Source organism: Antechinus flavipes, chromosome 1, assembly GCF_016432865.1.
Source record: "Antechinus flavipes isolate AdamAnt ecotype Samford, QLD, Australia chromosome 1, AdamAnt_v2, whole genome shotgun sequence".
Taxonomy (NCBI): domain Eukaryota; kingdom Metazoa; phylum Chordata; class Mammalia; order Dasyuromorphia; family Dasyuridae; genus Antechinus; species Antechinus flavipes.
In genome coordinates, this window is record NC_067398.1 from 213,515,754 (window position 1) to 213,659,932 (window position 144,179).

Here is a 144,179-nt window from a genome sequence, read left to right on the forward strand (position 1 = left end):
ATTATACGATGATCAACTCTGATATACTCAGCTCTTTTCAACAGTGAAATGATTCAGGCCAGTTCCAAAATATGATGGAGAAAGCCATCTGCACCCAGAGAGGACTATGGGGACTGAATGTGGATCACAGCATAGTGTTTTCACTTTATTTATTATTGTTTGCTTGCTTTTTCTTATTTTTTTTTCTTTTTGATCTGATTTTTCTTGTGCAGCATGATAAATGTGGGAATATGTATAGAAAAATTGTACATGTTTAACACATATTGGATTACTTCCTGTCTAGGGGAGGGGGTGGAAGGAGGGAAAAAAGAAATACAAGTTTTTGCAAGAATGAATGTTGAAAACTATCCTTGCATAAATTTTGAAAATAAAAAGCTATTATTTAAAAAAAGATTATTTAAGTTTCTTGTGTTATCTATTTTAAGGATAAAGACTAAACCTATTAAAGTTATTAATAGAAACAGGCTGTCTTTGTAAGGTGACACTAAGAAACAATTAGAGAAACAGGTATAAGCCCTTGCACTACAAAGATAGTCCCATTGCAAAAGGCCCTGGGGCTGCTCAAGGTCTGATTTTTATGATTTATTCAAAACATGAAGCCTCTCACTTCTTTGTTCAAATATTTATAGCCAGACCTGGTGGAATTGGGTACATTTAAAAGGCTTGAATAAAGCTGTAAGAAGTAGGAGAAAAACTGTCAAGACAGAGGCCATGTCTGATGAGAGAATAGTCAGATCTGAACTTCCATTTGTTCAGGCACATGAACTTGATTTTGGTTAAAGAGATGTAGCAGAGTTGTCATTTTCCTAGAACAAAAGTCTCCTATTTTAGTGAGTTTTTACTTCTTTCTCCTTTTAATTAAGTTATGGCTCTCTCTTTTTTTCTCTCTCTCTCTCCTGTCTTTTTTATTTATTTATGACTGTTTTATTCTGGTTTTTTTTTAAATAGTATTTTATTTTTCAAAACACATGCAAAGATATATAGAGTTGTTTTTTTGTTTGTTTGTTTTTTTGTTTTGTTTTTTTTGCTGAGACAATGTTAAGTGACATGGTGGGAGTATGCCAAGGAGAGAGCTGACAAGGACTAAATGACAAGGAGTTGAGAGATTCATGAGGAAATGACGTTATAGAGTTGAATTAGTTGACTGTAATCATGACTGGGAAAGGAGAAAAATAAAGTCACAATAAAGGCAACATGAGAAAGCACTAAGCAGTATAAGGACTGACATTTGTGATAAGGCAAAGAACAGTTAGAATGGATGAGATGGAATGATAGGAGGTTAGAGTCCAGAGATCAAATTTGAAATCAAGTTCTCCTGATTTCAGGGCTGGTGCTCTAACCACTGCGCCACCTAGCTGTCCCCTACAAAGATAAATTTTCAACATTCAACACTGCAATATCTTATGTTATAAATTTTTCTCCCTCTCTCCTTCTCTTCTCCTTTCCCCCTTCCCAAAATAGCAAGCAATCTGATATAGGTTAAAACATGTACAATTTTTCTAGATATATTTATATATTTGTCATGCTGCACACAAAAAAATCAGAATAAATGGGGGAAAACACAAGAAAGAAAACCAAACAACAAAAAATGAGCTGAAAATACTATCACATTCAATTTCCACAGTTCTCTCTCTGGCTGCAGATGGCAATTTCCATCACAAGTCTATTGGAATTGTCTTTAATCACCTTATTGTTGAAAAGAACCAAGACCATCATAGTTGATCATCACATAATTTTGTTGTTTTTGTGTACAATGTTCTCTGGGTTCTGCTCACTTCACTCAGCATCAGTTACTTTAAGTCTCTCCAGGCCTTTCTGAAATCATCCTGCTGATTGTTTCTTACAGAACAATAATAGTCCATGACATTTATATACGATAACTTATTCAGCCATCCTCCAATTGATGGGCATCCTCTCAATTTCTAGTTTCTTGCCTTACAAAAAGAGCTGCCACAAACATTTTCATATGTGTGAGTCCTTTTCCCTCTTTAATAATCTCATTAGAATACAGACCCAGGAATGGCCCTGCTGGATCAAAGGATATACAGTTTGATAATCCTTTGCTAGAATAGTTGGATCATTTCACAAATTTCACCAACAATGTGGTAGTGTCCCACTTTTCCCACATCTCCTCCAACATTCATCATCATCTTTTCCTGTCATCTTAGTCAATCTGAGAGATGTGAAGTGAGGACCCAATTTTGGACAAAATTCTATCAGTTGGATTGGGAAACCAGTTCCTTCCCACAAAGAGAAGCCATTTATTGACTTGCCCATGTTGGGGAAATAAAAATGCCAGACACAATGTGACCACTTCTGGAGACTGCACTGCTCTAGGGAGGAGAAGAGGCAGGGAGGAGTTCTCCTGAGTGTATTTGTGTAGGAAGCCTAAACATCTGATAGTATCGGGAGTTTAACTGATTATTCTTGCTAGTTAATGTCCATGCTGCAAAAGGAGTGAAATGATCTATCAACATGTACAATCTCTCAAAATCATTATTTAATATTTTGGTATTCTCTAAATCTCAGTGTCCTATGGAAGAACCCTAGTCACCACGACATAATTAATACTGTGGTTCTGTGACTCATGGTCACATAGCATTGCTGGCAGAATATCAGTATATATTTAAAAAAGACTTTTTAGCAACAAAATCACTGTGCATTGTTCCCGCTGAGATTTATCCCATTTATCTCTTGTTCAGTTTTAAGCCTGGCTTCTTTTATCCTCTGTGTCTGTCTCTGTCTCTTTTTTTCTTTCTTTCCCAGATAAATAGACAGGCTAATCCAAAGGAATGTCCTTCAGCTACATATTGTAATAATCGGGGTAATATATAGCTTTCATTTTTTTTTTTTACTATGTGAAAAGTTTCTTTTGCATTACTGTATAAATTCACTGAGAAGATATTGTATCATTCCCAGCTTTAAGTGGAGTCCAAGACCCAATATAAATAATGAAGTGGGATTTTCCTCAACATATTAATTACATAAGGGAAATCAAGGTAAAATGAATATTAAGAAGACCCTTAAAGAAGCAGACAAATAACAACTGTTTGGAAGAAGATAGGGTTGTACTATACAGTTTTCCTTGGTGATTATGGAGGGAAGCATGTAGAAGTAAGGATGAGATTGGTTATGGACTGATTTTGTTGGGGGGGGGGGTGTATATATTCACTTATACATGTGTATGTACACATGCATGTGCATATGTAAGCATTTCAGGTTACACAGGCTTAATAATAGAACTCAAACTACTTCTAGATTACTCCCAGTCAAATAGGATTTCTTTTGCCATGGTGAACCTCATACTTGCTTACCTTATAGCTTTTCCAAGGGCCTACATTAAGTGCTTATACTTAGGATCCTGATTTTCTTGCTGATTTTTTGGTTTAAACAAACAAAAAGGGAGATTTCCCACCCCCAAAAAAATATTTCCAGCACTCTAACTGGTCACATTCAAATTCAACAAATGCTTATTAAGTGCCTACCTCATGAAAGGCACTGTGGTAGATTTGAGAATACAAAAATAGATGCTATGGAAATCAATTCCTATTGTCAGGGAGCTTACAATTTAAAGGCAGGAGAAACATATTCATAATAACTATGGTTAATGTTCTATGACATACAGGAGAACATGATAATGGCAAAGGAGAAACTCCAATGAAGCATTATAAGAAATTTGAGGAGGGAGAGATCACTTCCACCTAGGGAGAAAGACAATCAGGGAAAACTGAATGCAGAAGATGGCACTGGTTCTGAACCTTAAGGTAAAGGGAAGAGCACAGCAGATAGAGACTAGAGATGGTGGTGAGTCCATGACAGGAATGGAGGATGACTCTGGTAAGAACTAGGGTCAGAGATCATTCTGTCTATATCAGAGTGGATAAGAGATTGCACAATAGGGAGCTGTAGGAGGTTTTTGAGTAAATGAACTCAGAACAACGCATGGGGAAGATTATTTGAAAGTCCTTGAGGGCGGGAATTGTCTTTTGTCTCTTTGTTTCCCTAATGCCTTGACATGACATAGTAGGTATTTAATGTTCATAATCAATAATTGATTGATATAAAAGATAAATTGTTAATCAACTAGGTCAGAAGCATGGAGATTTTTTTTTCCGTGAGGCAATTGAGATTAAGTAACTTGCCCAGGGTTACACAGCTAGGACATGGTAAGCATCTGAGACCACATTTGAACTCAGGTCCTTCTGACTTCTGGGCTGGTGCACACAGAGATTCTTTAGAAGGATTTTATACTTGAACTCTAGGACTACAGAGATACGGTGGCAGAACTGATAATGTTGTGCCACAGTTCCCTTTTGATGTCCTGACCTAGTTTCCCCATTGTCCTATCTGCCTTAGGTTATAACCCTTCCCTCTTAATGTTTGATTTAGTTACTCTGCCTCAGGTTATAACCATTCCCTCTTAATGTCTGATAGGATAAAGGTCTTATATCTTAGACTTTAGACTAGACTTATTCCCTCTTAATGTTTAATGGGATAAAGGTCTTAATCCATTTTAGACATCCCATTATATCTAAAGTGCCTCCCCCCATTAGGTTATCCCCATCCAGGTATCTCTTCCATTATGTCATTGTTCTTGTTATCTTACAAAAAAATTTTGCTGTCTGATACTTAGTGCTGGATTCTTTGAGATGACAGTCTCATCCAGCCCTGGGACCAAACATGGATTCATTGGCAGTATATCTCTCCATTTAATAAATTATTAAATTGTTCTCTAATCTCTGTCTTGCTCAGTTTCTCCGGCATTACATTTAGGAGCTAGTCTTAGGACCAGGAAGGTTTGCATTTAAATTATACTTTTGACATTTAGTGGTTGGGCAATTTTTTAAGATCATAAAGTTCAAAGGAGGTGTTGATTGGTATTGGTGGAGAGCTTTTTTCATCTGGGGAACTCATTATACTTTTAAGATCACAATTCAAGTACCTAACCCCATTTCTAGGACTACCACTTCAGAGAAAGAAAGTCTTTCTACATTTTAAAAGCTTAGAATCTGTAAGGTCATATATCCCTAAAGAGGCAGCCTTTATATAGTCAAATTTTCTTTGCTAAATATTGTCTTACAAGCTAGACTCTGTTAGCTTATCCTAATATTTCCTCTACTGCTTACCACAGTGCTTTGTTTTCAATAGGTGCTCCATAATTTTTTAATTGGATTGATTCCAAAGCCTATCATAAAATTTATAATCTATTCAAGTAAAATGATAGGGAACTAGCAGGAGATGCACATAGCATTATAATACTAATCTGTTCTCTGTTAAGTTACTAGCTATCATATTAGCTATTTTATAAAATAATCCCCAATTTAAAGAGAGACTTTACTTTTCAAAGAGCATTTTAAATAAATTATTCAAAAGTATGACTGGTTACATAGGAAATATTTGTTTCTTGTCTCCTGATGACATTAGATTAAAGGGAAATTATTCCCCTGAGTCAATAACAAGAATTTATGACTTTCTTTGGGTGAGAACTCTTTTTTTAAAGTAAATTTTTTATTTATTTTTACATCACCAAAAAAAGTATCTCTTCTTTTTCACTGAAACAATTGGGGTTAAGTTGACTTGCCCAGGGTCACACAGCTAAGAATAGTTAAGAGATTAAGAATTGTTAAAGATAAAAAAGAAAATCAGCAAGACTGATGAATATATCAAAGATTCTGAAATTATGTGCAAAGTGCCACACTGATGAAGCTTAATTTGGCCCAGTCACATGCCTTGTAAAATATTCCTCAGGTATTTCACCTGTATAATAACACTGCCTTTCTTGGAAGAGAAAGTAAGGCAGTTGACCTTGCACAGACCTCCCTCACTTCAACCCAACTCATTTATGTGTCATGGTATTACCTCCCTGCCTTTGAGAACAAAGGACAAACAACAACAGGCCACTGCTCTGGTCCTGTAATAATAATAGCTGGCATTTCTATAGCATTGGTACAATGGTATGGTGGCTAGAGCATCAGGCCTAGAATCAGGAAGACCTGAGTTTAAATCTGGCCTCAGACACTTCCTAGCTGTGTGACCCTGGGCAAGTGACTTAAACCTGTTTGCCTCATCTGTAAAATGAGCTAGAGAAGGAAAGAGCAAACTATTCCACTATCTTTGCAAAGAAAATCTCAAATGGCTCATAAAGAGTTGGGCACAAGTGAAACGACTGAACAACATATAGCACTTGAAGGTTTGCAAAGCACTTGGAAAATATTATCTCATTTTTTCCTTACAACAGTCCTGGGAGGCTATTGCTACTTTCATGCCCACTTTATGGATGAAAAATTGAGGCAAACAGACAGTAAGTGATTTGCCCAGGGTCACAGAACTAGTAAATATCTGAGATTGGATTTGAACCAGTGTTCTGTTCAATGATTGCTTTGCTGCAGTTGTAGTCTTTCCCCCACTGGAGCTTGCTATTGTATCACCATCCACCTTTAAGGAGCAGCATGCACAAACTGCAGCCTTTCTCACTTTGCTTGAAATTTCTTGGCAAGCACGGTCTATTACATAGAGTGCTAACACAACAAGAAATTATAAATAAATACTAAAGAGGCAGGAAGACTACATCTCTTACAAATCATAATTCAATAAAAAAGTACTTTATACAAGGAACAAGGGCAAAGAATACAAATCTAAACAGCAACTAAGTGATGACATCCTGAATAATGAATGGAACAAAGAATAAAATATGAAAAAGAATGACTGTAAAAGGTGATCATAACAATGAGACAATGTGGTGATACAACTAAAGCAAACTATAAAATGGTTCTCTAGTGAATCTGGGACTACAGGATTGTCGATTTAAGGCTAGAAGAAAGGTGCTTAAGAGCTATCTGTTCAAGTCTTCTCATTTTACTGTTGAGGTCATTGAGGCCAAGGGGTTAAATGGTTTTTATTATAACTGAGGCAACTAATGGCCACAAAAATTCTATTCTTATGCCTCATTTTAGCATGGAGGTGGCTCTCAGTTCTCATTTACTATACTGTCAAAGGACACGATCTGACTTTATGACATGCTAGAAAGACTTCTACGATGCCACAGCTAAAAAAACTGACTACTCGAGTGCTTTCCATAATGTCTGGTCTCTGTAGTTCTAGGTCTTTCCAAATTATGTATATAACAATAGAGTTTTGCTTCTTAGAATTCTGTAATTGCAAGAAGTCTTCACACTATGAAACATATAAATGGATCAGTATTATATCAGTATTATATAAATGGATCAGTATATATAATTGACAAAATTTTATTAAGCACTTACTATAGGCCAGGTACTATTTTAAGCATTGTAGAAAAAAATAGCAGTGAAACTGCACCTACCCTCAAGAAGTTTCTATTCTTTTTTTTTTTAATTTAACAAATGTTTATTAGAGTATAATGCCAAGAAAGGCACTGAATTAAGAGCTAGGAATACAGAGACATAGTCAAAATAGTTCTTTCATTCAATAATCTTTCCAAAATTCTGGGTTTTTTTCAATGTTTCCTCATATTTTTGCCTTAAATATTTTTATAAAGCTTTTTATTTTCAAAACATATGCATTTTTTCCTCTCTTCTCCTCCCTAACATCTCCCCTGGATGGCAAATAATCCAATATATGTTTAAACATGTGTAACTCTTATTTCCATAATTGTTGTGCTATACAACAAAAATCAGATCAAAAAAGGGAAAAAATAATAAAGAAAACAAAAAAGCAAGCAAACAACAATAAAAAAGGTGAAAATACTATATTGTGATCCATATTGAGTCCCCATAGACCCTCTCTGGATACAGATGGCTCTCTCCATCACAAGATGATTCGAACTGGACTGAATCACCTTATTGTTGAAAAGAGCCACATCCATCAGAATTGATCATTGTATAGTCTTCTTGTTGTCATGTACAATGATCTCCTGGTTCTGCTCACTTTACTCAGCATCAGTTCATGTCAATTCTCTCCAAGTCTCTCTGAAATCTTCCTTCTGGTTGTTTCTTACAGAAAGATAATAATATTCTATAACATTCATATACCATAACTTATTCAGCCATTTTCCAACTAATGGGCGTCCACTCAGTTTCCAGTTTCTTGCCACTACAAAGAGGGCTGCCACAAACATTTTTGTACATGTGGGTCCCTTTCCCTCCTTTAAGATCTCTTTGGGATATAAGCCCAGTAGTTACACTGCTGGAGCAAAGGATCTGCACATTTAGATAACTTTTTGAGCATAGTTCCAAACTGCTCTCCAGAATGTTTGAATCTGTTCACAGTTCTAACACATTCCAGTTTTCCCACATCCCTTCCAACATTATCTTTTCCTATCATTTTAGCCAATCTTAGAGATAAGGGGCTTATGTTCTAATGGAACTAACAACATGGTTATATGTTAACATGTATAAAATAAAAACAACATGAGCATGGAACAGTGGGTACTAGCAGCCAGAGGAATAAGGAAAGGATTCATCTAAAACAGGAAAACCAGCCTGTACCAAATCTGCTCTGAAACCTGCTTTTTGTTTTTTATCACTCCCAAGTTGACTAGTTCCTAAGCTAATAATGGTTTTATATTTTTAAATAAAGTTTTATATTTAAAAATGAAAAATCCATTCTTATCTTGCTAGCCATGTACAAAAATAGGTGGCCTTCAGATTTAGCCTACAGGTAGTTTGTAGACATCTGAAAGAAGTTAGAAGTGTCTGAAGGGATGAAATTTGAATGAAACTAAGTATTCTTACCTGGAGATGAGGAGGGAATGCATTCCAGACATGGAGGACAGTCAGTACAAAGGCAAAGAGATGGGAAATGGAGTGTTGTTGGAATGGGCTCCATCAGGGCCTCTGTTTGTATTAGGGGTAGAGGAGGAAAATCAAATTGTTGTTGCCTACTAGGACAGGAGCAGGGGGCTTGGGTTATAGTAAACTGGACATGGTTAACTATAAAGTACAAAGAGCTTGGATACTAGTACACAAGATGCCTGCTCCAGGATCCTGCTACGACTTTCTGTTCCTTGTTTTTCTCAAAATTTGGCCAATAATTAAGAAGCAAACATCTCCCTAGAGAGGGTCTAACAATTCAGGGGTCCTCAAACTTTTAAAATAGGGGGCCAGTTCACTGTCCCTCAGACTGTTGGAGGGCGGGACTATAGTAAAAACAAAAACTTTGTTTTGTGGGCCTCTAAATAAAGAAACTTCATAGCCTTGGGTGAGGGGGATAAACGTCTTCAGTTGTTGCATCTGGCCAGCGGTCGGTAGTTTGAGGACCCTTGCAATGAGCAAAGAGAAACCATTTCCCCCCACCCCTATCTTTCTCTATATAATACCCATCCTGGAATATCCCTTTAGATTAACCAGTCCCCTGATGCTGCTTGGTCCTGTCCTGATTTATATCCTTTTCCTGTGAGAAACTAATCTGGTGTCCAAGTAATTCTTACCTATCAAAATTGCTCTCCCACTGCATTTCATATGTAGAATATCAGAGGCCAATATGACTGAATCACAGAAGGAGGGGAGGAGCTTTATATAGAAAAAGAAAAAATAAAATAAAATGGGGCCAGGTTGTAAATCTATTTGTTGATTTTTTTTATAATAAAATTTACTTTTAAAATATTTTTAATCCCTTTTTTAAAATGTCACCTATATTTCCTAATGTATCTTCTCCAATCCCAACCCTCTAAGAGAGACATCTCTTGCAACAAAAAAGAAAAAGCATAGCAAAATAAACTAAAATATTGAAAAACTTTGATATTATATGCTGTGTTCCTTACCTATAGGTCCCTACCACTACAAGAAACAGGATCAGTCATTTACTCAAATCTCCTCTTTAGTACTGAGTTTGGTAAGCAGTAATTTTACAACTTTCAATTTCTTTTGTAGTTGTTTTTCACTATTGTATTAATTGTGTATGATATTTTTACTTCACTTTACATCAGTTTAGGTATTTTTCCCTGTTTCTTCATATTCAGCATTTCTTACATCAAAGTATAATTCCATTACTTAACATATGACAATTTGTTAGCCATTCCCCAATTAAGGGACATCTTCTTTTGTTTCTAGGCCCTTGCTACCACACAGACATGAGCTATTTACAAATATTTTTTGTCACTGGTTCTTGATGGGGGTATATGCCTAACAGGAATTTTTGAGTAAGAAAATATGGACATTTTAGTCACTTTCTTGTTAAAGAGCTTTAAATGTCAGGTAAAGTAGTTTGGTTACACTTGCCACTGGACTTCAATGGCTCAGGAAGACAGAGTAACAATTTTATATAACTCTGCCACACTTAAATCCAATTCACCCACAAGTAGAGAAAACACCTGTGAGTTACTGGTTCTCTTTAAAAAGGAAGAATAAGCAACAACAATTTGAGAAATGAAGCCTTTACCAGAGATAATTGCTGTAAAAATGTCCCTCTGCTTTCTCCTTTTATTTTAATGTTGGTGGCATTGGTTTATTTATGAGTTATACACACACATGTGTTATATGTACACTTAAGCATGTGACACACACATGTGTACATGCAGGCATGTATATATACATATAAATATATGCACACACATATATGTGTATATGTGGAAAAGTGAGCACATTATTGAATTCTTAAAGATATCTAATTGCCAGGTCTGAAAGAATAAATCACAGTACTGAAAGAACTTATGGATGGGGTTAAGTCACTGTCAATGTGATCTTTCTAGTACAATCCTGAATAAGAGTGGCGATAATATGCATCATTCATTCACCCTTAATATTATTGGGAAGGCTTCTGCCTTATGCCTGCTGTAGATAATGTTTACTGATAGTTTATATAGCTCTTGTCACTTTAAAGAAAGCTCCATTTATACCTATGCTTTCTAAAGTTTTGTTGTTTTTTTTAATAGGAATGAGTGTTGTATTTTTTTCAAAAGCTTTTTTTACACCTATTAAGATAATCATGATGTCTGTTGGTTTTGTCATTGATATGGTCAATTATAGTGATGGTTTTCCTAATATTGAATGAGGAATTTTCTGTTTTTTATATCTGGTTCTGGAAATTTTTTTTTTTACGGAGCTCATTCATGGCTTGTTCATTTTCTTTTTCTTAAAAATTGTTTAAATATTCTATTTCTTCTTCTGTTAATATAAGTAATTATATTATTGCAAAGATTTATCCATTTCAATTAGATTGTCAGGTTTTTTGGAATATAATTCAGCAAAATAGCTCTTTTTTGTATGTCTTTTATTAAAGCTTTTTACTTTCAAAACATATGCACAGATAATTTTTCAACACTGATCCTTGGATAGCTTTGTGTTCCAAATTTTCCATTCCTTCCTCCCACCCTCACCCCTAGATGGCAAGTAATCCAATATGTTATACATGCTAAAATATGTTAAATCCAATGTATGTAAACATATTTGTATAATTATCTTGCTGCACAAGAAAGATCAGATCAAAAAGGAAAGAAAATGAATAAGGAAACAATGCAAACTAATAACTACGCAAAAAGTGACAATGTTATTATTCATACTCAGTCCCCACAGTCTCTGTCTGAGTACAGATGGCTCTCTTCATCAAAGATCCCTGAAACTGACCTCAATCATCTCATTGTTGGAAAGTCATGTCCATCAGAATTGATCATCTTATGATATTGCTGTTGCTGTATACGATGATTTCCTTGTTTGAACAAAAGAGTCTTAATGATTTCTTTAATTTTATGTTTATTGTGGCAAATTCACTATTTTCATTTTTGATATTAGTAGTTTGGTTTTCTTTTTTTTTTTTTTAATCAAAATTAACCAACACTTCATTTTATTGTGATTTTTTTTTATAAAACAAGATTCTAGTTTTATTTATTAGTTCAATGGTTTTCTTTCAATTTTATTAATCATTCCTTTGCTTTTCAGGATTTCTAATTTTGTGTTTAACAGATTTTTAATATTGTTCTTTTATAGTTTTTTTTTTCAATATTTGGTTGCATTCCTATTCATTGATCCTCTCTTTATTGTATTAATTTAGAGATTTACATTTTTCCTTAAGTACTGCTTTAGCTGTATACCACAAATTTTGGTATGTTGTTTCATTATTGTCATTTTCTTTATTGAAATTATTGACTGTTATTATGATTTGTTCTTTGATTCACTCATTTTTGGGGATTAGCTTTAATTTTCAATTAATTTTACTCTACATTTCCATTGCCTTTTATTGAATATAATTTTTATTGCATTATTATCTGAAAAGGATGCATTTAATATTTCTGCTTTTCCAGTTATGAGTTATTCTTCTCTAAAACATGGTCAATTTTTGTGTAGACTCTTGTATCACTGAGAAAAAGTTTTTATAAAGATGGCATACTTAGAGAATCAACTAAAAGCTACTAGAAACAATTAACAACTTTGGCAAAGTTTTAGGATATAAAATAAATTCATATAAATCATCGACATTTCTATATGTTACCAACAAAGTCAAGCAGCAAGAAATACAAAGAAATTCCATTTAAAATAAATGTAGATAATATAAATACAATATAATACAAAGCCAGTAATTATAGGAACACAATTATTAAACACTTTCTACACAAATAAAATTAGATCTAAACAATTTGAAGAATATCAAGTGCTCATGGGTAAACTGAGCTAATGTAATAAAAATGACAATTCTACCTAAATTAATCTACTTATTCAGTTCCATATCAATCAAACTGCTAAGAAATTACTTTACAGAGCAGAAAAAAATAATAACACAATTCATCTAGAAGATCAAAAAGCAAAAAATTTCAAGGAACCTAAAACTATATTATAAAGCAGCAATCATCAAAACCATTTGGTAATAGCTAAGAAATAGAGAAGTTGATCAGTGGAATAGGTTAGGTTTACAAGATACAATAATCAGTAACTATAGTAATCTAATGTTTGCTAAACTCAAAAACTCCAGTTTCTGGGATAAAAACTCATTATTTGCCAAAAATTGCTGGGAAAATTGGGAAATAATATGGCAGAAACTAGGCATTGACCAACATCTAACACTCTATACCAAGATAAGGTCGAAATAGATTCATGATTTTTAGACATAAAGAGTAACATTATAAGCCATTTGGAAGAATACAGGATGTTAACTCTTAGATCCATGGAGAAAGAAGGAATTTATGGTCAAAAAAGAACTAGAGAACTTATAAAATCCAAAATGCATAATTTTGATTATATCAAATTAAAAAGGTTTTGTACAAACAAAATCAAAGCAGCTAAGATTAGAAGTGAAGCAGAAAACTGGAAAAAAAACATTTATATTCAAGGGCTCTAATAAAGGCTTCATTTCTAAAATATGTAGAGAATTGACTCAATGTTATGAGAACACAAGCAATTCTCCAAAAGATCAATGGTCAAAGGATAGAAACAGACAATTTCAGATGAAGAAGGTAAAGTCATTTCTAATCATATAAAAATATTCTAAATCACTAATGATCAGAGAAATGCAAATTAATACAACTTTGATTATTATATACCACTATATATCTCTCAGATTAGCTAAAATGGCAGGAAAAGATAATGATAAATGTTGTAGGGGATGTGGGAAAACTGAGGCACTAAAACAACTGTTCAAACTGTGCATACCCTTTGATTCAGCAGTGTCTCTACTGGGTCTGTATCCCAAGGAGATCATAAAAAAGGGAAAAGAACCCACATGTACAAAAAATGTTTATAGCAGCTTTTTTCGTAGTGGCAAGGAACTGGAAATTGAGTGGCTGCCCATAAGTTGGAGAATTGCTGAATAAATTATGGTATATGAATGTCATGGAATATTATTGTTCTATAAGAAATGGTCAGCAGGATGATTTCAAAGAGGCCTGGAGACATGAACTGATACTAAGTGAAGTGAGTAGAACCAGGAGATCATTGTACACAGCAATAAGATTATGTGATAATGAACTCTGATGGACATGGCTCTTTTCAATAATGAGATGATTCAGGCCAATTCCAATAGATTTGTGATGGAGAGAGCCATCTGCACCCAGAAAGAGGATTATGGGGGCTGAATGTGGATCACAACATAGTATTTTCACTTTTTTTTTTGTTGCTTGCTTCCTTTTTTCCCCTTTGATTGTTTTTCTTTTTGATCTTATTTTTCTTGTGCAGCATGATAAATGTGGAAATATGTTTAGAATAACTGCTTAAGCTATACTGAATTACTTGCTATCTAGGGGTAAGGAAGGAGGGAGGGAAAAAAATTTGGAACACAAGGTTTTGCAATGGTGGATGTTGAAAACAATCTTTGCATGTATTTTAAAAATAAAAAGCTATTAAAAATTTTTAAAGAATTTATATGCTATATTATTATTGTTATTTATATTCAGTTGTTTCAGTAGTGTTCAACTTTTTGTGACTCCTTTTGGGCTTTTCTTTGCAAGGATACAGAAATGATTTGCCATTTCTTTCTCTAGGTCAGGAAACTGAGGCAGAGTTAATTTAGAGAGTTGCAAATTCTCTAAATCACATTACTAGTTAGTGTTTGAAATAAAGTTTGAATTCAGGAAGATGAGTCCTCCTGATTCCAGGTTCAGCATTCTATCTACTGCACCACCTCGTCTATTATGGTATCTTTTAGCAAAATGTAGTTTTCCTGCTTATCCCTTGCTTTATCTGAGAAGTTTTTTTTTTTTTTTTTTTTTTTTTTAAACTTCAGGTGACACATTTAGCCCTTTAATTTTACTCTGTGCCTCTCTGCTTCAAGGATATTCCTTGTAAACAACATATTGTAGAATTCTGATTTTTAATCTACTCTGCTGTTTTATGAGTGAGTTTATCCCATACACATTCTCAGTTATGATTAGTTTAATTTTTCTTCATATTATTTTCACCCATTTATCCCTCCTCCTTTTCACCTTTCCTCCTCCAAAGTGTTTTGTTTCTGACCATTGCCTCCCCCAATTTGCCCCCCCCCCTTTAAAAGCACTGGCATATTTCTTCCCACTTCTTTTATCCTCCTCTCCTCCTACTTTGAAGTAGGGTATGATAGCTTTCTAAACTCAATTGTGTATATTATTCCCTTTTTGAGCCAATACTGATAAGAATAAGGTTCAAGCATTCTTACATTCCCCCCTCATCTTCCCTTTCATTATAAAAAAATCTTTTTTATATATTTTTTGCGGCATAATTTATCCCATTCTCTCCCCTCCTCCTATTCTATCCTTTTTTTTTATTCTTATTTTTGAATGAAATAAGGTGAGATCTTTCAAGACAGTTGTGAAAATCGAGTAAGGCTTCATCTATTTCAAAGTTTGAGTAGGCCTGAAGGACTTAAAGCATTAAGTCAGGAGCATACTTAAAGTGTCTCCTCCCTGCCATTCTCTTAAGGGCATACTTAAAGTCTCCTTCCTGTTATCCCCCTAAGGGCATACTTAAGTGCCCTTCTTGTTATCCTCCCTATTTCAACCAAATATGAGCAACTATGTACTTATTGGTCAAGTTCAATCCTGGGTAGTTCCATGTTTAGAATGTAAGATCCTCAGCCAATAAGGATGAGGGTCAGTGGTGGGAGGGGAATTCCCCTTAAGGATTAAAAGCATTGACCCTGCCGCCCTACAATGCTTCCTCCCTTTGATGTATTCTTGATTGCTGCTGCACCAGATTATCGGGAGAAAGTATAATAAACTTTGCTTTGCTTCTTGAGATCTCTCCAGTCTTTTTTATTAAATGGTTTCTGACCCACACATTTTGATTTTTTTGGATATCATCCCATTACAGTCAGTTTACCTCCAACGTCGTTTGTTTGTATACACTTCTTCTAACTACCCTAATAAAGAAAAAGTTCTTAGAAATTATAAGTATTATCTTTTCATGTAGGATGTAAAAAGTTTAACCTTATTAAATCCCTTATGATTTTTCTGTTTTTTTTTTTATGCTTCTCTTAAATTTTGTTTTTGAACATCAAATCTTCTGTTCAGTTCTTTTCTTTGCTCAGAAATTGTCATTAAATATCCATGAATTGCCTTGATATCCTAGAATATCCTAGAAGCAAGGGCTAAAATAGGAATGGAAAGAATCCACCAATCAGCTGTGCCCAAGCAGTGCCCCAGGAAAACCAGCAGCAGGCCTTGGGAGTGACTGAATCACCTAGGGCTGTGGCAATTTCCCTGGCAGGGATCTCAGCTCACTGATGATAGGAGGATCCCAGCAAATCCAATAAAGAATGAATGTAAATGACTTGGTTTCAGTCACACCAAGTAAGAAATAACTTTTGAATTTAGGTCTTCCTGACTCCAGATCAAACACTATCTACTTGCTATACTCTATCTGGGTAGGATCCATCTTTGTTTTTTTTTTTTAATAACTTTTTATTGACAGAAGGATCCATCTTTTAAAAGAAAATTCTTCACTTTTACCATTTGCCCACATAAATGAATGAGTGTGGAGAAAATATAAAGGAAATCCATGCCAAATTCTGGCTCTTGACCAAATTTCAGCTTAATTTCCTGACATTTTCATATACAAATGAGCCACTCAAAAACCTCACACCTTATAATATTTGATCCTTATGGGAGAGAGCAGGGAAGAAGTATGTTTTAGACCGGGTTCCATAACTTAGAGAGACTTAAAGAATATTAAGACAGAAGAGAAGAAACTTGCACAATTGAGATAAAATACCAATCTTCATGATGAGGTTCTATTTTAATTTCTCTAGGCTGGTTCTAGTCGCATCATGTTATTAAATTGAAGTTAAAAAAAACTCAGTGAATTAATACAAAATGAACGATGTGGCTGATTGTGAGAAATGTCCTTATTGGGATTTTCCTTGTTCTGTTTTTAACGAATAAGTCCGGCACTTGAGGAAAGAGTTCGTTTTGTTATTTGTCCAGCGTTAGGATCAAAGAATCTGGGTTCAAGTCCTACCGGGGGACCCCAGGCTAGCTACTTCATTTCCGGAGGCATCAGTTTCTTCATCTGTAAAAAATGAGTGGTTTAAACTGCATGGCCTCTGAGGTGGCCCCTTCTAGCTTTCTTACAGACGCACGAACGTCGGCCCTAAGTGGGGCTTTCCACCCCATTGAGGACCCCAGGCTGCAGATGGGCTTCCAGCCGGATCCCAGCATCCCTCGCAGCGGCGCCGTCACGTGATACTTCCGAAACCGCGGCGACCCCCTAGCAACAAGCAGTCGAGGACTCGAGAGAGGGAGGGGGGAGGAGCCGAATCAAGGGAGGGAGGAGCTCCCTCCCGCTTGCCCTGGAGGACCGCGCGGGGAGCGGCTGGGACGGCCTTGGCTCCCTGTCCCGGGGGTGGGGGCGCGATGCTGCAGGCCCAGCTCAAGCTGCAGGGACAACGCTGAGGTGAGCCTGCCCGCCGCGGGGGCTTCTGGGAAGAGGCCCTCGAGGCCGGGGCGGGGGGGGGGAGGGGGTTAGGAAAAGCTGCGCCCCCTCCCGCCTCTGGGGAGAAGAGGAAGGGGGATAACGGGGAGAGGAAGAGGAGGGAGCGCTGGACCCAGCTGTGCCCTCCTAAGATCCCTGACCCCGCTTTCTATATGTCTGTCTGAACGTCTCTGTCTGTGTTTGTCTCTGGGTTTTTGGCTTCTCTCTGTGTCTCTGTGCCTGTCTCTCTCTGGATGCCTCTGTGTCTCCCTGCCTCTCTTCGTGTCTGCCTCTGGGTTTTAGAGTTATCTCTGTGTCTCTCTGTGCCTTTGTGCTTATCTCTATCTGAGTCTGCCTATTTCAGTCTCTCAGGGCATCTCTCCCCCTCTGTCTCTGGGCTTCTGTTTCCTTGACTTTTTAAGTATTCCTTAACTGTCTGTCAATCCCTGCCTGTTACTGTGTTATGTCTGTAACTCAGTCCGGGCATCTCTCGTTGTCTGTCCGTGCCTCTGTCGGTGCTTGGCTAACTTTACCTCTCTGCATGTCTCTTTCTCTGTGTCAGTTTCTCATGCACCTCGAGCTTCATCCCTGAATGTCCCTTTGTCTCTCTCCCTCCCTATCTGTCTCTTATGTTTCTCTGCCTATCTCAGTCTTAGTCTATCTCCGTGTCTTTCTGTGCCGGCTAGTCTGTGTCTGTCTCTGATTCTCCTAGTTTGTAGCTCTGTGTGTCTCTCTATGCCTTTGTCTCTGTCTCAGTCTCCGCCTGTCTCTGCCTCTATCTGTGTTTCTGGCTCTTCCTGTTTCTGTGCATCTCTCCCCCAGCTAGCATCTGTTTCTGATTCTCTGAGCTTCTTTCTCTCTAATGTCTCTGTAACTGTGCATCTCTGTGTGAGACTGTCTGGAGATGCATCTGTGTTATCAGTGGGGCAAAGTGTCTATTTTTGCTTCTGTGCTGATATGGACAGACGCTTGACATCTATTTTAGACTGTCAGGAAAGAGTGCCTGAACTCTCTAAGAGAATTTAGTTATGTTTAAATGGAAGAAGACTGGTTTGCTATTTAATTTCTCAGATTTTTATAATATGTTGCTGAGGTTGAAACAAATTTATGTAATTTCAACAAAAAGGAGCATATTTAAAACTGTTTCTTTCTCTACTTCTCTATCTCCTCAGGAGATCATGATTTGACTCTGTAAGGAAAACCCAACGCATAAAGATGCATAGAGTAAAGAGTGTTTATTTATTCCTCTGCCAAATATAGAAGTTCCCCCAAAGGTGGTGATTGTGGAGACTTAACTTGTTTTGCTTTTTTACTGTTTCATCTAATGGGGTCCCTCAGGTCCTTAAAAGATGACTTAAATTCCATTCACAGAGTAATTTTATCACGTGGCATTTTTTGGTGATGTTATTTTATTTTTTCTTTTAAACATAGATTTTGTATTGGAAAATGACTTTCCAACTTTTTATTCTTTAAGATGGGTGTTTATAAATAATTTTTATTTATGTAACATGTGAACTATTTGAATGTGAAAGCTTAGAATTACAGACTTTAAACTTTAAACAGAGTTTAAAAGTAGTTGATGATTTTAGGATTTTAGATTTAGAACAGGAAAAAATACTTAATAGCCATCAAGTCCACAGTCCCCTCATTTTTTAGATGACATTCATTTCATAGCTCAGGACTTAACTTTTTTGTGTGTCATGGGCTCCTGGTGAAATCTAATGTTTTAAAGATGCATAAAATAAAATATGTTACAAAAGAAAGTAATTGTGTTAAATGTAGTTATCAAGATATATTTTTAAGTTAATGGATCCCTTGTATTCTGATGGAAGTGGATCTCTTCGATAAAGAGAGCCTTAATTGATGAAAGATGGACAGAAGCAGCTACACCCAGAGAAAGAACACTGGGAAATGAATATAAACTGCTTGCATTTTTGTTTTTCTTCCTGGGTTATTTATACCTTCTGAATTCAATTCTCCCTGTGCAACAAGAAAACTGTTCGGTTCTGCACACATATATTGTATCTAGGATATACTGCAACCCATTCAACATGTAAAGGACTGCTTGCCATCTGGGGGAAGGGGTGGAGGGAGGGAGGGGAAAAATCTGGACAAAAGTGAATGCAAGGGATAATGCTATAAAAAATTACCCTGGCATGCGTTCTATCAATAAAAAGTTATTAAAAAAAAAAGTTAATGGATCCCTTTAGTCTACAGCCCTTGTGGTTGTAGAATTAAGTGATCTGTCCCAATGTTAAAGAGATACTTGATGGCAATTAGAAGTAGAACCCAGGTCTTCTAGCTCCCAGTCAAATGTTAATTGTGCTATTCTAAATAGTTTGCAAAATATGGTTTAAGGTGATTTTAATTTTGCATTTAGACCACCAACCAGTATGTAATGAGCACTAGGAGAAATAGAATAAATAAGTTCCTACCCTCAAGGAGCATGCAAACTGAGAAATGTAATATAATTAGAATGTAAATAAATATAAATACATAAGAGGAGAATAAAGTGCTATAAGATCAGATGGGAAAGGGCACTTGAGCTTTGGGTTGAAGGGAGATGAAGGGAAATAGGCAAGATTTAAGAGCTGGGATTTGACCCTAATCCTGAATGATAGGTAGGGGACATTCCAGGAAAAGGGAACTTTATAAAGTACAGAGAAGGGAAAGCCAGATTCCCTTTAAGGGTTGCCCTATAATTTGTCCCTAAGGAGAGGACTTGAGAAAGAAAACTCAGAAACAGGTTGGAACCAGAGCTGGTGACCTTTGAATACCAGACTAAAGAATTTCAGTTTTGTTTAGTAACTATAGGATGCTGTTGAAGGTTTCTGAGGAGTCAGCTTGACCAAAATTGTAAACTAGTTTTGGCAGAGAAGGGACTTGGCACTATACAAAATCAAATGTCTGGTCAGGAAGTTTATAATTTTATACCCTCTTTACACAGGACATTTCCTCATCCCGATGGCTAGGCTTCTTGTTCTAAGGAAGTTTATTCAGTTGATATAGGAGCCTTCTTGGCAACAGAAATAGGTGTACTTTGGTTGGCTAATCAGTGAAAATATGTTCCCTTTTTTTTTTTTCCACCACCCCTTCCCCAAATGTTTGTGAGTGTGAACAAATTCTGCAAGGTTTTACTCTTTAATATTGCAGAAAACCACAATTTCAATAAACATTCTTCCTATAGAGGGAAACACAAAAATAAGATGTTGTGACTTCCTTAAGGACTTTACTATAATCTGGAAGATGGAGAGAGAATATGTAAGTAGGTCATATATCAAGTCTGAAGAAGGTTAAAAATGTGCTTCCTCTATTTGAAGATGGCATGACACATACCAACAAGCACTTTAGTGAAATTATTTAAACCTTTGATTCAAGTCAGATGTGAAAATGATATGAAAGGGGCAACACCTTTTAATAGAATAACAGAACACACCAGGCATTAGAATGGAAAGACAAGTGTTTTTTTTTTTTTTTTTTTTTCCAAGAATTAACCGATACCTCAAAGGTCATATACTCTGTGTTGTCTGTCTCCCTATCTCCCCATGGTTGCTTTGACACAAGCTAGATTGGTCAATATTCAAGATACATACACTCCTTGATTTGGCCATGGATTCTTGTTAAAACTTAAATGGAATAAGACTAGTTTTAGGTTCTCTTGATGGACTTTTAATACAAATTTGAGTAACTCAGTGTTTATTTTGTCCAAAAAAAAAAAAAAAGAGGCATATATAGTCTAAATCCTTTCCTTTCTAGATGAAGAAAGCAAGGGATGGCTAACTCTTGACTTGTGCCTATCAAGGAATTAAAATCCTGTTTTCTTTGCTTTTATACCCATACCTATATCTATACATATATTTATATATAAATATATATATCATATATGGTATCTAAGTACTTTTCTGCTTCATTCACAGTTTTAAGATTTAGTTCTATTAAAGGTACCCTAAAACAGATAACACAGGTATCAAAGTACAAGATTTAAGGTATACCTATTAAGCACAGAAAATTGAACCATCTTTCCCCATTGGATGCACAGGTATTTGTGCTCCCCCCCACCTGTTTTTTTAAGGGGGAATGATTCATCTTACTTTTCCCATTTTGTTACTTTTTTGTTTTATTTAAATTAATTTATTATTGCAGTTTGGCCCACAAAAATTAAAAGTAATAACTAGTTTTGGAAAGAAAAGGAGATATTAGAAAAGAATGAGAGGGATAATGAAATAATGAAGGAGGCAGAAAAAGAAAAGGGATAAGAGAACAATTAGCCCATTTATGTGTATGTGTTTACTAACCTGGCAATGCAAATTAATTAGAGCAATTAGACTGTATAGCTGAGTATTTTTGTATAAATAGAAAATAAAACCTGAATGTAATTAATTCTGTACAGTGATGGTCAGTGTCATAAGATGCATCACTGCCAGCCAATTCAGGGTGGGAAGAGATGGTTACATCATTGAAGATAAATAGTTTGGAATTTGTTTTAAGGTAACTAGGTCTTTTTCATCCTTGTGATAAAGCTACTTTTCTCCTCTCCTCTCCCCCCCAAAAAAACCAAAAAAAAAAAACCAGCATTTTAATTGAAATTCTCTTTCTTTTCCCTTGGAAGACTGAAGTAGATGAAATAAATTTTTATACACTTAGGTCATATTCCTTTCTTCCACAGGAAAATGTAGAATTTAGAGCAGGAAAAGGCCTTAGAGATTATCCTGTCCAAATTTACAATTTTGCAAATGAGAAAACTGGAGACTAAAGGTCATGTGACTTGTCCAAAGTCACACAGGTAGGAGTTGAGCTGGTATTTAAGTTCTGGTCTTCTGGCTATTAGCCCACTAGGTTCACTAAGTTCAGAAATCAGAAAAATGTCCTTGGGTAGATAAAAAAATAATGTAAAATTTATGAAGAATGTGAATCTTTAAAATGCAAGTAAATAAAGCTCAGGGGAAGGAGCTCATACTTACCTGGTCCTCTGCAGGAATTGTCAGGCTTTTCTATGTGTCAGTTATTGTTGTTGTTCATTCTTTGTTCTTGAAGAGAATCAATGATGTCAGCAGGGTGATGTCTTGACTTTCCAGTGAATCATATTTAAGTGAAACAGTTGTGCAGAGTCTTTGGAGTCTAGTGGCAAGACAGAGGTCAAGACTGCTTGTGATGGCCCCAGATACAGTGGGATAGCTTGGTCTTTTTACTTTGCTTAAGTTGTTGAGAATACTGCAAATGATATTATTCATAAGTTAGAGTGGGTTTTTTTTGTGTTTTTTGTTTTTGTTTTTGCTGAGGCAATTGGGGTTAAGTGACTTGCCCAGGTCACACAGCTAGGAAATGTTAAGGGTCTGAGGCTGGATTTGAACTCAGGTTCTCCTGACTTCAGGGCTGGTACTCTATCCACTGCGCCACCTGGTTGCCCTTAGAGTGGTATTTTTTAAAAGCATTAGTAAAGACACTAAGAAATAAAATATACCAAAAATGAAGTAAGGGGGAGAGACAAAGAGAAACAGAGGGATCAGAGAAAAAAATTTATTCAGAGACATTCAAAGAAAGAAAAAGCTAAGAGTCAGAAGCAGACTGAGACAATGAGTCAGAGAAAGAGACAGATCAAATTATGACCATATGCTTGAGAATGTCCTTAAATTAAAATGAAATATGTTACCCAACACAGCTGAAAAGTGTCATTTTAAGTGATGTGTCATAACCACTGATTTGTCACTTATTTGCCACTCCGTGGAAAAAACCCCAAATCATGAACTCATGAGAGCTCCTACTTTTCTCAACTTCTGAATGACATTAAAAATGGTGGAACTGGAACCATCCAACACTTGGGTCTTATTCTGATGCCTTGCAGTGCTGTAGAGGTCACCTTGGGCTTTCCCTGGCTTAGACCAAGTGAGCACGCGCTCTGGCAACTGCTTCTGAGAAGAGACTCAGAATATGTACTTGATGAATACTGGGCTGACAGGCCCTCCGAGCCTGCTCCACATGCAAGTCCTTTGTTCCCACTCTCGTAGTTGTCTCCCAACCACAGGTTCTCATCACATGCACTGCTGCCTCTCCCCGCCTGAGTCCACACCACCGGCCTCCACTTGGCTATCCAAGTGGTTTTCCTAAAAGTGCTTCTGTGGCCACGTTGGCCCCCTTACTCAGGATGGCTCCCAAATGCCTCCAGGCTCAAATATAAAATCCTGCTCGGCTTTTCGTGGCTGGCAATCTCTGTCGGATAAAGTGTACTTTACTCCCCTGGAGGTTGCTTAGAGTCCAACTACGCTGGCCTGCTTACAGTTGCTTGCACACAGTTCCCTGACTCCTGGCTCTGTCGAGCCTGGAACACTCTCGCTGCTCAGCTTCTCTCCTATCTCAGCTAAAACCTTAACTTTTGTAGGGCCGCTTTCTCTTCGCAGCTGCCCCCTGTTTAAGCTGTAGGAATCTCAGGGGTACATAGTCGTTTGCATGTTGGCTCCCCGCACTGGACTGTGAGCAGCTTGGGACCATAGTTTTTGCCTTTTTATAACCTAATGCTTATCCCTTAATAAATGCTTGTTGGCTTAACAGAGAGGCCCACCATCTGAAGACTGGCCATGTGATGTGATTTTTTTTTTTATGGGGGCGGGGGTGATTTAGTACTCCAGAAAGAGCATCAGATAAGGCATGGAGGTGACTTCAAACAGCTTGGCAGAGGGGGCATCCAGATCTGTCTCAGGGGCAGAAGTAATGAAAGATTTGTCATAGAGCTGTCCTACCAGCTTCATGAACTTTGGCACACCATACATAAGATTCCCAGGAATGAAACATTATTCATTGTGTGTATCAATAAGGACCAAATAGAAAGCATCCACCTCCATATTTAATCACTCTGTTCCCAATTATCTAAGTAGAATGTCAGAGTAGGCCTTTGATTTTAAACCAGTTATGTGAACCTTTTGTTTCCAAGATGAAAGGTAATGAAAATGAGAGAGAGTACTAACCAAGGGCTATGTCATAGAAAAGGAAATGAAACTAAAAGAGAAAAGCAGGAGACAGACAGTGGCAAGACCATTGGCTTTGAAGTCAGAGGTTCTCAGGACAGTTCTTGACCTTGCCTCTTTACTAATTATATGACCTTGGAAATTGTATGACAGACTGTCCTCAGTTACCTCTTCTTCAAAATCTAATTGTCTATTTTGGTTTCTCATTTTACATAGTTTATTACTTTTCATGTCCTTCATTTCCTTTTCATTCCCATTATTAGAAAGCTTAGCTCCAGCCTTCATTGATTTTCCCATTAACTATTTCTTAGAGTAACCTTCCAGTTGACTTTTTTGTTTCCCAGATCCCTGTTGCTAAAGAAACTTTCCACATGCAGAGCTCAGTTTCATCACTCCCTCCTTAAAACCCATCAATGACTCCTTATTGCCTATAGAATAAAGTCCAGACTTTCTTGTTTTCTTTGGCTGTAAAGGACTTCCATAACTGACTTCAGAGTTATGAGTGTTTTGTTTTTTGTTTGTTTTGTAAATTTTAAAATTTATTTTAAACTTAAATACAAAATGAGAAAAGAGAAAAAAGATATTGCCATATACTTGAGAGGATATGATATAAAACAATACATTTCTATTCAAGAAAACCTATATAATAAACAATACACATTTTTTCAAAGCTACTTAGCTTTTCTTGGTTTTCCTTTGTTTTCTCCTGTGCAATTTTTACCTTAGTTTTTCTCCCTCTTTTCCTCCCTCCCTCCTAGAAGGGAACAATTTAACATAGATATAGATACATATATATATTATATATGTATATATGTACATACACACACACACACACACACACACATACCTATATGTAAGACCACAGTATGCCTATTTCCATTTGTCATCTGTTTTTCTGAAGGTGAGTAGCATCTTCCTTCATAAGTCCAAGTCTTTCCATGTTTTTCTTAATCAACCAGCTTATCATTTCCTACATGATAGTAATATTCCAACCCAATCACATCCTGAGATATGATTTATGAAAGTTTTCCCCAGTTTTCTGCATTCCTTCTAATCTTGCCTGCGTGAGTTTTACTTATACAAGAAAATTTTAATTTAAATTAATTAAAATTATCCATTTTATACTTTACTGATGCACTCACTTTATAAAACAGTTTTGAGGTACTGAATTTGCTTCCTTAACATTTTTCCTCTGGTTTCTTTGAAATTTTTCTGACCTTTTGTTATTTTTTTGTTCTTTTTTGACTTAGTAAGATAATTTTTAAGTAATTTCATTAGGGTGACATTAACATATTCATTTTTAAAATTACCTTGGCTTTACCTACCCATGAACAATAAATATTACATCATTTATTTATATCTGACTTTGTGTAAAAAGTGGTTTACGTTTATGTACATATAGTTCCTGTGTCTGTTTTGGTGAATATACATTCAGGTGTTTTATATTGTCTGGTTCTGATTTCACTATTGCAAGCCTCATTTCTCACTGCTCCGCTTTATACATCCTCAAAATGGATCAAACTCCACTACTTATTGTTCCTCAAAATATCTACAGGCCTCTGTGAGTTTGCCCACACACTTTCTTGTGCCTAAAATGCCTTTTCTCTCCATTTGTCATCATTTCCCATTCTGTAAGATCCAGTTTTTTTTTTTTTTCATTTCTTCCTTGAAATCTCCCTTCCAGAAGTTCTCTCACTCTCATCTGAATTCTTATTAGAATGTTGAGTTTTTTATGTACTTGTTCCTTACTTGTAGAAATGGTTCATCTCATCTACTACCAGATAAGCTTCTCTTGGACTGACACTATGTCTTTATCATCATTTTACCTCATTCTTCCACTAAAATGCATTGCCAGTGAATGTTCATAATCGTTATTTGTTGAATGAATGTATATATCCCTTAACATAAATGGGCTTAGCACAGTGCTTGGCACGTAGGAAATACTTAATAAATGCATTTTATTACTTTCTGACTTAGCAAATTTAATTTTAAAAAGCTCTTTTTTTTTTTTTTTTGGCTCTAATTAGATGTTATGCTTCCTTTCTCATTTTAAAAATTTTAAAAATCCCTTGGATACTAATAGTCCCATAAATTAACAAACTCATTTTTGTTCTTCAAATGTGAGAAATAATAACTTTGCTATAAAGTTGTAACTTGACTAAGAATGCACAAGTCAGCATGAGAGCCAGTAGTAGATCCTGGTCTAGCCTTTCCATGAATCACACCTAATGAAGCTAGAACCTTTCATTCAGGCTCCTTCCTTTTTAAAAAAATTTCTCCAGCTAGAAACTTTACTTTATTTGAATGAAGGACATTTAGTTCTATTCTGCTTTGGCTTTACATAAGTGCTTTTCTTTAAAGAACTGTTTCTGCTGAGATTTCCATACCTAGGTGACACTTTATTTCATCCTCCATGTTTTCTCCTTTCTTTTGCCAGGGAAGCCTTTGAGCTGTGGAATTAAAATGAAAGGAGTGACTAGCACATGTCTCCTAGGGACCTTGTATGTGAAGTCTGATGCTAGCGAAGGACTTGGAAAACAACAGCCAGCCCTTGTTCAAAGTGAGAGTATGAGAAATACTGGGGCCGCCAGAGCTGAATGCATTTTCCTCAAGTTTCCCTAAGGTCTTCAAGCCAAGGGCTTTAAGTTTAGAGTCTTTCTAACCTCTCTCTGGAACTGCATGCTTTCAGGTCCCCTGGAGTCCCACAGCTATAATGGAGAGAGAAAGACAATTGGGTATTCTCCAGGGGGCTGTTGACAAGCTTGGGAATCTAACAGGGTGAGTCATAAACCATCTTCCCCAAAGGAACTTCGGTAATTTATACACATCAGGGAATGTCGAAACTCTCCTCTCCCTCCCTCTCTGTCTCTGTGTTTGTCTTTCTCTCTCTCTCTGTCTCTCTCCTCTCTCTCTGTGTCTCTCTCTCTCTCTGTCTCTCTGTCTCTCTCCTCTTTTTTTCTCTCTCTCTCTCCTCCCCTTGTCTTTCTCTTTCTGTCTCTCTCTCTTTCTCTCTGTTTCTCTGTCTCTCTACCTCTACCTCTACTTCTACCTCTACCTCTCTCTCTCTTTCTCTCTCTGTCTCTCCCTCTCTCTCTGTTTCTGTCTCTATCCCACACACACACACACACACACACACACACACACACACACACCCTTGTCTCGACCCTTGAATGCAAGAGCCAACTTATTTTAATTTTTAAAATTTTTATTGATATCTTTTGTTTTTATTCTTCTCCCTCACTGTAATCAAATTTCCTACCAACTAAGGCAGATAAACTGGTTTTGTTTTTTGTTTGAATAAAAGTACTAGTTTCAACCTCTCCTCTAATAAATAGCATAACTGACTTATGAAAATTTAATTTTATGTTCTATCGATTTCATAGCAACATCTCAAATCATCTATCTGCTCTCTGATACAGTTTGCCTTCCTTTAAAGAGACTCTATCCCTTCATAGCTACTGTTTAAAGATAGTGTTGGACGAATAAAGGGATTTTGAAAGGTAATTTTGACAATATGAAATTTTTGTATTATGCATTGTCTTCTTTTCACCCCTCAACAAGATAGAACTGTAATGAAATCTTGCTTTTTGTGTCACATGGTTGTTTTAAGGCAAGCACTTTGTAAACTATTCATAGGGATGGAGTCTGGATGTTTGGTTTGCATTGGTACAGGGAATTCCCAGGGGTGGAAATTCACTCTACTCATGCAGGTTGGCACCCTCTTGCAACTTCTGATCTTAGAGAATTGCTTAGAGGAGAAAGGTTATATGACTTGCCCAGCATCACATTATCATATGACAATATTTGGCAGATAAAATCCTGGTTATCTGAGTTCGAGTAAAGTATTCTTTCAACTAACTTCACACAGTCTTTATTAATGTACCATTCCCCATAGAGAATGGCTTCTCTCCTATTGCTTCACAACAGAATTCCTTAACCTTTTTTGTGTAATGGACCTCTTTGGCAATTTGGTAAAGCTTTTGAACTCTTTGAAACCATTTTTTTCTTTTTAAATAGTGTTTTTTTTTTTCCAATTACATGTAAAGACAATTTTGAAAAAAATTTTGCATTCTAAATTTTTTCCCTCTTTTTCTCACCTCCCTTCTCTTTAAGATAGTAAGCAATTTGAAACAGGTTACATATGTGCAATCATGGAACCATATTTTTAAATACATAGGAATGCAAAGAAAGCCAATTAATTTAAATACAGTCATAATATTTTTAAAAACAAGTTTATTGAGCTTAATTAATAAACCCTACTCTATAGGTTGTTGTGAGGGACTACAGATTTAGATCAGGATCCAGAGTTGTACTTTCTGTGATCACTGCAGACTTCTGCATTTCTCTTCTTTCTTCTGGTTCCCAACTTATTTTGAAACATTTACTCAAAGTCCTTTTTACTCAATCATCTTTCTTCCAAAATCTACCTCTATGCATGGAATGCCTTTCCTTAGATCCATGGAATTCTCTCTCTTTTGTCACTGTGCTAAGCTGTGGGAGTACAAATACCAGTAAAACAATACAAATACTCTGCTCTAAAGAGCTTATATTCTCGAGATCAGGGACTCTTTTCACTTTTGCATCCCAGCACTTAACACAGTGCCTGTTATTAATAGGTACTGAATAAATGCTCATATTGTTTAGGTACCACATAGGGACGCACACATAATATTTGAATTAGAATTGCTTGCTGCAGACCAAACAGCTCACATATAGCATGTAGCATTGTGTATCAGGATCGTAGTGTACCGTAGTCCTTACACCTACATTGGGGGGCAGCAGCCGTGCTTCCCCGTGACCTGTGTGCTGGCCTGATCCCGAACTAGCTAGTCCCCATAGCTGGGAAATGACCCCACGCCACTTCTCTGCCCCCAGTTGCCACCTCCCTTGCACTGGGTTGATATTCTGCGGCCTGCTACCAACAGCCCAGTCTGAGCTGCCCGGGCAGAAGGGGGCTCTCTCTGAGCCCTGATAATTTGGGTACTCTAGCACGCCGATGCCCGCTTCTCGCCGTGTCCCCCTGAGCTGCATTACTTGTGGGTCTCATCTCCAGGGAGTCCGAAGCCCAGGTCGGTAGGCAGCCGCCGCTCTCCCCCAAGCGCCAGGAGGCCTGCAGTACAGCCCACAGCCTCCAAAGAGGCCGCTGGTAGCCCGGATTGCCGGTCCTGCATGCTCACTGCCCGTTAGCCTCCTTCGGGGCTCCTTGGCGGACAGTAGGGGCTAACGCCGGACTTTTTATTCCTGCCAGACTCTTGCGGACAGTTTTCTCGTTTAAAATCTCGGCCGTGATCAGAATGGATCCTGGGGGGAAAGCCAGACACCAAAAACGCATCTGGGCTTTGCAGAAGCCTGTGGTCCCAGCCTGGGTAGGCTTTGTGTTCTGGGGAAGCAGTTCCTCTCTAGTAACTTGCGGCATGTGTTCTTCCCGTTCCCCTCCAGACACGCGAGGATGTTTATCTTAGCTTCAGAGGCTTGCTGCTTTCTACTCATGCTGTTCTAGTAAAGTTGATAGTTCCTTCTAGAAAAAAAAAAAAAAAAACTTTTTTGAACTCACCAATGCTAGATCTGTCAGTATTTATAAATATCTCTTGCTTCTATCTACCCTAGCACCCGGACTAGCTCACCTATCCACAATTAACATAAGGAGGGCAGCTAGGTGGCAAGGCAGGTAGAGTGCTGGATCTGGAATTAGGAAGCCTCAAGTTCAAATCCAGAATCAGACCTTAACCGTGACCCTAAGTCAGTCAGGTAACCTTTGCTTCCGTTTCCTCGTGAAAATAAATATCTCCTTCTTTCCAGGGTTGTTGTGAGGAGCAAATTAGATAATAATCGTAAAGCCCTTAGTACGCACTAGGAAAACATTAGCTATTATTATTATTATGAGGATCAAATGAAATAACATGTTTGCTCCGTAAACCTTAAAGTGATACATAAATCTAGTTATTATTTTAATAGCTTTACATTAGTAGGTATTGAGTAGTTCAGCTAGGTATGAGCAGTTATGGTACAGAACTTTATCAGAAAACTCCACTTTTTTCTTCATCTTCCACAGTAGAAAGTTCTCTAATGAATTAAGCTTGAATGCCCAGAGGTGATACCTCCCTTCTTTTGGCTTATTAGTATTTCTTCTAGATCTTCATTCTGAACTGGAGCTTGCCACTAGGTGATCTAGAAAGGGAAAACTATCCAGTGCTAGATTTGTTTCCACTGGTAGGAGTATTCATCTTGGACTGACAAAATCCAACAAAGTGAAATCCCAGTCAATCTTGATTTTTCCTTTTCCCCTCATCCTCCCATATATCTAAATTACTTGCCAAATTGTGATTGTTGTACCTTACTAATTAAGGTCTTTTGTATTTACTCCCTTTCTCTGCCTACTACCTTAATTCAGTCCCTTATCACATTTCACCTGGACTATTACAGAGCCTCATAATTAGTCTCACTGCTTCTAGTCTCTCCCTTCCCAAATCCATCATTAACATGGAACCAAATTAATGTTCTTAAAAAGATTTGACTAAGACATTCTCCTACTTTAAAATCTTTAACAGATCTTTTTTGCAGCTCTTCTCAGCCTGACATTTAAAGCCATTCTAGACTGGTTTTCAGGCTCATTTCATATGAATCACATTGATACACTGTGTTCTAGCCCAACTAGTCTCCTTACTGTTCCTTTTACTCAGTTTTCATCTCTTGCATCCATGCCTTTCTGCGACTGTCATGCATCCCTGGAATGTTTCACCACCACTGCTATCCCTTGGACCCCCTTAGAATTGCCTGGCTTCCTTCCAAACTCAGCTCAGTGCCTACTGCCCAATTAAAGGCCTTTCCTCTTGGAAATGCAATGCTTCAGTTGACAATGCTCTCAAATACCTTGGTATTTACTTATCCATATATATTTTGTATCTTCCCAGTAAAATGTGTGGATTTAAACTCTGAGAGGAAGGGTTAGATTTCCTTATATATAAATGCTTAAGAAATGTTTAATTTTTGAATGAATTGTATTAGTGAATTTTTGACCTTTTGTACTTGGAATTTAGCTCCAATAGATAATCTCAGAATTTATTAAATATGGCCCGTGTGACCAAGTAAGCCTGTCTATGCTTTCAAGTTTAGTATTCATTCAGTGTTTAAATAATATACAAAGGCTCTAGTTGTTGTTTGGTTAGAAGTCACTGTTCTCAAGTTGTCAGAATTTTTTTCCCCTAAAATCAAACCATTCTTATGGTCTTGATATAAATAAGTCGGTCTAACCAATCAAGAAGCATTTATTAAAAATAAATACCTTCTGAAAGACACTAGGGATACAGAGAAATGCAAAAACCGTTCCTGCCCTTAAGTAGTTCAATGGAGGAGGCAATATGCAAACAACAATATGTAGGCAAGATATATGCAAATCTAAATGAAAGATACACTTAGGAAAAAAGACTTAGAAGCAATAGACTTCTGAGAAAGCCTCCTTCAGAAGGGGGGATTTGAACTTAGCCTTTTTTTTTTTTTTTTTTGAAATTTTTTTATTAATTGTTTTATTTTTTCTGGTTATACATATATAATAACTTTTAAAATACACATTTCTTTATGAATCATGTTGGGAGGGAAAAATGAAAACAAAAGGGAAAAACCACGAGAGAGAAAAAACAAAAAGTAAGTGAACTTGTATTGATTTACATTTATTCTCCATAGTTCTCTTTCTGGATGCAAATGACATTTTCTGTCCAAAGTCTATTGGGAATGCTTTGGATCACTGAACCACTGAGAAGAACCAAATCTTTCATACTTGATCATCACACATTCTCACTGTTATTGTATACAATGTATTCCTGGTTCTGCTTGTTTCCCTCAGCCTCAGTTCATGTAAATCTTTCCAGGCCTTTCTAAAATCAGCTGGTACATCATTTTTTATAGAAAAAGGATATTCCATTATCTTTACATACCAAAACTAGTTCAGCCATTCCCCAATTGATGGACATCTACTCAATTTCCAATTCTTTACTACCACAAAAAGAGCTGCTATAAACATTTTTGCACATGTGGGTCCTTTTTCCTCCTTTACAATTTCCTTGGGATACAGACCCAGTGAAGGCTCTGTGGGATCAAAGGATATGAACTAAGTATTGAAGGAATCCAGGGAAGCTGAGTGACAGAAGTAGCAGTGTTGCAGCCCTCCAGACAGCCAGGGCAAAGAACTAATCACGAGATGCAGAGTCAAGCATTTGTAGACCAGCCTAGTTCAGTTGTAAAATGCATAGTGAAGAGCTTTAAATGTTTATGTTTGATCTTGGGATTTACTGAGTAGGAGGTTCACATGGTCAGACCTGCTCATTAGGAAGATTACTTTGACAGCTGAGTGGAGAATGCATTGGAGTAGGGAGGCATTGGAGACTGGGAGACTAATTAAGAGGCTATTGCAATAGTCTAGAGCATTGGTGTGGGACCTGCTCAAAAGTGGCAGCTTTTGAGAGCAGATAGAGACTTTAGCTGTCATAAAAGCAGAAATAACTGGACTTGCCAATAGCTTGGATATTCAAGATGCATGAGAATGAGGAGAAGTTGAGAGTCTGAGAGGACGGTAGGGGCTCAGAAATAAGAGGGATATTGAGAAGAGGGAGAATTTTAGAGAAAAGGTAATGGGTTCGATTTTGGACATATTGTTTAATATGCTCAGACATACATTTTCAGATGCCCAAAATTCAGTTGATGATGTTGGACTGAAACTTTTGAGAGAGTTTAACAGTAAATATGTAGATCTGCATAAAAATAACTGTTGAAATTATGAGAACCAATGCGGGTGGGGGCTGGAGGTGGGGGGAAATGCTAGCACAGAAACTTGGGGCTATTCCACAGAGAGATCCAGCCTAGAAGACTAGGGGAGAGGGGCCACAAAATCGCAGTGTTGTGAATTCCTAGAAAAGAGAAAACATCCAAAAGATGTTTTTTTCTTTTCTTTTCTTTTCTTTCTTTCTTTCATTTTATTATTAAAGCTTTTTATTTACAAAGCATATGCATGGGTAATTTTTTCTAACATTGACCCTTGCAAAACCTTTTCTTCCGAATTTTCCCCTTCTTCCCCCACACCCTGTCCCCTAGCTGGCAGGTAATCCAATACATGTTAAATATGTTGAAATACATGTTAGAGCCAATATATGTATACATATTTATACAATTATCTTTTTGCACAAGAAAAATCAGATCAAGAAGAAAGAAAAACAGAGAAAGAAAACAAAATGCAAGCAAATAACAGAGAGTGTGAGAATGCTATGTTATGTTCCATATTCTATTCCCATGGTTCTCTCTCTGAGTGTATATAGCTTTCTTTATCACTGAACAAATGGAACTGTTTTGAATTATCTCAATGTTGAAGAGAGCCACGTCCATCAGAATTGATCATCATATAGTCTTCTTAATCTCCTGGTTCTGCTCATTTCACTTAGCATCAGTTCGTGTAAGTCTCTCCAGGCCTCTCTGAAATCATCCTGTTGGTCATTTCTTACAGAATAATAATATTCCATAACATTTATATACCACAACTTATTCAGCCATTCTCCAGCTTATGGGCATCCACTCAGTTTCCAGTTTCTTGCTACTACAAAAAGAGCTGCCACAGACATTTTTGTACATGTGGGTCCCTTTCCCTTCTTTAAGAAGGAGATTTTTTTTGTTTTGTTTTTTTGCCATATTCCATTTATCATTTTGTTTAGTGTTTTGGTATTTGTGGTCATTCATAAAATTGTCCTGTCATTTTCTTGTCATCAAATTTCCTTCATAAAACAAATTGTATAATATTCCATCTTTTTTTCTGCCTTTAGAAAGTCTATGTAATTTGGCAATTATTTGTTCTAGGAACATTTGGAAAAATGTCTGTAAACCCATGTGCAGGTGTTTTTTGGCAACAGAAGAGCTTCCAGTATTTTATTTCTTCCTTTAAATTAGTCTCCTTAAAGTATCTATTCCTTTTTTGTTTTTTTGGTTTTTTTTTTTTTTTGGTAATTTATGTTTTTGCAAAGATTCTTCCATTTTATTTAAATTCTCCAAATTATTGGCATATAGCTATGCACAGTATTTTCTGATTATATCCTTCATTTCTTCTATAATTTTCATATCTTCCTCATTTTCATTTCTAATTTTGGTGATTTTCTGCCCTATTTTGAAGACAGTTTGTTAGTGTATATGTCAATCTTATTGGCATATTTAAAAACCCTCAGTCCTTGGATATATATATTAATGAAGTTATTTATTCAGTTTTATTCTATTTCTATTCTTTCCTTTATTATCTAAGTTTTCTACTTTGTTTTGCTTTTTTTGTTTGTTTTGCTTTTTCTAATATCTTTAGGTGTAAACATAATTTAGTTTTTAAAAAAATCTTTGGGTTAGATAGTCAGTGCTATTAATTATACCTCTAAAAACAGTTTCATATGTATCCTAAAGATATTTTAAAAGGGTTATTAGTGTTTTCTTGTAAATATGCTGTTGACATTTTTTAAATTTCTTTTTTTTCTTATTGTTTAACAACAATTATTGTTTAATAGATTATTTTTAATTTCATGGAGCCTTATGCCATTTATTCATGTTATTTATTTCTGTTTTTAATCTTTGGTGGTCTTAAAAGAGAGTGTGTAGCATTTTTACCTTTTTCAATTTGTCCTTTATGACTAAGCATGTGATTATTTTTGTAAGATTTTCATTTGCATGTGAAAAAGTCTTCTTTTCTATCATTTATCATTCTGCTTCTATCATTTAACTTCTCCTTCTATACAATTACCTCCAACATATTAAATGAACAGTTCTGTGTTAATCTTTTTACTAGGTTTGCCACATTTTAATAATGATATATTAAAACCACCACTATTCCATATGTCCACTTATTTCTTCTTCTAGTCCTGTTAGCTTTTCTTTTACGAAATTGCTCTAAGTTCTGGTCAAACTGTCCCATGATACACTCTGTTCAGTCTCCCTCTCTGGGTGCCTTTCACGGGCATATTGCCCCTGCCTCAAGTACACTATACTTTTTTTTTACTTCTACTTCTTAAAATTCTTACCTTAGTGTCACCATTTACATAAAATCTTTTCTCATTCCCCTAGTTGTTAGTGCTTGCACTTCGCTTTCTGAAGTTACTTTATAATTGACTTTTTAATTTTTTTTTTTAATGAAAATTTTTTCAGTTGAGAAGCATTTCTAAAAAGCATTTATTTTCTCACCTCCCCCACTAAAAAAAACAAAAACAAAATTATAATGATAATTTTTTAGAAAAGCAAACATAGCCTTAGGCCACTTAATACTTTTTTTAAAAAGCAAACATAGTCTTAGGCTACTTCACTTAAGTGAAGCCTGGCTAAAGAGAAGAAAAAAGCAGTGGAGAGTACCACATTTTAAGAAAGATATAATTTATCCAGATAATGAAGGCTTTAGAAATTGTCATATAAGGTACAGTTGAACTATCTTGAGATGTTTGTTCTGAAGAAGAAAAAAAAAAGACCAAATAGAGAAAGGATAGTTGTATTCACATATATAAAGGGCATTATTATTATTGTACTGCTCGTTCATTTGTGGCCATCTAGAATTATCAGATGTTGACATGCACTGCTGCTAAATCAAATTCTCTACTTATACCACTGATTTTTTAAAAAATAAAAAAAAATCAAATGCAGAACCTTTATAGTTTAACTTAGTGCTTAAAAAGACCCCACTCATCAAACAATTTATTTACTGTGTAGTTTATGCCAAGTACTAATTAAGGCACTAACTAAGCTCTGGGATTACAAAGATAAATATCCCCTGTACTCAAGTACATTACATTCTATTGATATATATATATATATATAAAAACACAGAAAAAATACAAAATAAATATATCAAGTAATTTCTGAAAGGAGGGCACTGACAACAACAGGGGAGGGCAGAATCACAGCAGGCTTCCTGAAGGAGGTTTCACTTGAGCTGGGAGGGTCGAAGAAGAAGGGATTCTGAGGGACAGAGAAGAGAATATTCATTCTAGGCATGAGGGAACAGCCTATGCAAAGCAAGGATGTCGGAAGAAAGAATATGACACACAAGAGATAGAAGTAGAGCAGTTTGGCTGAGACATTTCACTCCAGTAACATTTCTGTCCTGTGCAGCCTACAGATCTTCAGAGACTTTACCCTGGAGGGCTTGACTTTGTCATCTCTAGGTCTCCTGCCCTGATGTCTCACACTGTCCCACCTGGAAGCCTCGAATCATATATATATTTTTTAAATTTAATAACTTTTTATTTACAAATTATATGCATGGGTAATTTTACAACATTGACAATTGTCAAACCTTTTGTTCCAATTTTTCCCCTCCTTCCCCCCACCCTCTCCCCTAGAGGGCAGGATGACCAATACATGTTAAATATAGTAAAGTATAAATTAGATACACAATAAGTATACATGACCAAACCGTTATTTTGCTGTACAAAAAGAATTGGACTCTGAAATATTGTACAATTAGCCTGTGAAGGAAATCCAAAATGCAGGCAGGCAAAAATACAGGGATTGGGAATTCAATGTAATGGTTCTTAGTCATCTCCCAGAGTTCTTTTGCTGATTGTAGCTGGTTCAGTTCATTGGTACTCCTTTGGAACTGATTTGGTTCATCGGATCATATTTTTCATCCTGGTTATCTACTTGGACCATCTTCTAGCCATCTATTTTCTTTCCCCCTCCTACTTTGAATAATAAAGCAGGATGCTAATAAAGTATTTATTATGTTAAGTGCTGGGGATGCAAAAACTGGAAAGCAAAACTTAGTGAGCTAGAAGCAGGTGAAATGGGGATAAGTGCCTATTTATAGTGCTTTGGAAATATCTGAGGAAGTGACATGGAGATTTATTTTATTTATTTGTTTGTTTATTTATTTTGCTGAGGCAATTGGGGTTAAGTGATTTGTATAGCTAAGAAGTGTTAAGTGTCTGAAGTCAGATTTGACTTCAGGCTTGGTGCTCTATCCATGGGCCATCTAGCTGCCCCTGTGACATGGAGATTTATAAGCAAGGTAAGACTAAGGATGATCTGTTAGAGCCTAGGTTTCCGGGGAGCAGAGTGCTGGATTTAAAAAGCTGAGGTTTTTGTATTCAAAGACACCGAATGTACTTTTTAACCCCTCTAAGTTTCCATTTCCTCAACTATAAATTGAGGGGGTGAGACTAGATGACCTCCAAATTGTTTTCATCACTAAATCTGTAATGCTATGATTCTAAATTAATGCCAGTTTCTTTCACCGAACTTACCATAGAACTTTTAGATCCTTGTGGGCCTTCTCCATATAGCTGTCAGTTTTCTGAGGAGACTCCAGGCAGCTAGTTGGCATAGTGGAGAGAGCACTGGGCCGGAGTCAGGAAGGTAAGAGTTGGGTGTCACAAACACTAGCTGTGTTGCTTAAATTTCTGCCTCAGTTGACTTATCTGTAAAATGGAGACAAAATAGCACCTACTTCCCGAGGTTCTTGTGAGGAACAAATAAGGTGCTCTCCGTGAAGTGTGTGGCACTTTATCAATGTTAGTCATCATCATCATTAGACTTCCTCTCTATCATACTATCATTTGGGAATGAAACTCAAGCGTTTTTGTGGCCTTGGGTCAAAGAGACCTCAAGTAAAGTTAAAAGGAAACTGTAGCATTGCCCCAAACATGGAGCGTTCTATGTTATGCTCAGTCTGTGTATGCTTCCCGTCTCCCAGGTGATGATGGAGGTGAGCGGCCTCCCCCTGGAGCTGTGGCGCCTGATCTTGGCCTACCTGCGGCTTCCTGACCTGGGCCGCTGCAGCCTTGTGTGCAAAGCCTGGTACGAGCTCATCCTCAGCCTGGACAGCACCAGGTGGCGCCAGCTGTGCCTGAGATGCATCGAGTGCCGGCATCCCAACTGGCCCAATCAGCCCGACGTGGAGCCGCGGTCTTGGAGAGAGGCCTTCAAACAGCACTACCTGGCTGCCAAGACGTGGACCAAGAACGCCCAGGAGCTGGAGTCTTCCAACTGCTTTTACCTCTTCCGCCGGAGGAAGGACCGCCGCGTTCTCTACGTCGGGCCTGGCTGTGAGTTTGACAACCTTGGCAGCGCCTTGACCTCGGCCAACATTTATGACCGGATCGTGCTGTTCCCAGGCATCTACGAGGAGCAGGGAGAGATCATCCTGAACGTGCCGGTGGAGATCATGGGCCACGGGAAGCTTGGCGACGTGGCCCTGCTGGTGTGTGTGGATCAGCACTGCGCCACCACCCGCCTCTGCAACCTGGTCTTCATGCCGGTGTGGTTCAGCCCGGTCATGTACAAGGTGAGTGCGCCGCGGGCTGGCCGTGGGGACCCGGGCTTTTCTAGTCCTGATGGGCGGCTCCCACCAGCACGTCACGCTTCTTCTTTGTTGTCTGGCTAGAGCCATCGAGGCTAGAGTTAGACCCGAGTCCCCAGCCCCACTTCACCTCTTCCTGTCTCACTTTCCTCGCCTGCAAAATGGGGATCATCACAGTGCCCGCCTCTCAAGGTGGTTGTGAGGGTCAAACGAGATCTTATTTGTAATCTACTTTGCAAACCTTAGAGCACCATATATTATTATTATTATAGTAATGCATGGATTGTGTGTATCCCTTCTTTCTTTTCCCATTTGCCATATTTTATCCTCTGGCTATTTCATGATCCATTTTTATCTCATTATCTACTACATTAAGGAGGGAAGGAAGGGTAGAAAAGTCGAGAGTGGTCTCTTTTGGAGCAAGTTTTATTCCTTAAGAGGACAATAAAATTGAAGGAAATAGGAAGATGGAAATTGAAAATTGTGACTAAAAAAGAGTTTCTAGATCAGTTCGTTGTTAACAAACTTTTTACCTCTGAGAGAAACTAAATGATTTTTCCTTAATCACATAATATGCGTCTGACTAATCTGGGAAGAAGGAAATTTGTGTCCCTAATCTGTTTCACTTGGACCACTGAACTCTCCTAAAGCTGGCACAAAGACCTGGAGATAAATGTTGAGGGTTTTTTTTTTTTTTTCCTACTTTTGCAAAACAGGAGGTAATGGACAATTTTTTGCTTAAAAAAGAAGTTAACAAGGGGTAACCATATCTCTTTTCCAATATGTGAAGGTTTCACTTGTCTTCCAGAGAGGTTATTCATTTACATAGAGCATTCAACAGTAAGAAGTGGACTTAAATGATAGTAACGAAAATTAAGTTGGCCATAAAGGAAAATCTTAATGGCAGTAAAGATGATTAAATACTAGAACAAATCAATAGGCCTTCTAATCATCCATGAAGAATTTTTATGTACCTGCCTAAATCAAATGATTTCTTGAGACCTTAACCAAGAATATGATCTCATGACTCAAATATCTCAAAGAAATATCTCAACTTGGTTAATATAAAATTTTAAAAGTAAAGCATTCAGTTCTCATCTTATTTGGTTTCTTAGTCAGATTTAATTATCAGTAAAATTTAATCCTTTTGCTCAAGGCTGTGCAATGGTAAAAATGATCATTTCACAGAAAATGAAGTTTTCTACCATGTTATCACAGGAGCAAACACCCATAATAGTGCTCTACTATGGGAGTCTTCCCAAATGTGAATACTCAGATTTTGATCATACCAAGTTTAGTTGAAGCTGTAGAGCTCTGTATTCCTTGAACCAATATATATGTCATTATACATATGTATATGTCAAACATATATATTTATATAGAGAAAGAGATTATGTTTCTATTTCCCCATCCCCCTCCAAAGCACCCTCTTCAAGGAGTACAAGATGTGATGCTTGGGTACCAGGGGACTGTACTTCTACTCCCATTCTTTGCTGCTAGGATTCTTTTCATTTATAAGTTTGGCCAGGTGTAGGATATAAATTCCATGGAGGTTGTAAAAAAAAATATCTCCTGGAATAGCACTGTGATCAAACTGGCAACCTGGAATACATTTATTAAAACTTCCCTTACTATCATCCCTGATTTCTTCTCTGACCTATTCTATCTCCTAGCTCCAAAACTACTGTAAGGACTCCGAGTTGTAAGGAAAAGGCTAAAGATATATCTGCTCTAGTCTTGGTTTTTGTTTGTGCCCATTATGTCCACTTGGTCAGGGTGGAGGTATGTGGTGAGAGAGACAGACATATACATTTAGTTTAAATTTTTCTTTTTTGACTAGTTGGTACTTAATAGTATGTAAATGGGACCAGGAAGATCATGCTGAAGTATAGTTCTTTTGGGTGTGAGAAGTAGATAGGGTTACGGAGGTTCATTAGTTGCTAAGAAATACATAATTCATTAGTTATTTGAAAGGAAAAAAAATCCTTTGTAAAGGAAAAGAAGATCAAGAATAAGGCAAGGAAATCCCTAGATGCTTTGCAATTTCATTTTCTTATTTTCCTTTTTTAGGTGTCTTCAGGTCATGTCCAATTTGATAACTGCAATTTTGAAAATGGGCAGTTGCAGATTCATGCTCCAGGAACCTGCCAAGTCAAATTTTGTACCTTTAATCAAGCCAGCATCAGCCTTCACAGCGTAGCTCTCTGTGTCCTTGAAAATTGTGAATTTGTTGGGAGTGAAATTGCCTCTGTGACTGTCGAAGGGCATCCATCCTCTGACAGGAACTGGGCCTATAAACATCTGATGGGACTGGTCAAGTCCTTTTCTGCTTTATCAAACACCCAAGACTCAACCCCTTTAAACCCATCAAACCAAGAAACCTTAGGGCAACTGCCTACACGAAATCTAAGGACCTGTGAGATTGTCATAGGTGAAGACCAGAGCAATTTACTTCCCCCTTCAAGATCCCCACAAGCATGTGAGAAAGACTTCCAGAAGGAAAATGAAATTAAGAGGGATCTGTGCTCTACCAGGAACCGGAAGGGGATCGACCCTGACACTGATTCCAATGACAGCAGCCAGAGCTCTGGCAGTGAAAATGAACCTGAAGACCAATTTGTGTACAAAGTCTCTCACCAGGCGCCCAGCCTGAGCCACACCCTGGCCAGGTGTCTGCTTGGCCGGCCACAGACCACTCGACTGTCCAATCTCCAGAACGGCCTGGAACTGAAAACTCTGCATCAAGAGCTTCAGAGAGACAGTGAGGCTCAGTCCCTTGCCAGCTCCTTGCAGGGCTGCCTCATTCGGAAGTGCCTTTTTAGAGATGGCAAGGGGGGCGTCTTTGTCTGCTCCCAGGGCCGGGCCAAGATGGAAGGGAACATCTTCAGGGATCTGGTGTATGCTGTCCGGTGCGTGCAGAATAGCAAGGTGCTGTGAGAAGTGCTCAAATGCACATCTTTAAACAAACAAAAGTTGAGTCCTTGAGATGAGTTTTTAATCAATTGAGTCTAATTGTTTGCCTGTTTCCAGATACCTGATTCCTGATTTACCCGAGGGACCTATGTATAAAACATCTATGTGCAGTGAGTGCTTGATGTATCACTGGGCTTATTGGATAATTTAGTTTTCTCAGTGGTACCTTTTAAATGTATGTGTTGCATTTCCTTTGGTCTGCTTGCTTTCCCAGTTCTGTTCTCTTCCATTATTACTCATTCCTTTATAGAAAACATGTCCATGTCCATGATTTTTTTTAAGAATATCATTGAGAAATTTAGAGCAGTCCTGAAGGTGAATAAGTACTCATTTATTTATTGTCATGATCAGAAAAGCCAATGGATTCAGAATGGCCATACCTGAATCTGGCCACACTCAGAGAGCACCTTCAAGAGTTCAGGAAGGCAGGAAAGATGTGTTATAAGCAGCATCCCTGATATCTGAAATCTGATTCCTGCTGTATCAGAGAGGCTGTTATAAATACAGATTTCATAGGGTCAACATTGAAACAGTATGTCACTGATTAGTCAAGGTTTCTTTTAAATGACATGATTCCTAAGCTGCCTTTGTTACTGAAGTTATTCAAAGCCATTCTAAGGTCCTTGCCTCAATGGATTCTTTGTGCTGCTAGTGAGTTACTTAGGAGGAACCCCTTTACCCCAAGGTAATTCTAAAGCTACTCCTAAAATGACTTGGAAAAAACCCTGTAGCCCAGTCTTATAACTTATTCCAAGGGTTGTGGTACTTGTTCATACAGTCAGTTGTGGCACTGGTGAGTTCCATATGGGCTTCCTTCTAAAAGTAATGTTAATCGGCCTTCTTCAAATTTGGAGGAGACTTCTTTGCATAAGAATGTAGTTCAGGAAGTTAATATTCTATTATTGGCCCTAAAGTGCTAAAATTGATTATCTTTTTTTGGGGGGGCCCAAATCCAAAATCCACTACTACTTATGCAGATCTCTTTGAACTAATGTTTTTTCTTAGACAGATTTAGCAGTTATTTTTCTTCCCATAATAGAAAGGAAAAAGGGAATTTACAAATTTAAGCCAAGTTACATAGCTATTAACCCATTTGATTTGTTCACGTATTTGTGTTTAGAAATAAAGGAATATGGATAAACATGAATAAAATATTGCTGCATCCTGGGGTTGCAAAGATGGTGATTGTAAATGAAGGGCTTGCTCCATGCAGTCCTTTCAGATTCAAAGGCTGGGAATATGAGCCAGGGATGGGAAGGATATGTATCCTTTGAGGAACAGCCTACTTAAAGGTGGAGAAGCTCATCACTAGAGAAGGAGCCACGAGATGATGTTTTTTTTGTTTTGCTTTGGTTTTTTGATTTGACATCAGAATGAATATAAAGTGTTGCAAATAGTATTATCTTGATGTTGGTAATTTAAGTCTTAATCAGTGGTCACTTCCCTTCTTCCCAGAACTTCCTTTTCTATTCTCTAAAAAGATTGTTACCTCCCTCTCAGTAGAAAAAATTTGCCCCTAGAGCTGTAGTTGTTCTCTGGTGTCAAGTGGTAGATCTTAACTTTTGATCACCTAATCAAAAAGAGGGGTTTCTATATGTGAGTTGAGGTAAAAACTTCTAATCGAAGTTTAGAAAAAAGTTAATTGTTTGAGGTAGGAAAGTAATAATAATTAAATGAATGAATAAAACTTTATTACATACCTTCTACTGGTAAAACGATGTGTTAAGTGTAGGGGGAATTCAAATTCTAATGGGGAAGAAAATGCTATGGAAGTTTCAGCTGCTAGGCAGATGGAAAGATCCCATGGTTCTTAAGGTACTTTAGCAAATCAAATGTTAATATTTCTTCTTTAATGCTATTTCCACTTATAAAAATCATATTAATTTCTATGTTGAATTGTTTGATAATGCCAAGGATTTAGGTGACAAGAACTTTCTAAGTCTTTTGTAGCTATGACTGTAACCCCTAAAAGGAATAGTGGCCAGGCTGCATCTCCTGAGGGGCTACTTCCCAAGATCATGGCTGAGGATGATGAGCTGGAAGCCTTGCCCTTCCCAAGGCTCTTGAGTTCAGCATAGTCCTGGGTTATTTCTGTCAGGGTGCGATGGCAGATTGTGGTCAGGCTGCTTTTGTTTGTGTTGGTGGCGGTGGTTTGATGGGCATGGCAGATGTTGCCTCCTGTCTCTCCTTCTGAGGACCCAACTTCTTCAGCATGGCCGGCTGGCCTGCCTTATGTGGGATAGTCGATTGATGGTTGGTAGGGATGGCTGAACCCCAAGAGTTGCCTCCTGAGATGATGGCTTTGAGAATTGGATTAGAAATAGGACAGGTGGCCTGCAGGATACTGCTATTCCTAAGGTCCCCTATAAGACTGTGGTTTTGTGATTCTCTGAGGAGACTCTAGGAAGAAAAGGGAGGAAAGTTCATTTTTCTTTTTTCAAAAGGAATTTTGTTCCATTTGAAATGAAACAAAACAAAACAAAAAACCACTCACACTCACGAGAAGAAATTTATTTACCATTTACCAGAGATTCCTAGGAACAAAAAAAATCTTCTGGTACTGACCAGTACAACCACCTGCCTGTTGTTGGCATTTGGGAAAATGTTGTTGCTAGTGGTGATGAGAAAGGTGGGCTGTCTGCCAGATATCCGGGAGCAAATCTGAACTAATTAATTATTTAAGGAAATGAAGCATTAAACGTTCAAGACAAAACAACCAATATAATGATTGGCTCAGTCATATTCACTTTGTGCATTGTAGAATGCTATTCTACAAGACTTACAGGAAAGGAGAAATTTGTCATCTCTTCAAAAACACAAAAACGCATATAGTATCCTCCTAGCCAGAGAGAGTCAGAGAATTCTCCTATAATTACTGCAATGGACCAGGCTCTCCATTCATCAGCTCTCTTGGCTCCCTACAAGTCAGCACGGGAGTGCTTCACTGCCAACAGTTACAGTTACCACTCACTCACCAGCTGTTGGTTTGTGATTCTCTCATGAGTCTCCAGAGGAGACTCTAGAAAGAAAAGGGAGGAAAGTTCATTTTTCTCTTCTCAGAAAGAATATTGTGCCATCTGGAACAAAACTAAACTAAACCCAACTCATCCCCATTAGAAGAAATTCATTTACTACTTGCCAGAGATCTCCAGGAAAAAAGAAAAGTCTACTGGTACTGAATTAAAGGGTGGCAAGCACCCTCCAAAAAGAGGCTTAGAACTAACTGATTGCTTCCGGGTTAGTCATTAGGTAACCAATTATACACAGAATGTTCTTCACCCTAATAATGAGCTTCTGCAAAATACTGCTTTTAACCCAGGTTGCTATGGTACCAAAAGTAGTTGCTGCCCTTTTTTTTATTTACTGTGGAAGGGTGGGAAAAAAATAGAAAATTATCCACAGAAGCTAGTGTAGGGTTTGGTTTTTGTTTTTGTTTTTGTTTTTTTTTTTTGGTTTGGTTTGATTTTTTAGGGGTCAAAGATGACAAATGATAAGCAGAGAAAAGCCTACTACACTGGAGTTTTATAACATCCATAAGTTACTCACATGGCCCATAAAAGAAATGGTTGTGGGAAGGAGCATTTCAAATAATGCATCATGTGGGAATGGACCAAATGGATGTGAGCATTATAAGAAAGCCCAGTACAATACATTTGGAAGTTGAAATCCTTCATCAGACTATTTTGTCCAATAGGATGCCATTGAAAGTGTTTTGGGGAGGTAGCAGAATTTTCAGTTCACCAAGGTGCTGAGCTTGGATGCTAGGGCTGAAAAGACTAACAGCACTCTAACTTTTTTCCTATAAATTTATCTTCTTGCCCCTGGTTGTTATCTTCTCCTGGAACTTAGCTTGTTTTAATTGGCATTACAATTAAAATAAACTTTGTTCTTTGACTCAGAAATGGGTCCAAGTCTGCAAATTCTATTGAGACACAATAACTGGTATGGAATCCCAACCTTTTGGATCCCCCTTGAGCCCCAGCAATGGCAACAAGAAGGTAGAGGTGCTTAATTATTATCTTGCTTCTGTTTTTTCTGCCAAGGAAAATGCTCTTTGGATCAGAAAAAACTGAGAAAAAGTTTGAAATAGGAAATTGATACTCAGAATAAATAAGGAGGTAGTAAGAGACAACTATCCGTGTTTAATGACAGTTTGGGTCACCTAACACAGATGAATTACATTCTGAATGACTTGGTAGAAATGATCACTGAGCCACTGGTAGTAATCTTTGAAAGGTCTTCAAGAATGAGAGAGAAACTCCAGAATTGAAAAATGTTAACTATCTTCCCAAATTTCACAAAAGGGATGATAATAAAATTTGTAGACTGTAAGTTAATGAATTTGATTTTAGTTCCTGGCAGAATTCTAGAATATATTACTAAAAAGATGATCCATGAAAGTTTGAGGAAAAAAAAATCAGTGGTGATAACGACCCTGTTTGGATCAAGAATATATTGGTCACAGCAAATTATCTTATTTCCTTTGCAGACATGATTATTAAACTGGGAGTTTAAAGGAATGCTTATTTACCTAAGTAAATTAGCAAGGCATTTACAAAAATGTCACATGCTATTCTTATAGAAAACTGACAAGTTTTAGGCTAGATGATTGTATAATTTAATGGATTTGGGGACTAGTTGGATGGCTGGGCCCAAAGAGTCGTCATTAGTAGTTTGATGTCAACTTAGAAGACTACAATGGAGTGTTCTAGGGAATTATTCTTAACCCTGTGCAAGTTAACATTTTTATCTATATAATTGGCATCCCTTATGTATACATATATTTTATTTAATATATACTTTAACATATTTAACATGTATTGGTCTACCTGCCATCTGAGGGAGGGGGTAGGGAGAAGGAGGGGAAAAGTTGGAACAGAAGGTTTTGCAAGGGTCAATGCTAAAAAATTACCCATGCACATATCTTGTAAATAATAACAATATGTTATTTAATATAATATATTAATAATTATAATATATAATATAATAAAAATTAAAAAATAATAATTGGCATCTTTAATCAGATTTGAAGATGAAACAAATGTGAGAGAGATAGTGCCATAGCTCTAGAGCCTGGTAATTTTGGAAACCAACAAATCTAGCTCCTTTATTTTTTACAAACAAGGAAACTGAGTTAACACATTGGATGATAATCAAGATCCAAATAGATTTTGACAAACTAGTTCAAAAAAAGATCCTACTTTTTTGGTCCAAAAAAGGTGAAATTTAATAGGAATAAATGTAACATCATAGGTTAAAAAAAAATCAGTTTCTAAGTACAAAATGGGGGATGGGAAAGAAGCAAGATTAATAGTTTATTTTAAAAAGATCTAAGGAACACTGAGAAATGAATGTAAACTATTTGCATTTTTGCTTTTCTTCCCGGGTTATTTTTACCTTCTGAATCCAATTCTCCCGGTGCAACAAGAGAACTGTTCAGTTCTGCAGACATATATTGTATCAGGGATATACTGCAACATATTTAACATATATAGGACTGCTTGCCATCTAGGGGAGGGGGTGGAGGGAGGGAGGGGAAAAATCGGAACAGAACCGAGTGCAAGGCATAATGTTGTAGACAAATTACCCTGGCATGGGTTCTGTCAATAAAAAATTATTATAAAATAAAATAAATAAATAAATAAATAAATAAAAAGATCTAAGGATTTTGGAGGACTGCAAACTCAATATTTATAAAAAACATGAATATGACATTAAAATAAGTTCCTGCAATCTTGGACTGCATTGAGAGGTGTTCTTTCCAGGAATAAAGAAGATTCTTTCCCGTCCCAACCTCCACTTCCTGCCTTAGTCAGAATACGTTTGGAATATTTTGTTTAGTTCTTGGAACTGCCTTCCAGAAAGGTCATCAGGAAGCTGAGAGGATTCAGAGAAGAGCAGCTAGGATTGTGAAGGGCTGTGTGTACCTATTATCAGCTCATTCTATGTGAACATCAGCTGAGGGAACCAAGAATATTCAGCTAGAAGATTTCGGGAGGGCCGGCTTGGGGGAGGAGAAAGCAGGTCATGAAAGCTGTATTCAAGTATACAAAGGGCTGTCATTTGGAAAAGGGACAGAACTTGTTCTTTGTCACTCCAGAGAGCAGAAATAGGTGTTATGGGGTAGAAGGTTCAGAAAGGCATATTTAGGCTTTATATAACGAAAAACTTTCTAATAATTAGAACTCTCCAAAAGCAGAATTGATTGCTTCAGAAAATAATAGATTCCTCTTCACTGACATCTTCAAGCAGAAGCTGCTTAACTATTTGTTGGTTATATTGTAGAAGGGATTTTAAGGGGGTTGAGATCTGTAAGGGTCCTTTTAGGCTCAGAAAATTTGCAATTCTTTTATTTAGAATTTCTTTTATAAAAGCCAGTGAACTTCTTTTTGGAAAAATTGGGGTAAAGTTATCCAGTTGGCATTTATTTTTCATCTACAAAGAGGAAATAAATTTGGGTGATTAATTAGAACTGGAAGAGAATTTATCTTTAAAGGTCAGCTCCTTACTTTATACTTTTTAAGGAAAATTGGGAGTCAAAAAGGCTGTGACAAGTTAGAACTAGAAGTAGAATTTAGAATCTGACTCAATTTAGGGCCTCTCCCAACTGTACTTCTTGCTTCCATCTTCACAGATCTCTTTTTCTGATGTAGATCAAGGAGAGAAATCTGCTTTTTGGGAAGATTTTAATTTATTTTTCAGCTTGCATCAAGTACATTTCATTTGCTCTTGTGAATTGTCCTGTTTTCTGGCACCATAGAGAAGCAGTTCTTGTACATTTTCTACTTCACTAGTTTGATTTTAATTGCTGACAAATTGAATGAGAATCAAGCCCTTGTCAGAGAGTAGTTGCTGCAGATTTTCCATGTTTGAAATTAGCCCATATCTTCCCTGAGGAGTGTTATATGAGTAATGGGTTCTTTCAGTTTTACTCTAAAATCTTGGGCTCCTTGTATTCTTGTTAGATGTTAAACACCCCTTTTCACAGTTAAAATATACAACATCTGATTTTTTTAGAGCTTTTTGTTGAAAGCTTGAGATCAAATTTGCATTCCTTTCATTCCTCTGTAGGATTTAGGAACATATTGTCCAACTATTAATATTTAGTTTTAAAATTATTCTAAGCCTCTATCAAAACCACAAAAAATGAGGTCAATGTAGAAATTGCTGTCTGTTCTTCATTCATGCTCTTTTGAAGACCAGAGACAGACATAGGACCAAGAATGGGTCACCTCTTTGAGGAGATAGCTGCAGTTCTCCATATTTATGCAGTTGTGGCTTAGATGTATGATGCTCTTACATAACAACTAGACAGTGTGGGATTTTATGTGGTATTTCCATTTTCTCTAAAATGGAGAGATCTTGCTTAGTGGTTTCAGAGAATTTTTGCATTCTGAAATTTTTTTTTTAGAACTTTTAAGTTATTATTCTGAGATTTTGTCAATGGGAAAGGGAAGGAAAGATTCCTGAATGAGCAGGTATCATATGCTCTTCCAATTGTGTATTCAAGCATGAAGCAGTTCTCAGTAATGTTCTTTTTATACAATAGTCACACTTTTTACAAACCTAACTTATTTTGGGGTCTGTGTGACAGCTTATAAAATTCTGAAATTTATCTCTTAGGTATTTCCTTTGTGATTATTACTAGAATAGCTACCACCTATTCTAGTAAAAATTGTAGAGCTTTGACTGAATAAATTTTGAGAAATGAAATAGGCTCCTATTTAAAGAAGGCATAGTGCTAATTTGCCTGAGTCAGATTTCTATCTGTGTGTAGGCAAGTTGTAGCCTAAAAATTCCAAATTAATATTTTATGCTAATTTGGAATTTGAACCTCCTTGAGCAAATATAGCTGCCATTCATTATATAAACAAATAGCAGATTGTGTGTTCCATGCTAGAGATTCAGGGGAAAAAAATGCAACTGGATTTGGTATCAGAAATCTTGGGTCCAAATCTAGGTCTAGCATGACTTTGGGCAAATGATGTAACCTCTCAAGGCCTCATTTGTAAAATTAGAAGGTTGAACTAACTCTCTATGGTGCTTTCCAGTTCTAAATCCTATAATACTTGTAGAAAAGGCATGGTTTTCTTTTGCTCCAATCAAAGTATTTAGAGAAGAGGTTATTTTTTATTATTATAATAACCAGTTATTAAATTAGGATTAAGGTGGGGGTTTTTTCCACTTTATTTCCACACTCAGGGGACCAGCCTTTGAAGGATAAGGCTGATAGATGAGATTGCCCTACTTCTCCATCTTGGGCAGGACCCAACCCAACTAGAAAATCTTATTTCTATTCAGAGTGCAAAGCAAAGCTAATCTAAGTAAATTCCAGCCCTACAGCATTAAGTCTGTGCCCTTGTAGCTGCTCATTGTGATTTAGGGTAACCTAAATCATAAAAGAGAAAACTAAATCAGAATGATGTGATTTGTTAGAGGCAACTCAGTCTCATAATCAAGCCATGTTTTCAGCAGGAGGAGCTGAAGGGTTTCAGTCCACCTCCTCATTTGAAAATCTACCCTCTCATTAATTGTTCACCAATCAGAGTTGATTTTCACCCTTTAGGACACAGACCCCTTCCCCTCCCTTTTTTCAAAGGTATTTAAACATGCCCTGATCTCCATGTTTTTGTCTTTTGTTACCAAGAGAAACCACTGACTAACAATTTATTGATTATCAGCTAACTTAATCAATAAATTGATTATTAATTACTCAGAAACTGTCAGGCTTTTCACTTATCACGGTATTTGATTGTTCCTTAAGCCAAAGAAATTCAAAATACTATATAAATATCATTTTTATAAATGAAACCTTGTGATGAGAATCCACCTTAAGAGTAGCTGGAATAGGTCTCTATCATCAAGATGTGATTTGAGGATCTGTTAGAAGCTACCTATCGACCTTAATGTCTGAAATTCTTCAATAAAGGATTGGTTGTCCTTTGTTAAGCCTTGCTCCTTCTGGGAGTTCTCTGTTAGAATTCAAGTAACCCTTGTGTGCATATTATATCAAGCCCATAAGACTCGAGTATAAATTCGTTTTACCAGATCTTGTTTAAAGCAATGTTATGCAGAAAGGCAAGTAAGATGGACTTTACCTATTTCATAGTTTTGACTAAGTCAGGCTTACATCTTTGAAATAGGTAAAATCCAAGGATTTCTGTCCCAATTATGTCTTGAAGCTAAACAAAGACCGGCCAAACTGAAACAGAGGTTTGAGGTAGTTATCCACGTTATTGAAAGCAGGATTTAGGGAGGAGGAAGAGTAGGTGAGAAACATTTGGACTACTATCTTAGATGTCCTATTGGGAAAAGAAGAAAAGAGCTTTCTTGTGTAGCAGAAATGGAGTAATGGTTCTAGAGTCAGGAAATCTGGAATCAGATCCCCCTTCTTCTCCTTATCCAATTATCTTCCCTTAAACTTAATGTAGTTTCTTGGGACTCAGCTTCCTCATCTGTTCATTAAAATAAGACTATGCAAAAGCACTCATGATTTTTTAAAAGCTTTTTATTTTCAAAACATATGCATAATTTCCACTCTTTCTGTTGTTTGCTTGCATTTTTGTTTTCCTTCTCAGGTTTTTTTTTTTTTTTTACTTTCTTTCTAAATCTGATTTTTCTTGTGCAGCAAGATAACTGTACAAATATGTATACATATATTGTATTTAACATATACTTTAACATATTTAACATGTATTGGATTACCTGCCATCTAAGGGAGGGGGTGAGGGGAAGGAGGGGAAAAGTTGGAACGGAAGGTTTTGCAAGGGTCAATGTTGAAAAATTACCCATGCATATGTTTTGTAAAGAAAAAGCTTTAATTAAACAAAAACAAAAAAAATATGCATAGATAATTTTCATCCAATTTTTTTTCTCCTTCCTTTCCCCTTCCCCTAGACAGCGAGTAATCCAATATATGTTAAACATGTACAATTTTTCTAAACATATTTCCACAATTATCATGCTGCACAAGAAAAATCAAATCAAAAAAAAAAAAAGAGAGAGAGAGAGAAAGAAAACAAAATGCAAACAAACAACAAAAACGTGAAAATGCTATGTTGTGTCCACACTCTATCCCCACCAGTTTCTCTGGGTGTAGTTGGCTCTTTCCATCACAAGACCACTGGAACTGGTCCAAATCACCTTATTGTTGAAAAGAGCCACATCTGTCAGAATTTGATCATCGTATAATCTTATTGTTGCTGCAATCACTCATGATTTAAACTTCACTTAGTCTAACACTCCAAATAGTCTCTTTTATTTTTTATTTGCTTCACTATCAGCTCAATTTCTATTTCAGTCACTTTCTAGCTCTCCCCTCCTCTGTCTCTCATGGTTGAGGCAAGATTCTATCCTCGTAACCCCTCCTCCTGACAAAAGAAAGATAGCCACACTGGACTTTTTTTTTTTCCTATATCCTAAAAGCAATACCTTACAATTACCTGTCAGTGTGCTTGCAATTTTTTCCTGATGGCTATCCCCAGCTGCGACACTTCTGTCCATTACCTCTCCCTTAGGGAGAGAAAGAAGGAGTCTAATTTTGACACAGTTTCATAGCTGTCCAAGATTAAAGCAGATATCTATTTATGAATCCCTACTTATTATGAGAATTATTTCTATTATTTAAAAAAAATTATTTTATTATAAGAATAAATTTTTTAAAAACAGCCATTAAATAAGATCCATTTTTAGTTTGCTTCCTGGAGAATGAATTTACTTTAATTAAAATTTTTCCCTCCAAGGCAATCCCAATAGACTTTGGATAGAATATGCCATCTGCATCCAGCAAAAGAACTATGGAGATTGAATGTAAATCAGCACATGCTATATGTTTACTTCTTTTTTTCTGTTTTTTTTTTCTCTCCTAAAGTTTTTTTTTCCCTTTTGTACTGATTTTCTCTTCCAACATGATTCATAAAGCAATATGTATTAAAAATTGATAAACATTTTTCCCAACAGTGTCCGCTTGATTTAACAATATTTCATTTATACCTTTCATAGACTTTGTTTACCCAGGAATTGACCGGATAAGTGGAGAAATGAGCAGAACCAGTCTTGTGTGAGAAAAAAAAATCTTAAGATACCAGAGGAATTCATTTCAGACCCTGATCAACACCTGGAGTATCCCTAGAGCCCAGTTACTGTAACATAACAAGAGCATTAAGCAAATTCTTCATACTCTTAAACATAGTGAGGATATTGTTGAGAATAAAAATCTTTGTCTTTTGTCTCTATCACTGTGTCATTAACTTTCACTCTGTTGTTTTCTCTATTCTGTAGATTGCTTGAGAGAAAAGACCGTACCAACTCTTTTTTTAAAATAGTATTTTATTTTTCCAAATATAAGCAAAGATAATTTTCAACATTCACCTTTGCAAATACTTGTGTTTTAAAAATTTTCCCCTCTCTCCCTTCCTAAGACAGCAAGCAATCTGATATAGGTTAAACACATGCACTTCTTCAAAGCATATTTTCATAATTGTCATGCCATATAAGGAAAATTATATAAAAAAAAAACAAAACAAAAAAGCAAACAATGTAACAACAACAACAACAAAAAAGGTGAAAATACTTTGTTTTAGTTCACATTCAGTCTCCATAGTTTTCTCTCTGAATGCAGTTGGCACTTTCCATCACAAGTCTATTGAAATTCAAGCAATTCTTTCAGAAGTGAATTCTGAATTCTAAAGTTTGCTTAGCACTTTATCTAACAGTCTTAATCCAAGTTATTTCCGGAATTGTGAATGAACAAAATCATTTACACCAAATAGAACCCTGTCAGACATCTCATTAACTTATACAAAATTAATTAGAATCTCAGTATGGTTTCATTCTTTTTTAATAAGCTCTTCTGCTCACAATTTTTTCTCTTACTTGAAATATTATTATTCTCCAACTCTGATCTTTGTGGTTCACCTTATTTGCAAAGCAGCCTGACTTAATTGTCATATTTAATGGGCAGTCATTGTATCTTTCAGGAAAATTTGAAATTAAAAGGGAAAGGTAGACAGAAAATCTTTAGAAGACATCTCTCATGCCCAAGTAAGGTCCTTTGTATATTTGAGTGAACCAGACTTCTCTGACTTGAGTTTATTTTCAGAGAAATTGAGCTGATAGTAAAGTAGATAGAAAATAAAGAAATTATTTGAAGTATTAGGCTTTGTGACTGGACAAGTCACTAACCTCTCTCAGTCTCTGATTCTTCATCTGTAAAATGGGATTAATTATAATATCTGGTTAGTATGATGATCAAAAGAGATAATATACATAAACTGCTTTGTAAACCTTAAAGAGCCATGTAAATGCTAGCCAGGTGGCTAACTAGCTACTAGTAGAAATGTGATCTGAAATGTGGCACTTAGAAAGGAAAATTAAGGGTTAGTCATTTAATACTGACAATAATAACAGCCTTTCTTTTTCAAGGGCTTGCTTCTTTGGGCAAAGATAGACTATTATGTTTACCTTGCTTGTTGTAATTCAAAATGTTTGAGTTTTTTCTTCAAAAGAATATGATTTGCTTTTCCCTAAAAAAAGCATCAAATAAAGATGAATTTAAAACTCAGGGAAATTATAATTATACCTCTCAGGGAAATTCAAACTGATTAGGAAATATTTTAATGTTTGTGGTTTATAATTTTAACATTTTTCATTAAATGAGAAGGATTCAGGCACTAACAATGAGAGGATAGTTAGCAAGTTTTTAAATTCCTTCTTTAAGGGTATTCTCCCTGTCAGTGTTACTCTCATGCTTACCAGCCTCAGGATTAGCATGAGACCAATTATTGTCAGCTGCTTCCTCAAGACTAGCTTCCAAGTCATTCCAAACATCCTGGTGAGAAAGGTCACTTGAGAGGCATTTTAGTTGATTCTTGAAAGGAGCTAGACTTTCCAGACCTGGGGGAGAGCTGGGAAAAAGGTGAAGAGATGGAGAATGGGGATGTCATGTATGATGTAGTTGATTACGTTACCAGAGCTTAGCATGAGTGAAGGAAAATAATATAGAATCAGCCTAGAAAGGCAGATGGGAGCCGGATTTGGAGGGCCTTGAAATTGCAACCCCATTTGTATTTTGGGGCAGTTAGGTAGCACAGTAAATTGAATGCTGGCCCTGGAGTCAAGAGATCCTGAATTCAAATCAGACATTTGACACATACTAATTGTGTGATGCTGGGAATGTCACTTAATCCTCATTGCCTAACTGAAAAAATCAAAAAAGAAGTTTGCACTTTGTCCTAGAGGCAGAGGGATTGGCTCCCATGTCATTCAACTCTTGTGAATGGTCAGGCAGCCTTGTCAAAGAAGAAAGGCAAAGGAGCAGGTGCCCCTGATAGTAATAGGGCTTTCTAACTGGGTCATCCCATATGAGCTCTAGGATGGTTTGGAGCTGAGCAAGAGAAAGAAAACAGTAAGGATGGGAATATATAGTAGCAGAAGGGCAGATGGCAAGGTACCTGAAATAACTGGGGATGGTAAGGTGAAATTCAAATCTGGGACTGGGTAATTATAGAGGTTCAAGATAATTAAAAATTTTTTTCCCTCTATATGGAAAGGCAGACCTGCCATAAAGAAATGACATTAACTAAAAAGTAAGTTATTTACTAGTCTTATGATCCTGAGCATGTCAGTTAACCCCACTTGCCTTAGTTTCGTCATCCATAAAATGAGCTGGAGAAGTAAACAGCCAGTATCTTTGCCAAGAAAACCCCAAATGGGGTCACAGGGAATCGAGCACAACTGCAAAACAACTGAACATAAACAACAAAAGTTATTAGGATAGGATTGAGATAACCATTCCTTTTGTATTCAGCCCACATCTCATGCCAGTTTCCAAAATGATATAGCAATGGTAAAGGGATTCAGAATAAATTATTGCCTTCCTGAACATCTCTATATTGAATGTGCCAGTGAATATTGCTGATGTTGATCACTATTTTGTGGGTGTGGCTTCTAATTTTCCACGGTGCACAGATGAATACTGTATTTTGTTTTATTTTGTTTTGATTTTGAGGCTGCAGTCCTTGTTTTTAAAAGCCTTTTGCTTCTGACTTCATTTCCTTGCTCAGAAAATCCTTGCTCAGAAAATCCCTCCTTATCTCTTCCCCCATTTTTTTTTTCTAGCTACATGATAGCTATTCTTTTCATCGCCATTGGGTCTCATTAAGTCACAGCTAGGCTGCATGATTTAAAATTGTAATTTTTTAAAAATGGTCATTTGGTTTTGTTTTTAAATAACATTTCGATGTGTCTATCTATAGATAAGTATAGAATAAACATTAAACTGATCCAGTTTTCTTCAAGAAACTGACAAGAAATGTAATGGAGACAGAAAGGAGTACACTTTCTTTTCAGCAGTTCATGGAACCTGTACAAAAATTGACCATATATTAGAACATAAAAACCTCAAACCCAAATGCAGTAAAGGCAGAAATAGTAAATGCATCCTTTTCAGACCACGATGCAATGAAAATTACATTCAACAAGAAACTGACAGGAAGATGATAAGGAAGCTATAGTTCTGAGTAAGAGAATGAGAGGTAGGGTGGGGTGGGGAAATAGGCTTTTGTTTGAAATTTATGGCCAGATTTTATTCCTTCATATATATAAATGTGTATAGATATAGATATGTATTATACAATACATATTTTTGTATATGTGCATATAACATATATGTTATATACGTACATATACACATATGTACACATGTTGCTTAAATTGAAGAATTAAAAGAAAAGAATTGAAAAGAATTCAGATACATGTCAACTAGTAAGGGGAAGACTAGACTTCATTGTGTCATATATTTTTGAGCTTTGTAACTGAACAATAAAGAATACTTTCTCTTTCTGGTTTAGATCATCATGCTAAAGAATGATATTTACCATTGCAAAGCATCAGGAATATTTTTGCGCCTGGAAGCAGGAGGTTTGATTGCTGACAATAACATTTATTCGAATTCCGAGGCTGGTGTGGATATCCGAAAGGGAGCCAACCCATTCATACTGGTATCATTCCATTTACTCTTCTTCTTTTTAAATTTTTATTTTATAAATGTGACTACCAGACATTTCTGGTTTCTGCTAACATTTTAAAATCCCATTTGTAAATCTGTTTAGTCTTTCTATTTCTCTATTTCATGATTTATTCTCTGGTTCTGTTCATCTCTCTCTCTCTCTCTCTCTCTCTCTCTCTCTCTCTCTCTCTCTCTCTCTCTCTTTCCCTCTCTCTTACACACACATACACACACACACAGAGTTTATTCTATCTACTCTTTCTCTTGTTGCTTTCTTTCCTGACTATTCATTCTATTTGGCTTTTTCTCATTTCTACTTTCTTACATTTTTCTTCATTCTTTTTTTTTTTTTTCTTACTTCAGTTGCAGAACATTTATTCATTCAACAAACATTTAAGTACCTACATTATAAAAGTATTGGTGAATAGAAATGTTCCTTCTCTGTAAGGACATTTAAGACAGAGAGACAGATCAATCATTCAAGTTAAAAGTTAATTTAATGTTATAGGAAATGACATTTAGGATTTTAGTTCTATCTTAAGATCATTTGGTTTTATACCAATACAAGAAATAGCTATTTGGTCCATAGCATTTAAGTACTACTATGCTAAGTGAGGGGGATACAAAGAAAGGCAAAAATAGTTCCTTTCCTCAAGGAGCTTCTAGTCTAACAGGAGAGACAACATGCAACAAACAACTATGTACAAACAAGATGTAGACAGGATAGATTGGAATTATTCTTAGATGAGAAGTACTAACATTAGAGAGGATCAGAAAAGACTTTTCTTCAGAAGGTTGAATTTTAGCTAGGACTTGAAGAAAGCCAGGGACGTCTGGAGGTAGAGATGAGGAGGGAGAACATTCCTGATATGAGACAGCCAACAAAAATACACTCAGTAGAATGGAGCTGAAGTACTTTGTGCCCAGAACAGCAAAGACCAATCACCGAATCAAAGATTTATATATAATATATATTTTATATTATTATAGCTTTTTTATTTACAAGTTATATGCATGGGTAATTTTACAGCATTGACAATTGCCAAACCTTTTGTTCCAATTTTTCCCCTCCTTCCCTCTACCCCTTCCCCTAGATGGCAGGATGACCAATACATGTTAAATATATTAAAGTATGAATTAAATACAAAATAAGTTTACATGTCCAAACCATTATTTTGCTGTACAAGAAGAATCGGACTTGAAATATTATACAATTAGCCTGTGAAGGAAATAAAAAAAAATGCAGGCAGGCAAAAATATAGGGATTGGGAATTCAATGTAATGGTTCTTAGTCATCTCCCAGAGTTCTTTCGCTGGGTGTAGCTGGTTCAGTTCATTACTGCTCCATTGGAACTGATTTGGTTCATCTCATTGCTGAAGATGGCCAGGTTCATCAGAATTGATCGTCATATAGTATTGTTGATGAAGTGTAATAATGATCTCCTGGTCCTGCTCATTTCACTCAGCATCAGTTCTTGTAAGTCTCTCCAGGCCTTTCTAAAATCATCCTGTTGATCATTTCTTATGGAACAATAATATTCCATAACATTCATATACCACAATTTATTCAGCCTATCTCCAATTGATGGGCATCCACTCAGTTTCCAGTTTCTGGCCACTACAAACAGGGTTGCCACAAACATTTTGGCACATACAGGTCCCTTTCCTTCTTTAGTATCTCTTTGGGGTATAAGCCCAGTAGAAACACTGCTGGATCAAAGGGTATGCACAGTTTGATAACTTTTTGAGCATAGTTCCAGATTGCTCTCCATAATGGTTGGATGTATTCACAGAGGGCTGCCACAAACATTCGTATACATACAGATCCCTTTCCCTTCTTTAGTATCTCTTTGGGATATAAGCCCAGTAGTAACACTGCTGAATTAAAGGGTATGCACAATTTGATAACTTTTTGGGCATAGTTCCAAATTGCTCTCCAAAATGGCTGGATATTGAATCAAAGATTTTATAGAAAGGAATCAAGTATAGCAAGACTGGAAAGGTAAGAAGGGGCCAGGTTATAATGGCTTTTTAAAAACTAAGCAAAAACATTATTTTTCTTTGAACTCCAAATTTGTTCCATCTTAATTATAAAAATATACTCAAAAAATTCTCTAGAAGCAGCTATTCTCAGGATAGATTTACTGAAGGAGGAAAATTAAGCACTCCTTATTTCCTTTGAGGTGCAAGTTTAATTTAAACAATTAAAAATCTGCATTTCTATTGCCTTTAATCATGAAAGTGTTTTACAGATAGAAATAAATGTCATTATATTCTAGCATCCAGAGGAGGGCAATGGTAGGGTAAAATGATGTTAGATTCTTTTGACCTTTAGGTCAAACCAGGCCTGTTGATTTTTATGTCTGAGTAATTTTTAGGAGGTCTGGGAATCTCAGTAAAAACCAAAACTATCATTGTAAATTAGAAAGAAAGTTCTTGGCTATAAATAGCAAGTCACATACTGAAAAGTACTTGGTCTTGCAGTCAGAGGATTAATTTTTGAAATAAGAACATTTACTTTTAAAACTGTTGTTTAAGAAATGTTTCCCGTCTTCATTGAAAAAAAAAGTGTTATATTTTTTTATGGACAGAGAAAAATGTTGCTAAGGCTAGTTTGTAGTTGCTACAGTTTCTGTCCAGATTACTGAAAGGGGCTAGAAATGGAAATGCCAGTATTTACAGTGGTAAAGATTGTTTTTGTGCTACTCACATCAATAGAAAACTGAAGAAATTTTACAGTTGTCTTTGGTTCATGGATAAAGAAACTGATGCACCTGGAGGTTAAAAGTCTGAGGATACACAGTGAAATAGAAGTCTTTCCCTTGTATTTCTATATTATATTCTTTTGTTAGGAGACATCTTATTTGGACTTTTTTTCATCAAAATTGTATAATATGATATCCATACCTAGCTTATTTAGAAATTTTGAGGCACTTTAGTTAGTATTTCAGTGTTATAAACCATCATATTTGAACTTTTTTTGCATGGTCCATATTTAGGGAGTTTGGGACAGGAATCTGTTTCAGGGTAACCTTTCAGAGATGGGACATAAGTTGATAGCATTTTTTTTCCCAATCCCAAAGAACAAAACAGGCAATTATTACTAGTGAGGAGGCAAAGGGCATCCACTTCCTTGGAAGACATTGCTTTGGTCTATGTGATATTGATATTACTTCACATCAGTCACCCTGCTGTTACCTACAGTAGTTCAGGGTTCACTTTTATCAGCCCAAGCTGCATCATCTATTAAACAAGATCAGTGTGTTTCATCCTTTTCAAGTGGTTTATTGGAATCCTGAAAGGCCAAGAAAAAGCTTGTTAAAATTCTTTCCTTTCTTTCAATATTTCTTTTTAACATGATCTTGAGACATAGTAGACAGAATAAACTTGGGAGTCTAAAAGACCTGAGTTAATTCCTGCTTTAGACATTTAACTATTCTTATTACCCAGAGCAAGTCTCTTAATTTTTTAGCCTCAGTTTTATCATCTGTAAAATGTAAATAATGAGAATATTTCATAGAGTTCTTGTAAGGAACAAATAAAGTAACATGAGTAAAATATATTGTTGTTAAATGAAATCAGAGAGGATTTGCATAAAGTTAAAGAATATGTCTTAATTAGATTATTCAACTTGAATTCCCTCCTTTTCTAGTATGATATTTAGAATAATAGTAGAAGATGAAGAATCTATAATTAGACAAGCGATCTACCATTAGACAAGCATGACCAAATTATTTTCAATGGATAAGCCAAAGAAAGATAAAAGCACGTGGTCCATAATAATGATTTTATGTGTTTTAAATCCCCCCAAAAATGAAATTATTTTTTCTTCATGAAAAAAATAACACTATTCTTTGTCTTTTTGTCTTTGTCATCCATCATTTGCTATCATGACTGATATTTCTTCTGTTTTGCTTTTTATTCTTTTTTGTATGTGCATAAAAATCCTGCAGTGTAATAAGATACACAGTGGCCTTCGTTCAGGCATTGTCGTCCTTGGCAACGGAAAAGGCATCATCCGTAGCAATCAAATATATGGAAATAAAGAAGCTGGCATTTACATTTTGTATAATGGAAATCCCATTGTGAGGTATGTTTATTCAGACCTCCTCACTCTTCTTCTCTCTTGCCTTTTGCTCTCTATAAATTTACTTTTCCTGTGGCCTCTACTCCCCTTCCCCCTATATCACTCATGTACTTTTGAGTTTCATATTTTCACAAGTTAAATGTGGAAAAATATCCAAATGGCTCCCTTACACAAGCACAATGGTCTCTTTTCTTCCATTATTGGCTTAGTTACAGTAAAATTGTCAAAGGATGACAGGAGAGAAATTGAGTGATCACAAGTTTTGTCTTTGACAAATTGAAGAACAGAATGTTTTGTTAAAACAAAACTAATTTCTAAAACTATCTGTAAATTAAACCCCTGACTATGTACTTGGGAGTTGTGACTCATGTACATGCAGTTCTAATTGCATTGACAAGAATATAATGATCTATAAAACACCCACATTAGTACATTATAATAAATTGTTACCAAGAACATTTGTCCTTTCATCTGTGGGGGAGGAAAGATCCAACAAAACATGTGCAGTGACAGTTTCATTTTGGAGTGAGAGGGAGGTTTGGATTTTTTTTAATACATTGTTTATAGTTCTCATGATATACTATTAATCAGAGCCATAAGCTTGGATTTAGCTATTAAAGATGTATAGACAACTGAATTTCCAAACACTAGGTAGATTTAAACTGAGGAATTTTTTTTTTATCTCTGAAAAATAAAAAGTTATATTTAAGAAATTCTTTAGCATTTCTATTGTAATTTGTGGACTTGAAAAAAGCTTACTAGGAATAGATCCAAATTCAACAGGTGCATTGATGAGATTACTTCACAGAGTTCAAGCCTGAGTAGGCAAGGAGAGGTAGTGGCAACAGGGAAGGGGGGATTAGGGAAGCGAAGAGGCAAGTAAGACATGGATTGCTCTGTCCCCCAACACCTAACAAAACTCTGCTTTCTGCAATCACAGTGAGATTGGACCTAGAAATCTCCTTATTGAATTCAAGAAGTTAAGGCTGAGTCCAGAGGTGTGTTCTAGTCGTGTAGTTGGTCAAAAGCACATAGATATGTGCTACATACATAGAGAGTGCTAACAACTCTCCCTTACCCCACCCCCCAAAATTATTACTGTTTGCACCTTTGTACTTCAAAAATCTAGGACTGGTGAACTGTGTTGTTTGGACTAGTGGGTCATCGCTAGGGCATATAATTATTTTACTTAAAAGGTTTTGAGTTTTTTCGGGAAAAGAAAAATAGTGTCAGATATTTTGCATCATTTGTAATCCTGAATTGTCTTTCTGCTCTGAAAATACCAATGCAATGTGGAACACCTGTAGACCTAGACCTGATTAGGGGTTCCCCCTCATATGTCTTCATTCAAGTCATGCTTGATCTTTATAATTGTATGATGTTTATGATTTTTGGTTGGTTCATAGTAGTCCATTTATATTGGAGTTACTGTGCATATTTTCTTGATTCTCCTTACTTTACTTTGCAGCACTTCATATAGAACTTTCCATGCTTCTCTGTAGCAGTTTATCTGATTTTAAGAACATTTCTAGTCAATTAGCTCATCCGGCTCACATAATTCATAGAAAATATCAGTATCTCAGTTAATTCAGATATTGTTGATTGAATTATTTAATTAATTGTGGATATGTAAATATAGGTAAAGTATCATAAACATTTAAAAATTGATCTTATTACTAATTTTGTCTAAGGCTTTGGAGTATATGGAATGTCCATGGCATATAGTTTAATATAATCAAAATTGTCCATTTTGCATTTCATAATGTTCTCTAGTTCTTTGGTCATGAATTCATCCCTTCTCCATAAATCTGACAATTAAACTATTCCTTTCTCTCCTGATTTGCTTATGATAAAAGTCTTTATGTCTAAATCATGTGTCCATTTTGACCTCATATTGGTATGTGTTGTGAGATGTTGGTCTGTGCCTAGTTTCTGCCATACTGTTTTCTAGTTTTCCCAGCAGTTTTGGTCAAATAATGAGTTCTTAATTCTAGAAAGTGGAATCTTTATTTTTTTCTTTTATTTTTCTTTTAAAAATGTTTTATCTTTTTTTATTTTTCTCTAATCAATAGTTATTTAGAATATTTTAAAATATAATTATAGATACAGTATTGATTTCTTCTTTTGAAAACAGCGTCTTCCCATTCTCTGACCATTTATCAATTGGGAAATGTCTCTTATTATTGCAAATTTGGCTTAGTTCTTTACATATTTGAGAAATGAGGCCTTTATCAGAGAAACTTGCTGTAAATTTTCCCCCTCACCCGTTTCCTCCTTTCCTTCTGATTTCAACTGCATTGGTTTTATTTCTGCAAAACTTTTTTAATTTCATGTAATCAAAATTATTCATTTTACTTTCTGTGATTCTTTTTCTTTTACTTATTCATAAACTCTTTCTTTGTCCATAGATCTGACAGATTAAATTTCTATACCCCTCTAATTTACTTATGACATGACCTTTTATGTCTAAATTATCTATTCATTTTGATTTTATTTTGGTATATGAAATGAAATGATGGTTTGTGCCTACTTTCTGCCATACTTTTATAGTTTTCTCATCAATTTCTGTCAAATGATGAGTTTTTGCCACCAAAACTTGGAGCTTTGGGTTATCAAATACTAGATTAATATGGTCATTTACTAACATATATTGTATACCTAAACTATCCCACTGATTCACTACACACTCAACTCTCTCCCTCCCTTTCTCCCTCTCTCTCTCTCTTTCTCTCTCTCTCTCTCTCTATTTTACTAGGTGTACGGCAAATTTTATTTCAGAAAATACATAAAAAGTGCAGATTAGCTTATAAACAATAACATTTTTATCTTTCTATTGTTGAAATTTTTTCTTTTTTTAAAATTCTGAACTTAATAAACACCAAATAAGACAAACATATTCACGTAGTGTATATAGGTGTATGGTTGTTGATTAGATATAAAGATAACAGAGCTTACAGTTCTGGAATCTGGCTTTCAAAGGAAGACTATGATTTTTGCCTTTAAGGGAAACAAGATGAAGCTTACGACTGGGTATTTGCAACTCATCTTTTTTTTTTACTCATTTAGTATTGTAGTTTTTCCTGTTTACATGTAGAAACATTTTTTAACATTAGTTTTTAAAATTCTAAATCCAAAATTCATTCCCTTGTTCCCTCCCAGACCCTACCCTACATTGAAAAGACGCAAGCAATTCAATATAAGATCATACACGTGTAGTCATTCAAAACATACCACTCTACTTTTAGCAAGTCTCAGAGTGCTTTGCTGATTACCATTTTGTAATACTGATTGAGATCTAGTACTGCTAGGAGATCTTCCTTCACACTTTTCCCCCATTAATTCCTTTGATATTTTTGACCTTTTATTTCTCCAGATAAATTTTATTAGTTTTTTTTACATCTATAAAATTGTACTTTGGTAATTTGATTAATATAACACTGAATAATATATATGAAAAATGCTCAGAGAGTCTCTGGGTTTGTTTTGGCAGGTAGACCCCCAAATACTTTATAATGTCTGTAGTTATTTCAAATAGAATATCTCTTTTTATCTTTTTATTATATATAAATATATTCTTTTTATCTCTCACTTCTGGACTTTATTAGAAATATATAGAAAGGCTAATTATCTATGTGAGTTTATTTTATATCCCTGTGCCTTTGCTGAAGTTGTTCATTGTAACAATTAGTTTTTTACTTGATTCTCTAAGATTCACCTTCTACAAATACTGACAGTTTTGTTTCTTCATTGCCTATTCTTATTCCTTCTATTTCTTTTTCTTTTCTTATCGCTGTAGCTATCATTTTTAATACAATATTGAATAATGATGATGTTAATGGACATCCTTGCTTGACCCCTAATTTTACTGGGAAGGCATCTAGCTTATTCTTATTATAGATTATATTTGTGCTTGGTTTTAGATGCATATTGTTGATCATTTTAAGAAAAATTCCATTTATATCTACTAGTGTTTTTAGTAGGAGTAAGTGTTGTATCTTGTCAAAAGTTTTTTCTGTATCATTTGAAATAATCGTATGATTTTTGTTTTTGTTATTAATATAGTCATTAATCCTCATAGTTGTCTAATATTGAACCAGCCCAGAATTCCTGGTATTAATCCCACTTGGTCATAGTATATGATTTTTGTGATAGATTGTTGTATTATCCTTGTATTTTTAATTAAAATTTTGCTACAATATTCACTAGAGGAATTGGTATATAACTTTGTCCCTTGTTTTGTGCCTACTTTCTGCTCTCCCTTGTTTAGATATCAAAACTATATTCATGTCACAAAAGGAATTTGGTAGAATTCCTTTATTACCTATTTTTTCAAATAGTTTATGTAGTTTGGGAATTAATTATTCTTTAATATTTGGTAGGATTCACTTTCTAGTTCTGGGAATTGTTTCTTAGCAAGCTTATTTGTGGCTTGTTCAATATATTTTTCTAAGGAAGGGTAATTTAAGTATTCTGTTAACTTTTTTGTTATTAAGAGCAGTTTATGTTTTTGCAAGACATGCATCTAAGGAGCAGCTAGGTGGCGCAATAGATAGAGCACAAGCCCTGAGTTCAAATTTGGTCTCAGATACTTAACCCTTCCTAGCTGTGTGACCCTGGACAAGTCACTTAACCCCAATTGCCTCAGACGGGGAAAAAAGAGTAAAACATGCATCTATTTCACTTAGATTGTCAGCTTTACTGGCTGGTAAGTGGGCAAAATAACTCCTAATGGTTCCATCAATTTTCTTTTCATGAAAAAAGTTGTGCACATATTTAATTTTTGATACTGATAATTTGGTTTTCTTCTTTTTTTAAAAAATCACATTAATCAATGATTTATTTTATTGGGATTCTCCATAAAATTACTTCCCACTTTATTTATTTTCAATTTTTTTTTTTACTTGTGTTAATCATGCCTTTTATTTTCAGGATTTCTTTTCTTTTTGATACTTAATTGAGTAATTTAAATTTATCGTTTTTTTGGTTATTTTTGGTTTTATGGCCAATTCATTGATCTGGTCTTTTTTTTTATTGAATTATGCATTTCAAAAATATAAATTTTTCCCTAAGTACGGCCTGGAGTGTATCCACAAATTTTGGTATGTTGTTTCCTTGTTGTCATTTTTTAAACAACAGATTTTTAATCTGTACTTCCACAACCTTTTATTAAATGTAATTTTTATTGCATTATGGTCTGAAAAGATGCATTTAATAGTTCTGCTTCTCTATATTTGTTTATGAGTCTTTTATGCTTTAACACATGATCAGTGTGTTAAATTGTGAGACCAAGACTGAGAAAAGGCCATCAGATTATCAACCATCAGACAATCCTAACTAACAGTCCTATTTGGCAATTAAGAGATCATGTCTAATCTTGGATAGAGAAGTTTCACCCAAGAAATCAGATCAGAAGCCAGATTGCAAAAGGTTGAAAAGTGAGAGGAAAGGAAATAGGGATAATGAATGTAAATGACTTTTTCCCCTGGAGTTTGACTGTGAAAGGAAAAAAGACATAAGGATAATAACTTGTATTTATGGCAGGATTTATGGTAGGTAGTGAGGGTTTTTAGAGTAGAAGAGATGTAAATATGTCTCTAGGCAACAAGGAGAGAGGAAGAACTTGAAAGTGAAAGTCAGAGAGATAATTACAGAGGAAATCTGTTGGAACATATAAAAAGGACCAGGTCAAGGAAAGGACCACCTTTTCATCAAAGACTAGAATAGATGACTTAAATAGAGGTAATGTAAATGAGTTCTGAAATATAGAAAAGGGGGAAAGAGGGCTTCCGGGAAAAAAAGTCTTGCTTCTTAAAGTATCAGGAGAGATCTCCATCTAAGGGAAAAGAGAGCAAAAGAATAGTATGAAAGATTTATAGAAAGAAGAGATATGGAATAGCCCTGAGGAGTAGGGTAAAAAATCTGTCACAGAGGGTTGGTTGCTCTTGCTCTTAACTGCACTTAGTTAAGATTAGAAATATGCATTAGTAAGATTAGAAGAATGCATGCATTTTCCTTCCAATTTCATTAAGTAGGGAAGGAAAATGGTAAAAAGGAATGGGTTTTGGCAAGTCATGAGCACTGAGAGGACATTGGGCAAGAGATCGGAGACTAGAGAACGGTGTAGAATAAAACTGGTTAGGTTAAGTAAGCATGGATTTGGGGAAGAGAAGGTGAGATTAGAGCAGTGATGTTTGCTTTGCAGAATGGAGGATGGAGAAAGTAAAGGACCCCGTGGGGACAAAGAATAGGTTTAGAAGGGAGAGTCTGGAAATGGCAGGAAGAGCAAAGTGTATGCTGACTGTCTTGCAGGACCCATATGTTGGGTGAGTATGAGAGAGGGTACTGCCAGTGCTGAGGAAGGAACTGGGGATACAACAGAATTCAAAGGGAGTCGGGTGTCTTAAGAATTTACCTTATAAAGTAAGGATGTTTGCATCTTCAAAATTGTGGAAACCAATTTTCTCTACATTTATCTCTCTGATTCATATGTGGAATTCCCAGAATTGACTTTTAATAAATATAAAACCTCATATTTAACAGAAGAAAAGTAGTTTATTCTAAAGCATGTGTGTCATGGGATAAGTCAGCATAGAATTAAGGAGAAAAGATAATAGGAAAGCACCTGACTTAGATAATATTTTCATTTCTACATTTCTACTTAATTTTTTTTTTTGCTTACTAGCAATCAACCTATTTTAATAGTCATTCAACAAACTTGGAAGTATGGAAAGTCTGTGTGACAAAATATATAGACTGAACCAGATTTGTATAATAAAACGTGAAGGAATTAAAATGAAGTAAGTCATGTTTAGTAAATGCTGAACCTAATTCAGACATTTATATTCTGAATTTTGACCACCTAAGACCAAATAATATGATACATTTCAGTCATTTAATTTGTTATCTTTTGGTTTAAAATTATTCCTCTCAAAATGTACATACATGCCCCACATCAGGTCAAATTATGTTCAACAAAGTTTTATTTTCCAAAATATCACCAATTAATCATGATAGAACATATCTATGTGTATGTAAATTACTGAAATACTGGAGAGGGAGAAAAGTGGATTTTATTCCAATAAAAATAAAAGAATCTACTTTTTAAGAGTATGCTTTGTGGAGAAGGATCATGTAGAGATGCAGAAATAACTGGTGAGTCATTATTATTATTATTTTTAATATTTTATTTTATTTAATAATAACTTTATATTGACAGAATCCATGCCAGGGTAATTTTTTTATAACATTATCCCTTGCACTCATCTCTGTTCCGATTTTTCCCCTCCCTCTTTCCACCCCCTCCCCTAGATGGCAAGCAGTCCTATATATGTTAGATATGTTGCAGTATATCCTACATACAATATATGTTTGCAGAACCGAACAGTTCTCTTGTTGCACAGGGAGAATTGGATTCAGAAGGTAAAAATAACCCGGGAAGAAAAACAAAAATGCAGATAGTTCACATTCATTTCCCAGTGTTCTTTCTTTGGGTGTAGCTGCTTCTGTCCATCATTTATCAGTTGAAACTCAGGTAGGTCTCTTTGTCAAAGAAATCCACTTCCATCAGAATACATCCTCATACAGTATCATTGTCGAAGTGTATAATGACCTCCTGGTTCTGCTCATTTCACTTAGCATCAGTTCATGTAAGTCTCGCCAAGCCTCTCTGTATTCATCCTGCTGGTCATTTCTTACAGAACAATAATATTCCATAACGTTCATATACCACAATTTACCCAACCATTCTCCAATTGATGGGCATCCATTCAATTTCCAGTTTCTAGACACTACAAACAGGGTTGCCACAAACATTTTGGCACATGCAGGTCCCTTTCCCTTCTTTAGTATTTCTTTGGGATATAAGCCCAATAGAAACACTGCTGGATCAAAGGGTATGCACAATTTTGATGAGTCATTATGATTGAGAAGCAATTTTATGAGGTAGTAAGAGGAATACCATAGCCACCCAGGTTATCACCTGGCTCTGCCAGTAGGCCTTTGGGTAACTTTAGGGAGGTCCCTTTGGGACTTTGTTTCCTTATCTGCAAGCTGGGGAATACCTCCTAATTCACAGTGATTTTGTGAGGTTGAAATAATTTATATGAAAGTACATTGATAAATATAAAAATAAAATAAGTTTAAAGTCCTCTTGTTGTTATTCCTCTGCTAAAGTTCTACCCCAATGCTTATCCAAACCCCAAATTCTTTTGTTTTCATTTATTTTAATTTTGAACTCAAACACGAAATAAAATGAGTATTTATTTTATTATATACCATATAAACAGAAGGAGAGAATTTAACATGAAACTGCAATTTTCTTTTTTGTGGAGTTTGTCACATCTTTTTAAGATTCTGGCTTTCCTTCTCTTTTTTTGAGAGAAAACCTTTATTTAAACCTTGTCTTCTCACCTTTCTCCTAGTTGGAAAAAGAAAATAAAAGACAAAACCCATCTAACAAAATTACATGATCAAGCCAAACATATTCCCACACCAGCCATGTCCAAAAATGTAAGGATCTCTTTACATTTGTAGTCCTTTTACCTCTGATACTGCAGGCATGAACCCAAGTTCTCAAAGGCTGGCTGGGCAGCTGACACACATGGAGTCATGTACACATGTATGTTTATATAAGTGTACATGTATGCAGCTCTTGCTGGATTCCAAGCTTTCTTGATCTCTCTTCTTTGTCCTGCAGTCTGTTATTAGGCAGTTGCTGCTGTAATTATTATTCAACTGACTTAAATCATGTCTTTGACATTCCCCTTGGCAGCTCAGAGAAGGCTCTGCATGGGGCTTCATTTCATGGTCTGTGTAAAGCCATCGTTGTTATTACATTGAGTTACTACTACTCAAGAATGGCTTTATTCCACCTCTACCAACTTCTTTTTTGAATTAACTGCTTAGGCTGCAGCCAGAGCTTTTCAGATCATAACACAGACACAATCATTTTTGATACTGGTTATTTGGCTTTCTTTTTTTTTTTTTAAGTTAGCTCCTAATTTTAGTTATTAATTTGATGTTTTGTAGTGTTTTTTGGTTTCAGTTTATTAATCTTGTCTTTTAATTTTCAGAGTTTCTATTTTAGTGTTTAATTGGGAATTTTCAATTTGTTGGTTTTATAAGTTACATGCCCATTTGTTGATCTGTCATCTTTCTTTTCATTATTGACACATTATATTCATTGGCTTAATGTTTTAAGAGGGAGACAGGATGGTTACTTCTCCACCTACCTGAATAACTTACGTTAACGAAACCTGCTACACATGGGACCATGGGTGTTTGGAGACAAAAAGCTTTCAGAGGCAAAGGGAATGGAACTAAATGATGTGATGAAAAAAGCCCTAGATTTAAAGGCAAAATCTAGGTTTGAATCTTTGCACTATCACTTGCAAGTTACTTAACTACTTTGATCCTCAGATTCTTCATTTCTAAAGCAAGAAGGTTGGACTAGATTATCTCTTGGTTTAAATCACACGAAATCTTTCTCTTAATACAGTGAATTCTTGCTGGCCATTTAAAAATATTTTCTAATTTAATGTTCTTTTTTTTTCATATCACTATCAATTCTCAATAACTTTTCTTCCTTCAGCCCCCTTCCCCACATTGAAGCTTCCTTTGTAGAACATAAAGATCCTCAAGCCAAATGCAAATACCATATGTGACAATGCACACCTCATTCCTCACCTTCGGTCCATCCCCTTTCTGTGCTTCCTCTGCCCCTGCAATCTTGAGTGAGAACTGCAGTCAGAATTCTGAAATATTTGGTGACTGTCTTCTTTTACTTTTTTTTACTTTTTTTTTTTTAATATGTTCATCATGAAAATTGTCCTTACTTACTCTCACAGATTATTGCTGCTGATAGCAAAGGACAGAGGAATAACTTTTCTTGGAAATGTGGAAAGTACTTTAGCACACTTTTGAAATAGATGCTATTTGGTGACTTTTTTTTGATGCCTCTGTATATAAAGCTTTGCAAAGCACATTAAAAAGGCACTCTAGAAACTCAGTCTTTGATGCCCTTTTTATGCTTCTTCTCAAAGGGACAGTGTGTTCTTATACATGATGCTGTCCTGAATAGCCAACTGCCTTCCAGATGGTCAGTTATAACCAGCCTAAAATGTATGTTCTGCAGTTTGGTACTGAGTGTAAATAGATTGGCTATAGGGGGTGAATGTGAATGTTTTCTTTTCATCTTGAAGATTCATTATGTGGCTTGAAACCTAGAAATACAACTTAAATGTAGCCAAAACTGGATGTCTTGTCTACAGAGTTGAGACCAGTGGTTGGATGCAACACAACAAAACAAGTGCCATAATAGTCCCAGTATATCTGTAGCCTAGGATTATGGGCTCCCCCCATCTATGTTTTGGACTTTTCACCTTCATCCTGTCTTTGATCATTAGCCCAAGACTGTCCCTTTTAGCTTATGTCCAAATGATAATTGAGTTGGACTGAAGATCTATTAATTTGGTCATATTTGTAGGAATCAAATGCCACACTAAATGATCCTTTAATTCTTTATTTAAATTACTGGTTCTTAAGTTTTTTGGTGTCATGAATCTTTTAAGCAATCTGGCTGAGCTCCTGTCTTCTTTTCAAAAGAAATCTTTCTTGCTGACATCATCCAATTGAAAGGAACTAAATCTTAAGTAGAAGTTAGTGAAAATAAAGAATTATTTTCTCCTCATCAAAGTTCATCTGAAATTTCTTCATGAATCCCTCAGCAGTAATGGACTTCAGGTTAGGAACATCCATTTCTTCTTAACTCAGAATAACTGCTTGAAAATCACTATCTTGAACTGTTGTTCCTCCTAGTCATCCTAACAAAGGCCTTCTGTATCATGTTTTTGCTATTAGTGCCCAAACAAGGTAAGGCCTTCTCTTTACAGAACTTCAAGTCCTCCAGCAGGAGGTTCCTTCTTCCATCAGGGAATCTGCTCCATATGGAGCTGCTCTCACCGGCATTCAGTCATTAGCAGAAGTGCAAGGCTTAGTTTTAGATGCCAGTCTGTTCCCTGACTAAGAAGGGGGTAGGAAGAAAAGGAACAAGCATTGCAGAAATTTGCACCCCCTTTTCTTTCTTTCTTTTTTTTTTTTAAATAACTTTTTATTGATAGAATGCATGCCAGGGTAATTTTTTACAGCATTATCCCTTGCATTCACTTCTGTTCCGATTTTTCCCCTCCCTCCCTCCCTAAACTGTGCACCCCCTTTTCTAGCTGTCTTCCCAACAGGTCAGTACACTGGAAGGACATCCCCAGAAGAAACCAGAACAGCTCCCATTTTATTTTATTTTTTAATTTAATAACTTTTTATTGACAGAATCCATGCCAGGTAATTTTTTACATCATTATCCCTTGCACTCACTTCTGTTCCGATTTCTCCCCTTCCTCCCTCCACCCCCTTCCCCGATGACAAGCAGTCCTATAGATGTTAAATAGGTTACAGTATATCCTAGACACAATATACGTGTGCAGAACTGAACAGTTCTCTTATTGCACAGGGAGAATTGGATTCAGAAGGTATAAATAACCCGGGAAGAAAAACAAAAATGCAAGCAGTTTATATTCATTTCCCAGTGTTCTTTCTTTGGGTGTAGCTGCTTCTGTCCATCCTTGCTCAATTGAAACTGAGTTAGGTCTCTTTGTTGAAGAGATCCACTTCCATCAGAATACATCCTCAAACAGTATCGTTGTTGAGGTATATAATGATCTCCTGGTTCTGCTCATTTCACTTAGCATCAGTTCATGTAAGTCTTGCCAGTCCTCTCTGTATTCATCCTGCTGGTCATTTCTTACAGAACAATAATATTCCATAACGTTCATATACCACAATTTACTCAACCATTCTCCAATTGATGGGCATCCTTTCATTTTCCAGCTTCTAGCCACTACAAACAGGGCTACTACAAACATTTTGGCACATACAGGTCCCTTTACCTTCTTTAGTATCTCTTTGGGGTATAAGCCAGTAGAAACACTGCTGGATCAAAGGGTATGCACAGTTTGATAACTTTTTTGAGCATAGTTCCAAATTGCTCTCCAGAATGGCTGGATGTGTTCACAATTCCACCAACAATGTATCAGTGTCCCTGTTTTCCCACATCCCCTCCAACATTCTGCATTATCTTTCCCTGTCATTCTAGCCAATCTGACAGGTGTGTACAGCTCCCATTTTAAATGCTGCTTCAGGACTTTTTTAGACCTTTCCAGGGACTCCAGGTTACCCCTATAGTTGTGACTGTGCCCATTCCTGTGTGACAAAGGCTTACTTAGGTCAGGCACGCGCAGAACATGTCTCCTGCTCATCTCCTCCTCGTTGTTGCCTCTGTTGGGACTTCTGGTTACCGTGTTGATCTGAGCACAAATCTTAATTTAATTGGATGTAACAAACGCTGCTTCATAAGATCTCAATGCCCCAGTACTCCCATGCAAATGTACATACATGCACCCACACACTTTCACACGCACACATGTGTGTATGCATGTGCACATATGCAGTGGGAATGCAGTATACTTGTAGAACATGTCGTGTGTGTGTATATATTATGCATACATATTGTATGTATTTGGGCAGCTAGATGACACAAGAGATAGACTATCAAGGATGGAAGTAGGAAGACTCATCATCATGAGTTTAAATCTGGTCTCAGACCCTTCCTGGCAAGGTGATCCTGGCTAAGTCACTTGACCTATTTGTCTCAGTTTCCTCCTCTGTAAAATGAGCTGGAGAAAGAAATGGCAAATCACTGCAGTGTCTTTGCCAGGGACACCCCAAATGGGATCACAGAGAATCAGACACTACTAAACAACATACGTTTATGTGTACATATGTATACATATATTATTACAAATCTGTAATTAGTTTCATGAGACATATATGTGATTATATTTTCATATATTTATATACATATATATACACATATTTCTGCCAGTTCACATTGTTATATAGTATTTTAAGGTTTGCAAAATGCTTCACAAATATCTCATTTAAACTTATCTATCTTATGTGTATATTTCTTTTGGATTTACTTTTTTCATCTTTTAAATGACAGAGATTCTGTCAGTGTCCCACAATCCTTGGGTTATGTAATCAGTTCTAAGAGGTAATTAAAACATATCCCTGAAGTTACTTAAGTGAAGAGAATCAACCACACATTTGTTCACCATGACACACAACCTATAATTCAGTGTACCAGCAGTTGTTCTTAGAGATAATTATATAATACTGGTTCCTAAATCAGGAACCAGTTAATGCCATTAATTGAAGGGCCATATGTAATAACCACCAGGTGATTGAAACCTAAGAAGTTAAAAGCAGTTTGTTTCTATCCATCCTACTGATTTTTTTCATCTAATTTCAAATATATATAATTATTATAGATAATTTCCCTTGTTTAATTCCAATAATTTTAAGGTAGAAGCAAAATGTTTTTGCCTTTCACAGCTTGCAAATGAGTTGTTGATTCTGTTTCTGGGAAGTCATTTTAGGTAGTCCTCTCCTGGTTCTTATTCTGATCACTAATACACTTGGCAAAGAGGCTTAGTCAAGGTATTTATGTACTTTGTGCAAAGAAGGCCCTTGCCGGAGTCACTTAGCTAAAAACTCTGTCCTGGGGGATTTGCCATCTAGCAGAAGATAAGATATAAATAAATAACTCTAACATAAGGCAAACTTATATTAGAGGTACACAAATAAAAATAAAATGTTTATTATAGCATCGTGAGGTATAACAAATACTTTTCTCCAAACCACCCTGAGATAGTGAAAGTATTATACCCTTCAACATATAAGGAATCTGAATCTCACAGAAGTTAGAGGGAAAACCAAAAGGTACAAAACCACTATCAGAGCTAAAATTTGAGTGAGCCATTCCAGGTCTAGAGCTCTGCCTAAAATCCATTATCCCATGCTGCCTCTCTCCAAAGCACTTTAACAAGTTAATTTTTCACTATAATCAAGTGTCAGATGAATAGCACAGACGGTATTCACTGAGTTAGTGAGACTTGAACAGGGCCTTGAAGAATAGATTGTATTTAGACAGGTTGGAGAAGAGGAAGAAAGATAATCTAAGTAGGAGAATGACCTGAAGCAAAGGCAGAAAAGCCTGAGATCTGTTTGTGAGACTAGTCTAGTCTAAAGAGGGGAGGAGGGATAGGGAGGAGAAATTTCTTGGAAATTTATATTTCCAAGATCACAGTCATAATTGTAGAAATCTTCAGAAAAAAACTAAGCTAAGCACTTAATTATTTTTTGCTTTTTTATTTTTTATTATTTTAAAGGTTTTATGCCTTTTAATTGATATAAATTATATTTCATTAAATATTTCACAATTACATTTAAAAAACTTTTAAGATTCATTTTTTAAAATGTTGATTTCCAAATTTTATTTTTCCCTTCTACCCCTTCCCAACTCTTTGAGAAGGCAAGCAAGTCCTTTTTTTTTTTTAAAAATTATTATAGCTTTTTATTTACAAGATATATGCATGACTGATTTTTCATCATTGACAATTGCAAAACCTTTTATTACAATTTTTCCCTTCCTTCCCCCCATCCCCTCTCCCAGATGGCAGGTTAACCAATACATGTTATAAATATTAAAGTATATGTTAAATACAATATATGTATACATGTCCATACAGTTATTTTGCTGTACAAAAAGAATCAGACTTTGAAATAGTGTACAATTAACCTGTGAAAGAAATAAAAAATGCAGGCGGACAAAAATAGAGGGATTGGGAATTCTATGTAGTGGTTCATAGTCATCTCCCAGAGTTCTTTCACTGGGTGTAGCTGGTTCAGTTCATTACTGCTCTATTGGAACTGATTTGGTTCATCTCATTGCTGAGGATGGCCACATCCATCAGAATTGATCATCATATAGTATTGTTGTTGAAGTAAGTAATGATCTCCTGGTTCTGCTCACTTCACTTAACGTGAGTTTGTGTAAGTCTCTCCAGGCCTTTCTGAAATCATCCTACTGGTCATTTCTTACAGAACAATAATATTCCATAATATTCATATACCACAATTTATTCAGCCATTCTCCAGTTGATGAGCAATCATTTAGTCTCCAGTTTCTGGCTGCTACAAAGAGGGCTGCCACAAACATTCTTGCACATACAGGTCCCTTTCCCTTCTTTAATATCTTTTTGGGATATAAGCCCAGTAGTAACACTGCTGGATCAAAGGGTAATGCATGCTAAATCTTACAAATTATTTTTCATATTAACCAAAAGAAAACAAACACACACACACATATATATACACATACACAAAAAAGCAAGAAAAATTAAGTGAATGGAAAAAAGCATACTTTAATCTGCACTGTGAGAGTTCATTAGTTCCCTTTCTGGAGGTAGATGTCATTTTTCATCATAACATTGTCTTGGATAATGTATTGCTCACAATAGCTAAATCATTCATAATTGATCATTCTGCTATTACTGTGTACAGTGTATTCTTGGTTCTGCTTACTTTATATCAGTTCATATAAGACTTTCCAGGTTTTCCTAAAGCCATCCTTTTAATCATTTTTATAGCACAATAGTATTCCATCACAACCATATATAACAGTTTGTTCACCCATTCCCCAATTGATAGCAGTCCCTCAATTTTTAATTCTTTGCCACCACAAAAAAGAACTGCCATAAATATTTTTGTAGAAATAGATTCTTTTTATTTTTTTAAATCTCTCTGGAGTACAGACCTAAGAGCAGTATTACTGAGTCAAAAGGTATGTGTAATTTTATAGCTCTTTGGACATAGTTTTATATTGTTCTCCAGAAAAATTGGACCAGTTCATGACTTCTCCATAGGATATTAGTATCGTAGTTTTTCTACAGTGTGGTAATTGTGGAAATATTTATAGAAGAACTTCACATGATTACTTGCTATCTAGGGGAGGGGAAGGGGGGGAGGAAAAAAAATTGAAAGACAAGGTTTTGTGACAGTGAACATTGAAAACTATCTTTGCATGTATTTTGAAAATAAAAAGCTTTCAAAAATAAAACAAAACAAAATTTTGTTTTCCTCCCAATGATGCCCTGTGTTATATACTATCAGCATATAGAAGGAAATTCTGATTAATGAATAAAAGTAGCTGTTAGTGACCACCCCTAAGTGTAAAATCAGAAAGATCACCAGCACACTCTGGCAGGTGGCTCCCATAACAAGTAGCTTTTTTTAAAAAAAAATTTTTATTCTCAAAGAATAAAAATCATCCAAAGAATGTTTATGCTGGTATCATTTTGGTTCATCAGGAAAAGAAATAGTATTTGAAATTTATTTCAGTTTTGCCCTAATTTTATTTTGTCTAGTAGTTCTTGTTCTCTCTCTGTCTCTGTCTGTCTGTGTCTCTCTGTCTCTCTGTCTGCCTCTCTCTCTCTCTCTCTCTCTCTCTCTCTCTTCTCTCTCTCTCTCTCTGTCTCTCTGACTCTGTCTCTTTCCCTTCCTCCCTCTTCTCTCTCTCTTTCCCTCTCTGTATCTCTCTCCTCTCTCTCTCTCTCTGTCTCTGTCTCTCTCTCTGTCTCTCCATCTCTCTATCTCTTCCTCCTTTCCTCCTTCCCTCTGTTCCTTTCTTCTTCCCTCTCTCCCTCCCTCCTCCCTCCTTTTCTTTTTTTATTTTGCCTTTTATAAATTGTTATTTGGACCATGATCTGATTGCTTGATTTTCCTTTACTTCCCTTTTAGTGGAAACCACATTTTCCAAGGTCTTGCTGCTGGCATAGCAGTAAATGAGAACGGAAGAGGACAAATAACAGGTAGGAAAGTAAAGCTGCCTTCTTCCAGGGGATAACTCTCAAAATACTGCCTCATTTCACTTTGAGGCAGCATATAATTGAAGATGTAGTTGAGTTCAACAATCTCATTCCGGAATGTGGGTAATCCCCTCTTTAATATTCACAACTCTCATTTCTGTAGCACTTTGTAGGTTACAAATGAAGGCCACAATCACCCTATGGAGTTGAGAGTACAAGCTTTAGTGTCCTTATCTTATAGATGAGGGAATTGAGGCTCAAGAATTTAAATCAGAGCTTCTTAAACTTCTTCCTATCATGACTCCTTTTTGCCACAGAAATTTTTACAGGACCCTGGGTATATAGGTGTCTATCTAATATAGATTGTTATAAGGAAAATATCTTGCCAACCTTCAAACACACCATAAAATCTGAGTCAGCATTAGTTCTCCTAATTGTTTTCTTCCTTAAAACCAGCTGAGAAATTTTCAGTGAAAGGACACTCAGGAAAAGAATCTCCTGCTTGAGTCACAAACAAGTAGACAAGCATTTAAATGAAATTGAACTTTAAACTGCTATTCTTAAATAGATTTGTTTTAAAGAATGGTAGCACTGTTGTTCTCAATATGGTCCCTATCAGTTCCCTGTAACTCCACTTGCTTAGTTGAGACCACAGCATTCATTAACAGCTGAATTTCATGTTTTGTGCAGCCTTGCAGGGACCCAGAGGAAAGTCAGACACATTCAGCTTCCTTTGGTGTCCTTGACATTGTAGATGCTGACATCTATGTTACTGGCTATAAAAAGTTCATCCTCCATAGAATGGAGTCATAGATTACATGTCTACATTGGCCAATTACCTCTGTCCTGTTCTATGATCACAGTCTGCACATCTGTGTGTATGGGGGGTAGGGGAAGTGGGTAAAGAGGGGCGCTGGACAAGAGCTTCTGAATGAGTCCATGGGAGATCAGCCCTAGCGCAGGAAAAACCGGAGAGCTCATACTGCCTGTCCAAAGCATCATTGGTCCTGGTCATTTACAAGTACAAGATGGGTCCCCTTTCTAAGTCCCATGGTAGAGAAGATAAAGTAAAAACCTTCTTCATAACAAAAAAAATTCTTAGCCAATTCACTGTACTATCTTATTTTTATTTCTCCAGTATCCCAGCTTTTCATCACTTTGGTTATGGGGCTTAATATGGCTGCTCCTGGAATCTTTTTACTCATTGAACAAAAACATTATTAGTATTAGCATTAAAGTGTGTCTGGATGACATCCAAACTCCATTATTTTCCTCCCATCTCTATTCTGTACAAGATTGTTCTTCCCCCTCCTTGATTTACTACTTGTCAACACTTGCCAATCCCACTTCATTTTCTTTTCCCAAACTTCTTTACTTTTTAGAACATATATTAATGATTTTTGGACCTTTCCCTAGGGCTAGCTAATTCATAGGCCCACTCCACACCACTCCTCTTATCTCTTTTATTTTATCCCCTTCAACTGTGGTAGAGTCTTTCTACTTTGGCTTAACCCTGGGCAAGATGGTACCTTCAAAAGAACAGATCAGTGAATGAAATTGCTGGCTTCTAATATAGTTCATTTCTGAAGTCACTTTTTCTGAATTCTACTCAGCATAGTTCCCAGGCAGACTAGCCCAGGCCTAGGTGTGAGGAGAAAAACTCCGAATTTGTTGACCTTCTAAAGCAAGAGTTAGTTCTTAACCTGGAATCTATATACATATTTTTAAATATATACATTTTGATAGCTGAAAGTTAATAGAATTGGTTTCTTTGTAATCCTATGTATTTTATTCTAAACATTTAAAAACATTCTTCTAAGAAAGAGTTAATGTTTCATCAGACTGCTGAAAGGTCAAAAAAAGAAAGGAAAAAAGATAAGCAGTAATTAAATATTTACTATGAGCCAGATACTATTCTAAGCACTTTATAAATATTATCTCATTTTATCCTTATAAAATCCTGAGAGGTTGTTGCTATTATTATCCCCATTTTAGATATTAAATGACTTACTCAGTTTTACATAGCTAATAAAAACCTGAGATCAAATTTGAACTCAGGTGTTCTTGACTATAAGTTTAGCATTCCAACCACTGTGCCATCTAACTGTCTTGATTCCATGATCTTTTAAACAAAGGCTCAGATATAATGACAGTTACATTTTCAAAACACCACAGATTTGTTTTCCCCATTATACAAGATGTCCCAAAAGACTTAGTGCAGTAATAAGCTTTAATAGTTGTATAGAGGAGGGAAAAACAATATGATAATGTCAATAGTAACAGTGGAAAAATAATTATGAAGAGCTGCACTGATAGTATTAAATGTAATTAAAGTTAGTCATTGAATACATAGCAGCCCTTTACTCAGATTTTCAGATTTGATGACCAAAGTAGATTTAGAATTATAGAATTGTTGAATTTTAGAACTGAGTAGGACTTGAGAATATGGTCTAATTATGCTAATTAAATTGTCCTAAATCTTTTATATGATATGACTTAAAAGTCATCTGAGTTCTCATTAAAAGAAAATTTAGAAACATGGAATTATATTAAAAACTATTTCGGTTTTCTCTCTGTTCTGCTTCTAAAAACCTGACATAACTAGTTCTTTAGAAATTGAACTGAGAGAAAATGCTCATTAGCACTGAGAAGACAATAATAGGGTAAGACACTAGGAGTAATTTATTTTTTAGCTCAACAGACATAATGGCTCTTAAAAACAATTACAATATAACGGCCTGTTTTTACTAGAACTGTTTGCCTTGGGTCTTGTTAGAATTCTCCACAATACCTCACCCTCCACCATTTCTCTGGCAGTTGGTTATAGAAGAGATTCTTTATACCTTTGGTTCAAATTAGGAAATGAGAGAATAGATCACACACTTAAACGTTTTTATGTTTTGGACCCTTTTAGTTGTCTGGTTGAGCCTGCTCAGAATAATGATCATAGATATTTTATCATCTCACTTTGTATGTGTGTAAATTTAGCATAACTGAATCCCAGAAGTTCAAGGAACCTCGAAAATCATGTAGTCTAAAATTCATTTTACAGTTGAATAAACTAAGGCACAGAAAGGATTAGAATAAGTCAGAGTATCTGTGACAATTATATAGTTGACTAGATTTCTCATTCTCATTTCTATTATCTATTTTTGTTAGATTATTTGAGGCCTTCTGACAGACTGATTATGCTTAATGAATTTCTTTTATACCCCACACTTTAGAAAACGTCATACGTGAAAATCACTGGGGTGGTGCAGATATTCGCCGAGGAGGTGATCCTGTTCTCAAAAGCAACCTTATCTGCTTTGGCTATTCAGATGGTGTGGTTGTAGGAGAACAGGGAAAAGGATTGATCGAAGGAAATACTATATATGGTAAGAAAAAAAATTTTAAATGAGCTATAATAGAGTCTACCTAGGGGTCTGCTAATAAATCTTTAATAATCAGTTCTCAAAAAAAAATTGTATATGACAAACTTTGGGCTTTTTTAAAAAAATGTTTCCCTTCCCCCCCATTACATATTAGAACAATTTTTACATTTAATTTTTGAAAAAAAAGTTTTGAGTTCCAAATGACATTCTTCCTCCCCCACTCAACAGTAGTTAAGTAATCAAATGTCAGTTATACATTTGCAGTTATGTAAAACATTTCTGTATTAAGTACAAAAAGATTTAAATAAGAAAATGAAAGAAAAAAGTGAAAAATAGCATGTTTCAATCTATATTTAAACAATATCAGTTCTTTCTCTGGAGGTGGATAGTATGCTTCATCATTAGTTCTTTGGGATTGTCTTGGAGTATTGTATTGGTGAGAAGAACTAAGTCATTCACAGTTCTTCATCAAACAGCATTACTGTTACTATGTACAATATTTTCCTACTAATGTTTATTCTACTTTGCATCAGTTCATGCAAGTCTTTCCAGGTTTTTCTGAAATCATCTTGTTTGTAATTTCTTAAAGCACTCCATCACAATCATATTTACATTTTGTTTAGCCATTTAGCTATTCCACAGTTGATAGCCTTTGATTTCTAATTCTTAGCCACCATAAAAAGTGCTGCTACAAATATTTTTATACAAACAGAATCTTTCCCTCCCACTTTTTTTTGGATGTCTTTGAGGTACAGACCTATAGTAGTATTGCTGGATTAATGAATATGCACAAGGGCCAGGAGATCATTATATACTTCAACAACAATACTACATGATGACCAATTCTGATGGACCTGGCTATCCTCAGCAATGAGATGAACCAAATCAGTTCCAAGGAAGCAGTAATGAACTGAACCAGCTACATTCAGCGAAAGAACTCTGGGAGATGACTAAGAATATATTATTACATTGAATTCCCAATCCCTATATTTTTGTACACCTGCATTTTTGAGTTCCTTCACAGGCTAATTGTACAGTATTTCAGAGCCTGATTCTTTTTGTACAGTAAAATAACGGTTTAGTCATGTATACTTATTGTATATCTAATTTATATTTTAATATCTACTGGTCATCCTGCCATCTGGGGGAGGGAGTGGGGGAAGGAGAAAACTTGGAACAAGAGGTTTGGCAATTGTCAATGCTGTAAAGTTACCCATACATATAACCTGTAAATAAAAGGCTATTAGAATAAAAAAAATTAAGAAAAAAAAAGAATATGCACAATTTTATAGCTCTTTGGGCATAGTTCCAAATTGCTCTCCAGAGCGATTAGATCAGAAAGTTTAATTTGTATTATTAACTGTTAGGATTCTTACAAGGTGCTAAGTCAGTTATCTAATTTAGCATGGTACTTAACAGTTGTGTTGTTCACTAATGTACTTAGCACTTATTAGAGTTCTACAAGAGTCACACCCTAGGAGCCTCAACCAGGATTCAGTCCAGGACATTCAGAAGTCAGAAAGAAAAAGCCCACTCTCGAAGGAGGAGACAGATTCATTCCAACTTCCACCTTTGTGCTGGCTGGAGATATTCGGAGGGAGCTAGAGGCTGAAGCTGGCAGAGGCAAAGGACTAGCAGCAGGAGCTCTTGGAACCAAGGAGAAAGATAGGCCTCTAAGAAAGCTAACCGGGCCTCAGGAAGGAGATAAGACTTGAAAGAGAAAATAAAGGATTTGGACTTTAACTCCTGACTGCATTTGGGGTGATTACACAGAACTGAAAGGAAGGCTGCCTCCAGAAGCCTGCTCACAGAGAACATTACAATTAACATTTTCTCCCTCACTTTCTTAAAGTCTAGACAATCAACAAAACATTAAATCAAATCTTGATTTGTAGGATTTTCCAGCTTCTGGGGTGAAGGTGCTCATCTAGAAAATTTAACAGTTGACTCTATTGAGTCTGAATAAGCTGGCTCTAGCACACCCCTTTTTCTGCATTGCCCCCATTTTTACCCTACTTCTGTGCCTTTTGTGAAAGACTGTCTTAATACTAGCACAGTATCCAAAATGAGGGGGATGGCCAATCCACAGAGTATCCTGTGCTTCCTACTTTAGAAAGTATAGTAACAAGATAGACTAGTTTCAGAGAAGGGGAACAACAATAGTACAGAGATTCCAAATGATTTCATACAGTGATAACTTGGAAGAACTTGAAACATTGAGTCTTAAGAAGAGAAGACTTGGAAGAGAACATTGTCAACATTTTCATGTAATGGTCTCTTCTCTAGAATATAATGTTCTCTGGGAGCAGATTTCTTGAAGGGCTTCTGGAGGCAGCCTTAGTTTCAGTTCAAAGTAATAATCACCTCAAATGCAGCCAGGAGTTAAAGTCCAGTCCTTTATTGTCTCTTCCAAAATAGCCCGGTAAGCTTTCCTTGGTTCCAAGAGCTCTTGTTGCTTGTCCTTTGCCTTTGCAAGCTTCAGACTCCAGCTTTCTCTGAATCCTTCGTTCTGCCCAACTGAATCCTGGCTTCTCAATCTCCCAAAAGTCTCTAGTTGGCTTGTGGGAGTTTCTTGTATATGATCTTTTAAAGGTGTGAACTCAAAGGTTGACTTCTCCTCCAAGAGAGTGGGATTGTGGGAGCTGTGACTTGTGAATCTCCTCCAATGAACTTGTGAATCTCCCAGAATGCCTATCAATTCCAGTGACTTAGCACCTTGTAAGAATCCAAACATTTTCATATAATTGCATTGTCATCACATGACAAGGTTAGATTTGTTCTGCATGTTATACCTTATGGATTTTTGTGATATCCTATATTAGGGCCTTTATTTTACATATACTGAGATGTTTACTGTTATTTTGGGATGGGGTAGGAAGAGAGGAAGCAAAAAAGAGTATGATTGAGAAGTAACTGATATAAGAGAAATCCACAAAATATTTTTAGAAGTTTAAAATATGTGAATCTTGAGAACCTTGCACAATTAGTATAAAGAGAATAAAAACAAATATACATTTGATAAATAAAAAATAAAGAGGGGCAATAGCAGGGAAAATTAGGAAAGATTTCATATTGAAGGTAATGTTTGAACTGGAGATTTTTTTTGGTTTGATTTGATTTTGGTATTATAGGATCCTTAATTTTTAAATTTTGCATTAATATTACCATGTATATAATAATAGTTTAAAATAACTACAAAGTTAAAAAAAAGTACAATGGTATTTTAAATACAAAATATTGTGTTTTGTGGAAAAATATATTTATATCTCTACAGATGGCTCATCTTTTCCAAATAATAGATAAAGTTAAAATTAACAATAGACTCCTCAAAAGAAGGAAATTTTTAATTTAAACTCTTTCAGGAAAAATTGAGCCTTAATACATTACAAAGGTTATCTCTGTGTGATAGATTGATAGTTTCATAGTTTTGAGTTTTTATTATGTCTTACACATTAGTTATAGTTTGGAGATATTCTTACTTTAACGTGATGGGAAACCAATATTAAAATAGTTACATATTACTTGCCACTCTTTAAAAATATCAATGCTTGCCTTATTCTTTTGGCAATTTATTTTTGTACATGGGAAGTGTCTTTATTCTTACAAACAAAAACCTTTATTCTTACAAAAACCTTGACTTTCATATTACACGCAAAATTTAAGCTGAGTCTTAAAGGAAAGAGAGTAATTCTAAGAAGCAAAAGTGAGGAGGAGTACATTCCCAGCATAGAGATGGCCTGTACAAAAGCATGTGGACAGGAGATGGAGAAATAGAGAAAAAGTCAGGCTTCATTGCCAAGAGAATTGAGAAAGTGATGGTCAGGGAGGCTAGAAAGATAGATTTGGACCAAGTGGTGCAGGGCTTTAAAAGCTAAATGAAGGAGTTTATGAGGATGAATGAGAAACCTTATTTAAAAACAAGACATCTAAGATGCTGAAGATATATAGATAGCTAGGAGACTTGAAGGTTAGTCTCTTAAGTCATTTGCATGGATATGTTCCACATTGATTTTCTTTTTCTTTTTTTCACTGCTGACATTTTACTGCAGCATTTTAAAGATGTTTTAACATTATCCCTAACTGGTTTTCTTAGAGATATAAATAAAACTGAGCATTTTGTCAGAAATACTAATCATATCCATACTTATTTTTATTACTAACTAGTGCTTCCTTTTGAGAGGCAGAAAGGAAATGGGGGGAGCAGCAAGGAAAAGAGAAAGAGAGGGGGGGAGAGGGGAGGGAGGGAAAAGGGAGAGAAAAGGAGAAAGGGAGAGAAGGGAGATAAGGAGGGGGGAAGAAAGAGAGAGGAAAAAAGGTAGGAAAGAAAAAAGGTAAGTATGAAGGAAGGAAAATCTCTGTAAGATGTTTTCATAGGAGATGTGGGGATGAAGAAAGATTTTAAAGTATATCAAATAAATGTGGAAATATGTTTAGAAGAAATGCACATGTTTAACCTATATTGGATTACTTGTTGTTTAAGGGAGGGGGAAAGTGAGGAGGGAGAGAGAAAAATTTGGAACACAAGATTTTGCAAGGGTGAATGTTGAAAACTATTTTTGCATGTGTTTGGAAAAATAAAAATCTGCTATTATGAAAACTAAAATGAAATAGATATTTCCAAAATAAAATCATAAACTAGGTTGAGAATGATTGAAGCTCAGAATAGCACAATATGATTGTGTTATTATTATTTTTTTTATTTTTGGATTTTTCACTTTCGGTTTTGTTTTCCAAGAACAAAGTGAAATTAGCAAAAAAAAAAAAGGTCTTATTAAACCTGGTTTTCCTTCAGATGTTGTGAAGGAGATCAGAAGCAAAGAAAATAATTAGATATATGTGAAGAGCAGAGAGAGCATCAAGCTTCATGGATCTCTTTGATTTCAGGACTGCAGTAATGTGTTCAGAGATATATGACTAATTGCCACTGCTCTGCAGGGAATTGTTGAGTTGGGTGAAAGGATCTGGCTGTGTTACTTAAAAGAGCCAAAAAAAAAAAAAAAATCCCTACTCATAGTTCAAAACCTGATTTTTGAATGATCAGCAGAAGGATTACAGATTGATGCCATTACCATAGTTTTAAAGATTGCAAAGTGGTTTCTGCTTTCCAGCACATTCTCATATTTTTGCCTTTCAAAAAAACTTATGAGGTAAATTTTATAGATATTGTTACCCCCATTTTACAGGAAATCAAATATTTTGCAGTTCCCTTCCTTGGAAAGGCTTGTATATAAATATATAGAATTTTCTTCAGGCATGGAAACAAAGGATCTTAAAACTAGAAGAAACCTTACAAGTCTGTCTTATTTGGAAAATGTGGAACAGATTGGTAAAAAAAAAAATTCTAATCCTGATTTTACTATTAATTCTCTCTATGTGACCTTGGACAACCCAATAAACCTCAGTTCTATCACTTATAAGTTGGGGCTACTTCCTTTTCATTCTCCCTGGGTATTATGAAAATAAAAATGGGAGTCTATATACACATACATCCATTTACACACTTTTTTTGAAAGGAGAAAATGCTATTTAAATATAAGATCTTATTTTTACTAAAATTCAGATGTTTAATGTTCATCTCTTAAAAAATCATAAACAGTTATAGTAGCTGCAAAAGTAGCTTGCTTATATTCCTATTCCTTGTCTTTCACAAATTGGAATTTTTTGAAGTTTCTGTGATTCCATTTTATTCAGTTCTATTTAGAACAAGCACACATTAACTTTCTTTTTTATTTATTTATTTATTTATTTTTTAATTTTATTTTATTTAATAATAACTTTGTATTGACAGAATCCATGCCAGGATAATTTTTACACGACATTATCCCTTGCAATCACTTAACACATTAACTTTCAAAGTGCCATACACTATGATGCTTTTGCCTGCATCTCAATGCATGGAGAAATGAAAAGCAATAGAAATGACAAGATCTGTGGTAGAGGAGGAAGAGCTGAATCACTTAATGTTTAATCTCTGTGTTGGCAGAAAAGCATAGGGCCCTGTTAGGAATTTTTGGCATCTCATTGGAAGAAAAAATGAGATTTTAAACAAGATTTTTATACCCTCAAATGAGGAGCAAGCAAAATACTTTTTCCAAAGAGTAGGTGTAAGATGTAACAATCTGTTTTAAGTTTAAATCAGAAAGCTATTTACCTGGACCATATTTTCATAGCTTCCCATAGAAAAAATTTCACTGAGTATAATATTACACCCTTAACACATTTTAATGTAGCAAGTTGTTGAGCTTAACTATGTATATTCAAGAACTTTGGGGGGTTTTTCTTTCCTTTTTTTTACCCCCAATTTTCATTGGATGGCTTGGCTATACCGTCAAAGGATCTCATGGTATAAAAAAATGGCCCTTCATCTTTCCTCTTCCTCACTTCTGCCTAAATTCCTTAAAGTAATAAAGTGTGATATGAAGCCCCATTCATTTCCATGCTCTGATCTCCTAGGAAATAAAGGCTGCGGCATGTGGATTATGTCTTCAAGCCTCCCACACATCACAAGCAACCAGATTGCCCATAATAGCATCTATGGGGTGGCTGTGTTTTGTCAGAAGGATGATGCTAATGATTACCTCATTAACCAAGGAAGCAATGAAAATTTCAATGATGAAGGTGAAGCTTCCAACTGGGAAAATGAACTAGATGGTGAAGATGACCATTTCTCCTCCCGGCGGCCAATTAGTGTGGCTCTCATTGAGTCTAACAGTATTAACCACAATGGAGGTGAGTGTCTGAAAACCATAGGACTAGAAAGAAGTAGAGTTTACAGTCCCACTTTTCTAATATACCAGAAAAAAGAAAATTTCCCACAGAAATTGGCTCATAGGCTAGTCAGCTAAGCTCCAGTTTGAGATACAGAATTCTAGATAACATAGTGGGTAGTGTTCATATCCTGCCTCAGCCATTAACTGGGATATGTCACTTATTTCTCTCAACTTCAGTTTTCTCATCTATAAAATGTGGGTAATAATAGTACTTGCCCCACAGGATAATTTGAGGATTTAATGAGAAAACATGGAACATTTTACTAATCTTAAAGTGCCATATAAATACTAGCCATCGTTACTATTATTATTATCACTAATAATAATAAGGCACTACAGTAAAACAAACAAAAAAAATGCCCTCCTTAAATTTTTAGCATCTATCCAATAGAAGAATAAGCTGTTATGTGTTGGGAATAAGCTGACCCTGGGAGAGACCTAGCCATCTAGATGGATGAGAAAGACAAAGACTTCCTACTCTCTTCTTTATAATCCCACTGGAATTCCTGGCTCAGACTGGAAAAAAATCAATAAATAAGCATTTACTTGCCAATTTTGTGCTAGGCGCGCTGCTAACCTCTGGGCATGAGGCAAAAGACAGATCACGTCCTCAAGATCACACTCTAATAGAGGAGACAAACAAATATATATAAAGCAAACTATATACCTGGATAGCTATGCGTGCAGTGGATAGAATGCCTGACCTAAAGTCAGGAAGAACTGAGTTTAAATCCAGCCTCAGACACTTACTAACTGGGTGATCCAGGCAAATCACTTAATCTTGTTTGCTTCCTTTCCTTATCTAGAAAATGAACTGGAAAAGGAAATGGCAAACCAATCCTGTGTATTTACCAAAACAGAACCACAAGAGGGATCATAAAGAGTTGGATATAACTGAAATAATTTAACAAGAGTAGGAAGGTACTGGAATTAAGAGGGGATAGGAAAGGCTTTTTTTTTTTTTTTTTTTTTTTAAGAAGCTGAAAATTTAGTTGGGACTTAAGGGAAAAAAGACTATAAGGTGCCTCAGTGTTGGTATCTAGTCCTCTTCTCCCCTAATCCCCCACTTTGCCCCGTCTAAGTTAATGTCCCTGATAGATGACTTACATTTCACCTCAGTTTTATTCTTAAACAACTTCTGCAGGTTTTTGATTCACTGCCAAGACTGCTTCTTTGTTAAATAAGTCAGATGCTTTCTCTCTTATTCCAGAATGTGCACTTCAAAACCCATATGGCATCATCAATTTTTTTAAAACCCATTTGAGTGGAACTTAAAATCTTCAGATGTGGCTGCAGTGATTTCCTCACACTGTATGCTTTTCCTCCTCATCCAAGAAGCTGGGCCAGTTGAGTAGACAAATCAGCAAACTAGAGGAAAAATAAGTGCCTTCCCTCCCTCAAACCCACATGGATCCCACCCTAACTCTGGGCTCATGTTTTATGGCCAGAAGGGAGGACACAGATTGGGCAGGAGTGACTGACTGACCCCTGGCACCTCCTAACCCTTCATGTTTCCTTCAATGACAGAAGGGTTTTCCCTTTGTTTTTTCTACTCCAACTAACAGAGCTGGCAAGAACCTGAGGAAACACGCTCTAGGGGAAAGAGTGCCAGACTTGGGAGTCAGAGGACATGGATTCAGATTCCACCTCTCCTGCTCACTCCCTGTATGACCTTGACCTCTCTGTATCTATTTCCTCATCTGTCAGATAAGGGAATTGGATTGGATGATCTTTGAGGTTCCCTCCTAGCTCTGAATCTGTGATTCTATGATTTTCTCCAAAATCATTGTCTTAAGATAGTCTCCTAATAATTGACTTTTATGGATCCCCAGAAATTGAGGGATTGTTAGATTCACATGACTATCCAGGCTGATGGAGGCCAGCTAAACTGCAGCACTGTACCATGCTAGTACACAAGATGCACCTAATGTCTCAACTGCATAAAAAAGAAATTAAATCTCAGGGAAGAAGTGGGAAGCAGAGTTTCAGCCCCATGGTCAAAGAGACAACCAAGAAATTAGAAACATTCCCCTTCTCTCCCAACTTGAGCATGAAAGCAAAATCCCCAGAGTCCCAGAAGGACAGTACTCAGCCCTTCCATAGAGAAGGCCCAAACGCACTCAACCCAAAGCTACCACTTAAGTTTTTCTTTAAAGAGAGAGACTAATGATTCAATCCAACAAGCATTTATTAAATGCTTCCCATGTGCTAGATATTCAGCCATGTGCCAAGGAGTCAAAGGCAAAGGTGAGAGAATTCCTCTGCTTAAAGGCTCATTTATTCTGCTGCGGGGAGGGAGGAAGAGGATACAGCCTCCAACCCCATTGGCCACATGACATGATCCTAACTGAAACATTCTAGCTGTTTTATGACTCTCCTTCAGCTATACTGAGGCTTGCTAATCTTGGGACAATCCTGGGAAATAAACTATTATCCCCATTTTACTGATGAGGAAACTTGAGACAAATGTTGTGACTTTCCCAGGGTCCCATCAATAGTAATTTCCTAAGAAAGAATTTGAACTAGGGTCTTCCTGACTTCAGATCCAGCTCTCTCTCCATTGAAACACCTCACAATATCCTTTCTTTATTGCATATTTAAAGGATTTGTTCCTTAAAATCTGTGTCGATTTGTGTACTATATTCTGAATTATGCAGAGTGAGCTCTTATTATCTCTTTGGTTAGAAGAAGGCTCATTCCTGCATGATCCCGTGACTGATGCACTGGAATATTTTTCTCTCCTCTAGCTGCTGGGCTGTATGTTAAGAGCAATGAAGCTTTGAATGTTATTGCCAACGTTATCCATGCCAACCAGGAGAGCGGGTTGGCTGTGTTGCAGAGTACCCAGCTTACCCGGATCGCCAACAACAGCATCTCCTGCAACCATCTTGGCGGGGTCCTTGTTGAGTCAGAGTGCAGAGTGGAGCTTCGTGGAAATGGCATCTACGACAACAGGGGCCCTGGGGTCTCCTCTAAGGGAGATGGGACCATCCTAGAAAATGACATCATTGGCAATCGGGGCTGTGGGCTACAGTTACTGCAGGCAGCAAACATGAAGGCATGTGTCTCACTCCTTTGCCAGGGCATCCTCTGATACTGGGTCTACTCCCCTGAGTAGGTAAAGCTGTACTTATATAACAGGAAGGACAGCATGCTGAGAGGACAGACCTCTCTCACTAGAAACGCAGATTCAGCATGCAGGATGGGAAGAAGTCTTCCCTAAATTTTCCTTTTTTTTTCTTTTCTCTTTTTCACTTTCTGGACTTGGGCTTTTTATTTTGTGGTTTGTTTTTCATTATCTTCCTTAATGCTAGTGCCTTTCTTTGATTATCTCCAGTCTACAAAGTTGTTTGGATTTTGTTTCATTCATTAAACTGAACTTTAGCCCCAGATCATGACTAGGAATAACCTTTTAAAAAATAATAATAATTTCCCCCCAGTTACGTGCAAAAAAAACTTTTTTGGTTATGCATGTACATTCATTTTTTCAAACATATTTCTTTATGAATCATGTTGGGAGAGAAAACTCAGAAAAAAAGGGAAAAACCACAAGAGGAAAAAAAAAAGACAAAGAAATAAAAGTGAACATTAACATATGTTGATTTACATTCAGTCTCCATAGTTCTCTCTCTGGATGCAGATGGTATTTTCCATCTAAAGTTTTTGGGATTGCCTTGGATCACTAAACCAAGTCTATCATAATTGATCATCACACATTCTTGGTACTGCTGTGCACAATGTTTTTCTGGTTCTGCTTGTTTTGCTCAGCATCAGTGCAGACCTTTCTTAAATCAGCCTGTTTATCATTTTTATAGAACAATACTATGCCCTTACTTTCATATCCCCTAATTCATTCAAGCCATTCTGCATCTACTCATTTTCCAATTTTTTGCCACCACAAAAAAAACAAAACAAAAACATTTCCCTCTTTTATGATTTCTTTGGAGGCATTCCCTTTTCCTCGAGGCCATTTCTAATTCTCTTCCCCTTAAGTATTCTCTCTTCTTCCTCGATTTATTTGAAATTTGAAAGGCTTTATCCCAGCCTAGTGAGAAGCCTGTTTAGAGAGCTCATCTTGGTGAGATCATGATTCCTGTAAGTATTTAAACAAGAAGTCTTTAAGATATTTAAAGACCTAAGACATATCAGAAACAAAAGTGGCTAAGAATCCTAAGATTATAGGTGTAGTGCAGAAAGACGCCATCGATTCCAATCCTCCCATTTTGCAAATGAAGAGACTAAAGTCACAGAGAAGTCACACAGCTAGTCCATATCTAAAGCAGGATTTGAATTCAATTCTTCCTGATTCTAAGTGCGCCACCTCAATACTGTCCCATGCTGACTTTTCAAAGAGCTCCCTTTCCAAGTTCCACCAGGAGAAGAGCATAGAGAACCACCTTAAGTGAGCAGAATGCATTTGGGGAAGGCATCGTGTCCAGAAAGATGAGAGGGGGTAAAATTCAGCCGCCACCCCTTTTATCCTTCCCTGAATCGTGCCCCTTGGGCCACAATAACCTGAATTGTCCTGCTGGTCCTGGTTAAGTGTATGGCTTTGTGGTTCTTAACTGTTTATGAGTTTGGATTTTGGTTGTTTTCTCAGATCACCAAGAACAGGATCCACTCCTTCCGTGATTATGGAATTGTAATGCTTGACCATGTCAAAGGCCTGGTGCAGGAAAATATGATCTTTCAAGGGAAGACCAAAAAGACCATTTTGCAGCAGGTTTCCAATCTTGAAGACTGTTTAGTACAAAACAACAAGCTTTTGGCTTTCAAAAAGTAAGTCATTGCCACTTTCTGGTGGCCTACACAGAAACTAATCCATTGGGACCAGAATAGCTTGAGCAGCTTTAACTTCCAGCAGAGAAGAGAACTTGGCCAGTGGATTGATTTGTTTTCTTAGCTATACAAAGTGAGTGATAAGTTGTTTTTTTTAAGTTTATGAGTAAAACTTTTTTAACAGTTTTTATCTCATACTTGGGGTTCTAGGATGAAACCGCTGTACCCCATAATGGCCAGATTGGAACCATTAGTTACATAGTAGATTTTGCCTGTTTTTTCCTGTTGTTTTTTAAAGAGGAAAGGAAAAAAAGTTGACAAGAATCTATTTGCCTTCCTTATGAGAGTTATGATCCATAAATTGTTATATAGCTCAAATGAGATGATGGATGATTGATGTTATATATATATGATGTCTAGAAATTGATATATAAATGTACAGCATTATGATTTTTTTATTGCATTTAGGATTTTGGCACTCTAAGTCTAATTCAGTGCAGATTTATTTTTCTCTAATAATACAGATCTGTAGCATCTCTGTGATTTAGTCTGAGAGTTGCCTGGGATACTAAAAAGTTAAATGACTTATCCAGCAGCTCGTGTCAAAATTGAAATTTGAATCCAGGTCTAATTCATCACCATACTACTTCTCAAAAAATAAGATATCATCATCATCATCATCAATCATCAATCATCTAATTCTTATCTTTTTAGCTAGGATCCAGATAGAAACAGTTCTGGGATAACTCACTATCTTTAAAACAATCAGATATATATTATTTTTTTAACATTTAAGTTTGAAAAATTTTGAGTTTTAAACCCCCTCTCTTTCTTCTACCCCAAGTCACTTACTATCTTGGTGCTATTTTATATTTAATGTTCTGCAGTGTTATGAGCTTAGGACAGCTACTAGTGCCATAGTGTACAGAGTACAGGACCTGGAGTCAGGAAGACTCATCTTCCTGAGTTCAAATCTGACCTACACACAATTACTAGCTGTGTGACCCTGGTCAAATCACTTAATCCCATTTTGCTGCAGTCTCCTCTGTGACAATGAGCTGAAGAAGGAAATGTTAACCACTCCAGTATTTCTGCCAAGAAAACCCCACATGGGATCAAAATTGAACAACAAGCATGGAGTCTTACTAGGGCTTGTCTCTGGTATTTAACAAACATGTACATCTAAGATGTCTGAGCTGGCCCAGCGAAGCTCCCCTGCCTCTGAGTGGCCCACTGCAGTCCACTAACTGGACCTCGGAGCCTACTTGGAGCCCTTTGTAGCCTTCTGGTACTCAGGTGGCCAGCAGATGGTGTTAGCAGTCTGAGCCCTTAGCCCCTGAGTCTCTCTCAAAAAGGGTTCTATTCTCTTTTAAGGAAAAATGAGAACTTTGTGAAGGTTTGGAAGTTAAGTTATTGTTCCCACTACATACAGATTATTGGACACGTGGATATAATAACTGCTTTTTGTGGTTGAATAGCAGTATTAGTTAGAATTAAGCTCATCTTTGGGAGGCTTGTTGAAAGCATCCTCAGTGCAACTTCAGGAGCAAACAAAACAACAGGGATGTGTGTTTTAATTGTGATCTCTCTATTGTGAAAGCTTTTCATTTTGTGTGCTTAAAGATAATGGGTATTTTACATTAACAAGACTGTTTTCTCAGTACTCACCAGTAGAGTCTTTTTCTAATGTCCCATTGTGTGAACAGGATGACCAGATCTCAAAGTTTATGCCAGTGGTGATCTTAGACTGGTGACAGACTATTCTGATTATCTGTTGCCTAAGCTAAGGGCAGAGAAGCTTTTCCCCAAGTTAGCTACCAGTTGATGAATTTTAAAACCACTGCCTACATAATTGCAGAGGCTGCTTACACTGATGAAATCCCAGACCAATTAATTTTTCTAAGAAGCAGGGTAACACACCAACCAACTCTAGACATACAAGGAGGCAAATTAATCATATCCTTTTGGTTTCTCCCTGTTTTTTATCTTTTCACTATCTCAAGTCATAACCCTTTATCCTTCTGTGGCAAGTCACCTAACCTCTCCAGGCCTCAGTTTCCTCATCTGTAAAAATAGGGGATAAAACAGGGATAGAATAATTAGGGGATAAAACTAGATATACTTAAGATCTCTTACAACTTTTCATCTATGATGAGTTTTCTTATGTGCTTATAATTTGTATTAGTCACCTGTGTGCCTGTCCTAACTCTCCTTACTAAAATGTACTCCCTGAAGACTGTTTGTGGTTAAATGACACAGAGAGAGCTGTAGGAATTCACTGAAGCTCTTCATGGAAAAAAATGAAGGTTTTGGCTTTTGTTCTCTGACCTCCATCACCTCCAGGAACTTACCCCATGTATCTTTGGCCCTTACAGGTCTGATGTCCCTTGGAAGTTAGAGAATCCCCCTGCAAGACCTCACATTGAAGAAACCACAAGAAGCATCTCCACAGCCCATAATAGTCAAAAGGTGGCGAATGTGACGACCAGGATAGCCACCCGAGTGGAAGGCAGATGTCCCAACAGCCGCAGCATCTTGTGTACCATTCTGTGACCCTGCCTCTGCTTCTCCCATTGTCCATCCTTCAAGCTCAGGTCTAGAATGGCCACATGGTCCCTGTAGCATCCCTGAGTGCTCATTCTGCCCAGGAACAGAGTGAGGGATGGGCTGCACAGGAGAAAGCTATTGGGGTTGGGGGGGTTCATTTACCTCTGCCTAGTCCTGTGGGGAAAAATTAACACCAGCAAGTGCAAGTCATCCAGGCTTGCTGGGAATTGAGAAGAGTGCCTGACAGAACACCGAGGCATATTTTTCTTTCTCTCCAGAAGCTGGTACAGGATTTAGTGTGGAAGAGCCCAAGGAATAGGACTGAACTATTCTTTGAAGAGGTGAATGTAGTTTGTGGATTTTCCATTATTGAGATTCTGTTAGCAGATCCAAGAATGCAAGGGCAAGACCAAATGACCATTATGGCTTCATGAAAAGGGGGGAAAGTATTTTTGAGGGATCGTAACAAGAGGCATCATTTCAAGTCAAGAGATTTGGGATTGAATTCTGATTGTCAGTTACTAGTTGTGTGACTGGTCCAGTCACTTAACTAACCACTGATGAATGGGCTTCGACTTTCCTCATCTATAGAAGGAGAAGATTTGGATTTCTGACAGTCTTTCCATCCCCATCATCAGGAGATCCTGTGAGTTTGTGGAGAACTGTTAGATGGGCAGATGTGCATTTCAGCCTTTCGATAATGATTGACATCCAAGGGGATGTCGTCCCAGCGGTCCAGACCAAAGCCTGGCTCTGACAAGATTCAGTTTCTTCTCCCCAGAGTCGGTCTGGCAGCACCAGCCAGTCCCCAGGAAGCGCATCAGCCCAGCATATGTCTTGGCGCCTGCTGGGTACAGGACACTGTGCCCGGCACTGAGGACAGAGAGGTCCGGGTTGCAGCCCCAGCGTTTAAGGGGGCAGCCCACCTCTGCAGGCCCCCCAACACAGAGCGGGAGCCCTGAGACCGAGACACCAAACCCGTCTGGTTCTCCGCATCCCCTCTCTGATTTCCAGCCTAGTGCCTCCCCGCGGCAGGCGCTCCCGGAGACTCCCTTCTGGAGCACAGGCTCCGGGGCTCCTGCCACGCTGTCAGGGCTTTGATTGCATTCCCAGAGCAGGCCGTGTCTGCTGTCCAAGAACAAGCCTTAGCTAAGTGTGCACAGTACAGCCAGTTAACTTTCTGGCCCGCACGCACTCACAGAGCCAGCACCCATTCAGACAAACCCTATACAAATGCATCTTAGACAATCAGAGCCAAGGGGATGGGGGAATCTCGCCCTGCTTTGCTCCTTTGATCCCAGAGGGCCATGGGGTCATGGAGGCAGGTCTGCAGGCCCAGAGCCTGAGCCCCCTGGGGCTTACCACTGACCGAGGAGCTCTTCCCCAGATCACAGGATTCTGATAGCTCCTCTCGCCATCACGGCTCAGGGGCTTCTGGGACAAGCAAGGCGGAGTTTTAGAGGGGGCTGCAGTGTTTGCACTGTGGCTCTCCTCGTGGGGTGGGTGAGGCAGAAGGAGAATTCCTGTGGAAGGGGATGAGGTCAGAGCGGCTGAGAGGGCGCAGCAGTGCTGGTGTCACCTCTTCAGTTCTTCAGTAGAAATGTTCCACGTGGAACTGATGGGCCCCCTTTTTAAGTTGTACAATGTGCAGCATTTCCTATTTTTAAAGGAAAATCATTTGTATGCGAAAATATAATAAAAAGACATAATGGAAAAATAAAGTATATTTTTAAAAAATATAATGGATTTGTCCTGAGTTTTCCTTGGCTCCATATAGACACCTATGACAATAATAGCCAGTATGAATATTCTGCTTATTTTTGTACCAGGCACTATGCTAAGTATTTTGTAATTTTATCCTCTTTGATCTTCACAATAATCCCGCAAGTACTAGGGAAGATGCTCTTACTATCTCCATTTTACAGATAAGGAAACTGAGATAACTAGGGTAAATGACTTATCCAGGGTCTCAAGCTGCATTTGATCCTGAGGTCTTCCTTATTTACTCCAGGCCTAGTACTCTATCCCCTTCTGTCTAATCAGGTTTTACAAATTGCTAAATGTAATCACAATCCTGCTCTCAGAAGGGATATCTTTTATAGAAGAAAGGGGAGAAGCACTTAGCCAATTCAGGAGATGGGTGGGTGTTGGAATCTTTACAAACTGTTAAGTCATTAGAGTTGATAGAGACAATAATTATCTAATTCAGCATGGTTCAGTACCATTGATCTGATCTTACAAGGAGACGTTTTGGGCCAGAACCTGAAACAAGGTACTAAGTAGAACTAATTGATACAATGCTCGTGTTTACACCTTTACTCATTGGAATTCACAAGTATGGGAGAGTCACAAAGTAAACTTTGTGAATGCACACCTCCCTTGAAGCTCTTAGGGCCAGAGAGCACTATGGGAGAAAACCCATAATCCCTCTCTCTCGAAGGAGCATAAATAGAGCTTCAATGGGCCAGTCAAAAAAGTATTTCAGAGTGAAGAAGCTACGAGTGGAGAGTTGAGCTGAATTTAGATTGAGAAGGGAGTGTCAAGTGAGTTGAGCCAGAAGCCCTCTCTGAGTGAGGAGTTTTACTTCGGAACATTGACTGGGGTCAGAGAGGAGCACTCTGGGAGATTGAGAGCCAGAAGCCCTCTCTGAGGCAAGACAGATTCACCTTGGTGCTGGCTGGGCTGAAGGACAAACCTTTGGATTTGGAGACATTCGGAGGGAGCTCTTGGAACCAAGCAGAGAGAAAGGCCTCTAAGCTAACCGGCTATATTGGAGGCAATAAAAGAGCTGAACTTTTATCACCTGGCTGCGCTTTGAGGTGATTATTATTTTCAACTGCCACTAAGGCTGCCTCCAGAAAACCTCCCCGAGAAACCTGCTCTCTCCCAGAGAGAACCGTCATATATTATTTTAAAGAAGAGAAAACACCACAGGTGGGAAATGGGAGATCCAGAGAGCAGAGTAACCTTTCTCCTTTCTCCCAACCTGATATCCATCCTCAGGCCTCGGCAGGTAGTCGCCTGGGGGCAGCCATCGGTCCCTACCAACCCTAAGTAAGTTTGCATCGTCATTGCTCTCTCTGCTGACCTCTGAACCTCTGTCATTGGGTTGTAAAGCCCTATCTCCCAGCTCAGATTTTACCAGAATATAGTAATCTGATTCCTCATTTGTCCCTGTCACATCCTACCTGGCCATATACGAGCTTTGGGAAAAAGGATTCTAGCTCTCAATAAGTTCCTCATTTCGTTGAATAGAATTTACTATTGGATAAGTGATGGGAATCTTCTCCAAATATAGGTTAGACTAGATGCTTCTGAGAAATCTAAAATGTTAGTCTGAAATTCTGTTAATGCACTCCTAGACCAATCAGGGCTTCTCGCATTTTCAGCCTGTGCTCACTCATCAATAGTGTTCATATTGATTTGGTGGGGGAGAGGGAAACCTATCTATATACAGATTTATAAATTAGGACTTGTGGGGGGCCGTTGGGGGGTGCCATAGTGCACAGAGTGCAGGGTATGGAGTTGGGAAGGGCTCATTTTTCTGAGTTCATATCTGGCCTCAGACACGGAGTGACCCTGAATGAATCAAAAAACAAACACCTTATTTGCCATAGCTAGAAAAGGAAATGCCAGATCACACTAGGACTTCTGCCAAGAAAATCCCCAAGGGGTCACAGAGTCAGACACAATTGAAATGACCAGCGACAACTCAAGCATTTGTGGGTTTGTACCACCTGGTGCTCAGGGATTCACAACACTTCAAAAATAATAACACAACGAAGGGCTGAATTATGGTAGAAAAAAAAAGACTACACAGGGATTCAAGAAAGGTTCATTCAGGTCCAGCTCTGTTACTGAATGACTGAGCGATGACACTTCTTGTAATGGTCTCACTCTGGTTATATGGATAAGAACCATTAGCTTGAATTCAATTCCAATGTAGATAGGAAATGGGAAGGAAGGATAAATCAAATCTAGCTCACATTTATTAAGTATCAGCCCCTGTACTAGGTGCTGGATACAAAGACAAAAATGAAAGTCTCTTTTCTACTGGAGCAGACAACATAAAAACATTTGAATTTACAAAAGCATGCATATGCATAATAATTATGTACATAATAATGTGTAATTATTATATATTCATATAGAATATATGTTATATAATATTAACATGTTCACATTATATAACATTCCATGTTAATATATATTATTATATAATACACCTTTTCTTTTACTAGACTTGTTATTTTACTCCTATCGGGGTTCCAGGTGAGCAACTTCTTTACCAAGGCAAACTAGCACTTGGTTTGCAACTTTATTATCATAAGAGAATTGCTTGGGTCACTCTGTTCCTGGAAAAAGCACTGGCTCTAATGTCAGGGGACTTGGGTTCAAATGTTGCCTCCAGTGTTTATGAACTGTGTGACTTTAGATTAGTCATTAAATTTCTTTTAGCTTTTTTGGGATACTAAAAGCAACTACTTCACAGGGTTTTTATGATGATAAAAAGAGATCACATATAAAAAATACTTAGCAAATCTTGTAGATTTATGTAAATGTTAGCTATTATTATCTATAAAAAATGAGACTTGGCCCAAAAGATTTTTGATATTCCTTCCAGCTCTAGATCTATAATGTGCATAAGGTCATATAGCCAAGTATGTGTCAGAGTTGAGACTTGAATTCAGCTATTAAAACCTCCAAGGCCTGCCTTCTTTCCACTATACAAGGCTGCTTTTCATGCAAAATACAATTATTTCTTCCACATTACAACTTTTCCCATTGGGGGTTTTGCTGTATTGCAGACTGGCATAAGAAATTAAATGGGAATTGGGGGAGGGGGAAGTTTTACAGAAGACAAAGACAACATGGAAAGGCCAGTAGATAACTTAGAAAATGTTTAGAAACTTGGAAATGCATAAAACATATGTATAGTGTTGTATAACATCACATATTTTTATCTTTTAATACCGTAATAATTCAGGCTTTTTCTCTGGTATGAAGGGAGGGTAAAAAAATTTCACACAGAAGGAAGGGATTCTGAATTTCCCCCACAGAGAGAACAGATTTGCACCTCAGGGCAAACATAGAGTGGTGAAAAATCAAGACTTGGGGTAGAACTGAGGTCTTCCTGATACAATAGAGAAGATCTGAAGAAAGACCCCAAGCTGATATTAACCTGTCTGAAGTGGAAAAGGCTCAGCTGTGCTGCTGAGACACAGTCCTGGGCCAGAAAGAACCAACACTGGGGAGTGCAGAAGCAAGGGGTCAGGGGGGCTGCTGGCTATAGGCACTTGCAGAAGAGTTTGGGGTTGAGACATCATCTCCCCCCCAAACCTCTAACTGGAGAAGAAGAAAGAATTCCACCATTGAAACTGGGATTTATTTTCAGAGGATATTTTAGTAAAAGAAAAAAAAAAAAGCTTCTACCCCAAAGAGTAATGTAAAATGGCTCTCTGCCCAAAGAGAATTTGTAGAAGAACACAAAAAAGAATTTAAAAATCAAATGAGAGATATTGAGAAAAAACTAAAAAGAAAAAGAAAAATAAGAAAATTATGGGAAAAAGTTTAATTAACTAGAAAAGGAGGTACAGAGTCTCAAATATAAAAATAATGCTTTGAAGATTAGAATTGGGCAAGGGGAAGCTAGTGAAGCAACGAGAAACCAAGAAATACCAAAACAGATTATAAAGAATGAGAAAGTATAATAGAATGTGAAATAACTCATAACAAAAACAACAGATCTGGGGAACAGATCAAGAAGAGACAATATAGGAATAATTAGACTGCCAGAAAGTTGTGACCAAAAAGAGAACCTTACAATAATGCAGGAAATAATCCTAGAAAATTGCCCTTGAGTGATAGAACATGAGGGAAAAATAGAAATAGAAAAAATCCACCGATCACCACCTCAAAGAGATCTTTTGTGGAAAACACACAGGAATATTGCTGCCAATTTTTAAAACCCCAAATCAAAGAGAAAATTTTGTAAGAAACAAGAAAAAAATTAATTCAAATATGTTGGAACTACAGTTCAAATTGTACAAGACTTAGCAGCAACCATAATAAAAGACCATAGGTCTTAGAATCATATCTATAGACAAGCAAAAGAACTAGGCTTGTAGCAAAAAGTATTATATACAGCAAAAATTATCTATAATTTTCAATGAGAAAAAAATGGATATTCACTGAACTTGCAGATTTTCAGGACTTTCTGTTAATCAAAGCTGAACTTAACGTAAATTTAACATATAAAAGCCAACAACAAAGATTAGTTTTAAGGAATTCAAAATGGACAAATTATTTAAACATAGACAAATTGTTTATGTTTTCTCTATATGGGAAATGCATACTTTATGTTTAAGATTTACATAAACAATAAGCTAAGCTCAAAAGAAAGAGTGGCAAAGTAAAGATAAAAATAGCAATTATGTTATGCAAATGAGGTGTAAAATAAGAACAGATACAGAGGCATTAGAATAGATACAGAGTGGGAAGAAAGGCTCATAATTCTGAAAACCTACTCAATCGGGAATGGATTCAATAGGCAACAGTGCATATATACCATGAAAGATATAGCACTCTCCAAAATCTATGAAGAAATAACGGAAGGAGGAATGGGCAGATGTGGAAGCAAAGAGTGAAGGAAGAAAACAAGGGAGGGATTCCTAGGTAGGAGAAGATTAAATAATAGTAAAAACAAATTAATGGAGCAGAACTTAATTAAAGAGTCAGCAGGGATAAGAAAGACATATGTAAGTAGGGCATGTGGGTGTCTGTCTATGTATGTATATATCTACATATCTATACATAAATTTTCTTAATTGTAATTTAGGAGGGGGAATGAAAGGGAGATATGTGTGCATATGTATATGTATGAATATATTTACATGTATATATATATATATATATATATATCTTTTCTTAACTATAGCCTTGGGAGGAAGGGGGGAAGCAAGGATGAAGGAGGAGAAAAGAATAAAGTAAAAAAGATGCTCAACAGAGAAGAAAAGAACAATTTACAAAAAAGTAAAGACAGACACTCATGGATATAATTTCTTTACTTATATATACTTTCTTAAATTGGTATTTATTGTTATATATTCTTGATGTAATAGGATTTTGTGGCCCCCTGAATTTTAGGAGGGCCTTCTGTTCTAACAATAAATCAGTAATCCTAAATCTTCTGACTTTGGAGTCTGCCTCAGGGAGTTCCCTCACTCTCAATCCAAGAACAACAATCTGATTCTGAATAGACCACTCCTCAATTCATTGCTGACTATCAGACAGTTTCTGGCCTCAGGATAGTCCTTCAACCAAACTCCTGAGACAATAGCGATAATCTTGTCAGTGATAACTAAATTCAGGAGACCACTACTGAGCCAGAGAATTAGCATGTCAGTGATAGAAAGCTGGATAAATGTCTCCTTGCTTCTGTTTCTCTGCTGGATTCTCTGAGAATTCAGTCTGCTTGTAATAGCATTACAATTACAATAAACTTTGCACCTTGGCTTACAGAGATGGGTTCAATCCTGCAAATTATTTTGAGACACCTTGCAACACTGCTCTATGATCCCAAATTTTTGGAGCCCCTTTCTCAACCTCAACATTTTGAATCCTCCCTGATGTTCTAATGGGCATGTAATAATATTCTTTTGTTTTGTTTCATTTTGTTTTGTATTGCTTTTCTGTTTTTCTTTTTTGCTTATTCTGTTTTTTCAAATAAAATTAATTTGGGGAAAAAATTCACATGGATTTTCCAGATCATGGTGGGATGTTGCCCATAATCCCCACTAGATGGAATACAAGGTAATTTGTGAAGAGAGAGGTACTAGAAGTTGATTGGGCTCAGAAAAGATTTCACATAAGTAGTGACCCCTGAGAGGATCTTTGAAAGAAACTAAAGATTTGTAATGTCGGAGAAACTGAGGCTATATAGAGATTAGAGAGTATTTAATTATTTAAAAGGCAGAGATTTACTGGAACCAATGGATCCATGGTTTGGTCCCAGGGCTGAATGAGATTATTGTCTCCAAGAATCCAGCAAACAATGAGAATTCTCAATGATCTATATACACATGGCTCTGACTCAGGGAGTAGCTTGAGGTAGGGGTGGAGTCCAGGTGCTGAGAGGGGGAACAGGACTCTGACAGGGTGGGGTGAACCTCTGGAAAGGGGGATGACATAATATGAGGAGGCACCCTGGACACGGGGAGAGGCAGCTTGATAGAACAGTATCTGACATTCGGATAGCTTGGGATGGGGAGAAGTATCCTGATGTTCTAAAACATAAGATCTTTTATCTTTATCAAATATTCTGATAAAGAGAGAGGGGAGGTTTTGTAGAACAATTATAAACTGAGGCAGAACACTTAGGGAAACTGAGTCAGGACTAGGTCAGGATAATTAGGGAAACTGAGTCAGGACAATAAAAGAGAATTGTGGCATAACAGATTCGAGGCATAGGAAAAATGGAGGACAGCCTGTGTATGTGAGTCCCTGTATGTATGTGTATATCTACATATGTATATATAAATGTATCTTTTTTTAAACTGTATCTTGCTTGAGGAGGGATATATCAACAGGTGTGAGGAACAGCAAAATAAAGTAAACAAATGCAGCCCCAAAGCACTCCGACTTTGCTGTTCATGGATATGCATAATAAAAATTGGAATTCAGTCTGGGAGGGCAAAAAACACTGACCTTGACTCCTTAGCCTACATTTATTTCAATGAATTAAAAAAATTCAATGTTATAGAATATTATTGTTCTATAAGAAACGATCAGCAGGATGATTTCAGAAAGGTCTGGAGAGACTTACATGAACTGATGCTGAGGGAAGTGAAAAGAACCAGGAGATCATTGTACATGACAACAAAAAGGTTATACAATGATTATTTCTGCTGGATATGGCTCTTTTCAACAATGAGATGATTCAGACCAGTTCCAATGATCTTGTGATGAAGAGAGCCTTCTACACCCAGAGAGAGGATGAGGAACTGAGTGTGGAACACAACATAGCATTTTCACCCTTTCTGTTGTTTGCTTACAGTTTATTTTCTTTCTCATTTTTTCCCTTTTTGATCTGATTTTTCTTGTGCAGCAAGATAACTGTATAAATATGTATGCCTATATTGTATTTACATGTATTTTTGCCATCTTTAACATATATTGGATTACTTATCATCTGGAAGTGAGGGTAAAGGGAAAGGGGAAATTGGAACACAAGGTTTTGCAAGAGTCACTGTTGAAAAATTGTCCATGCATATGGTTTGAAAATAAAAAGCGTTAATAAAATAAATTAACAAGCCTTTTTCCTCCCCACCTCCATCCCCTGAAAAAAAGAAAGAAAAACAAAATTCTTGTAAAAACTAGGCACATCAGTATGCAAAACAAAATTCTACCTTGGCCACATCCAAAAATGTCTCATTCTGAATAACGAGTCTGTCACCTCTGTTTGAAATGGGTAACATCTTTCATCCTCAGAACTTCAGTACTTCAGAACTTCAGGAACATCAGTTCCTGATGTGATTGAGGAGAGCAATTCTTGGTTCCAATTGATGTATTTGGGGTTCAACATTTGTGGCACCAAATATTGGGGTTTAGTCATATGAAGAATTCACAGTGACCATTCTCTTTGCAAAAGATAGATTTCTTTAGAAGAGGTTACAGACAAAATGAAGGGATACAATAGACTTCAGGAATGGTAAATGTGAAATAGAGTGGGAGAACATGTAGTTAGCAAGGAAAGCATTTTTTAGCAATTAATGATTGAAAAGACAGGTTCCCTAAACCTAAAAGAGTTAATTGGCTATAAGAAGGAGAGAGACACCTTGAGGTATGGTGGAGTAAGAAAAAAGACACTGGGAGACACTGGAGAGAGGGAGAGATGGACACCACATAGCAGAGTGTTAAGAAGTTCAGCCAAGATGGCAGTGAGCCTTGGGGGAAATTTAACCTTAGGGATGTCACATAACTTGGATTTCTGACCGGACATAGCAAAATGGGGCTACCCAGGACATCCACGGAGGATGAGACCAGGAGGCTCAACTGATCCTATCAATGTCCCTCCCTGTCTGCCTCAAGGCAATATTTCATTCTTTGCCAACCCATTCAGTTACTCATCAGAACCATTGTTGATCAGAGTTTTTAAGACTTTCCTCTTTGCTTTCTGTGACTATTTTTTTTTTTTTACAATTTTGTTATTAATAATATAAATTGTTCTGCTCATTTTCACTCTCCTAGCTAGGAAACACTGGAGATCTCTTCTGAACTGGCAGTCGGTTCTGCCGTTATATACCAAACTGAATGGGCTTCTAAACCCAAGAGGAACTGGAATAGATGCCCTCATCCTTGCGGGTTCAGCAAAGACTAAGGACATACAAGTGTCTTTTAGCAGTGGCTCCCTTCCCCTACTGCCTGAACCCTTAGGAGTGAGGAGGGTTGAAGATGGTCCTTTCTCTGGCAGGCAGCACGTGGTAATACAAAGGCAGAGAAAACACCATGAAAAGCTATTTTTTCTTCCTGGCTTCCTTTAACTCCCAACTAAAATCTCACCTTCTATAAGAAGACTTTCCCAAATCCTCTTACTCCTAAGTAACATAGGCTTGACTAAGCACACCAATTCTTCTAACAAGGAGTTTGCAGAAGCAGACAAAGGTAAGAGAGCCCTTGGAACATGTCCAGATTGCTTGCCCTGGGGCCACTGCATCCCTTACCGTGTGGGTGGGTGTAACTTCCTATGATTTCGGCTTCTTCAGTTTAAAACTGCCCATATTGAGAGTGATCACCCTCTGCTTATCCCAAGCCACTTTTCCCTGCATTGTGCTGAGAATGAAGATTCCAGTTCACCCACAGAGTGGGCACCATGAACTGAACTAGTGAGAATCAGACTTCTTTCTGCTCCCCATCTTTCCCCATGGACCTGCGTATATTAATTTCTGTTCTGTTTTATTTTTCTGCATTTTCAATTGCTGGAGGCCATTTCCATAAAAAGCAGGAGTTTGAGACTTGATGATCTTGGGAGTCGGGACTGCTGGAAGAATGGTGGGTGCAAGCCAGGAAGCCTGCCATGGAAACCCTGAGAAGTGAGTGTGTCTAGGACTTGAGCCAGAGGTGGGGTTTTGGAATTGGAACTGGGATTGTGATCTATAGGAAATGAGCTAAGCTATAAAGCTGATCTCCTTCTCCTCTCCAAAATCTGGGGCTGGGGGTGGTACTACCTCCTGCATGTTGGGAGAATAAGCTGTTTGTATATTTGTTTCATACCTTGGTGGTGTGATCTATGGTGTGGGGTTTGTCATCAAATGATGGCAGGCACCAAAAGTTGGGGTTCAGTCATGTGAAGAATTCACAATGGCCATTCTCTTTGGCAAAAGGTAGATTTATTTAGAGAAGAGGTTATACATATAAAGGACTGCTTGCCATCTAGGGGAGGGGGTGGAGGGAGGAAGGGAAAAAAAATTGGAACAGAAACGAGTGCAAAGGATAATGTTGTAAAAAAAAAAATTACCCTGGCATGGATTCTGTCAATATAAAGTAATTATTAAATAAAAATTAAAAAAAAAAAAGAGAAGAGGTTATAGACAAAATGAAGGGATACTATAGACACTGGGAATGGTAAACATCAAGTAAAGTGGGAGAATATATGAAAGAGAAATTGCTCAATGGAACTCAAATTATCCAGTAGAAGGGGAGCACCCCAAGAGGTTGGGGCATATCTTTAGTTGGCAGACTAAATCCTAAGAGGGACTTAGCACCCTAAAAGAGTTAATTAGCTGAAAGGAAGAAAAACATGGCGTGGAGGAAGAGAAAAGACACCACAAGACAGAGTGCTCTGGTGACCTGACCCAAAGAAGATAGCAGCCATGGAATGGCCCACAAATAGGTTTTATATGAAAATTTAACCTCAGGGACATAATTTAGATTTTAGACTGGAACACCTTGGGGCCTTGGAGCCAAACTGATCTCTATCAGAACCTTTGCCCTGCTTGCTTCAGGGATTAATTCTTTAGTTTCTCTTGGTCCAAAACACTATTCAGGATCCCATTATTGGAAATAAATATATATTTTTCTTTTGTTCTTTATTTTTTTTATAACTTTTTATTGACTGAACATATGCATGGGTAATTTTTTACATCATTATCCCTTGCATTCACTTCTGTTCCAACTTTTCCCTTCCTTCCCTCCACCTCCTCCCCTAGATGGCAAGCAGTCTTATACATGTTAAGTATGTTATAGTATATCCTGGATATAATATATATGTGCAGAACCATACGTCCTCCTGTTGCACAAGAAGAATTGGATTCAGAAGATAAAAATAACCTGGGAAGAAAAACAAAAATGCAAGTAGTCCACATTCAAGAAATAAATATTTCTTTGTCAAATCTAATTGGTGGTTCAATGGACCTAGGTACAGTTCCCCCTACATTTGGGGTGGGGATTAGAGCCTAATAATCTGTTGATTATTTCCTAATTATTTATCTCTACATAGATTGTACAAACTTGTTTGCATGAGGAAAATTAATACTGTGTTGTATTTAATAACAAATATTTTCCTGTGACCCATCCTTTTTCTTAATCTGAAGGACAAGTACTCTTTGAAGAATGTGACAGAGTAAAATGATCACCCTCAGCCCATAAAACGTCTGTCTGATATTAACCAACCTGGACTGGCCCTCCCCAAGTGAGGATCTCCCCACTTTCTGCTTACCCTTTAGACAGAGAACCAGCTTTAACTAGTTTTCCTTAGGGGACAAATCTCCTGGCTTTGCTTTTTAATCTAGGAGGAGACTTAGAAATTTGGTTTTCAGTGGAGAAGCCAAATCTCAGGAAATGTGATTGAGATGGGGTTGTTTTTCCAGGCAGGACTGCCAGAGGTAGCTGGGATTTCATGAAGCAGCCAGCATCCCTCAAAGAGGGATGTTATTGTCCACACAGAAGACCAATCTGCCCACCAGTCAGGATTACCTTCTCTTTGCCAGAGGAGGTCCAGTCAGAAGGAAGACATACCTGGATTTAAAATACTCTGTCAGTCCTCAACTCTGGGTCTTTGGCACAAATGGAGGCTAACCATGAACACCCTTTATTATTAGGCTGCATGCCGCTGTTAATAAATGATATCTAGCATGAAGAATTGCCTCAGTTTACATATTTGTTAAATTTCACCTGTGACACATATTGTTTTCCCTATTGGATTTTGAACTCCTCAAGGGCAAGGACTCTTTTGCCTTTCTTTATATCCTCAGTGCCAGGACCCATAATAATAAATACTGACTTACTGACTCATCCAGGGCATTACTTATTTCTCTGAGCTTTGCATCATCTACAGATGTGATAAACAAACTTTCCCTGCCTTGATCTAAGTTATTAATAAAAAAATTAAAATGGGATGGAGTGAGAATCACATAATTACATTAATACTTTTTAATGACTCCTTTGTGAGCCTGATTATTCAACTACTTTTGAATTTCCTACCTGCGGTATCATCTACCCTAAATCTCTCCATCTCTTCTGCAAGAATAGAATGCAAGTCTTTGCCAAAAGTGTTTGACGAAATCTGATAAATGTTATCTACAGCATTTCCTGTGATTTCCCAATCTAGTAACATGACAAAAAAATGGAAATGGCATTAATTTGATTCAATTTGCTCCTGATGAAATCATGCTGGCTCTGGATGATCAGCTGCTGTCCTTTCAAGAAGGACAGGTTTTACATTTCCTAAACATAGCACAAAAGTCAGAAGGTTTTATTGACAACAAATATATGTAATCAGAGAGGAATATGGACTAGGAATATAAATTATTCATGGTAATAATAATAATAATAATAATAGTGATAGCTAACATTTATCTAGCATTCATTATGGGCCAGGTGCTATTATTATCCCCAAGAAAACTGAGGTAAACAGAGGTAGTGACTTGCCCAGCCATACAATTCGTAAGCTCCAGACTTGAATTTGGGTCTTCCCAACTCTGTCCAGTGCCCCACCATGATGTCCTTGGCATCCTCCTTGAGATTTTTATTCTGGATCCAATTCATTTACAGACCAATATGTTGGGAGCAAGATGAGGTCCCTAGCTCCATCCCTACATAGCTGCTGGGGTTATTTTGTTGGCAGAAGGGCAGAGCCGCCATATTTGGCCATCAAAGAGAGCAGCATGGTGACGGTAACAGAGCCCATCAGTGGTTGGATAATAACTGTTCTCTAGGAGCCTTAATCCAACTGACTGCATAGATAGCTGTGGGAATCCCCAGGTAACCAAGGAAAAAGAGACATGTCATCCCTTTTTTTTGGTACACTGCTATATTAAATTTCTCTTGTTTTGAATTAATATAACTCTGAGTGGTTGGTAAATTTAAGCACATTGGTGTGAACTCATGAACTATGGTTCTAAATGGGTATGAATTCAAACAGTGCTTTAGGTGGCTTTTCTGGGGAGGCCGTGTGTGAGAGGGAATAACTTGAGCTAGCTTATTCTTGATGTCTGTCAATGAGGCTGTACCAGAAAGCTTTCTAGGTAACTGTGGCAGAATGGGTAGAGCACTGGAATTTGAATCAAGAAGACTGATTCCAATATGGTTTCAGACACCTACTAGTTATGTGATTGAGCAAGTCACCTAACTGCCCTAATTAAAGGTAATAAGAGCACCTACCTTACAGGATTTTTGTGAAGGCCAAATGAGATATTTGTAAAAGTATCTAGCCCTTAATAGGTGCCATATTTTATTCTCTTCTTCCTTTCCACCATTGTATAATCTGCCAGAGCTTGAGGATTATATTAGGGGGGTGATAGTGACAAATAAGTGAGTTGGATTTAAGTGAGGAGGGCTGTGCAAGGTCACCTGCCTCACTGTTTCTTTTCCAGAGCCATCTGGGTCCAGTGGCTACATATAGATCAGGAGGACTGGAGATGGCCCTGAAGGCAATGGGAGACCTTGGCCTTTTTAAGCTAATTCAAAACCCCCAGACTGCCTCCACTCCTTAATGAAGCACTTCCAGCATCTGTCAGACCAGACACATGCTTTGGAAAACAACCTATTTTGGTTTGGCCTGATGTAAATCCCCACCTGTCACTGGGGAGACAAGGACTCGAGTGTTTCCCTCTTCAGAATAAATGCGTATTTGTTTTAACATGGGAAATTTGTTTGCATTTCCAAACTACTAAATTTTTTTAAAATTGAAATTGACTGTTAAAAGAGATAAAAGCCTATTTAAAAGATAATTGTCCTCATCAACCCAAAAAACATGAGAAGATAGCTTCACTGGACACCTAGATGAACAGAATGTTGGGCCTGGAGTCAGGAAGACTCATCTTCATGAGTTCAAATCTGGCCTTCAACATTCCTAGCTGTGTCACCCTGGACAAATCATTCAACCCTGTTTGCCTCAGTTTCTTCATCTGTAAAATGAGCCAGAGAAGGAAATGACCAACCACTAGTGCCTTTACCAAGAAAATCCCAAATGGGGTTTTTGAAAGCTTTCATTAGCAGCCAACTTCAATACTACCTGTCCTTGAAGGCCCCTGGTTGGTTGGCTGCTGCTGTTCAATCATGTCTGATTCTTCACAACTCTATGGATTTTGCTGTCCACGGAGTTTTCTTGGCAAACATACGGAAAAGGGATTTCCCATTTGCTTTTTCAGTGGATTAAGGCAAATAGGTTGAGTGGCCCAGGTAACACGGCTAGTCTTTGGATTCAGGACTTCCTGACTCTATCCATCTAGCTGCCCTGACACCCCCACTCTGGCTGGTAAAAGCTTTATCTCAAGAGTTTGTATCACTAGTTAGTAAGGCTCAGCACCTGGCAATATTGTATTTCTGCAGTGGGATTGAACATGTTTAAAAAAAAAAGTGCCATTTCCTTGAGAGTTCATGATGGGTTACCTAAATAATCAGCCATTCACATAATGAATCATTTCAAGAATTGACATACTATGACAGTGTTCATCTGATGGAAAATGGCAAGCTCTTTCATATCTCATATAGGCAGCACCTCTCTCCCATGGTTGTTGTGAGAATCAGATGAAATAAATTGTAAAACACTCAGCACAGTGGCTGCCACATCATAAAGATATAAATGACAGTTATTATTATTATTATCCTCAAAATTCCAGTATAGAACTGCCTGAGAGTCTGGAAGACTAGTACTTGAGTACATACCTTTCAGGAGAGGTCAATACATATTTATATGGAAATTTAAAACTTTATTACTTGAGTACATATTTTTCAGGAGAGGTCAATACATATTTGTATGGAAATTTAAAACTTTATTTCTCCCGACTTCCCTTTGAGATAGATATTATTCCCACGTCTAATTTTTTTTCTCCTTTAGTAAAGTCTGGACACTTTATATTAGGGCGCTGGGTACTAAGTTCAGAGAGTCATCCATCAAGATATTGCAAAAACAACTGTGACTGTTATTTTTCTCCCATGGACATTATGAACAATATCAACAATAGTGAATAATGATCATCCCTCTATAAAATGCAGCTGGGGGGGGAAAAGAACAGTTGTTCATCATCTTGGTGCAGAAATGAATGGCTACATCTCTTGGGCTGAGCTAAGGGAATTATTTATATTAATAATCAAATTAACCAGCCATCTCCAAAATCCTACCTACCCTTTGCCTTATTAAAACTATTCCTCTGATAAAAACTATTCCAGATTACGCCAGTGATCTCTGGCTGTGAGTGCAGAGAGGGAGGGGTGAGGGAAGGCTTCTACAATCCTTCCTGTATTTTCCCTTTTCTATCTTCTGTCCCCCAGTAGAGTGCAACAGGTGGACAGGGGCTAAAACATAGATTGTTAGAGCTGGAAGGAGCCTTGGAAATCACCCATTCAATCCTATGTTTTAGTTTGTGAAATAGAAGAAGAATCTGAAGATCAAGAAATTAAACTGGGATTGAAAACTGCATCCATTTACTCTAAATTTAATATTCTTTACTAACCTAACTTAGTTTTTTACTAACTACTTAATGGCTATGTGACCCTGGGCAAGTCACTTAACCCTCTTTGCCTCAGTTTCCTTATCTGTAAAATGTGCTGGGGAAGAAAATAAAAAATCATTTAGAAAAATGACTCAATCACCATAAATCAGAAAGTGAATCAAGTAAGTTGGAATGTCTTATTTGTACAGCACCCATAGTAGCTCTCAGTCCTGGGCCTCATGCTCAGAGTTGACTCTCAGAAATCCACCCTCGCAACCTCTCTTTTCTGTTAACAACCTCTCATTTCATGGGTGACTGCAGAAAAGCAGCTTCCCAGCGGGCACTCTAGGGTTGGCACTGATTTTCTGGAGGGGGAGGGCTTGCTCTTAGGATTTCTTGATATTAGGCCTCAAAATGCATCAGAATTTAAAAACTAAACCATCCACAGGTACATTCTTTCCCCTACAAGCTAACTAGAAATCTTTCTATTGAAAAATATGCTCTTTTTTATTGTCCTAGAGATGGAAGAGGAGGGCAGGCTCACAGAGCGCTCCCCTCCCTTCCTCTTCCTCCACTCTGTGGGGCTTAGTGACCTAAAAAGATTCATTTGAGATTTTTCACTTGCACGTTTCTGCTGAAGGAGACAAAGCTCGCAAAGAATAGAGGTTAATAAAGAGCCATGAAAATCAAGGGAAAATAGTCAATATGAAGAAGATGGATTATGGCACTGCCTTACGGGTAGTGGTTCTATGTTGTTCCTTGAAGAGATTATCGAATTAACTTCCCCTAAATCTCCCATTCAGAATAACTGAACATCAAAGTATGAAGGAAAGGATACAAGTAAAATATAAATCACAAGGACAAAATGAAACCCAATCAAGACATCATTTACTTTACCGTTTTTATAAATAATCTGCTCTACAAGACCAAGTGTTTGGCTCTGGCTATGTATAAAAGCAAATAGCTTCTTGAAAAAAGAAATATCAGTGGCATCAGGAAATAGAGATCAATCTGAGGGAGGCTGGGATTTCTACCATTTGGTTTGGCAGTCTGCCCTGAAACCCCAGTTCTCAATGTGCTTTTAAGTCCTTTTTTGGCGTGGTAAGGCAGGTAGGGGGATGGACAAAGTCCCCACTTTGTGGTCCTCTTCACCTCCGGATTCCAAAGACAACTTCTTTTTGGAAATTTTCAATCTCATGGCTTTTGCAATCTCTATTATCCTAAGGAAAAAACATAATAAAGTTAGTTCGGGGACCCCACTTAACATCACTGATTCATTAGGCTTCCACTGCTAAGTCCTTCCTAGATCATCTGCAATAAGACATTAAAGGCAGTTCACAGTTTTGACCAAAGATTTTCAACTACTGGGGTTGTCAATGAAATGAGATAGTATTTTGTTGTTTTAAGCAGATCCCAAGTCGCCTTTCACGGTTGGAAAAAACAGATAATTTATTATGTCAAGGAATTTTTATTCTTTTGGTTTTCTTTCCATTTATTTGTGTTTGTTTTCCCCCCCTGAGGCAATTGGGGTTAGGTGACTTGCCCAGGGTCACATAGTTAGGACGTGTTAAGTGTCTGAGGTCACATTTTGAACTCAGGTCCTCCTGACTTCAAGGCTGGTTCTCTATCCACTGCGCCACCTAGCTGCCCCCTTTTCTTTCCATTTATATTGCTATGATCACCAGGGACATTGTTTTCTTGGTTCTTTGTTTTGTATTGGTTCATATTAAGCGTTCTCATACTCCTCGATAATCTTCACATTTGTTGTTTCTTAAAATGGCAGCCATCTACTGACCTTCAGTTTTCCAAGTTTCACATCGTTATAATGGCAAGTCTGATCATGTGGATGAAAATTCAGACACTAGAGTGAACCCTAATCTAAGACTCATCTAACCCCCTCTCTCTAGCTTCAAGTAAATCCTATGAGATTGAGGGATATTTAAAAAAATGGTACAACAAAAATGCCATGGAATATTTTTTAATTTTAAGGACTCAGAAGCAGGAAAACAAAACACAGTGATTACATCAATGTAAATGGAAAGGGAAAAAAATCCAAAAACCCACCATAATTATAATTACCAAGTTTTGCTTTAGAGATCTTAAGATGTATGCCTTTTCAATTTCTGCAAAGGAGAGGGGGGTCCTATGGGTATGTTACGTTGTTGATACGTGTTGTTGAGTTTTCCTCAAAATGATTTTTAATCCCCTTTTTAATGCTTTATTATACTGGATAGTTCTCTGAGTTTGGAGTTACACTGAACAATGAAAATAATGTAAAAATGTCAATAAAACATTTTAAAATGACACTGTTGTATAATAAAAGACCATATAATGAAAGGTTATTAAACTCACCTTTTTTCACTGAGTTTCATGTCTCTCTGTAACATCGTTAGGTCAGTCTGGAAATCATTAATGTGCAAAGCCAATGCAATTACATAGGCTGTTATTTTAGCTTTCATTGATTCAGAAATTAAGTTCCGTAAGCTGTGGAATTTTAGAATAAATTAGATTAAAAAAACTTTTTAAATTGAAAATAAAATTTTAAAATTTCACCGTACATTCTTACTTGTTTTATTTTATATAATAATAAATATGACAACACTGTTAATTAACTTCCTTAATTAAAAGGAAAATAATTTCATTCATTACTTTAAAATTATAAGGCACTTGGCTTTTAAAAGCACCCAAATAAAATAAAACCAAATAAAAATAAACACTGAAGTGTTTGCTTATTTCAAACTTCATTTCAATTAGGAGACAAAGATGGCATGTAAGAACTGTAATAAGATTTAAAATCATCAGTATTTATTATAATTATAATACAATATAGAAGTTATAGTATGTTATGGTGTAATATAGCATTATCATACACAGGTTTTGTCCCTCTCTTACCAAAAATTTTTGTATGTACCTTTAACCCCATGGAAGTTGGTTGGCTTCACTGGAATTCTCTACTTTTGAAGTTTGGGATACATTTTAAAAAACTGTGCAAACTTAAGAGCAAACGATCTATGAGCTGGTTACCAATATTGAAAAGATAAGATATACACTTTTAAGTCAATTTTAAACCAAATAAACGGTCTTGTGTGTGCAATATGCTGCTCTTCTTCCCTATAGCCATTATTCATAGAAATATATCAAAGAAACATTTTTCTTTACCTGCCATTATTATAAGTCAAACTAGTAAAATTCTTGAGGAGTTTATTATTAATAATATGTGGCACATCAGGTCCCAGTGAGTCTAGAATGAAAAGTTTTGAGAAATTGTTAGTTTTCTTTCTAAAATTTTATGCTATAGAACTGTAGTTATAAGGAAGCCCAGGTCTCTAAGCTGCCCTCAAAAAACAAAAAAGAAAAATGACTAACACATGGTAATAATTATTACATTTGTAACAAAAATAAAGAAGTGTGGAAAGTAGAATATGAAATAATACAAAATGAAGTAAGCAGAATCAGGAAAACAATATTCATTTGACTAGATCAATGTAAGTCAAAAGAACAAACCCAGAAAAATTATAACACCATGCGTGACCCTAAAGAAGGGATATGGGAAGACCCTCTCTGATTCTGTGAAGAAATTGGGGGATCGTAGATGTAGAATATTATATATGATACCATAATTTCTATATATGGAAGCTCCTTAAAGGCAGAAACTCTCTCTTTAAAAAAAAAAAATTGTATTCTCAGTACTAAGTAAAGAGACTGGCATATACTAGTGCTTGCAACTCTTTTTTTAAATTCACTCATGCTGGTTAATTTTGTGAAACTTGTTTTCTTTCTTACTTTTGAAAACTTTTTATCATCAGGGAGGATTCTCTTAAAAGGGTTTGGTAAAGGATACCATGGGAAATCTATATAATATAAAAATAAAAAACATCTAACTATATTTTAAAATTTTCACCAAAAGTTAAAGTAAAAATAATTAATTTTTAGAAAAGCAAAATAAATAAAACAAAGCTCACTGCCACTTTGAAATCAAATACTATCAATTGAAAATCTAAAGGACCAATAAGTGACACATTCAAAAATAGAATCAATCTAAAATACCCCAAGAAATGTTCTGAAATGAATAATACCTTTAGGCAGACATGTTCCATTGGCACCTCAAATTCAACATATCCAGAACAGAACTCATTAGAGCTTTATTGCCAAATCCATTCCTCCTCTAAACCTTCTCATTTCTATGGAGGATGATGCCATATTTTTAGACCCTTAGGTTCATAATCTGACCTGTCTTTGACTCTTTATCATTTCTCACTACCCTGTTTCATAGTTATTGAATTTTTCTTATTTTTTTCCCCACAAAATCTCTCACTCTATCTTCTTCACTTTCCATTACAAGAATACTGCCATAACTCAGGCCTTTGTCACTTCTTAACAGACTCATTAGTCTCATTTTACTAATAAATATAGAAAAAAAAATTCCCCAAATTTATTATACTAATAGCTATTTCACAGAACTGTATTAATATCATAGCAATGGTATTGCTGGGTTGGATTTTGTTTATTACTATTTTAGTAGTTTTGAAAGTTATTATCCACATGGAAATGTAGCAATTTTTAGAGACAAGAATCAAAGGATGATTGTGTATAGAAAAAATTTGTCAGGCAAAAAGAACACCTAAAATACAAAAATATACTGGGAAAATATTTTTGTGGAAAATATATCAACTCAAGCCTTGATATCCAGAAATTTTAAGGAACTGATCAAAGTCTACAACTATAATTAACATATAGAACAAAGAATATAAATACACAATTTTTGTGGAAAAAAAAAAACAAAAACAACCCTCTGCTAAAAAACCAATAACAAGCTGTTCAAATTTTCTAATAACTGGAGAAAGTTGCATTATAAAAGACAAGCCAAACCAAACTATATACAATATTCCACAATGCAGTCATTATACTGCCAAGAATCCACAAAAGATTATAAAATTCCATGTTGCAGGAAATGAGCTTCAATTAAATTATATATAAAGGAGACCAAACTTTTTTGGAGGATGATCAGGCAATATGCCATAAATTCACAAAGTTGATATATCCTTTGATCCAGTGATTCTAATGTTAATATGATTCTAACACTATCAAAAATTTATCTCTAAAAAAACCATTTATGTCAACTTTATTTATAATATACCTACCAACTGGGGAATGGCTATTATTTTATGTTAATGCAAGGGAATGACACCACCATAAAAATGAAAAATTTACAGGGAAATACAGAATGATTTCTATGAAAATTCAAAGATTTGCAAAATAAGATCATATTTTCTTTCAAAAGACAAAATACAAAATTGAGGCAGAGTAAATAAAGATCCTGATTTTGAAAGATAAATAAGAAAAATATTTTTTGTTGTTTATTTTTATTTTGTTAAAATTTATGTCAAGTATGGCCAATGTGGGAATTTGTCTGGCTTAAGTATATATTTGTAACAGATTTTTTTTTCCCCTCACTTTGTGAATGGGAAGGTGGGAAGAAGAGAATGCAGATCTGAAATAAAAAGTTTGATTTAAAAAATGGATATCAGTGTGCAACCAACAAGCCAGCCTCTAAACTTTTTGACTTCAAGACTTGCCCCTGCCACATTTTGGATGTGTGTCCTCCAGCTAGTTGATTAACGACTTACGGTAGCAGGCAACTCTGAAAACAAATTTCAGAATAGCAGAGGAAGCTTCCTCACTGGGAGCTCCACATACCAATGAAATTATAAGTCCAGTAAAATTAAAAAAAAAAAAAAGTTTTACTATTTTCATCTACTCAACCAAAAATTAAATAGTTTAAATGGATTCTAAAGTAAAGATTTCTCCCCATACTTGATATGATTAATTATGTACTTTTGTATGCTAATTATAATTCTTTTATTATTTTAAGAAAGGCATAATATATTCCAGGAAGATGGAAGATACCTTACAGAGGCATAGTGATGAAATGCTGAGTTAAGGGAACTTAGAAGGTCAGTTTTGCTAGAACAAAGAATGCATACAAGCCAGGAATGTGCAACAATCCTAAAAGACAGAAGGGAGCCAGACTGTAAAAGGCTTTTCAAGTTAAGGAGCTTGCCTTTTATCCTAGGTTTAATGGGAAGCAACCTAAGAGTCTTCACCAAGAGAATAACTTAGTCAGACTTGCCCTTTAAGAATCTTATTTTGAGAATTGTAAGGAGAATGGATTAGAAAGGAGATAATTGGGAAATCAGGAGTTCAATTAGGAGGGTTTTGTAATCATGTAGGGACCAGACAGCTTCTCTCAGTGTTTCCTTGTACCTTCTGTGTGCTCAGACACTGACTATCTCCAAGCCTGGAGTGCCCTCTCTTCTCACCTGTATCTCAGAGATGCTCTCATCTCCTTCATAGGAAGTCTTTGATGATTCCTCCAACTACCGCTATCCCTCCCATCCCACACTTTGTTATATTTATTTTGTGTTCACACTTGTACTCCTAAAACAACTGGGGCCAGGAATTTGTTTCTCTTTTTTTTCTTTTTAACTTTTATATCCCGAACAACTAACGTGTTACCTGGCACATTGCAGGTACATAATAAGTGTCTGCTGATTAAGACTAAACAGTCCTGACACATACAAGCTGTGTGTCTCCAGGAAACTCTAAGATGGTAAGTTGTCCAGCAATTGCCATATTGCTTTAGTGAAGGAAATTTCCTCATCTGGGAACTCCAAAAATCACAGGTTCAAAGACAACAAATAAACAAACAAAAAACTATGCCTTATTATGAACTCCAAGGCCAAACTGGAGCATTATTATAAATAGCAAAAGAAATCATATTCAAAACATAGCTTTAAAACGAAACAGTTTCAAAAGTATCTTCATATGCAAGATAATATGAAGGAGAAAATGAATATAAAATGTAATCAACAGATATAAATTTTAATTTATTTGACCTAAACAAAAAGATGTCTGTTCAGCATATAGAGTATAGTTTGTTAACCAATGATGATTGGCACCATGAAAGACATCAAAAAGCACATCGAAGTCTATAGGAGGCTGGGATGGTCAAGTAATAGGATTACCAGCAGTATGAATCAAGCACCCATGAAACAAGATGAGAATCAAGTGGATCCTTACTGAAAGAATTAGAGATAAACATGGCACATGACAAAGTAACAACTGAAGACTGTGGCCTGTACCATGGGAGGGGGGACCAATCATGATGTGCTCATAGATTACTGAAAAATCAAACTTATAGAGCTTTCATTTATGTTTTAGATAGGTAAATATCAAAATAACAAAGAAAGATTTTCTGACAGAAAATGATGAAGGCAGAGAAGAGATAATATGCTCAGCACATAACAGATACTTAAATATTTATTGACATATCTAACAAAAACAAAAGACAAAAACAAATGTAGACAAGATTTTGCACACATATAATGAATATAATTCATCAGTCTAGGCACAAAATTAGTTCAATAGGGAGACTATATGAATAATTTCTTTCCTTCCCCCCTTTATCTTCAATATAAAGTTCATTGTATAATTTACCTGAAATTCTTTTCAAAAGCAGTCTGGATAGTCTAAATTCAAAAAAAGAAAAAGAAAATACTCCCTGTTCTAGTTTATTACTCTTTACCTTTCAAAACAACAAAATATTTTCATTTTTTGATATAAAAAATATACATACTAAAAAGAACTCTTTTGATGCGTAAAACCATTTTTTTTTTTTTTTCTGGCACTACTCTAATAACACAGCAAATTTTTTAAGGACACCAAAGAATTAGGAGATATGATAAACTTTGATGTCACCCAGCTGAATAGCTGAAATGATTGTGCAGTTCCCTCATGTAGCTAAAAATAGCTTAATAATTTTACTGAGATATGTATAGCAAAGAGCAAGAGTGACAAACTTATTTCCTCTTCTTGTTGGAAATGCTCTTCTGGTTAGAAAACAATGAAAAATGAAACAGAATATTCCCCATTTGCGTACTTACTCTTCTTCCTAATCACAGTCTGGGATCTGAATTTGATGAGGATATTTAAAAACCACAGACATCGAGCCTTGCGGTCCCGGCTCTCCTCATCTAAGGGCAAATTCTTCAATGCTTCTATGACGAAGGGACAATAGCTAAAAATAGGCCAGAGAGAGAGAGAGAGAGACACTCAGTCAACTTAAGAGGCAGCAAAGTGTTGTTCAAGGATGAAATGTGCAGGAGCTGCAACCCAGCCCGTCATTCTGGAAAATGGGGGGTGGGGTGGGGTGGGGTCTTTTTACCACATTCCATCTTGTAAATGCACAGTCACCCACTTGATTCAATGAACCTTTAGTCAGCACTCACTAATGGGCAAAACACCAGGCACTTCACTGATTTACTTTGCATGTCATCTATCACCATAAAAAAACTGAGGCCCGAACCAGAGCCAGAAAGAAGTTTGTTAGAATCCTGGGTTAAGAATGTTGGGTCAGCATCCTAGGCTAAGGCGGGAAGTCTGCAGCTACCCAGTGATGTGATCCATCAGGTAAAGCCCAAAGTCCTCAATGGAACACAACCACCTTGATGCATCACAAAAATAAACCTCACTGTTTCAAAGTAAGTGGGGTTTTCTGACATTTAAAATTAAACAAAATTTTAAATTAAAAATTTTATTAAAAAGTTTTTTTATTTTAGAAATATGATGTTCTCAAAACAAAAACAAAACGCAAAAAACGGAGCAACAGAGAGGATGTAGTGGATAGAGCACTGACTCTGGAGTCGGGATGACCCGAGTTCAAATCCAACCTCAGACAGTAGTTATATGACCCAACTGCCTTTCGTACAAAAACTAAACCAAACCAAAATAAACAAATAATAAAATAACAACAATAACAACCCTCCAAAAAATACATTGCCCTCATTGTGTTTTGGGCCCTAGGTGAGCCTCTCTATCCTTAGATCAGTTCAGTTACTCAGAGCCCATAACTGACTCAGGGTGGGAGGCTGACTGTATAAGAAATGCAGTCATGACCATAAAACATGCTTTCTGCGGAGAATCTGCACACTGTCTGAGCTGGTCCCAGGACAACCACATTTTCCCAGTTGGGCAGGACTTGTCAGAAACTGAGGATTTGGGAGGTAGCGTGTCCTGGTTAAGTTACTCTGGAAAACATAGCACCAGTTTCAGAAGCAGGGCCAATCTTCTCTCACTGATGAACAAATTTCCCAAAAAGTTTCTATAAATGTGTGTAACATGCCATTACTTTCTTGTCTAGTCTCACAGGCTGGATTTCTACTTTTGCTTTTATTAAAAACTTTTATTTTCACTTTTGCTCCATTATAGGTCTTACCTGTTCTCTTCCATCATTTTCACTATTTCTTCAGATGTAACATTCTTGAGAACTGCAGAGGGAACCTCAAGTGCTTTGAATTCAGCAGGAGAAAGAACTAACAGGATGTTGAGGAACTAACTCAAAATGTAAAATAGGAAAAAAATTTAGTCTTATCAATGGACTAAAATCTGGCTTTAAGTACTTGGATAATTTGTACAGATTTTGAGTCAGGAGGTGCCCTTACATATAGTACATCAGGGTTACAAATGGCCTTTGTAGATATGATTTCATTTGAAATTCACAACAGACTGAGATGGGAGCTGGTTTACCCTCATTTTTCTAGACAAGGAGACTAAGGTTCAAAGAGGCTGTGATGGTGGTAGGTGGAAGAGCTGTAGCACAAACTCCTAACTTAGGATTCTTTGTAATTCATCTTAAAGCCTCGATATTTCTCAAACTATGACTTATTGAGTGGAGTCTAATACAAATTTAATAAAAATCTACAGAAATCTATGGATCTTGGTCCCAAGATTATATGGAATAACATTATCTACAAGGACTTTCTACTCACATTAAACAAGGAGAGCTAACAAATAAGCTGTTTCAGTTCCAATGGTTTTGTGATGAAGAGAGTCACCTACACCCAGAGTGTTAGGGACACACAGTATTTTCACTTTTTTTGTTGTTGTTTGCTTGCATTTTGTTCTCTCATTTCTTTTTCCTTTTTGATCTGATTTTTCTTGTGCAGCAAGATATTTATGGAAATATGTATGGAAGAATTGGACATGTTTAACATATATTGGATTACTTGCTGTCTAGGGGAGGAGATGAGGGAAAGGGATGGAAAAATTTGGAATACAAAGTTTTTCAAGGGTGAATGTTAAAAATGATCTATGCATATGTTTTGAAAATAAAAAGTTTTAATAAAAAAGCAAAAAAAGCACAAATAGACTGTGAGTAAAAGAAATAGAAAATCATGTTTAAATGTTAATGCTTGCTTAAAAAAAACAAATAATTATAAAATTAGTAGCAAGTATTTAAAGGTCTGTTGAAAGGAGGACATAGATCACTAGGTCAACTGCCAGGAAAGAAAACAAACAGAAAAGCATTAAATTATAATAATAAGATATCTCTTAAGATACAAAGGATATTAGATGGCTTGTTCTTGAGGAGGGAAGAAGGGAAAGGGAGAAAAATTTGGAAACCTGTCTTATAAAAATGAATGTTAAAAATTATCTTTACATGTATTGTTAAAATTAAAATTTTATGGAGTAACAAAAAAGATTTCTGGTTGTTGAACAGAGCACCAAGAAAGGTTTATTTTGAAAAATAGACCCATCTGTTCTGGGTGGTATTATTAAAACCGAAGTGAAAAAATACATTTTCTAAATTCACTATCATATCAAATTTACAAAAAATTGCTTCCTCACAAATCTTTGCTATAGTTAATGATTTAAAGGAAACTGGCAATCACAAAGGCAGAAAGCAAAGATTTCTCTGAGCATGTGAGTAATTCCCAAACTTTAGAGATAATGACAAACTTCATTCAATATAGAGTACCTACTATGTGACCAATCCTTCATCTTTCTATTGTTCAAGATGCTGTAATGACCAGGGAAGTGTATGAGCCATCATTAGATATTTGCTCTTACTCCACTTCTGCCTCTAAGGAGCAAGTACGATCTTGGCCAACTCAACTCTGCAATAGATAATCTCCAAAGGGCCTTCTGAGTCAGAATCAATTAAAGGCTATAAATTGGCTCTGGATTTATCAACCAATAAACCAACAAGCATTTATTAAACAACTATTACATACCAAGTACTGTGCTAGACTTTTAGGATACTAAAAAAAAAAAAAAAAAAAAAAAAAAGTCCCTGCCCTCAAGGAGTTTATAATCTACTGAGGGGAAAGGGGATAGGCAACATGTATCCATATAATTCTACTATATAATATTAAAAAAACAGCAAGGGGGAAGAGGGAGGCACTGGCAGCTGAAGGAATCAGAAAAGCCTCATGTAGAAGGTGGCACTTGAGCTAAGGTTTCAAGAAAATAGTTTGGGAACCCCAGTGTAGAGGGAGGGCATTCCAGGCCTGGGGAAGAGCCTGTATGAAGGCAAGGAAACAAGGGATGTTGTGTGTGAACAATGGCATGAGAGGAAAACTGGCAGAATGCCTCAAGGGGAGTAATGGAAAAAGCTTAAGATGGCAGGCTGAAGCCAGATTGTGAAGGGTCCTTAATTTTAAATAGAGGAGTTTGTATTTTCTTCTAGAGGTAATAAGGAGTCCCTGGAGTTTACTGAGTAAAGAAGTAACTGTCAGATTTGTGTGTTAACAATTCCACCTTTGGCAAGTGGGTGGACACAGAGAGGAGGCTTGAGGAAAGGAGACAACTGGAAGCTATTACAGTAGCATAGAGCAGGTAGGATGGTGGTCACTGGACTGGAAAGAGTGACAGTCAGGGCAGGTATTCTGAAGTTGGACTGTGGGTGGGAAGGAGAAGGGGGGGGAATTTGAAAAGAGGGGTTGGTTTTGGGGTATGAGTTCTGTTGTGGATATTTTTAAACTAGAATACCTCTGAATACCAGTCTGAAACATATAACAAGAAGCTGGTGATGTGGGCCCAATCAGGAGAGACTAGGATTAGACAATGATAAGTGGAAGCTATCTGCAAAGAGATGACAGTGAAAGCCATGGCAGCTGATAAAGTCAGTAAGAAAGTAAAGAGAGCAGAGGGCCAGGACAGTCATCCTCACAGTCAGTATGATAAGGAAGATGAAGCAGCAAAGGAGACTGAAAGAGAGTGGTCAGACAGGGAGGCCAAAAGAATGAGGTTGTGAAAACCCAGGGGGAAATTATAGAGGAGGTTGGGCTGGTCACCTGTCCAACGCTGCAGAAAGGCCAAGCTGTATGAAGACACAGAATGCCATCACCTCTGGCAACTAAAAGACCCACTGGTGATTTTGAGAAGAGCCATTTACTAATGTAAGAACTCATTCTTAATCTCTTAGGTATATTGGGAAGGAGCAAACCAATGTTTTGAGAAGGGCAGAATGCTGTGTGTGCTCCCAATTTTGGGGAAACAAAGTATAATGGAAAAAAAATGCCCATCTGGAGCCCAAAGAGATATGGATAAAACCTGGCATTTAATAAATTGATGACTATAGGAAAAATTACTAACCCTCTATGTACCTCAGCTTCTTCATTTTTAAAATAAAAATCATAATAATAATTGTACCTACTTCACAAGGTTGTTGTAAGGGTCAAAGTAGCTAATATACAAAATGTATATTGTAAACCTTTAAATGATTTATGAACTTCAGCTATTACTATTCCTGTAATCACTCAATGAGCCCAAGCCTACTATCTGTGTAAGATCAGGGCGTCTTGTTGAAACCAAGAAGGCTTTTGCCCTAGAAAGGATACGATCTTCAAATTTATAAATTTCCTCTGGCTTGCCACCATCAGCATGGCATGGGGGCAGGTAAGCAGATTCATCTTGAAGGTCATCCTGGGATGCATCATTAACAAGAGCTTAAAAAAAAAAAAAAAAGATGCTTAAATAAAAACCAATTAAATTATTTCATTTAGTTAGAATCTTATACTCTCTGTTACTGGAAACTCAAGTCTACCTGAAGATTAAGAGATATCCCTAGATGATTTCTCCAAAAATGAAACAATTACACTACTCAGATTATAGCTCCCACAACTGTTAATATTTTTGTTTTAAACTTCAATGACTCAAAATTCAGGAAAGTCCTCCACATAAAATGAAGTTTTTACATAAATAGTGAGAGTATACAACTAGTGTGGATCAAGAAAGTAATCGTTAAAAAAAAGAGAAGTGATTTTCACAAACTATTTTCAAAATGTCTGTTGTTTACCAGTGACCCCCTTTTCATCTATGATATTTTCAGCTGCTTTGGCTACAGCAATGTTTAAAGTTTCACTGCCAACTTTGTTCATTCTTCTGGAGCTCAAAGCTCGCTTCTGTTTGGTGGTCCCAAAGGCCTCAATGCAGAAGTCCACCTGGCACCAAAAAAAATAAAAAAAACCAATCCCAGTTTAAATCACAATAAAATTTTATCTTTATAGTAGAAATGACCCAGATACAATTTTGAAAATCTATGAAAGTTTTTGATCTCTATGTTTATAAGAACAGTCAATTCACTGACTAAAAAACATGTCCAGAAGATACTCTATGGTAAAAACAAAAACAAAAAAACAAAAAAATTCCTTCTCATTTATTTCCTTCAAAGCTCAGCTTTTGTATCAACTTCTATATGAAGTCTTTCCTGATTCCCTAGGCTTCTATTTGTATTTTTTTCACATCAAAAAACCCTGTTATCTATTTTGAATACACTTACAAATGTACCTGTTGTCTTCCTTAGCAGATTCCCTACAGGCAGCAACTCTCTCACTTCTGTATTTGTTTCTCTAGAGCTCAGCACAGTGTCTGGCATACACACACACACACACACACACATAAAATTAATAAACTATATTATTATATATAGTATATATATGTATATATACTATATGTAATAAATATAATAAACTATGAGTCATAAAATTTACTTCAATAATACCAGAATATTGATAGAAGTTGCCTTTGGAAAGTAATACTGCTACTTTGTATAAGGTCAGATATTATTCTCAGGATATTCCTTGCCTTCCCATTTTAGGTCTGTGACTTTTGGTTTTAAGAGTATTTTATTTAGGGCACTGAAAAAGTCAGGGCTTAGAAGCAGTTATGTGGTTGCATGGTAATAGAGGACCTAGAACAGGGGTCCTCAAACTATGGCCATGGGCCAGATGTGGCAGCTGAGGATGATTATCCCCCTCACTCAGGCTTATGAAGTTTCTTTATTTAAAGGCTCACAAAACTAAGTTTTTGTTTTTACTATAGTCCGGCCCTCCAACAGTCTGAGGGACAGTGACCTGGCCCCCTATTTAAAAAGTTTGAGGACCCCGGATCTAGAATCAGGAAAACCTCAGTCCAAATCCAGCATCAGACACTACTAATAGGACTCTTGACAAATCACTTAACTTGTTTGCCTCAGTTTCCTCATCTGTAAATGGGGATAATAATAGCTCCTATCTTGCAGGATTGTTGTAAGGATGAGATAATAGTTCTGAACTGTTCTGCAACTCTTAAAACACTAATGCCAGTTATTATAATTGCTGCAGCTGTTATTTCCTGGGGGGTGGGGGTGGGGATAGTTAGGTGTTGCAGAGAATATAGAATGTCAAGCCTGGAGTCAGGAAAACTCATCTTTCTGAGTTCAAATCCAGTCATAGATACTTGTGTGACCCTCTGTCTCAGTTTCCTCAACTATAGAATGAACTGGAGAAGGAAATGGCATCTGTGCCAAGAAAACCTCAAATGGGCTCATAAGAATGATTGAACATGACTAAACAACAATAGTGAGAGGCTCCTCTTGTGCCCAACTTTCCCATCAATGTCCTCTCCCCTACTGAATGCTGACCTCCCACTCTCTTTTTTCCCATCCCTAACAGAGGGAACCCCAAGCCTCTACTCTGGGAGGCTATGACCAGTACTGTGACCCACTGACCTAAGCCCTCTTTTCCAAGAGGAGCGGTCCAGGCTTTTCTAGCTATTCCTCATCTTTACAAAGAGATGGCTGTTCATAATATCTGGATAAGCAGGGAGTCACCAACTTTAATCCTCCCAATAAGACTGAGAGAATGGAGAAGGGAAAGAACAAGCATTCTTTTTAAAGCATTAAGTGCTTTACAAACATGATCTCATTTGATCTTCATGACTCCATACTAGCCCTCCAGGTATTCTAGCTGCACTGACCAGAATGGCCATCGAGCCTGCCAATGAACCCTAAGAATCCCTGGAGCTTTTATCTGCCTAAGACTAAACCCTCCTCTATAGGTTCTCAGCTTAAATCAGGATGTGAACTCCTTAAAAGCAAGAACTATCTCTATAACATAGTAAGTAAGCACTTAACATATGCTTTTTTATATTTGCCTATTCACTCATTCATTCATCCATTCTAAGACTTTCTGGCTCTCTCTAAAGCCGTGTTCCTCTAAAATACTGTTATTAATAATTGAACAAAATCAAATAAATGAGTTTGATATACCTTGTATCTCAAGGATATTATAGAACTTAGATTGGGAAGCCCAATGGTCTAGATATGGACTGCCTTTCAGAAGTGGAATAAAGAGGATGCAGTAGGGTGGCTAAGTGCTGAAACATGGTCTGAATTAGTTTGCTGGGGTGTATATATCCAGTGTTTTCCAAGTCATATCACACCTTCTTAACTCCTTTCCCATTCCACCTGCCAAAAAATTTATGGAATTTCTGCCTGAATAAATTTTACTATAAAATTCTCTCCAATTGATCTAAACCATTTAAATTTCTACCTTCACTGAGTTTTTCATAATTTCATAACCCATTTAAGACGGGACCCTGAAACTCTAAAAATCTTTGATGGAGAAAATTTCCTTCAACTCTGCCTCAATGAGGGACCCTATCCAAGGAAAACAAAACAGTTTCACTCTATTATCTAGATGGGACTGATTCAGTCCAGAGCAAAAGAATTCCAACCCTATTCAATTAAAGATCTTCTATTCAATTTTATTCAAATTCCAGCTCAAGGTGAAACTTAGCTTATAGATGAGCCAACTTGGGACTCCACTAGCCCCTACCGGGTCTGACCTGCTCGGGCTATCCCTGCCCCCACCAAGACACTAAATATAATAGCTTCCATCAACTAAAGTCTTTGCAGATGGACCCTGGTATCTCCCTTTGCTGCCAGGACCTTCTGTTCACTGAGAACTGCATTCTCAGTGCAAAACTCCATTTTCCATAGACTTGGCACTATAGAAGTCAGTCTCTTGGTAAACTGATTTCTGTCTAACAATAAGCTTTCATTTTGCAACTAATAATTCAGCAACGAGTGAATTCTTTCACTCCTAAAACCTGCAGCTGATTTAAAGGAGATTCTTAACAACTCTCTTATAGCCACTAATCTAGACCACTCAAATAGCATCACCATCATTTACCATTGTTTCTTCCCCACCCTCCATTCCAATCCTGTCTCTGCTTACCAGCACTGGAATCTATTTCCTGCTGCCTATAAGCATATTTCGTTTTCTTTGTCATTTAAAAAACAAACAAGAAACAAAAACAAAAAAGAAAAACACTCAGCAGACTCTCCCCTCCACTCAAGCTGATTTTCACATCTTCCTTTCAAACCAACTCCCAGGAATAGCTAATTATACATGTCACTTCCACTTCTTTCAGTCATTTCTACCCATCTAACATCACTCAACCGAATATCTGTTTTTCTAAAATTACTCACATTTTTTCAGTGTCAAACCTCACAGCTTGTTCTCAGTCCTCATGCGTCTTGACTTCCCTATAGAATTTGACACTGACTAGCCCTGCCTTCTAGATACACCTCCAGGTTTTCCTTACATTGATCTCTTCTGATTCTCCTCAGTCTCCTTTGCTACATCTTCCTCCACCAGAGAAGTTATTAGGATTGCTGTGATATGTAAACATGAGCTACTATGATCATCATAAATTGCCCTAGGACAAGGATATCTCCAAAAAAAAAAAAATCATAGTGGAAAGGTATTTTTAGAGTTCAATTCAAACATAAAACATGAATCTGATTCTATAAGATCAATGAAAAACTTCCATGGAAGAAGTTCCAAGAATTAGAAACACAACTCATTCCATTTTTGCCATAAATGTTAGAGAGCTCCTTCTTTTTATTGAGCAGAAATTTGTCTATTTCTTTCATTTACTGTCCTAGTTGTAGGACATTCATCCTTCTTTGTGAGAACTAGGTTCTGCTACTACTTGAGAATCATTTGTATCTGGAGTACCATTCCTCATCTGATTTCTTGTGTTCATAAGCTTGGTGTCATCCTTTAACTCTTTTTTTCTTTCATAAGTTAGATCGAGATGATTAGAGCTTATCAATTTGCTATCTACCAATGGTGCTCTTTATTTTCACTGCTAAGTATAGATCTTCCTATTTCTAATTTCTTACCCATCCAGGTACACCAGAAAGTCAACCTTCACATTAAATACCAAAAAAACCCTTTCTTCTGCATCAATTTTCAAGGGTTTCCTATTGCCAAATGAGTGAAGCTGGATCTCTGCCTGGTATTATTCTATGCCCTCTCCAACTAGTCTTAAAAAACTGTCCCAGTAACACACATTGTGTTTCTATAATTTCCATGTTCAGCCTATTCTCTATGTTCCTGGAACAACTAGGAATGTTCTTCTCTTCTTTTTAAATTCCTGCCTATCATTTATAGTCCAATGAAACTACCAATTCCTTCAATCAATCAACAAGTATGCTAGTAAAGAGCACTTGGGAAATATCAATTCAAGAACCCAGGAGAATAGACAAAGTGGAGAGAAACGTGAAGCTAACTAGGCTATTACAATAAACCACACAGGAAGTGAAAGATTCAGTAAGCAAGAGGGGATTCAAGATGGATTCAAAAATTATTACAGAGGGGGCAGCTCGGGGGCATAGTGAGATACTACTGCCCCTGGAGTCAGGAATACCTGGAGTCAAATTTGACCCTAGACACATATTAACTGTGTAGTCTCAAGCTAAGTCATTTAACCCTGATTAGCTTAGTTAGGGGAGGGGAAGAAAGAGAGAAACAGAGACAGAAATTACAGAAGTGGAATTGAAAAGACTTGGCAACTGACTGGATAAATGGAATGAGAGTGAGGAATCCGTGACTTGGTGGTGAGTTTGTGAATTTGGGTTATAAGTCTGGGTATGAGAATATTATTTGTCTTATAGAAGGATTCTTTATCTACTGTTGCAAAGAAATTATATAATATTGGAACTCATTGTGACCAGGAGCTTGCACAGCAATGGGAGATAAAGGATGAGATCGGTTTAGTGGGAAAGGGTTAGGTAATGGGTGGATGGGTGACAAGTTCTAAAATTGGTTAGAGAAGGGAGAGTTGGCTGCAAAATACCTTTCCACCCAATATTTGATTATCCATTGGATCATGCCTTTTTCACCAAGAAAAAGGAGCCCAACTTCAGAGATCACTCTAATTCACTATCACAAAATATTATTTACTACGGTTATGTGCACTGGGTCTTTTCCCACTACTAGATCATATGCCCCTTGATAGCAGGGACTGTGTCTCACAAAAACTGTTCTTCCCCTGGCATCTTGCAAGTGCTTACACCAGATACTGAATAAATGTATTATATTTCACTATAAGAGAAACTATAATTATATTTAACTATAAGAGAAACATAAATAAGAAAAATGGATTAAAATGAGTATACTAACAAAAATATGTACAAATATATATATAAAATAAGTATACTAACAAAAAATATGTAAAAACAAAAAAATTGATATTGGTAGAGCTATGAGGTACACACAGCTGGTGCAATATGGATGGAAAACAGATACACTATTCTTACTGCAGAACAATTTTCAATGTGCTTTTAAGTTGGGCTTCATACTCTTTGAAAGTGATCCCACAATTGGGAATGTAATCAGGAAATCTTTAAAAAGTAAAAAAATGACCTTTTTAATAATGATTTTTACAATAAAACTAATAGCAAAAATCCAGAAATAATCTTAATGTCCAACATATGGAGTCTGGCTAAACCGACAGTACTATATTAAATGACATGAAACACTCATACATCATCAAAGAACGCCAAGTAAAAAGAATGCCCCAAAATGTCAAGATGCAATAATGCAAAGTAGAAAAAAGTAGAATTAGAAGAATTGTTTACAAACCTGACCATATCACACTACAGAGAATACATTCATATACACACATTTGTACAATAAGAGGTGAATCACACTGAAAATGTTAAGTAAATGGCAATTTATATTTTAAGAGAAAGGGGTTTTTGCTGTATAATTTATTAAACATTAAAACTGTAAAACATATAAATAAATAGTTGCCCCCACCTCTTCTCATGGGGACAATGGACTGTGACAATTATATATATAACAGGATCATTAAAATACTTGTTTATAGAGCAATGACAACTCAAACAAGATTTTAGGCAAGTCTATTTTTTTTTTTGCATCTTTCTGAGCACTGTGTATACCAAAGGGGCTCAAAACATTTTTTGCTGAATTTTAAACTGTAAGGGCAGAGGCATTAGCTTTTTTTTTGGTGGTGGGGGGGGGGGGAGAGTAGGAGGCATGAACTGTTTAAAAAAAAAAGGAGATAACCTTTCTACATTATGTCTACTCTAGACAATAGAATTTAAATGGATAATAAAATAATCTGAGAATAGCTTTTTAGGAATTCAAGTTCTCTGTCCAGACTGGAAAGCACCTTAATAGCTTACTGTTAAAAAAAAAAAACCCACAAAAAAACCCCTATATCTGAGGTTCAGTCTACTTACCTGATCTCTGTAAGATTTGGTCTGATTTCCTAATGTTTCACTATCTTTCAAGTCATCTGGAGAAAGAAAAGCAAATTGTAAGGCTTTTCCTTCTATTACAGTTACCATAATTTAATTCATGTTGCCATTATAGACATCTATTTCAAGCTTTTTTCCTAAATCAACATGACTTAAGTGTAGTCAATGATTTCACCTAGTAGCATTTCTACTTAGCAACTTAATGGTTAGAGCAGCAGAAAAAAAAATGTAGGCATCAAATCCACTCAAACAAATGAATTAAATTATAAAGTTGCTGCTATTCAACATTAAGCTTACAATGAATCATTTTTAAATAGACAACATTTTAAAGTACTCCCCCAGGTGGCCCAGCATGTTCCTTTATGTAAATTCTTTTCAACAGATGTAAATCATCAATAGTTTAAATTTTTTGTTAGTTATAAAGGAAAACCACAACATACTAAAAAATGCTTTTAAAAAAAGCTTTCCAATTCAAATAGCTTCTCTTTATATGTTATTATATTCTTTGAACTGCATTTTAAATGAAAATTAGGAAAAAACGCACAAATTAAGCATCAGATATATCTAGATATCTAGATATAAACAAGTCAAAATTCGTAAAATTTCACCAACTTTTCCTCCCTTAATTGTATGCCAATACATTTTCCTGGTATTGCACTCTCTGGTTTTAGATCAAAGCTGAACTTCAATTTCCTTCTTTGCCATCACTTATTTTTAGCACTTTTTTAGGAAAATAATTATTGCCCAATTCCTGGGAACACATTCTTAAATAGAGTGTAATTTAAACAGTTTCATCCCTGGAAGAAAGCAATAAGTATTAATGCTTAAATGATGTAGAGACAGCCCCAGTTAGTCATAATGGATTTTCCTGGAACTTTAATTTCCCATAGGAACAAATGTGATATAAACAGGGGCTACATTCTGACCAAGGACTTGTCATCAAATGAATCATGGAAAACAGCAAGTCTAAGGCAAACATACAATGGCGACTTCCTATAATCATTTGAAAAGAATAAAATTATGCTTGAGTTCAGAGTCATCTAGCAAACCTAGAAGGGACCTGAGAGATTCTCTTTGTAAACCACTACAGAAATGTGTATTAGAAAATATATATAGCACAGCCACGTCTTTATAGATGGGACTTCTGGGACTATTTAGCTCTAATTAGTTCACTGAAATGAAAACTGGAATAATTTCACCTTTTTAAAATAAATGAATTAGACTTAGAAGTTACACAAAATATAACACTTCCTAGCTGTGTGACTCTAGGCAAGTTACTTACTTGCCTCAGCAAAAAAAAAAAAAAAGTTAAGCAAAATATATAATGGGTCGAAACAAATAAAAACTTCTAAAAGAACCTACCTGAAAACACTGGTTGCATGTTAAACAATTCAGCATCATATATTTCCATTTGGTCAGAGTCCTTACTCAAAACACCAACAAAATACCTACCAAAAAGAAAATAAAATTAACATTAAGCTATAACAATTTTTTCACATTTCTATATCTTTTATTGACCATCCTTTTCATTCAAAAGTATTCAGAATTTACACTAAAATATACTGCATAAATACTCTATGTAGCAAAAATACAATAGCATCATTAGTAAATATTTGAACAAAATTGGGGAAAATTCATGGGAATTAGATTTTAATCTAAACTTTAAAGAATTAAAGTTTTCTATCTTGCATCCTTAGTGAGAAAGAAATGGAGTATTGAATTGCGGCATATGTTCCCAAGACATGGCAGTGGTGTCATTTTGTTTTACTTCACAGTTTTTGTTATATGAAGCAGTTCCATGACGGGGATAGAGATGGATATTGGGAAATAACTATGGTGTTTTTAAAAAGCATCAATACAACATTAAAAAAAATGTAGGTTTTATGTGAAACATATACCATACTTCAGGTAACTTGGTATAGCAGTCCTGAAGAGTTCATTTTGACAGACAGTATTACCAGATGATACATATACAAATCATATTATTCGTTAAATAAAGTTAAAATCAACCTGCAATTTAATTACTCTGTTATTTTTTCTTCTAAAACCTCTTTTTTTTTAATAGATAGTGCAAAGTAAAACTTTAGACTAGTTCTGATAGTGTTATCAGAAGATATAAATTAGTGAAATTCTTTCCACTGAACTGTGCCCAAGGGGCTATAGAACTAGTACTTTACTCCTTGATCTCTAATGAGGATGTATCCCAAAGAGATCAGAAAAAGGGGAAAGGGATCCACATGTGCAAGAATGTTTGCTGTACCAAGCAAATAGTTCTTTGTACCACTGAAAGCCAGTAGAGTTCTTTCCCCCAACTTCCACCCCTACCATCCTTTTATACCTGCATAAATTGTTGCATTTCAAAGCTCCAACACCAAAGTTGTTTCCTACATAGCAAAGTCTGTCTGTTTCAGCAGCCTAAGACATGAAGGAAAAAGAGAAATTATTTCATTACTAAAATCTAAAAGATGTCTCCCATTGTTCTGTCTTCTTTCCTAAATTTACCCAATATGCTACAGATAGAATTAGACACTTTCAGACAAGAATGGATCATTCTAAAGTCTGGTTATTGGGGCCTTCAAGATGTCTGTGCTTTAAGATAGTTGAACTATAATTTTACTTAAAAATAAACAGTAAGTCGGTATTGATTCCCAAGATAATAATGGACTTCATGGAACTTATTATCAGAGTCTCACATATGAATGATAGACTTGTGTCTGCTGGGTAATCCATGGTAACACTTTAGCATCTAATATTGATTAGATTATAAAATATATTTTAAACTTTAGTAAAAGTGATCCACAATCCAAAGCTGACAGTATCATAAAAGCTTAAATCTAGCAATAAAGAAAAATATTTGACTTAATTGATGAGTTAAATTATGAGTTGATATTAAAAAAAAAAAAAAAAAAAAAAGCCTTTAATTTCTTCTATTCAAGGAGACAGTTCTTCCTGGGGCTACATTGACCCCTGGTGGATTATTTTGGGTTTGCACTCCCATTAAATCAGCTGAGAAATTATGGCGTACAAAAAATCTTTCACCTTTCTTTTTCATCCAAGATAGTGATGAAATGTAGACCAACATGAAGAATCTAATTCTTCTTTAATCAATATTTGTTATTCTATCCTAAACGTGTTTTCTATTATAAGGAAAAGCCTTCAAGAAAGCCATGTCAATTTTCTCAAAAGTCATCTCTAGAATTTAAGAAACAAATATTTTCAGATTATATATAAGGTAAAAAGGTCAAGTAGGGTTTCACAGTGGATAGAGCACCAAACCTGGAGGCCAGGAAGACCTGAGTCTAAATCTAGTCTCAGATAATTACTGTGTGATTCTGGGCAAATCACTTAACCCTGTTTACCTCAGTTTCCTCATCTATAAAATAAGCTGGAGAAGAAAATGGCAAATTAGTCCAGTGTCTTTGCCAAGAAAACCCCAAATGGGACCGTGAAGCATCAGACTACAACTGAATTTAACAAAATGAATTTTTTTCAAGTTATACAATTTTTTAAAGACTATCAGTTCCTGATGATTTCTAGTGCTTCATATAGGTTAGGTTATCAACATACAATCTTTTTTATTTTTTTTTTAAATCATTTTTTTATTCCGAACACCAAATAAATAAAACTAAGTATTGAAAATGATTGTAAAAGGGCAATCCTATCACTTTGCCCCACTCTCCCAATTGTTCCACCCTTTGCCCCCAAACTAAAGTACAGGAAAAATCAAACCTTTATAATAAAAATTCTCATACTGATTACATCAGAAAATGCTGGTCTCATTTTGCCCTGTAAGTCTCCATGCAAAGATGAAGAGCACTGGGATGGGAAAGTCATTAGAATAGGGAGTTTCGAAAACTTGTGCTAATGTGTTATCTTAGAAATAATTTACTTTTAATAACTTAGGCTATAAGTAATCACTTTTGGGGGCACATATTTTAAGCTTTACCTCTTAATTGATTTGCGGCAATTAGGACTAGAGACTGATAAACTAAAAGCTTAGGTAGATGCTTTTTCAATTCAGGCTAGTGAAAGAAGGCAAGAAGTTCATGCTAAACAGGGGAGGCTGCCTGTCCCTAGCAAGGAGTGACAGTGTGTGCCTGGAAAGAACTAGCAGAACAATGGGCTTATCATTTCTTTCATAGTCATCATATAGGAACTTAAGTCCAAAATTATACAAAAGACAGCTCAATGCTAGCTATTGATGTATATGCATCTACTTGTCTGGATTATATGTGTCTCTGTTCCTTTCTATCAGAAAAGATAAGTAAAAATTGGCTATACTGAGAATCTATGTGCATTAAAGACAAAGCTGGAAAGGCTTGATAAATTATTCAAGAAATCTGAACAGTGGGCTCAGCAAAACAAAACAAAATCCAAACCATACATACACCGAGACTGAATAATCCAGATTATTGGCCTACGATTTGTAAATTCACCAGAAAGTCACTGAACTATCTGTCTTAATTAAGCTGTAGCCCTAGGGCCAAAGATCAGTTTTCATGCCTGCCTCTTAGAAACATAAATTGATATAAACTTTATCAAAATAAATAATTAGAAATAAAGTCAGATCTAACCAATTGGAAAAATATTAAATGCTCTTGGACAGGGCGAGCAAATATAATAAAGATGACAATATTACCTAAACTAATCTATTTATTTAGTGCTATACCAATCAAACTCCCAAAAAATTATTTTAATGACCTAGAAAAAAATAACAAAATTCATCTGGAAGAACAAAAGGTCAAGACTTTCAAGGGACCTAATGAAAAAAAAATCAAATGAAGGTGGCCTAGCTGTACCAGATCTAAAATTATATTATAAAGCAGCAGTTACCAAAACCATTTGGTATTAGCTAAGAAATAGACTAGTTGATCAGTGGAATAGGTTAGATTCAAAGGACAAAATAGTCAATAACTTTGATAATCTAGTGTTTGACAAACCCAAAGACCCCAGATTTTGGGATAAGAATTTACTGTTTGACAAAAACTTCTGGGAAAATTGGAAATTAGTCTGGCAGAAACAAGGCATTAATCCACACTTAACACCGTACACCAAGAAAAGGTTAAAATGGGTTCATGATCTAGGCATAAAGAATGAGATTAGAAATAAATTAGACGAACATAGAGTTTACTTCTCAGACCTGTGGAGGAGGAAGGAATTTGTGACCAAAGAAGAACTAGAGATCATTATTGATCACAAAATAGATAATTTGGATTATATCAAATTGAAAAGTTTTTGTGCAAACAAAACTAATGCAGACAAGATTAGAAGGAAAGCAATAAACTGGGAAAACATTTTTACAGTCAAAGGTTCTGAGAAAGGCCTCATTTCCAAAATATATAGAGAACTGACTCTAATTTATAAGAAATCAAGCCATTGTCCAATTGATAAATGGTCAAAGGATATGAACAATTTTCAGATGAAAATTTAAACTATTTCTAGCCATATGAAAAGATGCTCCAAGTCATTATTAATCAGAGAAATGCAAATTAAGACAACTCTGAGATACCACCACACACCTGTCAGATTGACTAGAATGACAGGGAAAGATAATGATGAATGTTGGAGGGGATGTGGGAAAACTGGGACACTGATACGTTGTTGGTAGAATTGTGAACACATCCAGCCATTATGGAGAGCGATTTGGAACTATGCTCAAAAAGTTATCAAACTGTGCATATCCTTTGATCCAGCAGTGTTACTATTGGCTTATATCCCAAAGAGATTTTAAAGAAGGGAAAGGAAGCTGTATGCGCAAGAATGTTTGTGGCACCCTCTTTGTAGTGGCCAGAAACTGGAAACTGACTGGATGCCCATCAATTGGAGAATGGCTGAATAAATTGTTGTATATGAATATTATGGAATATTATTGTTCTATAAGAAATGACCAGCAGGAGAATTTCAGAAAGGCCTGGAGAGACTTACATGAACTGATGCTGAGTGAAATGAGCAAAACTAAGAGGTCATTGTACACAGCAACTGCAATATTATATGATGATCAATTCTGATGGACGTGGCCCTCTTCAACAATGAGATGAACCAAATCAGTTCCAATAGAGCAGTAATGAACTGAACTAGCTACACCCAGGGAAAGAACTCTGGGAGATAACTACGAACCATTATATAGAATTCTCAATCCCTCTATTTTTGTCTGCCTGCATTTTTGATTTCCTTCACAAGTTAATTGTACACTATTTCAAAGTCTTGACTCTTTTACCTGCCATCTGGGGAAGGGGGTGGGAGAAAGGAGAGAAAAAGTTGGAACAAAAGGATTTGCAATTGTCAATACTGAAAAATTACCTATGCATATATCTTGTAAATAAAAAAGCTATTTAAAAAAAAACAAAAATAAACCTCTGATGGACGTAGCTCTCTTCAACAATGAGATGAACCAAATCAGTTCCAATTGTTCAGTAAAGAATAGAACCAGGCTACATTCAGCGAAAGAACTCTGGGAAATGAGTATGAACCACTACATAGCGTTCCCAATCCCTGTATTTTTGTCCACCTGCATTTTTTATTTCCTTCACAGGTTAATTGTACATTATTTCAAAGTCTGATTCTTGTGCAGCAAAATAACTGTATGAATATGTATACATATATTGTATTTAACATATACTTTAACATATTTAACGTTATTGGTCTATCTGTCATCTGGGGAAGGGGGTGGGAGAAAGGAGGGGAAAAATTGGAACAAAAGGTTTTGCAGTTGTCAATGCTGAAAAGTTACCTATGCAAATAACTTGTAAATAAAAAGCTATAATAATAATGAAAAAAAAAAGAATTTGGACTTCAAAAAAAATAATAAAAGGAAATAATTATATAAGGCAAAGCGTCTTAAACTGTGAGTTGCAGCTTTATATGGGGTCACATCTTCATGTTGGGGTAGTGAAAAAATTGATTACAATATAAGATTTCTGGATGCTCTATGTTCTGCAGTATCAAATATTCTGTCAAAATTTGTCTTTTGTAACAGTGATGCAAACTCAAGAGAACAATTTATGTAACAACCCCAATAATGCAAAGAAAAACAATCCTAAAGGACATCAAACTGACCAATGCTGTTACCAGTCAACAAGTCCACATCAGAGGACACACATCCCTCCTAATGGCAGAGAGGTGATGGACTACAGAGATAAATACAGAAGCAGGCATCTATAATCAAAAAAAAAAAAAAAAAAAAAAAAAAAAAAAAAAAAAAAAAGCACTGGAAGGGATCTATTTCATCCAACCCTATCATTTTGTAGATAAGAACACTGAAGTCCAGAGAGACTTACTTGCTGACATGGGTAATAATTTGAATTTGAATCTTGGGCCTTTAAAATGCTGCACTTTTCCCCACCAAATGTGCCCAATTTGTTGATTCACTTTGCTTAACTATACTTTCTAGAACAAAGATTATGAGGAGATAAATCACTGGAAAGTGACATAAAACGCAATAAAATATTTAATTTTAAAATATTTGGGAGTAATTGTAAAGCTCTGTACTTAATTTAAAAAAAAACATATCCTAATACAGCATTGGAAAGATGTGGATAAATAGCAATTTCTATGAATGACTTAGAGGCACTAGCTGACTACAACCTCAATTATGTCAATACCATATGACATGGTTACAATAAAGGGGTATCAGACTGTATTTGATTGTATTAATAGTCCTTTCATATTCTGTACTGATCAGAGCACATTTGGAATTCAACTTTATTTAATTCTGGGCAAACACTGTAAGGAGGGACACTGACAAACTAAAGTACATCTAGAAGAAGGAGTGCAAATGAAAATCAACCAAAGGAACTGAAATTACTGAATTGGAGAAAAGACAGGAAAACAAGAGATGTTTTCTAGTATCTGATGGACTTTCATGTGAAAAGGAGTTGTGATTCACTCTCCTTGACTCAAGATTGAACAAGCACAAATGAAGTCAGGCAGATTTCAGTTCTATATAAGAAAGTTTTCTTCAGAGAACAACTCAAAAGCCACCTCACACAAGGCCTTTCTTATCTCTATTCCCTACCTCTAGATGCTGGTGCATCCTCCCCTACTCCCAAATGACTATGTGTATACTTAGATTTGTACATATTATCTCCTCTGATTGAAAATAAGTGCCTTTTAAAGTCAGGAACTACTTCATTTTTATTTTTGTACCCGCAGCACCTGGCAGAGCTAAGCATGAAATGCTGATAGGATTTTAAACAGCTTATGAATATTTTAGTCAGTTTTCCCTAGACCCTCATGAAGCAAAGCAGTTATCATTTTGAGTGAGTGCCTGTTTCTAAGTACATACCACCTTATTAAAAAAAAAAAATACAATCTTATCTGGTCTTATAAACAAAGTAACTTACCAAAATCCTTCTGAACTTCTTCCTGGGGTTGGCAGTGTCTTTGCTTTTATATAAGGAAAAATTCACATTTTCAGAATTCTGGAGTTTCCCATTTGAAAACTGAACTGTAATAAATACATAGAAAGTAATAAGTGAAATGGCACTGAATTTAAAATGGATTTTTAAAAAATTATACTATGCAAATATATTTAATATAATTATACATGTATGACTCATATCAGATTGGTTGCTGTCTTGGGGAGGAGAGAGAATTGGGGAAAAATATAGAATCTATCACAGCCTGAACTTGAATCTAGGGCTTCCTGACTCTAAGGTCCGTCCTCTATCAATAACTCCCTACTACAATATAGTATCACTCACATTTTAACAGAGTTTTAAGGCTTATGATTCACTTATGATACAACAAGCATCTAGGGAGTTAGAGGACAGAGTGCTAAGTTTGGAATCAGGAAGAAACAAATTCAAATTCTGTCTCAGATATTTATTATCAGTGTGACCCTAGGCAAATCATGCAACTTCTCTCAGCCTCAGTTTCCTTCCCTATAAGTGGGAATAGCCCCTACTGATAAAATGTTTTGCAAACTTAAAATACACACATGTGTGTGTGTGTGTGTATATACATGCAAATATTAAAAATATAGATCTTATTTTATATATGTACATGCAGACCTTTTACATATATATGTATATAGATTATATGTATATATATATATAATATATATATAAAACACACATATACACAAATCTTAAACTTAAGTGAATGTGTGGACGAATATATATGCAAAACTTAGATAGACAAAACACTATGGGGGCAGGTAGGTGGCTCAGTGAACAAAGCAACAGGCCTAACATCAGGAAGACTTGAGTTCAAATCCAGCTTGGGACACTTACTCGCTGCCAGACCCTGGGCAAGTCACTTAATCTCTGCTTGTCTTAATCCACTTGAGAAAGAAATGGCAAACTACTCCAGTATTTATGCCAAGAAAACCCCATATAAATATTGACCTGCTGTGTGACCAGGGGATCACTGAAAAGTGGGGCACGACAACTACCCTATCAGTATAGGGTATCTACATCCATCTATCTATATCCATCTATCTCTTTAAGGTTTGCATTTTTGTTTTATAGAAATATCTCTTTCTTTAGACATAACATATGACATTTGTTATACATATCTATTTATTGGCCTTACGGTTTGCATACACACATACACATGTAGCACATAAGATACAGAATACATAATAAGATGTTATATAAAATATATTCCCAGTTTAAGGCTTGCAGAGCACATGATCCGTAGGTGCTGGTACACAGAGAGGGGCGGATGCGCTGCCTGTCACGTCCCACCTTGTCACAACCCCTAAAACTGCTCTTACTTTCCCGACTTATTGAACCAAGAAGCCCCTGCCTTCTCCAGCCTCACCCAGCGCAGCCTTCTGTCCTTCGCTCGGCTCCCCGCAGTACTGCCAGGTCGCGAAGGCAGACATGGCTAGGGCAACTCCAGGGGCTGCAGCGCCAACAGCCCAAACCGCCACTCGTCAGTCTAGTTTCCACGCAGCTCACATGTGTGCTTTCCCAAACCCATTCAGGCTTTAGCCGGAAGAGGTGGGGCCACGGGGCAGAAAACACCTTCCTATCCAGACGCTCCTCTCTAGCCCCGCCTCCTAAGCTTTGCTATAGTAGCGTCTCATTCTCAGATCGAAGCCTGCTGATTGGCTCTCTCCTTATAAGCCCCACCTCCTGACTCCTACCGGTTTGTGTTCTTCTTAATCCCGCTTCCTACTGCTAGTTGGTTCGCCCCCCTCTCCTAAGCCCCGCCCAGGAAGCGGAGGGTTCGTCCCCTCCCTGTCAGCTCCGCCCTCGGCAGCCTGTCGGCTCCTCCTATTGTCTGAGCTAAAAGCGAAGCTGTCTGCCTGGGAAGCCTCAACCCCGGGTTTTTTGAAGGCTGCCGTGTGAAGAGCTCTTCCTAAAAACCGTTTAGTTCTGCCCCGTGCTCCTATTTTTGTTTTTGTTTAGTTCTGTCTGACCCCTACCTGACCCTCTTGGGGCTTTTCTTGGCAGAGAGACTGGATGATTTGCCATTTCCTTCTTCAACTCATTCTACAGATGAGGAAACTGAGGCAGAGTGAAGTGACTTGCCCCGGGTCACAAGTGTCTGAGGCCAGACAGATTTGAATCCAGGCCAGGCGCTCTATCCACGTCGACATCTGGTCCGAGTCACACCTTTCTGGACTGTTGGGATCTCTCCTTTAGCATTTCTCTCACCACTTCTTCCAAGTACTTCCAGTAAATGCTGGGGTCCATTAGGGGAGATAACCCCTAGTTGAGTGACCCCGGGCAAATCACCTAGTTTATACCTGCCCCAGTTTCTTCATATAATGGGCATAATAACAGCGTTTACTTTGCAAGGGTGTTTTGAACCTAAGATGAGATACTATTTGTAAAGAGCTTTCCTAACCTTAAAACGCTTTTAAAATGCTGACGATTGTTACCAGTTCCCCCATGCCTTCGATGCACCATGACCTGGAACCTAGAAAATATCAGAGTAGGTCACAGTCTCTTTAAGGCCGGAAAATCTCCCAGTAGAGGAGCTTTCCTATGAGGAATAAATATTTTTAGACCCACAAGAGACTCCAGAGATCACTTATTGGTCCAAGAGGCTCATTTTACATAGTTTCTTGTGCAGAAGTGAGAAAGTCTGTTATCCGAAGTTGAATGGCAATCAAACCAACAGAAAACCCAAGGATTTAAAATCCTCTGATTACGTAGCTCCACTACCTTCCCACTATAAGTAGTGTGAAGGACCATGCCTAAGTGAAGGAGCAGGTCAATTCTCCAACAGTCTCCACAGCTGTGAATCCTAATACTTGAAGGAGTTGCAAATCAGCCTTTACTAACGCAGATGTTCTTTGTGAATTGGGAATGAAATAAATTGGGGGCAGAAGGAAGAGGAGAGAGATAATAAATATAATAATATTATATAATAATAAATAATATAATAAATATAAAAATATTTATTCTTCATAGGAAAGCTCCTCTACAGGGAGATTTTCCGGCCTTAAAGAGACTGTGATCTTACTCTGATCTTTTCTAGGTTCCAGATCATGGTGCATCGAAGGCATGGGGGAACTGGTAACAATCGTCAGCATTTTAAAAGCGTTTTAAGGTTAGGAAAGCTCTTTACAAATAGTATCTCATCTTAGGTTCAAAACACCCTTGCAAAGTAAACGCTGTTATTATGCCCAGATTTGAGTTAGATCTCCAGCAGCCACTGGGAAGTGGCTCCTGTATCACAAAAAAGTATGAGTAACGTAAAAATCCATTTTGTGATTTTTTTTTCCTTAATGGTGAACTCATCTGAGTATCTAGTTCAAAACAAAACAAAACAAAAATGATCTTTTTTATATAAAATACATAAATATAAATAAAATTTATATAAAATAACACATTACTGCTAACTACCACTCAAGCAAGGGAGAGAGGGTAAGTTGAAGAGAAAAAAAAATTCCAAAGAATTGGTGGATCAAATAATGAATCATAGAAACAACAGATTTTTTTTTCAGCAAAGAGAATTACAACCATCAGAATATTTGGTATGTAATTAAAGCAGCATTCAGTAATAAAATTATATCTCTTAAGTCTAAAAATTGAGAAAAGAGAACAGATAGATAAACTGAGGATATAACTAAAAAGCAAATTGAAACAAATTATGAAAATCAAAGAGTTTAATAAAAAGGACAGAAGAAAAATTATAGACTTGATAAATTAAATTAGGAACTGTATTAATAATAATAATTAAAAATTCAGATAGTTCCATTAAAAAGGGAGAAAAACAAATTGTCAGTATCAAAGATGAAAAAGAATTTACAACAAAATTATAATAAACTATTAAACTATTTTGCCTAATTATGATCAACAAATAGATTAAGTAGAAAATTTTATTAAAAATGTAAATATTCCCAGGCAACTAGGTGGAGCATAGATAGATCATCAGCCCTGAAATCAGGAGGACCCCAGTTCAAATCAGATCTCAGACACATAACACTTCCTGGCTGTGTGACCCTGGGCAAGTCATTTAACCCCAATTGCCTCGGGGGAAAAAATGTAAATACTTTTACTAAAAGAAGATAATAGAGAATTTAATACAATAACAGAATTGGACAAGTCACAAATTAATTCCTAAAAGAAAAATCCCTGTACATGATGGATTTATAGATAAACTCTATCACATATTCAAATAATAGTTCATTCCTCTATTATACAAATTATCTGCAAAAAATAGGAAAGTACGTTTACTACCAAACTACTTCTAGTATACAAATATGTCTTGATATCTAACCCAAGCAGCGATAAAGCAAAGAAAGAAAACTATTTTAGAAAACAACTGT

General features: G+C 36.5%; 2 protein-coding genes across 2 annotated transcripts; one reads left to right on the forward strand and one right to left on the reverse strand.

Annotated features, from left to right (window-relative positions):
* The first annotated feature begins 16,475 nt into the window (after positions 1-16,475).
* Positions 16,476-96,582, forward strand: FBXO10 (F-box protein 10). The gene is made up of 11 exons (XM_051995987.1): positions 16,476-17,267; positions 37,938-38,528; positions 40,614-41,471; positions 56,366-56,515; positions 60,477-60,613; positions 77,303-77,373; positions 80,595-80,747; positions 87,198-87,473; positions 90,262-90,572; positions 92,115-92,293; positions 94,669-96,582. Exons 2-11 carry the CDS (start codon positions 37,941-37,943, stop codon positions 94,844-94,846), a joined length of 2,901 nt encoding a protein of 966 aa, XP_051851947.1. The 5' UTR covers positions 16,476-17,267; positions 37,938-37,940; the 3' UTR covers positions 94,847-96,582.
* Positions 96,583-112,642: 16,060 nt separating this feature from the next.
* Positions 112,643-141,376, reverse strand: POLR1E (RNA polymerase I subunit E). The gene is made up of 12 exons (XM_051996000.1): positions 141,215-141,376; positions 139,792-139,895; positions 133,788-133,864; positions 132,812-132,897; positions 131,432-131,487; positions 124,910-125,054; positions 124,452-124,559; positions 121,046-121,142; positions 119,715-119,848; positions 114,931-115,012; positions 114,124-114,255; positions 112,643-112,991 (listed from the first exon to the last, which is right to left on the reverse strand). The coding sequence occupies exons 1-12, from the start codon at positions 141,276-141,278 to the stop codon at positions 112,853-112,855; spliced, it is 1,224 nt and encodes a 407-aa protein (XP_051851960.1). The 5' UTR covers positions 141,279-141,376; the 3' UTR covers positions 112,643-112,852.
* Between the last annotated feature and the right edge of the window lie 2,803 nt (positions 141,377-144,179).

What these genes read in the sequence shown, in the direction of transcription:
- FBXO10 (XM_051995987.1), top strand. Translation starts at nt 37,941, where the DNA reads ATGATGGAGGTGAGCGGCCTCCCCCTGGAGCTGTGGCGCCTGATCTTG. An exon ending in GAGCCAACCCATTCATACTG is followed by an intron (nt 56,516 to 60,476) that starts GTATCATTCCAT and finishes AAAATCCTGCAG; the next exon opens with TGTAATAAGATACACAGTGG. An exon ending in CAGTATTAACCACAATGGAG is followed by an intron (nt 87,474 to 90,261) that starts GTGAGTGTCTGA and finishes TCTCTCCTCTAG; the next exon opens with CTGCTGGGCTGTATGTTAAG.
- POLR1E (XM_051996000.1), bottom strand. Translation starts at nt 141,278, where the DNA reads ATGTCTGCCTTCGCGACCTGGCAGTACTGCGGGGAGCCGAGCGAAGGA. An exon ending in AATTTATAAATTTGAAGATC is followed by an intron (nt 121,143 to 124,451) that starts GTATCCTTTCTA and finishes ACATCCTGTTAG; the next exon opens with TTCTTTCTCCTGCTGAATTC. An exon ending in TTGACTTATAATAATGGCAG is followed by an intron (nt 114,256 to 114,930) that starts GTAAAGAAAAAT and finishes AAAATTCCACAG; the next exon opens with CTTACGGAACTTAATTTCTG.